Source organism: Cryptomeria japonica, chromosome 1, assembly GCF_030272615.1.
Source record: "Cryptomeria japonica chromosome 1, Sugi_1.0, whole genome shotgun sequence".
Lineage (NCBI taxonomy): Eukaryota > Viridiplantae > Streptophyta > Pinopsida > Cupressales > Cupressaceae > Cryptomeria > Cryptomeria japonica.
This window is the reverse complement of record NC_081405.1, coordinates 104,128,873-104,273,051: the sequence shown is the minus strand read 5'-3', so window position 1 is coordinate 104,273,051 and position 144,179 is coordinate 104,128,873. Positions and strand designations below refer to the sequence as shown.

General features: G+C 36.6%; 2 protein-coding genes across 2 annotated transcripts in view; one reads left to right on the top strand and one right to left on the bottom strand.

Moving 5' to 3' along the window:
- LOC131040636 (uncharacterized) overlaps positions 1–1,722 on the top strand; it is a 4,611-nt gene extending 2,889 nt beyond the window's left edge. Inside the window, exons 8-11 of the mRNA XM_057973591.2 lie at positions 90–188; positions 1,113–1,284; positions 1,396–1,505; positions 1,600–1,722. Of these exons, the coding sequence (XP_057829574.2) occupies positions 90–188; positions 1,113–1,284; positions 1,396–1,505; positions 1,600–1,722 (504 nt within the window). The remainder of the gene's footprint in view (positions 1–89; positions 189–1,112; positions 1,285–1,395; positions 1,506–1,599) is intronic.
- Positions 1,723–33,755: 32,033 nt separating this feature from the next.
- On the bottom strand, positions 33,756–138,951 carry LOC131040651 (probable hexosyltransferase MUCI70). Its single transcript, XM_057973607.2, has 10 exons — positions 138,753–138,951; positions 137,731–137,853; positions 135,940–136,047; positions 68,088–68,418; positions 67,760–67,891; positions 49,295–49,512; positions 48,848–49,024; positions 48,591–48,746; positions 42,730–43,006; positions 33,756–34,452 (listed from the first exon to the last, which is right to left on the bottom strand). Exons 3-10 carry the CDS (start codon positions 135,982–135,984, stop codon positions 34,217–34,219), a joined length of 1,572 nt encoding a protein of 523 aa, XP_057829590.2. The 5' UTR covers positions 135,985–136,047; positions 137,731–137,853; positions 138,753–138,951; the 3' UTR covers positions 33,756–34,216.
- Between the last annotated feature and the right edge of the window lie 5,228 nt (positions 138,952–144,179).

Sequence of the window (144,179 nt, the reverse complement as noted above, 5' to 3'; positions counted from 1 at the left end):
AGAATTCTTTTTAATGTCCATTAATGATGCCTATCTTGGCAACCTAAAAAGTTTATTCTGTTGAGATATCTAACAGTAAAGTGCTGCAGTATATTTTAGATGCTGGAGGTATAGCCTTGAATCCACCCGAGAGTACATTCAATATGTCTAAGCAGAAAGATGTGCAATTGTTTCACAGCTATCTTGAGGTACAAATATATGGCACCTATATCTACATAATCTATTGAAAAAAAATAGAGGATTATCTATTGAATGATAAGTTTTGTGTAATAGAAGCTGATTGAAATTGTCTTTGGTCCTCCACTGCATATGAAGTCCATACTCTCAAAATTCCTTGTTCAGTAGGAGTTTTTGGACAGACTCGATGCAGTTTACCCTTCAAAATTTTACTGTGTTCTTCGTTTATTAATCATGATCTTTTGTGGAGGCTAGCAAAGTTTCAATGGAGGAATGGAGTTTATTAGCTTGGGTTACTTGATTCCATAGTCTAATCATGCTCTTCAAACTAAAACCTTTTAATATGTACTTTGATTTTGGTAAGAAAATATGATTAGAGTTCTAATCATCCATGTCTTTTTTTATGAGCATAATATTCTACAATAAAAAGAAAAGAGATAACATAGTTCAGAAATTTAAGTGAAGTTTGAAATTCTTTATGACATTAATATAATGTTGTTAATGGTATAGTGCTTCAGTTAAATCGTGGTATTGTTATTATTATCACCAAAGTTCAAATCTCTATTAGACTGTTAAAGTCACGGAGTTTGGATCTTGATTGCATTGTTATATCTGTCCGTTTGAAACCCTAGAATGGTTGTTGCCGCCTAAGTTCAAACCCCCACTTGACTACTGCATTCACATATCTAATGTACCCTCCCAGAGGCATTGAGCTTTGAGATCTGAACTTCTAATGCTAATGCAGGTATTAAGGTCAAGAGAGGACCTCTACCATTGTGAGGCCAATCTAAATAATCTCACTTGAACATATAAAAGAATAGTCAAATCATTTTAATTGTAAACTTTGAAATTCTTAAATATCATTTGAATGAATAAATTTTCTTCTCCATTTTTTACTAAAAATAATTTTCTTCCTTTAACTGTTTTTAATTCAGAGATTGGAGGTGTTGATAGACGAAACTTATGCTCCTATTCCTAAGGATTACACTTTAAACAGCTTCCTAAATGCTGCACTAATCAATTCATCTCAAACAGCAAGCTTTGCATTCTTAAAACACAAAGCACTCTGGAGATATGATAAAAGAGTTGGGAATACATATGGACTGGGTAAAACTTCAATCATCATCCTTCCATTTTATTGCTTTCATTATTTTTAACACTCTTAAATTTCATGGTTTAAGTTTACATGTTCTAAAGCAATTTCAACTTGCTATGCAGATTGGTTTGAAGGAGCCATTGCACAGCCACAAGTCGTGCTATGGGATTTAATTCAAGCTTTTAATAGATCTGATTATTACATCACTGTTTACTTTAGAAACGTTGCAAAGGTGAGATCATTTTGTACATTTACTTTGATGACTCAAAAAAAAATTTCAAATGTTTTCTTCTTTATAATAGTGCCTGTACTTTGAACTTTGGCAGGGGGAGAGCATGGTAAATACAAGTAAGTTGAATTGTTCACACACCATAAAAACTCCCTTACAACCAGAGATTATTCCTTGCCATCTGACAGTTCCACTTGATCTCACTCAAATACTTAGCTAGATAACTTCAGCAAAAATAAAGTAAATTGGCTTTAAACTTGCCAATAAAACACCTAGTTTACTGAAAGATAATATGTAAGCTATAATTGTCTTGACCAATAAATGTTAGTGATTTTTATTTTCTTTTCATTAGCTTTTGTATATAGTTGGTTTTTCTTGTAAAATATAGAATCAGTTGATCTCTTTGAGAATAATAAGACGAAAACAACGTTATTTGTAGAATCTATGAAATGTTCATTGGTTAAGTATGGATTTTTTTTGAAAAAAGGCTTGTTCTTCATATGAGTTAGGTTTCGGTTTTAATTCAAAGTTTTTTGAAAAGGTTTAGATTCAAATTTCTATGATTGTAATGATTCTTTTTGTTTCATCATTTGTTTCTTGTTAGGTCTTTTATGGGTGTAAGGTATGTCTCTTCATAAGTTTTTTGTCTCTTGTTGTAGTTTATGTTTTTTCTTAGTGTTCAAGGTTTCAAGGTCCTTTTCAAATCCTCTTCCTGTTTATAGCTCCAACCAAAAGCATTTATCTAATAAAAAACAATCATTATAAGGACTTCAATTTCAAATTATATTAATATATTATGATATTATTTCTTCTTATATTAAACTTAAGTTTGGATTTTTACATTTGCAAAAACTTGGATTGTATTGTTGACAATCCAATGCTTGGAAGAGCATTTTAAATTAATAATCATAGAAATGTTTCTTTATTAATTAAAGTTTGTGTAATTAAACAATGGGTGAGATTATAATTTAGAACCTCATTTTTATGAGGGGAACGTAATATTCAATGTCACTATAGAATACAATCATGCATTAGTTATAAAAATCATTAATCTATTTCTTAAGGACAAATGATCAATTTAATAATTTTAAAAAAATTTAAAAAATTAATCAGTCATAAATATATTATTTTTTAAAGAAAACTAGTTTTGAAGGGATCAAAAACTATGTACATTAGAGCAACTCAAAGTGAACACAACCACCTCCTAGATGAGAGAGTAAGACACAATTGTAGCTAATCTATCAAGCACAAACCAACACAACTACATCTAAGATGCATGAAACAAAAGAGTACCAAACAATATAACCTAAACAATTTCAAATACAAACATATTCAATTTCACATCCTTCACTCAATTGTGAGATTAGGAGATAATTTTGGTAAGACCTCTTTTCCACCTCTATACAATTGTCCATGAAATATTATCTTCCAAGTTTTTTGATTTGGGAGAAGCAAGGGAGGATTCCCCCTCAAAGGGCCCATCCATGGGCACAATAGAAACAAAGGAACATTTAGCTAAAGTAACCAAACATCGAACAATTGCCTTAAGAGTACCTATAGAAGCAAAGGCAAAGCCTATTAATGTGTTTTGTATGCACATACAACTTCAAATAAAATTCACAAACAACTTTACCTATCTTGAAAGAAAACTAGATTTTAGAGCAAAATTTAATCATCTTAGGGCTTCGAATGTTAGGTTTTGAATTAGAGGATAACTCAATAATTCAACATGAATAATGTTTTAGGAGGATCATTTATGGTTTGAGAGCCTCTAAACTAAGTTGAATTCTTAGAAGATATATGAATCTTCAACAAAATTTCATCTGTATTGCACTAGATCACAAGTTATTTCAAAGGATTTATACACATTATTGATAACTTGATCAATTCCTCTAAAAATTTACTAAAAGACTTAAAGGCACTAACTTATGATTCACCGAGATTATTCATAACTACACATAAATGGTGCTAATCTTCAAAGGGAACTTCTTGATTTAAGAAAGAGATTAAAATCCATCAGGAAAGCAATGGTGCAGTATATTGATATTTTAAAATATTGAAAGAAATTTACAAGCCATACGAGATTTACAATAGGCATGTGACTCAATTAGCATCAAAATTATAATTCTTGTAAGCATGGAAAAATAATATTACTAATCTAGGTCAAAGGAAACCATGAAGGAAACTAATTAATGACAATTCTTCATTAATAGCTCCATGGTTATCAAAGAAGTCCAATTGCCATTGAAATACAATAACAATGGCCCTTTTAAAATAACAAGGCATCAAAAGTTAGTTACAATCCAATGGAAAAGATCAAATCCAGACAAATAAGCAACTACAATTTGAAATGGATGAGAATATGTCAAAAGTATCAACACATTTAATTTGAAAGGTAGAATATTCTCCAAATTTTGCATCCTTGAAAGGTAGCATGTCTTGAATAAAGGAAAATTAACATAGAATGAAGTAAGTTCAAGGTGAGAATCCTATGAAACTAGTTGATTACGAGAAATTGCACCAAGATGGGAAACCAAAAGAGGGTCTTAAGATGACACTTTTTTTTTTCTGAAATTAGGAAAGTTTCATCTTGGATGAGAAGATGAAGATAGTTACACTCAAAATTTGAAGATGCTACAAAAACAAGAGATGTAATGCTCTAAATCTACTTTCTAAACTACTATGTTTTTTTCAAAAAATGGTTGAGATTAAGGGATTTGAAAAGGAGGAGCACACAAAATGGTGCTATTTTTTTCAAAAAAACATAACATAGTGTTTGGGGTGCTCCCCCTAAAATGTTAACTTTTTTTAGTATTTCAAAAATTGTTCCAATGAGAAATTAGCTAACACTGTGTAGTTTATGCTGGATTTTCTGGCTAATTTTTTAATGTATATGATTTTTTAACTAATTTTTGAAGTGGGGACATCTTGAAAAAAAAAATTGAGTGTGCTCCCCCCTAAAATTTTTGAGAACTAATCAAAAAAATTATTTTTTTCAATACATCTAGAATGGAGTCTAGTTTCTAGAAATGTAATTTGCTTCAAAATTTGATGAATGAGTAAAAAAATATACCCAAATACAAAATGTTAGTTTTTAACGAAGACAGACACACTAACAAAAGAAATTAAAGATGGAAACCTTAACATACTCAAAACGTTAAAAAAAAATTATACGATTAGATAGCTAAGAGATAGCTTAACATTGTCATTGCATTTTTTAACATTTGCATTGAAACACATGCAAACCTGATGGAGAGCATGCCCAAAAATGTGTGAAATATTTTTACTATTTCAAAAAAACACGGTTTTGTCATGAAATGGTTGTCCAACCCTTTGGGTTGGATGCTTAAGACAAATCCAACAATTTTGCAATGCACATAAAAACACTTGCACCAAATAATGCATGTGTGTTATTTGAATGCATTTTCAAAACACTAGCGCCAAATAATGTGCACACATTATGATAATACACTGACATAACACTAGTGCCAAATAATGCTAGTGCATTATTGTCTAGATTGGATCAATTCTCTTTCTTTGTCTCTCCCTCCCACTCTTATTAAGGCTTAGAGTTTAGGGTTTACAATTGATGATGGGTAGTTGAGGTTTTACCTTCACTCCCTCCCTATCACCTTCCCTCTCTATCGATACTTCCCTTTATCTCTTCCTCTATTCTCTCTCACCTCTCTCTCCCCTCTCTAGATCGATCCCACCCTCTCTACCTCATCTTCTCTCCTTACCCCATCTTTATTCATGCATCCCTCTCTCTCTATTATTCTCTCTCCCTCTCTTATTGTTTCTTTCTCCTCTCTCTCCATTCTCTCACTCACTACCTCTCCCCCCACACACTCTCTCTCCTCCCTCTCTAGGTGTCTCCATCACCTTTTATCCCCACCTCTCTCTATCCCCTGCTATCTATCTCACCCCTCTCTCCCCCCCTTTAGGTCTCTCATCTCTTTATCTATCCCCTCTCTAGTTCTCTCTCTCCCTCCACCCTTGCCCCTCTCCCTTTATGAACTCTCTCCTTCTCTTATCTATCTCCCCTCACCTCTCTATCTCCTTCCCTAGGTCTCTCGCTCCCTCCATGTCTACCTCTCCCTCCATCCCTTCTTACTCCTATCTATCTTTTTGTTCTTTTGTCTCTTCTCTACTCCCTTCCTCCCCTTCTAGATTGCTCCCCCATTTTCTTCCTCTCTCCCTCTCTATCTTCCCCTCCCTCTTTACCCATCTCTCTCCCTCCCTTCACTCACTTTTATTGTATCTCACCATTGTTTAGGTCATCACTTTTCCCTCCCACCCTCTCTAGGTTTCTCCCTCTCCAAATATCTACCTCTCCATCCATGTCTCATTACCCATTTCTCTTTATCTCTCTCTATCTATCTCACCCCTCTCTCTCCCCATCTAGGTCTCTACCTCCTCCCCCCCTCTAGGTCTCTCACCTCTCTAGTTCTCTCCCTCCCTCTCTACCTCTCTATCCCTCCCCCCTTACCCCTCTCCCTTTATAAACTCTCTCCTTCTCTTCTCTTTCTCCCCTCACCTCTCTATCTCCTTCCCTAGGTCTCTCACTCCCTCCATGTCTACCCCTTCCTATTCCTCCCTCTCTCTCTTTCTTCTTTTTTCTCTCTTATTCTCCCTGCCTCCCCTCTCTAGGTTGTTTCCTCTCCCTCTAATTTATATGGTTTAGGATTTAGAGTACATAATTTTAGGGTTTAGGGAGTAGGGCGTAGGATATAGAGTTTAGAGTATAGGGTATAGGGTATAGGGCATATAGTTTAGGGTTACAAGTACTGATTATAGGGTTGAGGATGTATGGTTTAGGGTTGATGGTATAGGGTATCTAGGGTTGATTTTTAGGGTTTAGGATTTATGGTATAGGGTATTTAGGGTTGAGTTTTATGGTTTAGGATATTCAGTTTAGAGTTTAGGGTATCAATATAGAGTTTAGGGTTTACAATTAAGGGTCTAGGGTTTACTGTTGAGGGCATTTGTGTGTGTATCTCTATCACTCATTCCTTTTCCTTCTCTCTTTTTCTCTCTTTCTCTCTATATCCCTTTCTTTCTCTCTTTCTCTTTTTTTGTTCTCTCTCTTTTTTCTTTCCCAATTTGTTAAGAGTTTAAAATTTTCAATAGAGGTTATAACATGTTAGCCTGGAATTGCAAACATGTTTTAACATGTGTGCATTATACCATGCACAAAAAAATGGTAAAAGGAGGCATGTGACCCAGCATTCAATCTCACATACTCTGATATTCTTTGGATCTTGTGTATTATCCAACAAATAAATGTTTTTTTATGGTGTTGACATCACGTACAAGCATATTCACTAATACATTTGGGGTCAAATTTCGACGGAGGTTTCCGATGAACAACGAGCATTGTGTGAAAATTTGATTTTTTTTTTTTTAAATATGCCCGTGTTCGTCGGAATTCCGACGACATCGGGCATTTTATTTAAAAAAAAACACAACGCATTTTCATTTTGATCGAAGCAATTCGAAGCAAGTGGCAACCGTCTTGCCTCCCTGCCCCCCCGTCGAAGCGATCTTTGCACAAGCAAGGTAAGGGCAACTAATTTTTTTCCGCAATGATATTGAGACTGGTTTTTTTTTGTGAATTAATCCATTTTGCGAATTAATCACATGTCGTGTGTATGCTACCCCATTTTGCGATTTTTGTTATTGGAGCATTTGCAACTAATTTCTGACAAAAAACCCCCTTCGATTATGCTTTGATGGATGTCCATACCTTGTTCCAAAGCTCCTATTTTGGCACACATAGGGAGGATGTTGGCAAACATTGCAGAGAAACGTTTTTAACAAAATACAACAGTTATGGATCATGAAACCCTTGACCCAATAGACACTGCACATGCAAAGCTCGAAATGAGTTAATAAAATGTTTTTGAACCAAATACTTAACAATATTTAGACATGACAGTAACGAGGATTTTTACAAAAACAACTCTTAATCATACAATAAATATACATACCAGTTTGTATATTTATCAGACACGGGCTACCAGTTACATAGTTGAAAATATAACAATCAATGGGAAACAGGGTAACAAACTTTTACTTTTCAAACCTTGAAACAAAATGAGAATAATGAAAAGATACACATAAATATCCATTGTAACTGAAACCAATGCCTTTCATTCACTATTCAACGAGTCATCGACTTCCTTACCAAACTATCATGGAATGTCCAAATTTCTTCCTCATCCAAGAAGCAAGAACCCTAACTATCGTGTGTCATAGCCAGAGCTCGAGATATTGTAAATGAATTTCGATGGGATGATAAAAAAAAGTTAAGTATAATATATTCCCATTTTCTAGTGACATAAAGTGACCCATTCTTTTAATGCCTTTAGAAAGTGTTTCAAGCCCAAAGTCTTTTACACACTATATTCAATGTCGTTAGAAAACTACTAGGCAACAATTCTCTTAGCCAATGATCAAAACCATATAACATATGCTCACATATTCAAATAGTATCACCAAATTTGATATTCTATGCAATATAAACATAGACTGGAGTAAACATATGAATGATGAGTCTTACTAATAAGACCCTTTTCCAAGTACATATTAAATTTTATCTTTTTCAGCCTATATCATATGGTAATGTATCCTTTTTCAAACCATGTAATTGTATTTGCATATGATCACTATATTTTTTTATAGCAACCAAAGTCAATGAAGATACATGCTAAGAGATGATTGTTCACTGATGTCATTGTAATGTGAATCCTGTAGTGTTCTTTTTTCATTGTTCTACTGTGCCTCTCAAGCTGCACCAACATAGTTTTATTTAATGGCTTTGTTTTGATAGTGATTTCTCCATGGCTTCCACTGTCTTTTTCTTGGCACATTCAATGCATTGTCATCTATCACTACTATTTATTGTCCTTTTTACCTTTATTGAGGTTGTTCTCATACATGTCATTCACTTTGTCTATGAGTATATCTCAACCAATTCACTGTTGTAAGTAGAAATAAAAGATTAGTCTCATCTCTTTTACTATTTAGACCTTCATAGTAATCTTTGCAATATATCATTTCCTTCCAATTATATGGAATAATGATTTTCTTTTTATGGAATGTGATGAAGGCTTGAGTGTGTCTTCTTGAACAAAAAGAGGACTTAGAGAAAGTAGATTCACATAAGGATAGGTGGATTTTCCTAAAGATGAAGGGATAAGACTTAACAAAAAGAGGACCTAGGATGATGACAAGGAGGATTCATTTAAGGATATGGCATATTCACCTAAGGGATAGTGTATTCTCCCAAGAATATGGAAAAATTATTGATTGGTGGAATGACATACTAGATCAAGGAATGATACAAGGGTAGATTCACCTAAATATAGGGTAAATTCAGCTATAAGGGTACCCATGAGATTGTGGTACTGAGTACCTATCTATGGATGGTGTATCTGGATACAAGTATGATGAAACCATGCTTGTGTATGATGAAACAAAGTCCAGATCTCTATTATAGGTCCAACATAATCTCTATTATTTGAGACACCATTTTATTAGCATATCCAATTAGGGTAATTTATGGGTTTAATTATGGATCATGTTGTCTATTTCCATGCACTATTGAACTTATTTGGATGTATTGTGATTATTTTAATTTTGAAGTTATAAATAAATTATGTTTGTACCTTAGAAAGGGTAACTCCAATTGATGTTTGGGCAGTTTATTTGAAAACTTATGGTGATTATTACCCTATGTTATGCAATGGAGTTATTTTTACACTAAGTAATTAACTAGAAAAATGAATTTGTATTGTTGTACAAGTATGATGAAACCATGCTTGTGTGTTTACATGTTTGTGCATCCTATTGAGAACCAACCTCGTTGTTGAGGAACTCAATAAATGTGGTGTTAAGTAGAAGAATGGAAAACTCGAGAAGCTATGGTGACATATTGTGGCATTAGTAGGGATTATCTCTATTGACCACACCTTTCAAAGATAGTATCCCCTAGTTCTCCTCATAGAATGGACCATTGGATGGCTCATAGTGGTATCCTATCCTACATTTATCTTGATGGCATTGTCGATAGTTGGTATGTGGTTCTTGGTATGGGTTTCCTCTTACCCTATTATCTTATTTATATCTTTGTTCCAACATGTGGAGATTGATTTTTGTCATGCTATGATGATTTTCATGTTTGCATGTGTTTTGACATTATGCAAATAGATATGATGTCACACCATACTTATGTTTTCATATAGTGTAGGTGATGGTTACATGTTGTTGATGGTAGCGATTTGGGTTCAAAGACACAATTCCACACACACACACACACAAATATTTGAAGATGCATTTTATATTATTCCTTCTTAGTGGCGATTAGTGTTGGAAGATTTGCACACATGTAGAGAGGAACTCATGTTAGATACAATAGGTTGTGTTTGATAACATATGAATGTGCCTCATGATGTATACATATAGCTTTGGTGTGTGACATGCATGCACATTTTTCCATAAGACACATTGCTATGTGGCATGTGCCCTATGCATGTCTTCTTTGTGAGGCATGTTGCTATGTGCAATGTGGCCCTAGGTGTGTCTTCTCTATGACGTGTATTGTCATGATATGTTAGGATTTGTAGTGTGCAGGCCACAAATGCATGCATGAGGGACTATTATTATAGTCATGTTTTTTGGGCATGTAGCCTAGGCATGTCTTCTCCATTAGGTACATGGCCATGCTGTGTGGGATTTTTTGTGTTCATGCCACAAATGCACACATGAGGGACTATTATTGGAGTCATGATGAATCTTCACTCTATTTAGCCACAATTTCTAGTCGTATAGTTATGTAATATGCACTTTTAAGGATTGTGAAGTTTCCTTCAATTATTGATGATCTCTCATCTTTGTTGCATGGGCCAACAATTTTATTTTATCTTGTTTGAATTAGTTTAATCACTATTGTGAGTTTCTCTATTGTGTAGTTATTGTGGCTATGTTTGATTTGCTATTGGAATTGAACACATCTATTTGACTTATTATTGTTACTATTTTTTCTTTCTTTCAATATTTATGATCTTTGGTAGTTTAGTGAAACTCTTGCTATTTTTAAATGTTGCCTTCTTTCTTGTGATGTGATTCCTCACCAAGATCGACATAGATAACCTTGGATGAGTGTATATAAGGAATCAAACATTGGGAAAAATTGAGGATAGGGGTAAGTGTTTGTTGTATGGGTAGCTACGATCCACTTGTACATTCTTAGTGATTATTGACGGCTATGTCTTGGAGCTGGCTAATCCCATTAAACAAACAAGGGGGAAGTCATACATAATCGTATGGATCCTCCCTAGTTGTGTGTGGATTCAAGACCATCATTTCATATGGTTCTTGGTTACTTTGTGAGACCATGGCATCCTCTTAGACCAATATGTGAGCCTTGTATTGTTATGCCTGCAATGTGGATGAATAAGTGTATGTTAAAATAAATGCTTTGTTTAGAATACTCAAAAATGTCTCTCAAAAAGTCTTCAACAGGCAAACTTTTAGTAAGAATTTGCAGACACAATGCTCAGAAATTCACACAATCAGCTACATTAAATACGTTATCTATTAAGTTCAATGTTTTAAGATGAAAAAGAAGAGTTAAATGGTTTTGGTTCGATTTGCAATTTTTGTGAAGCTTTTACATTGAAGTTTCCATAGCCTGATTTTTTTGCCTATGAAGAAAGACCGTGTCAGATAATATCAGCGAAGAACAAAATAAGGAGACAATTGCTAGATTATGGTCTAACTTGAAAAGAAAAGGTGATGGGAAATGTTATTGTCCCTACAAAATTTGTAAGGGCTTAAAGACTAGAAGACTTCTAATCAAAACAACTAAGAAACATTGTAGGCAGCATGGTCACATTGAAGGGGGACATGATTATCATCCACGGGTAAGTTGTTCATTATATCATTTTAACAATTTATATACATAAGAAATCACTTGATAATGAGATCATGATCACGGTTTATTTATGTATATCAATTTTATATAGGTGGATCACCCTGGAGCACATGGTATGGATCAACAAAACCCTGAGAATATGGTTTTCGAAGTGGAGGAACATGGAGGTGTGAATATCGAAGTTGAAGATAATGATCCCATGAAAAATGACGATCATGCACCAGAAAACACAATTGAAGATGATGGTACAAATACATTGATCCATGACACATTTAGTACTGGCATAGCTGATCATGATGATCAAGATGACCTTGATGTTCATGATTTACTTCTTCTTGAGAAGGCATATGAGCCCCTTTACAAAGGCTCCCAAACAACTCTTCTCTCTATTGTATTGTTGTTGGTGAACTTGAAGGTTATGAATGGTTTATCCAACATAACAATCTCACGTATGTTAAGGTGTGTCATACATGTCATTAAAGTTAATAAATGGTGAATCATGTACCATTAATATTCTTTATATTAACACCTCAAACTTTTTTTTTTGTTGTAGATTGATAGGTGAGTTTTTCTTACCACCATCAAATATTCTACCTCGCTCATACCGAGAATTATCTGCCATTATGAAAGATATTGGAATGGAGTATCAAACAATAGATGCTTGTCCCAATGATCATATTATATATCATAAACAACATGAATTTGGAACAGAATGCCCTGAATGTCATATCAGTAAATATCGAACAGATCAAATAACAAAAAAGGTGCCTCGCAAGGTTCTTCGTTATATTCCCATTATTCCACGTATGCAACGATTATTCAGGTGCACTAGCTTGGCACAATTTATGGATTACCATGCACGCAATAGAAGTCGAGATGACATTATTCGAATGCCTGCGGATGGTTTAGCATTTATGGACATAGAGGAAAAGTGGCCACACTTTAAAGAAGAACCTCGTAATCTCAGACTTTCATTGGCAACGGACGGTGTCAATCCATTTGGAGAGTTGAGATCTGTTTACTCGGTGTGGCCTATTTTTGTTATCAACAATAATATTCCTCCATGGATGTCAATAAAGAGGGAGCACATAATGTTGGCAATGATTATTCCAAGTATTTTATCATTTAATAGTCATCTACATTTAATTATAAATATTGCAGTAAAATGGTCATAATAATTATGTAATGTTTTTGCTCATTTCACTAGGCAAGTACCAAGTTAAAGATATGAATGTATATATTGAGCCTCTTATCGACGAGTTGCTGGAGTTATGGAAAGGTGTGACCATGTATGACATCTCTAGACCAATAGGACAAAGACAATTTCAATTCCATGCAATGCTTGTATGGACAATACATGATGCCCCAGGGCTAACACATTTTCGTGGTACGTTATAGTGTTCAAGTTGCACATGATAATTATAATTATAAAAATTAACAGATTTAATAGAATTATACATTATCTTGTAGGTCTTTAAACAAAGGGAAAATTTGCATGTCCAGTTTGTGGTCCAAAGATGAAATCCCGTCATTCAAAAAGTTTAGGAAAGCAGGTGTTTGATAAGTATAGGCACTTCCTTCACAAAAATCATAAGTACCGGAATACTGAAAAACATCTTTTCAATGGGAAAGAAGAGACTACATCAAAGCCACGAAGAATGACTCCTCACTTATGGAAGTTGGAATATAATAGAATTAATCGTCAAGGTAATGTCATTCCATCTAATGGTTTATGTTTGGAATTTGAATTTTTCTATCGTGTTTTGTTTACTGATGATGTAATTGATGATACTGAAGGTCGTCAAGGCATGGATGGCCACCTTCCAAAGGGACTAAAAAGTTATCCCAGACAATGTTGTAGGTTGCCTTACTACGAGCAGTGCATTTGTTTGATACAATGCATATTGGAAAGAATATAACAGAGACATTATGGAAAATATTGGATGGAAGGCATGACAAAGAAAAAATTGTCAAAATTTGTAGTGACATTGTGGAATCCAATCATGCAATGAAAAATGTCATTCAATCAAATAGCAATGGAGATCAGATTAATATAAGTGCCCTTCCTTGGTTATTAACGGAGCAGCAAAGCAATTGTATAAAAGAAGTCATACGAAAAATTCGATTTCCCACAAGATTTGTTGCGAACATAAACAATCTCATATCAAAGAAGAGTGAAGTTGGGCCAGGGATGAAAACGCATGATTGGCATACCTTCATTAAGGTAATTTGCGTTCTTGTGTATTCACTATATATTTGTATACTGCGCATGTACTTTTCATTGTATTATGTTAGAAAACAATGAAAAGATCATTTTATAATTGTTGCAGTACGTTCTACCTCTATCTCTCCCAAACCACTTCGACAATAATATCAAGCAAGTCATATATGATCTTGGAAAATACATGAGGTAAGTCGTGATGTTTGTTCAATTTGTTGTATAGATATTATATTTGCCATTTGTTTTACTTGTTATGCAATATATTGTATATTATTTTGTAAAGTCTCGTTTATATATTTTTGCGTCTTCAATCTCTTTTAGGTGGTTGTCATCTAAAGAAATCCACAAGGAAGATATAAAATATTGGAAGAGAAAAATCCCTCATCTAATGTGTGAAATGCAAAAGTGTCTACCTTCAACTCTTTTCAATGCACAAGAACACTACCTCATACACCAAGTTGAGGAGATCGAATTGTGTGGACCTATACACACTAGGTCAATGTGGATGGTTGAGAGGCACTTGAAATTTTTGAAGGCTTTGGTTCAACAAAGAGCACATCCTGAGGGTTCTATGGTGGAGGGATATATGGTATACCAAACTATGGTGTACATTACTGAATATCTTCCTAAGTTTGCAGCAAAAATCCACGTAGATCGCATTTGGGATCCCAACCCCATTAATAAATTCGAAGGGGAGCACTTGATGGGGAAAGGTAGATTGAAAAAAGTGAGAGGTAATTATAAGATGTTATTGTAGTAAATTAATTCTTCATCTTCTAAATAAATCAGTTGTAAGTGGTCTAATAATTATTTGTATAGTTGGTCAGGAGTGGGATGCGCTACATTTGTATATTGCAAACAATCTTGATTGGATGACAGTGTGGATTGAACGATGTCAACATTCTGGTCGCACATTAACATGGGATGGTGTTGCTTCATTGGTTAAAGAAGCTCATCGTAATGGAGATTCCAATGTTACACAAAGGGAAATTGATTTAGCATATGGTTTAAGAGATCAACAGGTATGTATAATTTTATTAATCGCCCGTATGTTTATCGACTCATGATGCAATAATTTTAATATGTTAGACATATTGCAGGTCAAACACCACAAGGCTATGTGCTGCAATGGTCATAAATTTCGCATCAAACAGTTGGATGACACGAAGAAAACTTGTGATTCTGGGATAACTGCAGTCTTTGAGGTGACCAATATTTCATCTAGAAATGACATACATCCTCAAGTGTCTCAAAATCGATACTATGGCATTTTGGATGATATACTTGAGTGTGACTTTAATTCCTTCAAATTAGTTCTATTCGTCGTCAAATGGTATAGGCTACGACTGAATAAAAATGATCCTGATAGAACTGTTATCGAACATGATAATGGATTTACAATGGTTAATACAAGGTCGTTTGAACGAGTTGGGGATGAGCCCTATGTTCTTCCAAGTCAATGTGAGCAGGTATTTTACTCGGAGGTTCCACATAAACTGGGTTGGTCATTTGTTGTTAGACATCCAAGAGGAAGGCCGATAATGTATAATGTGATGGAAGAAGAAGATACCGAAGAAGTAGAAGATGATATAGATGATCACGATCGATAGTTACTCAATGATGTTCCTGACAGAAATGTACACAAAGAAGAAGTTGATGATGATGATAGTGTTGCTGCTGATGGTGATGGTGATGGTGATGGTGATGGTGATGGTGATGGTGATGGTGATGGTGATGGTGATGGTGATGGTGATGGTGATGGTGATGACGATGGTGATGACGATGACGATGACGATGACAAACACAATGACGATGACGACGACGACGACGATGATGATGATGATGATGAGGATGATGATGACGATGATGATGATGATGATGATGATGATGATGATGATGATGATGATGATGATGATGATGATGATGATGATGATGATGATGATGAGTTGGATGAAGAAGAAGATCAATGAAATGTATGAGATGTGATTATTATATTATCTATTTAATATTGATATCTTGATAGAAATTGATTTAACTTATATGGTTACATAAATAATTGATATGTTTTGAATTCTAATGCCATTACTTAGTTAATTCATGATGCACCTCTAGCTATGTGATAGATGGTGATTTAAAATACATATGTGATGGATTACATGCTTATGATGATACATGTGACATTTTTTGAACTTTGTGTTTATTTATGGAATGTGGACTACTTAGTAGCTATGTGATGGATGGTGATTTATGATACGTATGTGATGGATTACATGTTTATGATGATACATATGTGATTCTTATGATGCTCAATTACATATATGATGATACATATGTGATGTTTATGATGCTTATGATACTGCAGTATTTATTGTTTATCAAATTACAAATGTAATGCTTATGATGCTCAATTGTTGGTGCAGGAACCTGAACCCCTTTGACGAGGATCCTACACAGTCTCATGGATCGATAGGTATAAGTCAATACACCTTATAGAAATAATATATTTTTAAAAAATTACAAGAAAAACAAACTTCCTTACTTTTTCAAACCTCAACATTAGCAGCAAATCTAATACAGTTATCAACACTTGAGGCCCCAGTTGGACTTACTCAAATTTTAATCTCAACATCAACTTTATGGTCGTCTTCTTCATCAATATTACCCTCATTTGCAAAATATCTCTCTCATTACCAACTAACTCTCTCATTTGATGGTGCACAGGTATCACCAAATAGGTATTTGTCAGATGTGTCTTCCTCGAGTGAGGGAAATGCAGGAATAGAAGAGGAAAGTGAGACATGTAGTAGATCTCAAATAGGGAGATCAACTAGAGGTCAAAAGATTAGAAGAAAATTCAATAAACGCATGAAATTTTTTCTTGCTCAAGGGGGGTCATGTTCTTATGATGATGAGACCAAAGGCGACATTGAGGTGCCCTTGAGGTACAAACATCTACTGAAACAATGTGTACCCAAGGAACTTCCTCCAATAAACACTGATTTTTGTGTTAATGAGAGGATATATCGCATAGCACCTTCGTCGTTACATGGTTTGGGCCTATTTTCCATGGACAGCATAAAGGTCTGTTACAACAAATTTGTTGAATTGATGGAGTTTGTTGGACCTTGTTACAATTATAATGATTGGATGCAGATTGTTCGATATAAAAAAAGTATGCGTAGGTATGCACCGTCAAAAGATAATGATCAAAGTAAACAAGTGGTTGTATACATTGATGGAAGGCCAAAAGCAACAGGGAATATTGCAGGTTTTATAAATAGTACACGACCTGAGTCAACTAATAAGCAACCCAATTGCATATTTGAGGCACGTGAGGGAAATTGTGTGTTTGTATGTGCGATAAAATCAATAAGTGCAAGGGAAGAGCTGCTAATCGATTACAATTTGAATCGTATAGATACAAACAAAGTTACTATCATGGGGGTGGTACGTACTATATATATACCATTTAAGCCAACTTCCAATTAATGAATCCAATAAACCATTGTATTATTAAGTTTTTTTGCTAAGTCTATTGGTTTCATTTTGCTAACGTTTTTATATTTTTTCTTTGTCACAGGGCCACATGGATCCACCACATAGCATAGATAGGGGTGTAGGTCTCGACACTTCTACGGAGCAGGTAAACCTCATTGTAATTGTACAAATTAGATAGAAGCAAACTATTACATTATGATATTTTCTTGAGTGTTTTGAAGTAATTTTGATAGTGTTAATTATATTCTTGTCACAAACAGATGTTTGGGATAAGGGAAAGGAACCTGCAGTACCTCAGCACCTCCATAGGGATGTGGGGCGCTCGACAATGTTATGCGTTGATGACATCGCACTTAGCGCAAACTCTATGCAATTTGTACAAAAGAATATTAGAAAAATTAGGCAAGAGATTGTTGATTTGGCAACCATAAGCCCTCAAACTGATGAGATAACAAAGAGGGTGCAACTATTGTTGACGACAATGGAAAACTTGCAAGTAAGTAGTAATGAAAGCTTTAATCATAACAAAAGTTCAATAATGGTTTATATTTTTTTCTCTTTTATGTCATTAACTAAAATATGTATGTGTTGTTTTTACAGAAATTTATAGGGCCTCATCATCCTAGCGGCGATGATCAGGGTATTGCGAGTAGTTCAGGTGATGACCATGTTCTATATATTAAAACCACTCCTTTGGACTTGTGAACTTGCTTTTTTAATGTTTTACATATTTAATGTATTACTCTTCAGGCATTGACATGGCTCCAAGGTCGAGCCCAACTGTATTGCCGACTGCAATGTCGGCAACACGTAGCATGCAGACATTGTCTGTTGCACCGGGTCGTGTTGACCCGCCCACTAGTGGTAGATCCCTCTTTTTCTCTCTCTTTCGTTATGTGTTTATTACCCTTGAAGTGTTCTTTCTTGGAGGCATTTCATAGTGGATTCATTTACTGTGGCAGGAGATGCACATGAGGATGCGCCAGAGGCGAGTACCGTTGATAACATACCATCATTTCTTGGATCTCCCTGTATTGCTAGTACGGGAACGTTGCAGGCCACATTGGTGGTGAGCGATAAAGAATTGATTCCCTTGAAGATACAGAAGGTTCCAAGTACTTTGAAAATATTATTATATATAGTCTAATTATAATTTACTTACTGATCACTCATTTTGGACTAATGATCCCATGTTTTTTTTGCAGGAAATGATATTTTTTATAAAAATCTTAATGACATTTCATTGCAAATATTTGGGCCCACCATACGTAAAAGGTGGAACATCATACGTGAACTAACCCTTATCCACTATTTTGATTTCATATCATTGCTAGAATAGTTTTCCTTTTATCCATTTCTTGAACTATATCAAAGGTGGCTTCAGTTTCTTTCTAAATCTAACAGGTTTGTTTTTGCTTCAAAGGTGGAATGACAAAGAAAAAAAGTTAAAAGATGAACTCACAAACCGTATGGTAGGGTTGTTTGGAAATGACACATTTGACAAGACTAAGCTCCTGGAAAAAGTTGGCACATATCTAAAGTATGTGAGGGACCAATACAGGACACATTTAGAGAAGAACATAAAGTATGAGCGTCCCCCCATGATTCCAGAGAGGGAGTGGAAGGACCTGATTTTGGATGCAAAGGAGAGAATTGAAAGGAAAAAAGGAAATACACCACCAGACGCCAGAAGAAGGTATGTGATACTATTAAGAATGTGAATATGTACTAATTATTCATTATATTTATATAATCTAACATATTTCAAACTTTTCATAGATTGAGTGACACGTCAAAGGCAACCAAGACAAGACAAGAAAAGCATGGGCAACACAAACTCGGCTCTGGTGGTTATATGAAACTTGCCGCACGAATTGTAAGAATCAGTAAATAAATTATCACATCAAAATATTTATAAATTATAAACAATTTTTTTTTTATCAAACAATACAAGAAAAATTCACAATACTAAGCAAAAATGCAGGGCTCTGAATTCAATAGAGCGCCCACGGAAGATGAGAAGAGAATTGGCTACTAGCAAGGCTACATAGCCGTGGCTGAACGGCTACGAGAATTGAGTGGGCAAACACGAGATTTTGATGCATCTGTCACAACGGTAATTAAGCTAAATGAAAATTATTTCAAATTGAATACTTAACCAATAATCTATTTGATGTTAAGTTTCAACATAAAGTGACTACATTTTTTTTAAATAAGCAAGCAATGATAACACTGCGCGTGACATTGGAATGCAGCATGATAATCATGGAACAGAACCTGTACATGAAGGTCTGGATGTGCATCCTAGTAGTGGAGGTATTTATTTGCTATTCAAATTTTTTTATGTAATTATTAATACAATTAAACATCTTAAATTGAAAATTAGTGTAGTAATTAATGTAACCTTTATTGTTAATATTTTAGAGCATGTAGTCGGTGGTGACCAAGTGGAGCATGATCCGGGTAGACAACATCAGGAACGTGATGTTCCCCAATCAGGTAAAGAGGACCATTGTTATTCCTTTAAACAAATTTAATTGCAATTGGTGTATTGATTAATGTAACATTTCGTATTTCAACTCCAGAGGATCTAGAGGGTGCTCAGCATGTCGAGGTTGAGGCTAGACAAAATGATGTGGAAGATGATGTGGCCCCATCAGGTAAAGAGTGTAACGGTTGTGTTCTTTAAATTAATAAAATACTTGTAACAATAATAAAAAAATGTTTTGAATTTAACCCAATTCTTTGTTATTGCAGAGGACCCCCCTTTGGTTCAGCATCCTCGTCCTTTGTATAGGACTAGGCATACATCAAGAGCACGAGAAGAGGGCAAAACATCCGAAGATGGGGGAAATGATGAAGAAACCAATGTTTCACTTAGTCTTTTCATAGCTTCAAAGAAAAAACAAAGAAAGAAATGATTGTAATCTACCTTATTTGATAATGACTAATTTTTATGTGTAATGAATGTAATTATGTGCTAATGAATGTTCATGAATGATATGTGTTGATGATTATTGATGAATGTTGTGTTTTAATGAAAGTTAATGAATTTTATGTGTTAATGAACGTTATGTGATAATGAATGAATGTTATATTTTAATACTGGATGAAAGAATGAATGAATGTTAGATGTTAACAGGGAATTTAGAGTGATGTTGGGGGGGGGGGGGGAGGGGCCAAATGAGCTTTTACCTTCACGTGGTTGGCCCTATTAAGTAGAGAATATTAAACTATTCTCGAAACAAAGCGAAGCTCAATAAGATGTGAAATGTTTGAAAGGTGAGAGTCCACAAACAGATGTGAAATGTTTAAGTAGGCCTCCCAATGAAGTGGATCTCATAGACACGAAGAATCCTATATAGAGAATCATTGAGAACCCTTGAAGAAGCAAATTTGAACTTCGATGAAGCAATACATGATGGAGGAATATCTTGCAAGAGGAAATCAAAGTCATTATGGTGTCATCTAGATCTGAAATGTGGTCTACTTTTCAAAAATGTAAAGATGCTTGAGATGAATGTGTCCTGGTGGGGTGAATCTAGAAGACATATAATCCTATTGCAAAGAATCATGGAAAGTTCTAGAAGAAGCAACTCTTAATTCTAAAGTAGCAACGTGTACAAGAGATGTTCTCATTTGTAGATGGAGTATCAAGAGGAGGATCACTAGTCCATGGACCAAGTCATTGTTGTTAAATACCTACGCTTTTGTTCATAGTCACTTGGTGTATGAATGAATTCAACGAGATAGGGTAGGAGATCCTACATAATGTAATTGTGGTTTCCCCATCAACCTCTACCATTGTGATTAAAGGGGTCTCAATCATAGAAGGGTGGATAAGGTAGCATGGATAGGGAGGGCAGGTACAAGTTTACCCACTAAGCACACCACCTCATATGGATGGCGGACTGCCACATGGGGCCAAGAGGGATGGTATATCTTCTCTTGGGCTTAGCATGTGGACAGCTTCGGGTGCCCTATCATGTTTCTCATCCAAGCCCTATTATGGTTTAACTCCAATTATGCATTATAGATATTGTGTAGTTCACATAAAATTGAAATAGTTATGAATATATGCTATCTAAACCTAGTTGAAATGGTTGCTCTATGAATTATACTTTCAATACTTGTATAACATGATTGCAGGTTTTATCTAACATGATTGCAGGTTTCAAAAATTATTCTAATACCCTGATGGTATTGTTTCTTCATTGGGACTACTCACATGCATTTGAGGACTGCTAAACTATCATATTCACATAATATTGTCTCAATAATAAAAAGAGAACCCTAGGTCATCTTTACCATTATATGTTTTTGATCATGCAACTCTGTGACTGCAAATAAGATTTTAGTGGGATTCTAGGACTTCTCCTATGTTTTGATTTTTGCTTTCTCCATTGGGGCTATATTGTTCTAGGGTCTTAAACTAAGACAGTGATTGTCTCCTATAGCTTCATCCCTAGTTGTCATTTGTATAATTTGATGCCAATAAGGACTGATATGCTGCTCCTTTCAATGAAGTGTCATAGTTCTTTGGACTACTCATACCATATTCTAAAATTTTATGAAAACCCTACAATGAATGACTCCTTGACTATCATCGTTGTTTGTATCTTACCATTGTGGATTTGAGTCTTGATTTGACTATATGGCTTCTCTCAATAGAAAATTGTTTAAGGCATTTGTAACTTCTAATCCATGACTTCTCATCAAGCTTTGGCACATTGAGATTGGAACAGGGATCCTATACACCATCACTAGAGATTATCAACAAGAGAAGATTCACCTATTGATCCTTTGAACTGATAATTCTTGATTGCCTTTTTGACTCATCGTGCTTTGTAATGGTGATTATCTTATTTATGGCTTGATGGATATTGATCTCTCTCTCACAAGTGTTTCAACTAATATTTGATGAATACAAACCCTTCTCTTTTGTTGAGTGCAAATATCATGAATGCATTTATTTTTCTTAACTATCCATAATGACATTTTCAAATATCTGAGACTACACTTAGGCCTGTTGTCTCTTGATTCTTCATTGGACTGTGGTTTCTTTGATAGTTCTTTGTAGCTTTATCTTTGAATGGTCATTGTCTTATTTGTAGCTTTGTATTTCCTTTATGGTGGCAGACCTCATGCAATGTTTTCACCTTTAAAACCAACACTAAACCTTTCAACAACCATCTTCATAGACAGTTTAATATCAAATTGTTATACAACATTAATCATTTCACCATTGTTATCAATTATATTTTTGCATGCTCAGTGTCCATGCCTTCATTATGCTTGAGTTGATGATTGTTGTAACTTTATTACTGTCAAATCTACTTCATGATGTCTTGTATGCATATGGCATAATGCTAACCTATTTATCAGTGCTATAGACTTTTCACTTTGTGTCATGGCATCCTTTTATCTTTCATCAAGATCTGGGGGTGAAGAAAATAATTATGACACTAAATACCTATGACCTTGCACTATGAACTGCCCTTGCACATCTTCTAGAACTTCATGGGCTATGGAAATACTGTGATTTTGACCTTTCATTGCCTTTTGATTCTTTTTTGGGATGCTAGATGGTTGTCTCTGATCTGACTGTAGACCTTGGTGCTTCATATTTATTTTTCTCTCTTGAAAAGACTCAGATTAGGACCTCTATTCATGCTTTGACAGTGATACTTGACACTATCATCTCCATATCATGGCCATTGTCATTCATCAAATCTCATATATTGCTACTCTCAGTGTTATACCTATCAGTTATCCATGTTGAAGACTCTCACACACCTTCTAACACTATCTTAGACTTGGCTTTTGCTATTTAATACAACATAAGACTATAATGAGGTTGCTATGTGTCATTGATTTGACAATTTCTAATGTCTGGTAGATGACTTTGATGCTCTCAAATTGTTCTTGAAGCTTATATGGCTTGGTTCTGATCCTTATAAGCTTTTAGACTGATTTAGGCACTATGATCTCACTGCAAATTTATCATTTATTGGTTGTTCTTTTGTTCATAGTGACATTTATCACTACTTTCATATGAGGCAATCACTTATTGACAGTCAAAAGGTTGCCCATCAATTAGTTTTCATTGTCTTTTTCTTCTTGAGGCCTCTTATTTATTGATAGAGAAACACAATAAATTCTTCAATAATCAATCAAACCTACTCAAATAAAGAAGGAGCTTCTTCTAAAGTTGACAATGATCCCATACTCTAAGAAGAGGATTTCCATTTCTTATCCATGTTAATTGTTACAAGTCCTATGAGTTGTTCACGTGGCTATAATAGTGAATGTTACTACAAAAATTCTAAAATCCACCTTTCTATTTCAATGTAACCCTATAACTTGTAATTTTCTGTTGTGATTGTCTTTGTGTTTTGAACCATTAAAAAACTCTTATCATTGTCTTTTTAATTCAAAACCCTTCTTCATTACAAGCTCTAAGTAATCTATTCCTTGCTATACTTATGATTATCTATTAATGCTATTCAAGAATTGGGGAAAACCTAGACACTATTATCAATGTCTAAACCTTCTAACAGACTACTCTACTAGTCCTTACTGTCATTGTTATTTTGGTGGAGGCTGGACTATACTTCATTTGAAACAAACAAACCATCCATACAACAAATGCTCTCTCAAAAATGTGAAATCCTAGACAAGAGTAAAGAAGATAGCTAGCCCAGACATGAAATGCTTTGAATGTTCCAAACACATAGCTATTCTTTGTTAGAATTTCCCTTCTAATTTTGCAACATGTCATGGTTCTCCTTCTACGTGGCTGTCATACTGCACCTTCGACTAGAGCTTACCAAACTGAATACTAGGGTTTTCTCCCATCAAAAGTGGAGTCCTCTACCAATGAACTCGAGATCCTCATCTTTACCACAGGTTTATCTTGAATTTTGATTGACCTTAGTTAGAATGGGCATTGAATAGTCTAAGAAAATTACCTCCAAAATGTTAAACTCAAACTTCAACTCATGAATTATAAGGCCACGCAAGTTTTTATTTCTCTTTTGATGAAAGTTTAGCTCCCCACTTTAAATATTTTGACAGTATTACCATAAAACAAATGTGACGCCTTTGACTAAATTAAGGCTTTAAAAACTTTAATAAAACTTGGAATGAGCCTGAAGCTTAGAATATGAAAAAGAACTCTAACAAAAAAGCCTATAGAAAATGTGTTCCACAACAGAAAGGCAGATTCAAATTCAATTTTGACATTGCTCCAAAGGACAACCCAAGTATTGCAGGAAGTGGAGGACTCATTATGGATAGTGAATGTAAAGCCCTTCGCATTATTAAGCTTTAGCCCTCCACTTTGGCATTAGGGGACTAGAGATAGAAGAACGCTCACTCCTTGTGATCAAAGGAATGCAAAAGAAGGGAGTGACCAGTAGGAGGTTATATAATATTAGAACATTATCAGTGCTAAGCACAGACATAACTTTTGCACATTGTTATGAATAGGCAAAGTTGGCAAACAAACCAGCGGAACTCCTCGTCTCCAGAGGAACCCTTCAAAGCAATCAAATAATTTACTAATGTCATTACAAAACTATCTAAAAGCAAACAATGGATTTCACTTATAAGACGAATAATTTCAATAATTTGAGCGAACAGTCGTCTATGAGGTCATTGCCTTCATTCTTCATCATTTTGATGTCTTTTGTACATTGGAAGGTAATTCTTGACCACCATACCTCAATTTTGACCTATGCTACCATAAAACCCTACAACCTAGTCATGTTTACAATTGAGATCTCAGTGACTTGATCACTTAATACAGCTTAATCATGCAGGTCTCATCTAACTCCGACTCCAACACTTAAGCAAATCAACCCTAGCAACCAAGTACTTTGGGAAATATCTTGCAACTTGACAACATGGGTAATGATGGAGGAATGGAAGGTGAGACCTATAGAGGTGAGAGAGAGAGAGAGAGGGTGAGAGGAAGAGATAATGACCTGGAGAGGGTAGAGAAAGAGAAGTAGAGAGGGAGAGAAGAAGAGAGGGATGGAGAAAGAGACCTAGAGAGGGGAGAGAGAAGAGAGATAGTAGAGAGGGATAAAGAAGAGAGATAGAAGAGAGATACCAATGTCAATCTTTTTCTATAAAACAAAAAATTCGAAAAATCGGCCTACCGTCGGAATTCCGACATCAAAGGGTAAAAATTATGACAGAGGAGTGTCGCCAGATGCACAGCATCCTCGTCAGAACTCTCCTGGAGGTCATCGTAATTCCAACACAAAAGGGTTAAAATTACGACGGCCTCCAGGAGAGTTCCGACGAGGATGTTGTGCATCTAACGGCACTCCTTTGTCGGAATTTTCACCCTTTGATGTCGAAATTCCGACGGTAGGCCGAGATCGCAACGGTATTCTTTCTAGGTATGAGCATCCATGGCAGCCATCGGAAAGGTTGGAGCTGATGTGGGAATTGCGACGACCACAAGGATAGTTGGAACTTCCGACAAAAAGTTTTCGACTACTTTTTTTGTTGGTAGTGCGACGAAATTGCGTCGGAATGCCGACGATTTGCCGTCGAAATTTTGACCTGAATGTACTAGTGATTTTATACATTTTATGACCATTCCACCACCCTTTTGTTCATTTTACAACATAGTAGAAGAAAATTTGATGTTTTTAGACTAAATTTGATTATATGAGGTAATATTTTCATGTTTCTAGATCTCAAATTTCATTGTTTTAATTTGATAATGTAGATTCATTCTTCTCATATTTTTTAGTAATTTCCTTAGATTTACATAAAATAGAACATTGAATTTGAAGAAAGTTGCCAAAACTCAAATTTTTGAGTTTGGAGCTAAAAGTAAATGAATCGAACATCACTTGATATTGTTCTTTTAGTATTTGTTTACATGGCTTTATGATTATGTTAGCTTGTGTCCATACCTTAAGTGATCCATGTCGACACAAGTGAACATATGTTGGATTGCTATCTCATATAAAAATTGTCTATTAATTTACTAGTCATTGCAAGTTAACCTAATGAAAATATGTGTTGATTTGTCTGTGATATTTAAGGACATTCATTTACTCATTTAAACACATAAAGAATTTTATCTAGGATCATGTTAGGGTTTTTTGATAGATTAATTATGAGATCATTATAGTAGCACTTATCATAGCGTTATTAAAGTACATCATCCTAGGTTTATTGCACATTTTCTTACTATCCTTTATCTTGGTTCGTCATCATTGAATCAATCCAACTAGGTATCTAATTAAGGAGAACTTCACCCATTCAATAGATCTTCAAAAGGTTTTCATAAGAATCCCCAATACTCACATATTTAGAAAGAAGAATCAAGGCAAGAAAAATTTAACAATTCACATTCTACTTGTTTAGATTTGTAATTTTCTATTCAAGTACATGTGCAAGTTCAAGTGTACACTCATAGATGTCAACCTAAGCGAAAGGAAATCAATTTATAAATTTTGACATCTTTGTCTAAATAAGCCCTCAAATTTTCACACTTTGGGAAGTCTACCTCTCGCATATATTATAGTGCATTCTTACCATTTTGAATTTTGGGCCAAATATCACATTTCATTTTTTTTATTTTTTGCATTTCATCAGTCCAAGTCTTTAATATAAATTAATTATATTCTCATTGGTTGCATTTATTTAATAAGCCTACATAATTTATGTAAAGGTATGTTATCCCTTCAAGTTTTTGATATTAAAAGGCAGCAAAACAAGGGTATTGACCCTTTACAAACTCAGGTCAAACAGGCCATTAAGAGTAGGCGGGAAGAGCATTGTTAACAAAACAAAGGCCAAACAAACCATCAACATCACACTAGCAGAAAGCTAGGATCCCAACTCAAGAGTGGGAAAAATCACCCACAAATTAACTCGGAAGAGTTGGGCGAGGGGGAAGAATTACTTTTTCACCTACAACAAACAACAATCCAAGCAATATTACAATTAAGAACATCATTGTCAGTGGAATCAAGGGGGGGAAGCCCCTTGGAGTGTCTATCAACACCCAAAGCAAACTGTTATCCCTTTATGTTATATAAACTTCCTAAAGTTCATAATTATGGTATATTTTATAACCAAGGATAAAAGATGCTTTTTGAAAGGGCTCCAACTATTTTGTTGAGACCAAAAAATACACCAAATAAGTCTAGCAATCATCACAAAGATAGTTAAAAGAAATAAATGAGACAAAAGTTGCAAATCAATAATAACCACTCAAAACATCACCTCATTAGAGGAGACAAAAATAGCATAGGATATACCACCCAAAAAGACAAGGGACCAACTAAATCAAGGTGACTAAGGCATACCTCTCTAGAGAGTTCTAGACAATATCAACAACCTACCCATAGACTTATTGAAATAATTTTCCTTCTTGTTTGTTTTCCTTTTTTCATCATCAAACCTAAATTAGAAAAATTTAGAGGACTTCTAGAAAACCTCTACTCCAATTTCATTTTCCTTGATTCCTTATTTGCAAAGCACATTTATCTAGCTTCCTACCAAGAGTCTCAAAACTAGAAATATTATTAATAATTTATCTAGCTTATCCTAATAGAAGAGGGGCAAATTTCTTCATCTCTATTTGGCAAGGATAGCTCTTCAATAGTCTAAGGATGACTAAGATCCTTTTTATTCTTTTTTCCCTAGGAGTATGCTTCCTCCTATTGTTCAAGAAAATAACAATAGTGTAACCCACTTTGAAGTACCTTTGGCACACAATATAGGAATGTTCATTACCATTTTTTTGCACCTAGTCTCTAAATTCAAAAGGCAAGGTGATGGAAGAAGGAAGCACCTTACCTACATATGCATTTATACAAAATTTGGGAAATGATGACAATTTTTAATTTGGGTCACCACATTAAAAGCTAGACTTGAACAAAAGTTATGCAATACCCATTGGAACTTCCTCCAATTATTCTAGCAATCCTAGGAGAGACTATCTCAAAATTAAACCCTATCAACGCATTACTTCTAAAGATCAAAGCTCCATTTCCTTTTGTTAAGAAAAAGACCCAAGTTGACAAGAAACAATAAACCAACCAAGAGGGTTCGAACACAACTTTCATGGTTCAAAAAGGAGATAAAAAAGAATCCATTCATCAAAGCTACAATCTCAACTTGGCCACATAGTTTCCATTTCTTTAAGCTCATTTTTTAAAACCATCAATTTTGGCTTATATCCTACATAAAATATCCAATAAAATAATCGTTCAACTTGGAGAATGACCTTTCTACAATTAAATTGAGAACCCTAAAAAGCATGCCCTTACCTCTCCCAACCAGTTACAAAGACAAATGTTGAGTAAGCATGTAGTAGGACCTACATGTAATAAGTTCAACCTAGTGTTTTTTAAAGTGGCCCACTAATAGTGCCCCCAATATCAACAAGTTCAAGAGATGTCATATGCCTATCCTCCTTATCCTCCAAATTCCAAGCACCAAAGCTACAAGAACCCTACAACACAATCACCATCTTTAAGCCCAATTATCTTCAACACCTTCAACTCACTATCCACCTCACAACCAAAATATTCATGGGCACCAAAATAACTACCACAACTACAACATCAACAAGCTCAAGATGCCATATGTCTATCCTCCTTTGCTTCCAAACACCAAGAACCAAAGCTACAAGAAACCCTACAACATAATCAACACATCTTTAAGCCCATTCGGCTTCAACTTGCTATACACCTCACAACCAAAACATTCATGGGCACCAAAATAACTACCACCATCACACATAAGCACATGGGGGGGTGAGAAAACACTACAAAGGGACAAGAGAGTACCACACTCACCTTCACAATCTTGACAACGTAAACCACTCAAAAACCTTTCAACAACATCTTTCCTTCCACCTTCAAATCCATCGAGAGAAACCATACAATGAACAAAGACAACATCACATGCAAACTCAAGAAGAAGAAAACCCTTTTCAACCCTTGCAAAGAGTCATTGCCAACAAATATACCTTGCACTACAACAACTAGAACAAACATGGGAGGCATGGAGCCCTCCACGTCAAGGTCCCCACAAAAGGGTATTCTTTCACCATAGACAACACCATATAATCTTTTTGATAACCCTCAAACCAAAGATCAACCAATCTTTCTTCCTCTACATCCAAAGCTTCGTACCATTCATCCTCATCCAAGTTTTATTTGATCTCTAGCAAAGCAATTTTCTTCACCTGTGTTTTCCAATTCCAAAGCATACTCAAAATTTTAAGTGTTATTTTTCCTTCCCATGATCAACCAACTTTAATGCATTGAAACACATTAATGCATCCCCAATTCTAGGTGAAGCCTTGCTTATTTGTATCATTTTTGGGATATGTTAGGTTGATTAATATGTTCAATCCAAGAAAATATATCCTTGACTTTGACTCATCCCTAAAGTGCCTCTTTTTAGAAGAAAAAAAGTTAAACACGTTCAATTACCCCCAATATGAATAAAATGCATTAAGACTACCTAAAATATTTACAGCACAACTCAAGAGATGCTTTGTGCCTTTCAAGCCTTATGTGATGGTTGAATGTTTCATCAATGTATTTTAAGATGAAAAACAAAAATATGTAAAATAAAAGTAAACAAATATCGACATACCTTATAATGAATGCTTCATGTTTGATCACAACCTCTTAAATTGGCTACATGCAAACATTTAATGAAAAGCATATATAACAATGGCTTCTTATATGAGTGTAAAAGAGTTTTTTCATGCTCCCACTCACACAGCACTTGGAAGTCATTTCAAACTAGATTATCTTGCCTCCTCTATGATGTCCAATTGCAGTGTTACTTGTAGATGGACTCTTGCCACCTCTACCACGTCTTAATGCTAATATAGTTGCTCAACCTAGGGTCTCTTCTCCTAACCTAACACCTTCCTCTTTGCATGGCCTTGTTGTTGGCCTTAATGGGTTTATCCCACCTTTGTCACCTCTAGGTGTAGTTGCTGCTAATATTGGGCTTCATCTTGTACTGAGTCCAATAACTAGTCTATTAGGTCTACTTAGGTTTTCCATGAGTGTGGAAACTCTTATGCATTCCTCTCTTCTTGGAGCCGCTCCAAGTCAACAAGGTCTCCTTTGTCAAGCATTGAGGTGGTTGTTTCTAATATTGGCATTGTTTCTTCAATGGTGGTTAGCTATGTTCAAGCAGCCAGATCAAGTTATACTCACCCTCATTGTCTTTCTCGCCCTTTTCCCTATTCTAAGTCATCCTTGGTAGTGTTCTACAATAAGGATATGGTTGAAAACGTGGACTTCTACCAATGCAAAGGTCTAGAGTATCATTTTTTCAATCACTAGCCCTCTCTTCCCAATTTACACAACTAGGTTTGGAATTCTTGAAAGTGCCTAATGGGTGGTAAGATTGAACTCTTCCCCTACTCTAAAGGATTCTTCATTGTTTCTTTTTTCTCTTAATAAGACCGCAACTTGCTTCTAGGCTAGCTATTGCTTGGGGAGAACACTTCCTCTCGGCCAAACCATAGTCTGCTTCATTTAACCCTCTTACAAAACCACTCAATATGCATCCAGTGTGGGTGAGAAAAGTCAAATCTTCCCCTTCAATTTTGGGAAGATTCCTATTACAAGGCCATCGACAATTCTATTGGTCATTTTTTGAAGGTTGATAATTCTACTTCACATATGGGGCACTCTACCTTCACTCGCATTTTGGTGGATATCGACATCTCAAAGCCTCTTCACAAAACCTCTTCACAAGGATGTGGTATTGATGGTTTGCTATAGGCCTTAGACAAAATCATTGGATTATGAAGGTCTCCCCTTCAAATGTCGTCATTGTTTTGCTACCAATCATTTGGCTTCAAATTGTTGTCATTTACACCGGAAAGGAACTGTTAAATGGTGGAAGAATGCTAATGAGAATCGCCTAACAGTTAAGGATCCTATCTCTCCTAAAGATGGCTCTTCTTAGAATTCTGACAAGAGTGTTGGTTCTAATGTGGCTTTGTTGAACCCCAAGGTGCTTATTGAGGTTCCCTTGGATCTACTCGCCTCCTCTCAGCATATGTCTTCTCATGCGATCAGTTCCCACCTTTTGCCCTATCTTCCAATTGCTTCCCTTGTTGATTGTCCCCCAGTGGGGGGGTCTACTAGTGAGACTCATCCACTTGCCTTGAAGATTGTTTTTACTATAACAAGTTTGAGCCCTTTCCCAAGCTTATCTAATCAAAACAATGGCTTCTTACAAATTGCCATGGTGACAAGCGAGAGCAGAAGTGGGAGGGTTTTTTGCTTTCTTTAACAATGGCGACAAGGATGGAGATGGTAATTTAGACGAAGAGAGAATTGACAACAATGTTGAGGACTAGTTCTATGATTGGAGCTCAAAGGATAGGGATTAAAATGTGTGAATTTTATGGTTGGAGGCACAATGTCTTGTGCAAGAGCGTAGGAGCCCATTTCTAGTTTGATTTTTGTATTTATTTATTTTAATGTCGATTCTACTCTAGAATTATGTAGGTGTTTTCTCTCCCCTACTACTTTTCCTCCTTGCTCCATAATCATCTTGGAGTTGATTGTAATCTCAATAAAGGGTTTCTTGCCTTTCTTTGTGTCAATTGCTCTAACGGCTTTTGGGGATGGGATCTCATGTCCTCTCCCTTTTACTAAGTGTTTGCAAGATTACCATGTGGGGGTTGCCACTAATCATGTCTAGATCTCAAATATTCTACATCGTGTTTCTCCTCTGTATTGGACTCGACTCCTCCGTCTTGGTGGGGATTCGACTTTGTGTTTAGGATCCATGATGTTTTGGTGGACAAAACTTTTGCTAAATTGAAGCCTACCCTTATTGAGAGACTCTTTAGCTTTCAACCTAATATTGATGTTATTTACCATTGGGCATCTCAAAGTTGGAATGTTTCTAGTCAATTTTAAGTTACTGCTATGTTAAACAATTACTTTTAATTCTGCTTTTGAACTTCAAGGGCCTAATTATGCATGCTTCGGAGAGGACCTTGGTTTCTTGGTAAGAGGCTTATCTTCACTTATTAAATATGGGCTTTTGGGTTTGATGCTACTAAGGTGCACATGGCTTCTATTTGGGTTAGGCTCCCTAAGCTTCCGTTGGAATTTGGTAAGATGGTATGCAAGATGGTATCATTCGAGGCATTGATAATGCTATTGGTCAATGTGTTGCCATTGACAATGCTACAAAATTTCAAGAAAGTTTCATCTATGCTAGATTGTCTATGTCAAAATTAATAAGGTTTTGCCAAGCAACATCAATTGTGCTCCAAGCAAAGTGTTTGGGAGCAAAAAATTAAGAGTCTTCTTCCTCAACTAAAGAGCACTCCATGTTGAGGCAAGAAAGAAAGGTTTTGGATACCCATGGGTTATTCTTGAAAGATGGGGCACATTTTTCAGGTCGTGCCCTCCTAATCAGGTGATGGAAACCACTGTGGGGCCCACTCCAATGAGGATTTTGGTTCCCCATACAATTAAAAATGAAAATTTAAAGCTAGATTTGTGTGCCCTTTGATTGAGATTGGTACTTTCTTTGAAAAAAGAGAGAACTATTCATTCTGGTCTTGCACCCCTTCAGAGTCATTTGGTTAGATTTGGTTTCCAACCACCTTGGTTTGGTCTTTTTTGGTTTGATGGTTCTGTTGCTTCTTGTCTTTTTGGGGGAGGCCTTCTCTGGCCATGGTTCTATTGCTTCTTGTCTATTTTGGGGAGGCCTTCTTTGGCCAATCCTGTGTCTTTATTTGTTCCATTTCCTTGTTGATCTCACTGTTAAAGGTTTTGGAATCCTTTCCAAACCCATCTCTGGTTCATAGCCCGTATCAAAAGTGTTTAGATTAATCACAACAATGACTTCTTATAAACATCCATGCAAAAGGAAAGTCCATCTTCAGAAATCACTGCACAACATATGTACCTCCTGCATTCAATAAATACACTTGTCATTGAAGGTCGAATGGAAAGACAACTGGATGGCATGATGCACCGGCAAAATATTATCATGATGCACATGGAATCATTTCTACCTTTACAAGAAGACTGGTGCTGATGTGTAGTTTTAATTCACCATAATTGATAGTTAATAGTGATGTGATTACCATAAGAAACTATGAATTCACATGTTGATCATGAGTATATGCCCACGCAAAAATAAAAATTATAAGCTGTATAAAGGTAGCATCAAATGTAGCGAAAGCATATTTCAGCCACATCTCTTCACAACTAATCAATTAGAGTTTAGGTAGACAAAACTTCAGACCTGACGTTCAAGATTAATTGTTCTTCAAGGGAATCATTAAAATCACCCTTTTCTATCTTGCAAGTATGGAATTAGAATCGATTTCATGATCATTAGGGCTACAGGATAGCACTTGCAATAACCATTTAAATAAGCAAAGGCTTCCATTTTCCTCCATTGAGTGAACCAATACTGTCAAGTGAGCACAAGGGGTAAACTAAATTTCCATCATTTTACACAACTAACTACATAAAACATATCCCTCAGCATTTGGCTGTTGCCTATGTGGACGCTCTCAAAAAAAGATTGCTAGTCAACATATCTATTTGGAATTTGGAAATGCTCAAATTGCTGATTTGGAAATGCAGTGAAAAAAGGTAAAATATACATTTTTTAAGGAATTTTAACCAAAATTCTACTGTGTTTGCCCTTCACCATGTAATATGCATTTTGTGCACAATGATCAAAGAATTTCTGAACTGCAACAGGAAGGTCGCCTTCATGTCTACATCAATATAAAAAAGTACAAAATTTAAATATACATTTTTTTACTCAAGGAATTTCAATACAAATTTCTCCTGTGTTCGTTCGCCATGTTATGCATTTTCTGCACAAAGATCAAAGAATTGCTGAATGCAACATGAAGATCACCTTAAAATTCACCTTCACGTTTACACCACTATAAAATCATGTGCTAAAGTGAAGCTTGCGAAAAGCACCAAGCATCTGACATTAAAGTTAAGATGATTTCAAGCAACACACAAGATATTTAAAAGGCTATACAACTTAAGCTTGTCGTATCAATGGCTTTGCTTTATGTTTATGACCCATGCTGTTTACAAGTGCCCTACGAGTACAAACAGGAAACATGTTGATTTGCAATGTTGGTAAATGTTTCAAGACAAATGGGAAACTTAATTGATCCCTTGAAGTGAATCGGACCACCTCATTGAACCAAAGACACATTAATAAATTTGTTATCGGTGTGTGCTCCCTCACAATAACAGAGGCTTCGGCAAGAGCTGCATTAAGCATTAAAAGTGTCAAAATAAAGCAATCCACAAAAACTTTGCAAGCCCGATTCTATATTAACACAAAATAGCAAAATAAATAAAGTACAGAAAATTGAACAAATCAATGTGGTATTCACCAGATCTTTTATAAACATTGATGTACAACACAGAATAGCTACTATTTGGAAAACAACTTCTTCAACCAAATATGCCATATTCATATAGACAGAATTTTAAAACAAGAGATGGAACATAAGTAGATCTTATCTATTTATAATATAATATAATATGATAGACTTATACAGATGAACTTAAAATCTCCATTCGTCAAGTTGAAAGATCCTGCAGAGGTTGCAACTTTAATAAACTCAATGCAAATTCAAAGCCCTGTAAAAATTCTGTATATGTATAAACAGTTCAAAATTTAAACTGAAAAGCCTATGAGTTTGTGTGATGCCTCTGGCATATTTTGTTACTATGGATTTAACCCTGAGGATCATTATACCTTATTCTTTTTGCCATCAAGGTGTTCTCAATACAATTTTGTATTGGCATCCGGTTCATACTTGTATATTGTGTGATGATTGTATACTCACACGTTTAGATTTGACAGTGTTTATACTTCACCTCATCTCTGTAGACATGTATCTATATGGATGTTTTCTTATTATGTTAGCATTCTAGATGATTGTTGATTATCACATTTGTATGTTTCGATATTGCATTCTTTTTTTTAGTTTTTGGTAGTAAATTTTAATGCAAAGGAATGTTGTTCATACTTAAATCAAAAGGTTATGCTTTGATTTTGAAAAACAAAAATCTTTATTAGAGAAGCTATTAATTTGAGTGTTCATCTATGGTGGAATTAGGAATTTTCTAATTTTACAAATTAGAAATGAATATGAATTAATTAGAATGGGGCCAAAACGACTCATTATTTTTCCATATAGAATTATTCGGAACTAGGTCAAAAAATTTATCCCGCTTTTGTTGCATTACTTTTGTGCCATGCCCAAATGGTGATTTGATATGTTGAAACTGGGATTTGAGGTATAAAGGATAGGAAAGGAGTGGCTCTCAATGTTGTCTCCAATCTAGAAATGACTTTGAGGCTACAAAAGCGAAAATTATTTATTAGGTGATAATTAAACTTCAGGGGTAAACAATTTAGGTCAACAACATACCTAGAGCACTAGTAAAGACTCAATATGATACATCAAGGACATGCTCAAGAGTTAGTGGATGTCACTTGGGTACCCCTTGCCTTATAATGGGAATTTGTACTCGATTCCGCAAAGCCATAACTTCGTGCTATTGTGATTATACTCCTTCCCCTACCTCTAGAATCCTCTTTGTTCTTCTTGTTGGATTAAGCATCCAACATGAGACCGTCTCTAACCATGTGTGATGTGATTGGTTAGGACCGTGATTGTGTTCATACTTGTGTTGTATGCAAAGCATTTAGCATGGGTAAACCATACTCTTTTGTCTTGCATTGGTGTGTTTGTTATCCCATGCAACTACCGCCTAAGAAGGTGGGGTCAGCCTACCAATACCACATGGTTGGGTGACGCTCAAATACCATTGCAGACTAGCATATCCATTGGAGAGACACAAAATGGGAAATGCTTCATTCTTTATTAATTATTCCATTTGTAACAAAATTGTAAAATGTATAATTTAGGACCTTTGAGTTTTCATATGTAAATGTATTATTATATTGGATAATTTAGAACCTCCTATTTGGATGGATCAAGGATGTAAAAATCGCCAAAAAATCGGGCAAATCGCGATTAATCGCGAGTCATTTGCCAAAACGATTTAATCGCCATTTAAATCGCATCCGATTTATTCGGAAAAAATCTTGATTCTTAGTCATGAAAAATCGTGATTAAAACCTAGAAACTCGGCATAAAAAAAATGAGTTTTTAAAAAAAGGCCGCAAACCCTAAAATGTAAAAAGGGTCGTGCGAAATGATGAAAAAAAGGTTTTCTTTCGACTGACAGAAACACGCGACTGCGGCTCCACGACTTCCCTAACACGCAACTGCGGCTCCGTGACTTCCCTCCTCCCTGACGGCCAATACCTGACATCCCTTACAGTCGTCCAAATTGACACTTCCAGGTTTGGCTCGATTTGCCATTGTAGCTTAACGTAGTGAAGTAAACAAATATTACTTCGCTAATGAGGGTTGTCCCCCAAATTTTCTAATGATGCCATGTCTTTTGAAGTTTTGAAAAATGTTCACTACGTTCTTTGTGGAGGGGATATGGATTACTGTGAAACTGTATATCACACAGTTGTGTAATATTTTGCTTTGTTTAGCTATATTTTTCAGAATTTTAAATAAAATGATATATCATTATCATATATTAGTTTGCAATCAATTAAAATGAAAATTAGGTAATTTGTGAAGGATAAAATCTCCTTCCCATGTACGCTGAAGGAGATATATTCAAAACACAATCAATGTAAAACAGTAAACACTAAACACAATCAAAAGTTCATAACCTTGTAAACAGTATATTATAATTACACAACTCTTGTTTCACATAACCTTCAATTTATATTACATGATTTACAGTAAACCTTGTGATTTATAATTTTATATTACACAACAATAAACCTTGTCAATCATGCAATATAACTCATGTTTCACATTTTCATTTCCTTTTTTCTTCAAGAACATAAGATTAAAAATTTATGCTAGAAGTTAGACCCAAAGCCACAATTTAAGAACCAATGCCTATGAACTACACCAAGGATCCAGGGATAGAGATGAATTGTGAAAATGTAGGAATAATTGCCTTTTGAAGATGTTGTAAATTTGTAATTGTTGTTAAAAACAAACTAAAACAGATTGTCCGCCAGTTTCTTCTCTACTTACTTTGTATGTTTGTTAACATGGTATATCAAAGTAAGATACATTCATAGGTTTGTGATTTGCTATCACTCTTTTTCTAAACTTGATCATAATTGTTTTCTCAATAACTGTATATTTCGGAACTCTTCATGCCATTCCAATATCAGCTAAAGAAAGACCAGCATTTTTTTCTTAATGGCATATATTGATCCATGTTTGGTCTCTTTTGCTAGGTTTCTTTTGAATTTTTATAAAAGACAATGGCTTCTACAATTAGAGGTGGTGGTAGAAAGAGGGATCCTATGTGGAAACATGGCACACCAGGTGCAGTGGCAAGAGAGGTTATTTGTAACCATTGCAGGAAAACTATGACCGGTGGGATATACCGACTCAAAATTCACCTTGCACAGATCAGCGGACAAAATATTACGGTATGTGACAATTGTCCTGAAGAGGTTCAAAGGGAGGCAAAAGCAAGACTTTCAGAATTTGAGCAAAAGAAAGCAGAAAAAAAGAGGACAGCAGAGGCAATGACAACCCCAATGAGGAATATCTATTCTACAGAGTCTGAAAATATTGGGGTGGACAGCAATACATCTGGTTTTTTCATTCCTCGTAAGACTCCTAGTGCACAACCTGGATTGTTAGGTACTCCATGGAATAAAGAAGTGCATCAGCAGACAAGAGCGGCAGTGGCTAGATTTTGGTTTTACAACAATAATCCGTTTAGTATTATTGAGAGTCCATATTGGGAGCAAATGGTCAATGGATTGACCATTTCTGGTAAGGGGTTCAAGTCCCCAAGTTGTTATGAGTTGAGTGGGCCAATATTGCAGGATGAGGTCCAAAACACACATCAGCTAGTGGAACAACAAAGGAGGAATTGGGAAAGGAATGGCTGCACCATTTTATCTGATGGGTGGACGGAAAGTAGGAATAGGACACTCATAAACTTTCTAGTTGCTTCATGGGGACAAGTGGTTTTTTTAAGTCGATTGATGCCTCAGATCAAGTGAAGAATGCAGAAACCTTGTGCAACATGTTGGATGAGGTGGTGACCGAAGTGGGAGTGCAAAATGTTGTTCAAGTTGTGACCGATAATGCAGCTGCATATGTGGCAGCCGGTAAACTTCTACAGGCTAGGCATCCGTCATTATTTTGGAGCCCTTGTGCTGCTCATTGCCTTGATTTACTCCTCGAGGACATAGGGAAACTTAGTTGGGTGAAAAATGTGGTTGAAGATGGAAGAGAAATCACAAAGTACATCTACAACCACACATGGGTCTTGGAGCTTATGAGACAACACACTGATGGTAAGGATCTTGTGCGTTCAGGAGTCACACGTTTTGCCACAAATTTCCTCAACTTATAGAGCATATTACGTGCATTGCCCAACCTGAAGAGGATGTTTGTGAGTGAAAGATGGTTGCAGAGCCCTTATTGTAGGAAGCCTGAAGCAGAGAAGGTCGTAAAGGCTGTTTTTGATGATAGATTTGCCAAATTCATGGAGGAGATCATCAATGTAAGTGTTCAAAGTTCAAATTTCAATTGATGATATATTTTTTAATTTTCTAATATTACACATTGCTGATTTTTGTTAAATTTGTCATGTCTAGTTGTCAGAGCCGTTGGTGAGGGTTTTACGGATGGTGGATGTGGATAAAAACCCCATAGGGTATCTATATGAGGCCATGGATAAGGCCAAAGAGGCAATTCAACACTTGTATGGGTCAGACAGGACCAAATATGAACCCATATGGCGCATAATTGATCAAAGGTGGAACCGACAACTCCACCAACATATCCATGTTGCTGCCTACTATTTGAACCCCAAGTTCTTTTACTCCCGCACTTTCAAAATAGATGAGGAGGTTCAACTTGGCCTTGACACATGTATTCAGAGGTTGGTTCCTGATGAAAATATTCAAGACCTCATTGTTGATGAGTTGCAGAGGTACAAAAAGGAAGATGGGCCATTGTTTTCTTCACCTATTGGTATTCATAAGAGAGACACCCTGCTGCCAGGTTAAAAAAAAATGTGCTCTTAAATCTATTTTACCATTTATTTCAATCTTTAAGTTTATAAAAATCTTTACCAAGTTATAAATGCCAATTTGTATGCTTGCAGATCTGTGGTGGGAAGATTATGGTGCCACAACGCCTAATCTCCAAAAGCTTGCAATCCACATATTATCTCAGCCTTGTAGTGCTTCTAGTTGTGAGCGCAACTGGAGTGTCTTTGAGGCCATTCACACAAAAAAGCGCAATAGGTTGACTCAAAAGCGCAATAGGTTGACTCAAAAGCGCTTGAATGACCTTGTATATGTGCGGTATAACCTTCCACTGCATGAAAGGAGGGTACAAGGGAACAATTCATATGACGCACTTGACATTGATGAGATTGATCCAGATTCCATACACAACGGATTGGATTGCTGAACCTGATGGTGCTACTGGTGATATTGATGTGGATGCATTTATCACTGACAGTCAATTAGATGAGATGGAGAGGGAGGCAGCTGAATGGGTGGCAGAGGTGGCAGAACGTGAGGAGGCGAGAGATGAGTTTGTTGATCCAGAAGATGCAGATTCCTCACCTCTTGAGGATATTGTAGCAGCAGCAGCTGCTGCTGCAACACCATCTACTTCAACACCCACTCAGCGGCAACAGAGTTTTTTGAGCTTTAGTCGTAGACGCAATCTATGATTTCCAGTTTTCAATGATATGAAACCATGAACTTAATATGTATTGATATTCAGACTTCACATATTGATTTGTTTTGTGGTCTAGACTCTACAATATGTATTTGACTCAAACGTATTTATTATTTACTATTTAGAACTTGAACTTGTTTTTTGGTATATCACTTTGCTATATGGTATGCATTTGACTCAAACTATGATTTATATATGATGGAAACCAGTAATATGCTATTGTGTTCTATAAATTTAGTGTATACATGTGTTTTTTTAGAATATTTTAAGAAATTATATATTTTCAAATGTTCGATAATTTTGCCGATTTATTCCCGATTTTTTTCCAATTACCGATTTTTTAAAAATTTTCGGCCAAAAGATTTATTGTCGATTAAGATATTTACATCTTTGGGATGGATTATAAAGAACCCACACAAGTGGTGATGATGGTATCACTGCATTCACATATTGATATTCGTGTCAAACACGTCATTTTGCAAGTTTTTCTTCATTATTGACATGTCAATAAAACAAACTTAGATCATCTTTGATTTGGGATTAGAAAAACGTAATGCGACAATGAATATTCAATTATGATATCATTAAAATGTATTTTAGCTTCATCTTCCTAGTCTTGGGTTTTGAGTACAAGGACACATCATGGCGTGGTGTAGTGTCATTTTGGCTCTCCACATGGTGCAAGAATGAGTGAGGCATGTTGGGAACATTCCTCTTCATCTCTCATGTCCTTGGACTCATTTTGGAGTCCTTTATAGACCCCCCATTCCTTGGGAAGTGTCTCTTCCTCTACTTGTGTCTTAGAGATTGGAAGTGATTATCTTTCTTGGTCTCCCAGTCATTTGTGGTCATTTTGGAGTTTGTTTTTAATTGAATCTTGTTTTTGTGAGTACAAGGTGTTGCCCTTGAGTATGAGGCCTATAAACAGTCATTTGTTCAATCTCTAGTCAAAATTGCAACATGGTAAAAGGACTACAATGCGAAAATCGGACTTCCAACACAAAAACAAGACTTTAGTGCCAAAATAGGACACTTCAGTAACAGCACACTAGTGTCCTTCCACGATACTAGTTTCCTTTCTAGATGCTATAAAAAAGACACTATAGTCTTCCATTTTGTCATGCAATGAGCACTTCCAAGAATTTCTCAAGGAAGCTTTGTATACAAAAGTTGATCCCCTTGGCCTTGTGAGTCTTTCCATGTCATCACTTCATCGACAAGTGTCCTAATCTAAAAATATCATCTTTTGCATTGGGAAGTGTGCCTTTGCACAACCAATTGTTGTTTCAGATGGAAGACTTGTACCTCCTAGTGGTGCAAACTCTTGTGAAGGTCTATCCCTAATGTTAGCATATTCGTGAGAAAAAGAATCCCCACCCTTTGCATTGGTAATTGTGCCATGCTTGCAAAATCCAATAGTCATTCCATCTAGTAGAAATGTGATATCTCCTAGTTGTCTCACCTATTGCATAGGTGTCCCTTAGTGTTATAAATGTCGTCAAGTATGTTTACGGTGTGAATTTGAAGTAGATGATTCCCTCATCCTACACTTGTCTTGTGTTAGAACTCAATCACCATCATCATGGTGTAGTCCCACTCTCTTGTAAGTTCCTCATGGTTATTTCATCACATGATTTGTAAGTCTTCCAATCGTCCTACCTTGCTTGGAGCAATGGTGATCTCTTGTAAGTCTTGTCGATGTCTTGTGTTGTGTGTGACATGAAGGGTCGTCACAATGGCCATGTTAAGTTGTGTGTGTCGTTGTGCTTGACATGATGATTGTGTGCACGAAAGCATGCAGTGCAACACATCGATGTTGCATCTTATTTGTCAAGAGTCGATCTTATGTTGTTCTTTCAAACAAAAATGTTGTTTGCTTCACTAATGCCCTGGGTGTGAAGCTTGGAGCATTACAGAGTGAACTAAATATTATATCCTACCCAAATTAACCAAAATGTTATTTGACCATTTCGCTCCCCTAAATGCTGAGAGGAATTTAGAGCAGAATTCTATCAGATATATCCCATCTGATATACCAAATAATGTTATATGCTGTTTAATGGTTTGTTAAGACGGCATTTTGAGTTATGTTCGAACAGTCATAACCCTGCATAAGCAGGCCAGATAGAAAAAAGACTGGTTTCCCTCTACAGAAGCGCTGGATGTAAGCTTTTGTAAGTACCAATCAGTCTGTAATTTCGAAAATTTAAACCAATATTATACCTTCAAATACCCTAGAATCTCAGAATATCTTGACACACAAGTTTCGACAGAATAACATCAGACAAGGTTATTAAGTATATAAGAAATGAAATTTTTCAGGCACACAACCTGTCAAAATCTCTTTGAAAGATGCCATGAATACCAACAAAATCTCAGAAATGCTAATCAAGCATACAGTCTGCAGACTAGGACTCAATATTACCAACGTTGCAGCAGTATCTACACATCTTTTTTAAAGCTTTTTTTATAAGGAAATGCATGTCATCGTTCTATAAACAGATGCTCATAAAACATAATGATTTTCAAGATTCTAAGATGGATAAAATGCTCAATTACCAAACAGCCTAATGAATATAGATAAAAAATTCTTCCTAAATGTGTTTCTTTCTGCATCAATATTATATTCCTGTTTTTCACTTTTAAAACTCTGTTCTGCAAAATGTGAAAGACAATATGCAAACAACCCACAACAGTGGACATTTACCTTTGTGGCCACCAAATCGAGCATCTTTTGGAAACCCATCAAGACGATATTGGGTTAGTTGTCTATGTACTTCCTCTGGAGTAGCTTTGTTCTTTTTAACTATTGCATTTCCCTCATCATAAACACAACTCCGAGCACCATGCTCTGAAATAGCAAGTACAGAGTTTGTACGCCAAAGTAGTGCCTCAAATACACCAATTGGATCTCTCCGGAACTGAGACTTAGAATCCACCCAGATAGAGTATCTAGCTTGAGGAAAAAGTCGATGGCTTAGCATCTGCATTCAAGAGCAAATGAAAAAATTATTTTTACAGAGCTAAAAGTAGCTAGTTCAAGAGACTAAAAATAATCATTGAACTCTTTTTCCCTATGCTACTCTCCAAAATTGATTTATTCTTTTGTTGCTTCTGAGTTTCAAAAGCAACAATGTGAATATATATGTCTTATCTCTTTAATTTAAGTACAACTAAAGAAATTTGAGGGGATCTCAGGGTGGATGAATAAGAAGGCTGCGGTAAAGTTAATCAAAACCTGCATTATAAACTGAATAAGCTCCCTCATCACAGTAAATCACCTTGAGAAGAAAGCAAAAGCATATAATTGAGATTGCAGAATCTCTAATCCTAGTGATACCTTATTTGTAATTTTGTACAATATATATTTAGGTATTCTCTCCTTGCTACATTTTCTAATAGATAAGGTCACTATTGTAGTGTTTTGTGTGGCTGTTTCAACTTTCAACAACTGAGATAATTTGTTCTTTGTTTTGTAATGAATTTGTTATGCAATTGGTTGGTGTATATATATATATATATATATATATATATAATCATTATAGTATTGTTTTGTGTGGGCTATACTGTTCTGTATGTACTGTTTCAATGTGTTAACTATTAAAAAGGGGGTCATCAAAGCAGCTCTAATGGCTGCAGGGCTCCATGTAGAATGAACAGAGAATAGCACTGATATGGGGACATAACATTCACATGACTAATTCAGTGCACTAACCCTTTAAATCAGCTGTGAATTTGTTAACACTTGGAGCAATTACATCAGAATTAAGAATGTAGGATGGAGAGCAGCTAAAGCTGCTGATTTGTCCACAATCGCTGTGGCCCTGAGTATGTGATAGTTAACTATAGAAACTACACTATTTAAACCACAAGTTGTGTTACAGGTAAAGAATAGAAATCACAATTCATACAGAAAACAATTGTAAGAGAAAATAGAAAACGATGCTCTTATTTAAGAGGTATTATTCAATACAATGCTGACAGTACAAGGAGGAACTGTCATAAAATCAGTGCCTATGCCCTGACAATGGAAGTGCTATTTGAGAGACCAACAGTTATCAATTGAGTCTATGACACGGCCATTGGTCTAACTGTTTATAACCGCCATACAACTTGCACTATGTGACAATAATAACAACATAACTAAGTTGACACAAAAGGATTAACATAAATACATTGGAATCTAGAAATATCAGCATGTCTAAGTGATGATGGAGGTACATTACAAGCAATCGCACCTTGCTGTGCAATGGGTACGCTGAGCAGGTGTGGAACGTCAATCACAAAAAAAATTGGTCCATTTTTGCATACATTTGTGTAGTATATGAGGTAAATTGGTAAAGGCCATTTAGAAAATGATGTTGTTTATGCAATAATGGTCCTAATAAAGAAGTGACAGATTTAAATCATTTGTGCATTCATTTATGGGAAACCAAACATAAGTGAAATAAAACCTTTGAATCAAGAAGATAATTGGACTCCATACCAAAAGGCTCATGTTATGTTTGCAATAGTGAGAAAGGGAGAGAGATGAATAAATAAATAGAGTGAGACATGTCTAGAGATAGTGGAAGAAAGGAAGAGAGAGATGGATATGGAAATGAAGATGGAGAGGGAGAAGGAGAGAGAGCGGGAGGGGGGGAGAGAGGGACATAAAAAGATGGAAGAGATAAATATATGGAGAGGCAGATAGAGAAGAAAAGAGATATAGAAATAGAGATCGAGGAAGACGGAGAGGGAGAGAGAGAGAGTGAAACATGTCTAGAGATGGGGGGAGAGGAAAAGAGAGGTAGAGATGAAGATAGAGTGAGAGGAGAAGAGGGAGACAAATAGAGATGGATAGATAATAGAGTGAGACGTGCCTAGAGATAGGGGACGAGAGGAAGAAAGAGATAGAGGTGGAAATGAAGATGGAGAGGGAGAGGGAGAAATAAAGAGAGAGAGGAGAGAGGGATAGATAAATATGGAAGAGATAAATATATAGAGAGGGAGATAGAGAGGCAAAGACATATAGAAGTAGAGGTCTAGGAAAAAGGAGAGGGAGGGGGGGGAGATGGAGATATATGGATGGGTAAAGAGACCAAGACATGTCTAGAGATAGAGGGGAGAGAAAGATCGAGGTAGAGATGAAGATAGAGTGAGAAAGGAAGAGGGAGATAGAGAGAGATATAGAGGTAGAGGAAAAGATAAATATAGAGGTAGGTAGGGAGAGAGGGAGAGAGAGAGAGAGAGAGAGAGAGAGAGAGACTTTGTTGACTTCCACATCTTTGTATGGTAGCATCCTCCTCCACAAAAGAAAAGGATCTTGAAGCTGCGATATTTTGGAGTCAACGAAAAAGCAAGAAGGTGCAATGCAGTGGTCATTTTGTACCACCACTCAACATGAATCGCATGCACCTATTTGAAAAAGAATTCTTCAACATCTCGCTCTTTCTCATTTATAATCGTCTTTTGAGTCAATGTCATCGTATACCTCTCCCAAGCATGTCTTTTATTCATGCTAATAAGATGAATTACTCTCAAAATAGTCTTAATGAAACCAAGAAGATATTGTAAAAAATCCCACCAAGTGTCATCTAGGCTCATCTACTTAATATTAACTACCATCACAATGTTAGATTCCCTCGATACAAACCAAAGTTGAGCAATAACCATGCTAGAAAGTGTCTCATGCACCTTCACAAGTTGTCTCGAGACAATTGTGTTACAGGTAAAAGAAGTCTTAGCAACTATTTGAAAATAAAAATTAAAAATAAATATAATGGAAAACATACTTAAATTTTTAAAATAAACTATTAAAGTGAAAAAAATTTGGTTTCACTTACCTTCAACAACTCCAATTCAAAAGATGATCTAACTATGGCCTATGGCATGTGATGGGCCGATGGCTGGTGATGAAGTTTTGGTTCTACTTCTCTTTGACCTCAACACGCACCTATTTGATCCATTCACATTTTTCAACTAACTTTTTTAGCATCAGATTGAGCAAGTGTACAACACGATGTCCAAACAATGTATGAATAGTGTGCTTCCACCAACAAACCAACCACTTTGCAATTTCTAGTGTTGTCCATAACGACTTTAACACATTTCTAAGCTCCACTTCCTTGATGAGTTGTATGACAATCTCAGTAGTAAATTATGCATTCTTCACCAACTCTTCACAATCCACAACTCTCAAAAACATTGCCCCTTTTTAGAGACATCACAATCACATTGATAGAGGGCTGATTTTTGGCATCCTTCCATCCATTGGACACAATGGACACCCCATCTTGATCCACAAATCCCTTGTGGGCTATAGTGAATCATCTACATATTTCACCTTCCTTACCAATAAGGTGTTGTGCACCTTCTCAACGCCCAACCCCTTGTACATTTTAGGAGTCTCATTAATTTTCTCCACCACTTCTTGACAATATGCTAACCAAACGTTGAAAGACCTTTTGTAGACACATCATAATTGTGTTGATTAGCAATCTCTCGAAATTCATTTTAAAATAAATTTTCAAATGGCCCCTTCATGCTCGTGTATTGAAATTTTCTTTATTCATGGCCAAAAATGGTTGGCTCACTATTGCAACTTTAGGAACACTAAGAGATGGTTAAGGATGAGACTTCCTTGATAAAGATCCTCTATTTTTGCTACAATTGTTTAGGTGCATCCTTCTTGAGGCAAGATTGGATGCCCATGCCGAGAATACCACACAAATGGGCTTTCAATTGATAATTCACACCACACCCATTACAAATCCAAATAAACATCCCATTGCCTTGAACTTGTGTTGTCATGTCAACAAAGAAATATAGTGGTACACGAAACCCACAAATAAACCAAAAGATTCAACATCAACGACCAAAATAGTATTATATTGCACTAAAGGATGTTCGAGAGGATGACTTGCTATTGGGAATTGATGGTCAATCTAGACAATCAAGAAAATAAAATGTGCAAGGTTTTGAGTAAGATGATTTTTGCGCTTACTTTCACTATCTCATAGGTATATAAACCTTGCATTTATAAAAAACCTAAGTACAAGCTTGAAAGAGGATCTTCAATAAGGGTGAAGTTTGATGCCCCTAATAAAAGGCTTGACTTGGGTATTGTCAAAAATTATCCCAAGGTAAGAAGGCAAAATTGTTGTAAATGAATTTACAAAGGCAAAATGTAGATCATCAGGGCTAGTTACCATATCAGATGTCCCATATCAGGGCTAGAAATCAGGGCTAGTTACCATATCAGATGCCCCATATCAGGCGCATTGACTGTGCTAGGTAAGAAGGCAAAATTGTTGTAAATCGCCTGGGTTCTGCTGGATCCTGCCCAAGATTGTCCCAAATAAACCCAACCCCACTTGCCTACACCCTACCCGCACCCATAAGCAGATCAGAATGTTCACGGATCCAATTCGAACCAAACCCAAATCCAATAACATAGCTAGAAACTGAACTTGAAATGGGTAATTTTCACTATTATTTGATGATAGACTAGGATATATTTGAGCTAAGTAATTGTTGGAGTAATTAGGTAATCAACTTAGTAATTAATTAATCTATCATTAATTACTTAAGTCCCCGATTACTTTTCTGTATTTAGATTAAGCTAATTATAGGTCATTTGTCTCATAGCATAGCATGAGGACATTTGTCATGATCTAACTTAATCCTTCCCTAGGGTTTCATCTAACTTAATGCATTGTAATTATCCAGTTTTATCAAATCAATCAATACAAACATTCTATCATGATTTCTAGATCAATTTCTCTATCAAGGTTGTATAGCACATAATCATGGCTTTTTCTCTTCATATGTGATAGGCGTTTTGGTTGCAGGTGATTTTTGGGAGCTATAGTGTTCACTATCAACTCCAACAGTAATGTGTGGTTCAAATTGGAGTTGAATAGTTGCTATAGACTCCATATGGCATTGACCCTAAGTTAGTCTGCCATTCCATCTACATTAGTCCTTGTGATTGTTCATCCCACCACTACCCTGCTTAAACAATACTTTAGGAAGTACTGTGTACTTGTCAATCTATTGATAAAATTCCATTTTAACATCAAGATATTCATCTAAAAGAAGAAAGAAACATCAGCTTACAAGAGGTAAAATTAACCTTTGAGACCTAAATATCAAATCATACTCCAGCAAGGCAATCCTTCGTAGTATTGTATATCTTGATAATCATCTCAACATTTGGATCTTGAAAAAAAACAAGCACCATTTGCCAGTCAAGCACATACTTTTTTGCCTTCCATCACTCATCATTCTCATTTTCATTTCATAGACATATTACCAGTGTTGTCACTTCTGTCAGGATACCCGTGGCCTCATAAGTTAGTAATCCTTATTTTTTGCTTCCCTAATTGTAACAATAATTGGATGCCACCTCATGGCCCAAATGGACAGGCAAAATAGGATTCATATATTCATTTATGGCTACAACTTGAGAGCAACAGTTTGAACTATTTTGTAGAACTATTTTCCATACAAAATAAATTGAAAACCTTGAAGTGGAAGCAGGACATATATCTTAGCAAAGTAAAAAAACATGATCCAATCTGTTACCTTTGGAATTTTACCATTCAGTCTCTGATCTGTAAAAGGAAGGTTGCGAACAACAACAATATGCCATAGTCCAATTGTGCGGTTGTCACTAAGCTTCTTTCCTTCTTTTTCTTGTTCCAACAAAGTGATTTCATCCCAAAAAGCCACATAGCAGACCTGCATTTCTTTTTTCCATGAATATATGCCTCACAGATGCGATATTCATAATTTGAGAAGTAGAAATCTTAATTTGAACTGTAAGCCATATAGGCACACACCTTTCTTAATGATGCCTGAGACATGCCAATAGGTTGGTATAGATCATCACCTCCACCAAAGGTACATGTGGACACAACAGCTTTGCAACTATTCATAAATATTTTATCTTCAGAATCAATATCAAAACCTCCATGGTCGCTACAGAAAGCACAGTGTACAGTCATTGTCTCTCTTACCTAATTACAACATCCAAAAACCATTTGGAAACAACTACTCAGATTATGCATTGCAAAGAACTTAAATAAACATATGTTTTGGTTGTGGACAGAAAAACATGACACATGCCAGAACCTCAAAGTCATGATCCACAAAATGTGGCATGCCCATCTAAGTGTTGGACAAATTGCTTATGTGACTTACTGTTATATCAAAAGTTATATTTGGCCAAACATTTGGACTCCCACAAAAATCTCAGTAATATCTGGTGTCTTGAGGCAGCTTATAACCTTAAAACTTTCTTGTCTTTCTTGGAGTGTTTGATACCCTGTGAACAGGTTGAAATTTTGGCTTTCTGTCTCTGATTGCTTTAAATATGTTGAATTGTCTCCATCTGTTGTACTCTCCAAGACCTCATAGGCTATGTTTCTAATGGGACTACCACCTGTCTGCGCAAAAGGCAACTCCAACTGTTCGATGTCCTCTAAAGGTAGAAGCTTCAAACAAGCTGTTCAGACAAATACAAATTAGTATGAACATGCCTCAAACTCAATAATTAGAATATAATTTTAAACAACTGCTCATGTAATTTAGTATTCCAATAATATGCATCATACCACAAATGTTGTACTTCTGAGCTACTGGTGTGGGAACTGAGTGTGCCATTCCAAAGTTTAAATGTAACTCATACTGGAAAAACTTCAGAATCCTTTAAAACATGTGTATATGATCAGCAATGTTGTTATGTAGCTAGGTCGGATCCCTTCTAGGGCCGACCTAGTTCACCTAAGTGCTAACTTGTGAATTTGTAATTTGGTGCCAAAGCCGACCTAGGCATAAGGGTTAAGGGCATGTATATAAAAGCAAGCTGACTTGTAGTCACAAGGGCATTAAGTTGTAAGGAAAATTCATCTCTGATTCTGCAAGTTCCTCCAGCAGTGATTAGCATCTGCAAGTCATCTCTAAGGCAGCGAATTAGATCTTCCAGTCAGCGAACTGTTTCCAGGCTGGGCGAATATCTTGCTAGGTCAGCTGAAGTCATTCTAGGCTGCCTAAGCTGCTATAGGCTACCGAATCTGCTGCAGGACATTGAATCCTTGAGTTAGCTGTGCGACATCTTCCAAGTGCAAGCTCAATCCATCAGCAAATCATATTCTGGGCATCATTATCGGACTGAGATCAAAATCAAGGTTCAGATAAGTAGGGTTTCGGTGCTTATGTTTTGTGCCCTAGCTGGGCAAGGTTGTAATCTGTCTCTACCTTATTCTATCAAATCTGAGATTCTTTGTTGCTGGGTTTTTCCTCCAAGAGGGAGGTTTTCCCAGGGTATCATCGTGTTATGTGTTTACTTTACCTTGCATTCTTATTTTCTGTTAATTACTGCTAATCTGATTGCTAAAATTAACAAACAAAAGGAACCAATAGTACAAAGCTATAAATATAAAGAGCTCTATAATGAGCATAATATTTTTCATTAAGATAACTCCTGACACAAGCTTACATTCGAACAAAGAATAATTAATTCTACAAAAATAGAATGAGAATAAAGCACAATTCCATCGCAAGCTAAATATAATGAGAATAAAGTTCTGCAAAAGAAAAAGATGGCTTCAGTTTTGGAATATTTCAGTGGCCAAAAGCATGTTGGACAATACTTCAAAACAGCTGAAGCAATTCCAATACTTCAAAACTCCTGCTTCATAAGATCTAATGGAAATTTGAAAATTATGACATACAAGCAGACTCCTAAACAGGAGAAAGAGTAAAGAGGTAGTTCGTCACCACTTCCAAAATATGATGCAAATGAGCATAACTGCAGCCCAAGACTCTTTGCAAAAATAATGTCTGCCATTATTAGCTTCCATTCTAAGATGAAATGCCATATAGCATAAGAATGTTGATGTCTTCATCCATGTCTATTGTATTGAAAGAGCAATCATTGTACAGAGATGTGTTACACAGCCCAAGCACTCCATGAAGAAGGCTAGCAATGGGCACCACTCTGAAAAAGAAATCAAAATTGAAAGAAGCAGGAGGCATAGCCATTCTTCAAAGGAAGGAAGAAGCAAAAAGATGCAGTCCATGATGGACAAGAACTATTGCACTTCTTGCCACATAGGTAGGCATTGCTATCCTAATAATTCCTAACTATTGGTTACTTAACCAAAAGCAAAGTACAAGTGGCTTCCAAGAAGGAGCACAAAGTTGTTCAGACACCTACAGAACAAACGGTGAAAGATGGTAATTTGTAAAGCCAAGCAGTCCAAAGAAAATGCCATTAAGGAGAAGCAGCACATAAGGTGTATCCATTTCAAGCCCAAGGAGGTAGACATGGTAAAAAGTTGCTTTTGGTTTCTGTGCAAAAATGTGATCTGTTTTTCAGTGCAGGAGAGCAGAGAGATCAGTATCCCATTTACCAGAAGCTGAGTTTTGGATCATTGTTTTGGGATTCTTCTTGTAAGCTTTTGTGGCACCGAAAGCCTTCTAATGGGGAAGATATGATCACAAAAAATTTGGACAAAAACTTAAATTCAATTGACTGAGAGATCAATGTCTGTATTTGTCAGTAAACAACATACAAACTCACCATGGTGAGAACAGGATGCAACCAATGGTTCTGGTTGCAAGCAAGTTTATCCCATACAAGACAAAAAAGCCAAACTAAAGATTCATTGCAGGACTTGAATAAATTCTCCTTTTGTCTCTTTAAACCTAAGTTGCCAATTCAGGTATGGGTATGGGTATGGGTATGGGTACGCAAAAAAAAAATTCCTTGGGTTCGGGTGCAGATACCTCCGTATATACATACATACAAAACAAACAATAAAATATGTTTAAAATTTTAATTTAAAAATATTATTAATATATAATAATATAAATTATAATATTAGTTTAATTTAAATATTTTAAAATATCAAATTTTACCATATCAAATTAAAAAAATACCAAATCGGATGATTAGAAAATAAAGTATAAATAAAATAAATTTTATTTGTGTTACCGCGTCATTTATTCCTCATGGCAAGAGTGGGTCATCTTTTCCATTTTTATGTTGGAGTCCTAATTTGTGCTATATTACCTTGGTTCAAGTCCTTAATGCGTCTTCAAATCCTTTTTCTAGTCATTTAAGTCAAGTTCAGACAATTGATTGAACTCTGTGAACACGTCGAACCGTTTTGAACTGGGTTCAACAGGTTCATTTAGGTTCCATAGGTTCCAAGGTGTTCGGAAAAAGTTTTTCGTACTAACATTTTCTCTAAGTGTTTTGCAGCGGCTCTTCCAAAAGTTTTCCTGTTCGGTGATATAGCATTTGTATTAACTTATTGAACTGAGTTCAAGGGGTTCAAATATGTTCAACGTGTTCAACACAGCAAGTGGTCAACAGTTTGACACGGCGTACATCTTGAACTACTTGAACACTCAAGAAGTCGGTTCAGGATGTTCATATGTGTTCAATATTGGTGGGTCCCGCGGGTTCTAATGTTTTGAAAAGTGCATTCATTGCTAAATACGGAGAGGCAGAACCATATCTTAAGTGATGTCATTCTTTGGCTTTTTCGAAGTAAGTAATCATTTCGAGAACTGGCAGTTTCTTAAAGAACGCCGCCATGCATTCAATGCATGCGTGCGAGGTCTAATCCACCAACTTGCCACGTCCAGACTGAAATTGTGAAATCATTGCATTTAATGTCTCTGTATCATTACCTTTCCCAATAAGGTATGAAAATTATTTGTACTCCGCATTTGTTACTTGCTGCTGGATCTTTGTATATGTTATCCCTAGATAGGAGTCTTTCTTGCTGCTAGCCGTCGTCCGATTGTACAACTGTGAAGGTGAGTCTTTCCTTGTTCTCTCCAGTGTTTTCCCTTGCATTTTCTCTCATACAGAAGGTTTCTCTGCAATCAAATTTAGGTTTCTTGTTTTGAAGTTATGAAGTCCACTTTGCATTTGTTTGGAAACGTCTTTAGCTTGGCATCCACAGAGGCCATAGTTAGTGATACTGACCTGAAAGAAGAAAACCTTGAAGAATTGAAAGAAAGGGTGTTCAAAGGTATTGATAAGTCTTTTTGTATAGAGATTTTGAGTAGTGGACTTTTAGAAGCCGCAGCCTTTCCTCCAGCAATTCCTTGTCCAGAGTTGGTTCAGGAATGTATTGCTAGATACGACCCAGTATCTGAAACTATTAGGAGAGATAACGGCGAAACCCTTCTTGCCATTAACCGTGAGGTGATTGCTTCAGTTTTCAAGATACCGGATTACCAGTTTTCCAACTTTTCTCCTGCTCAGTCAATCAGTGAGTTCAATGCAGACAGAGCCGGACACCGAAATAATGTAGCGAAATTCTGGTTGAAGGTCCCTCAAAGAGGTGGTTCTAGGTTACCCAAGAATCCTAACAAGAACCACATGTTGCCACATATTCATGATGTGATGCTTCTGTTGCACCGAGTCAGAGGTTCTGCTGAAGCTTATAGCTTTGACGACTGGATTTATTGCTATGTGCAATTAGTTTTGGAAGGAAAACAATATTTGGATCGGGCTGAATTAATTGTTGATTCAATGAGAGAGCAGTTGAGTCTAGCTAAGCAGTTTCAACAAAATTTCTTCATGTCCTCATATCTCTTGTATTGTCTAGCTTGTGTTAAAGAGTTAACGAGTATACCAAAGCAGCTCACTGAGGAGGATGTTCCCGTGTATAAGTTCTATCCAATGCTGCAAAAAGATAAAGCCCTACAAGATTTCAGAAGGGTACACAATGCTTTCCTGGGTGAAATGTGTCATGAATTGAAGAGTGCAAAGGCTAAACGGATTTCAGATGATGCACAGACTTTGATAAAGAGGTTCGGTAGTTTTTACAACCAGTTCCCACACTTTTGCTATATACGGGTAGGAGGCTTTGAAGAGGAACCCTTCAAGCTCCCTCACTTCTGTTCTGATTGCTTTGTTCTAGCAGAAGTATGCAGGCAACTGACCTCTGTGATCAAAAAGGCACAGCCTAAGGACAAATGGGAAGGTCATTTTCCCATACAACTAGGAGTGTTGTCTTGTAATTCAATGTCTGATGCACTGAGTATAGGAGCAGACCTTAGGAATTTCAATTTTTCTCTGTATTCTGAAAGAAAAGGGTTTGATAATAAGGGATTTCTCAGAGCCTTGGCCTAATGCCTTATCTTCCCAAGCCACAGTTAGAAGATTTTTGGGAAGATTGTACAGATGAACTTGAAGTTTTCAAAAGGGAAAACATGAGATTGGTGCTAGAACAGGTTGTCTCTTTGCAAATAAAGTTAGACATTAAAGGGCTTGAAGAGGATTATCTTGAATTGTTTGAACCAGGATATTTAGCTCATGCAGAGACTCAAATGCCCCCAATTAACTGGGATGAGGAGGAAAATGATGATATACAATTGAGGACCAAACAAGTTCTAGAAAGAACCATGGCATGGGTGGCTAAAAAAAAAGCAATGAAGTCAGGCGCCAAGTCCCTTTCTGCAAGAAATAATAAGGATCCTCTATCTTCACCAAAACGTCTTTCTAACAATGCTCCTGTTCGTGCAGGTAAGGATACCAAGTCGCCCCAGCTTAGACACAAGTCTAGTCCAACTTTGGATTTTAGTACCCCTCGGCATACTCGATCACGAAGTGCCGCCCAAAGGAAGATGGATCAGGTCAAGGATATGGGAGTAAAGGATGTTGTGCTCGAGGCTCAGATTTTTGAAATTGAAGATTTGGATGGTGAAGTTGCTAGTGCCCTGGATTCCCAAACAGTGACTGTGGCTATGACGCCACCGCCAAAGATGATCTAAGGAGCTACTCATTCCGCTGTGACCCCTAAATGGTTGACAACCTCAGTGAACAAGAAAAGGAGCTTTCTTCCTGTGACCATTCCGATTCAGGAAATGGTTGCTAAGTACACAGAGAAGAATCCAAAGCCGAAAAGGTTCAAGACCGCTACTCACCTGAACAATGATGAAGAAACTGGAAAATGGATGGCTGAAATCGCCTCGTACAAACTGAAAGATGAAAACAGAGAGGCTGGTCCTAATGATTTTGAGATCACAAAGGTGGAGTTGGGAAAAATGAGTAGAGATACAGACAACCATTTTTTCCAAGTGTCAGCAAAGAAAATGCTTACCAGGTCAGAGAAGGATGGACGAGAGAAAAGAGAACTAAAACGACACATAAGTGTTTTGGCTCAATTCATCGATAGTCTTGGTTGCCTTGGAGCAATTCCAATATCTCATGCTGATGAGAACTTCGACCCAACTTCTCCGGAAAACAAGAAGTTAATGAACCAAGTTCAACGGGCTAAGAGCATTGTTGAAGTGGTGGAGAAATGGATTGAACAAATAATCAAAGATGGTGAGAAGTACATTACTGACTCCCGGAAATTATGTGATGAAATACAGAGCCTTATTTCTGAAATCCAAAACCAGCTTGTGCCGTGGGAGAAAGAAGAGCACAAATGGCAGAATGTCCTGCCTCTGTTTGCCAAAATAGAAGAATATGGAGCTACCAGGTTTCTGACAGAACACTGAATTAAGCTGGTGGCCGATGAATGTCAGCTTTTTGTGCTGAAGAAAACTATAATGTGGCGAGTGCTTACCTTCAAGTCTGTGATTACGGATGCAAGGACCTCTGTTTATGAACTCCAGGATCTGCAAAGTAGTATAGTCAAGGATAATAAGGTGGTTAATCCCGATCATGACTGGGAGTTAGGAATCTGCGGCTTAAGCACACAGGAAGCAATCAAATCTTCCGGTTGAACATGGAGAAGATCAGAGCCAAGGGTAGCTTCACGTCGGAAGATATAACCAAGGTGGCTAGGATTGAGTCTATGATTTTCATTGGGAATGATCAACTGCCGAAACACTCAGAGAAGATGGTGCAACATAGGTGGAATAAAGAGGTGGCAAAGGCGAAACTCAATGCAATGAAAGTTCCGAGCCAATCCATTTTTCAAGAACTTACAACTGCTCATGGCACACGCGAAAGCAGAGAGGATGATAATGATGAAATATGACATAATGCATCAATTTAGGACCAATTTCCTTTATTTTTATAATTTCTCATGGTTATGCAAAGACTTCGGGACATCTGTCCCAAAATATTTCTTGTTGGTTTCGTAACTGTTTTACCAGGAAGTGGTCGAGTTTTCAAGGAGACCTTCCCCGTTTAGACTATAAATTAAGTAAAGTAGATGGTAGAAGGGTGAGATTTTAGTAACTTATTTTGTGAGCTTCGACTCAAGTTTTTGTTTTGGCATTTTCTGTTTTAATCAAAGGAAGAATCAGATTGTTGAGACCTGCGATGGAAAAAGATTGGCAAATGTATTTTTGTGTCATTGTTGCATAGGGATATATATATGAAATCTGATCATATTGTTTTTGGGAGAAGGAAAATCTGTGTATTTTGAATCCGAATAGATAACATGTCTTTGCATATGTTCATCTAATCAAGTAACAATAATGATCATTCCATTACAGTAATTCATTATCCCTCTGATGTTCTTTCCTTTGAATGTGTTGTTTACTTTAGAAAAGATTCATGATTGAGGGCAGATTTATTTTTCCTTAAATTTGTTCGTCTTTTATTAGTTTAGGTGGAAAAAGTATATTGAACTTTGTTTCAGTTGCTGTAGTTACATGCATTGAAAAATTAAGGAAAATAGCTTTCATTGTTTGTGAGACATGTGAAAAATTTCAGCCTTTCATCCAAGAATGAAATAGGCGGCCTTACACGCTTTCGGGTTAAAAGTTTTCATTCAGATTTTAAAAAAAACACATTCCATGAAAAACTAAGATAGGGAGCTGTACCTATGCAAATATTTAGAGGGAAGTGATTTGAACAACGCTTACCCAGCTGTTCAGTGAATCATTTGTTCTTAGAATAAGGTAACAAAGTTTAAGATAAATCATTTAAAAACAAAGAGCAAATCTGTTCACTAACAATTTGAAAAAGGAAAAATAAAAAATAAAAACAAAAAACTTTGGAAAGTCACTAAAATTAAAATAAAAATAGAACTTTAGAAAGCCGATTGCAGGCTAAAGAGAGTCGTCACGGAGGTAGGAGGAGGCAGACGAAAACAAAAGACAGACGGAGGACAGAGAAAGACAACCCGCAGGAGTATAAAGTTTTTTTCAAAAAATCAAAGCTTTTTCCAGTTTCCAGCGGGGCCAAACTGGCGGCAAACCCAGGACCAGACTCGACTTGCACCTGAACCCGGCTCAAACACGGCCCCACACCCTGTCCTACAGCCACGAATCCGGTAACAGAGCTTTAAACCGAAACATTAAATACAACTCTTGCGTTAATGTATGAGGGATAGACACCTTGGGTGATAAGCTTTTACTTAAATAGTGGAAAGATATAAGTTCAATTGAAAATTACAATCCAGACTCACTAAGTCTTAGGGTTATTGGCAGTTAAATGTAGTATCCCATTGTCATGTTTCTTCAGATTGTAAAGTTGTATGAAAGTTAAATCATAAAATCAGTGTGAGTGGGAGCATGCTAGATTGGTGTCCTCAGTGGCCCTCGTGAAGGAAGCAGCTCGTAAGACTTATTTTGATTATGGATTCTTTACTTGATTTTTCTCCCAAATTGGGTTTCTCCAAGGAAAATCTCTTTGATAGCTTTGCTTATGTTTTATTTTCAATAACTACCTTAAGCTTGGATAATTGCAACATTTCTAAAGCACAAGTAGATATGAGTGTGTGCTAAGTTGTTAATTCCATTACTGGAGGTACAACATATTGACATCACTATTAAGAACTGCAAGATCATATTTTCAGCCTTTAAGTTTTTCAATTAAGTATAGTACTTGAGAGCAACAAGGTGTGGAATGTAAGATTTGTATTGAGGAATCATGCAATGGAATAGCCGTGCCAAGTAAGGCAAACTGATAAGATGAACTTGTCAAAACAAAACCTTAGGATGAAAAGTACGAAATATCTATGTATTGCTTATAAGAAAGATTAAATGTTTATAGCACGGCTCGAAAAATATGCACAAGCAAATAAACAATGACTTTCCAACTTTGGAGCCTATGAGCCACAACTCAGATAGTAATATAATATTAACATGGGTAAGCGGGACAACATGACCCTCATGTTACAACTCACAACATAACAATCAAAAACTTATGACCGTATGAATGACTAACAACTAATGACATTACAAGATGAACTTGTTTCCTTGAGACTTGTCAAAATTAGACCTTATCACCTTTCTAAGGCTGTCCCATAGTATTTTGGATCAAAGAATCCACACAAAAGATTGATGACTAAGGATGTGAATATCCTTAGCACTAATGACCCTCAACAGTCCAAGCAAACACTTCAAGCAAACCAAATCTTAGCATCCAACCACCAGAACTTACCTACTTTGGTCATACTCTCAGACTACTCAAATAAAATAGTCTACACCCAATACTTCCCCCAAAAAGCCATAAGACTGGTAATGGTGATATTTTCCCAACATGAATAAAAATTTCAGTTACTGAAATCAAGAGTGCAAAAGACACCAATTTCAAGCAACTAGAATTCCAACAAAGATGACCAATTCCAATCAACAAAATTTCAATTTAATAAATACATCAATCAGTCACAATACTCCCATCATGAAAACTTTCAAGACACAATCAACCAATGAAACAAACCCCATTCCATTCAACAAAAAAATAAAGGGCCCCAATCTAAACTGTAAACAGGGTAGATGTTTCACTCTTTTAGTTACCAACACGAATGTTACTAGTTTCAATCACGAAATGACGGGTGTAGCTGAAGTTTTTATGCAACCATAGCATAAAACAGTCCTAAAACCATTTTTGTCGTTAACTAAGTGCATACACCTAAAAGAAGATTATAACAATAAAAAGGGGGTATAACCAAATGAAAATGAAGCAAAACAAAGCTTTTAACCTAGAGAAACCTAATGTGGGCCAAAACTCTAGAAAAGTAAAGGATTTCCTCCTCAAGGTACTAACTCTAGCTGATTACAGAGGTTTACTCTCTAACCTTTCCAATTTCTCTCCAACATACACAAGACCACTTTACTGATGCAACCACATAGAAGTACAGTCAACTTCAACATGAAGGGGACACTTTTCCATGTACAAACAAGGGGTAATATAACCCAGGAGTCCAAAATAATCCCACAGGAAAGCCCATATGTTTCAAAAGTCAAAAATACATAATTCCAAATGCATCAGCTTCTTTTATCTGCATGCTTCTTTGCTTTTGTTGTATATGTGACAATTTTGGCTGAGGTTGATATCATCCTCTGGGCCTATTGTCATTAGTGACAAGGTTTAGCCATAATCGAACTGGTATAATCAATAATATGTTCACCCTGGTTGAAACCATCACTAATCTCCCTTTTTCAGCATGAGTTAAGTCCCTTGAGTCCCATGTCTCTTCAGTTTTTGTTTTTACCTTTCTGGAATCTCCAAGATTCTTTGTTTGATATTTACCTTGCAGAAATTGAGTCTCATTTTGTCTTGTGCTAGAAAGTCTTCAGAATAAGTCATGGAAAGTTAACATAAACCAATTTACTAACTTGTTCGATCCAATTTTTTATCATGCAAGTAAACCAAATCAAATCAACAAATCAAGTGGTTGAAAATACCAAATACCAATATGATTAATAAGTAACATTGTCTTGGCAAATACTCTATTACCAATCCAACCAATTGTAAACATGAAAAAGCCCATTATGACCTCACAAATTAGTCTCAAACCTTAAGAAAAAGCTCTTTTATGTTGCAATACTATTTTAGACTCTCAACCTTGCAATGAGAAAAAAACTCTTTAAGGTTGCAATACTATTTTAGATTCTCAACCTGGCATCAAGAAAAAGATCACTATTTGATGCAGATCTGTGGCGGCTTAACTTAGGCGCCATTCTCAGATTTGTGGACTCCATGTCAGATTACATTCACCAGTCAAGTTCAGCACTTAGCATATTCCACAGAGCAGTACCCTCAGCAAAGCAATAATACTGACACACCTTCTACTGCACCACTTTCAAGGTGCCCATCTCCAATCGAATCAGCAAACTGAGGTGTCATCAGCTGCCACTAGAGAAAAGGCTTGAATATCAGTGTGAGCTTCCTTGTTTCTATTGTTAATCTGCATGTTTTGAGCTTATGATGACAATCTATTGTTAATCTGAGTGTTTCGAGTTCTATGATGACTACAAACTAAGAGTATATCTGTCTCTGTAAAACAGACTGTGTGAACCAAAATATATTTGCAATAATGTACTGAGGCATCTCTAATCATTGTTATTGGTAATCCTGTTGTGAACCATTTTATATTTTTCCAGATTTGCAAATTTTCTGTGTTGGTATATTTCAGTGACAACACTTGCAAAGATGAACAATGAGATTCAAAAGAGAGTGAAAGGCATGGATTTAGAAAAACAAAATGTTGTGCCAGGTAAAAGAGAAATCAGAGGACAATGCAGAGAAGGTTCCTGTCTGTCAATGTCTCGGGTATGTATGTGATCTCCTCCTCCATGTTATTAGAACACCTTTGTCAATTGTTCTAGCCTCCCCAATATAGGGCCCAATGAGAATAGGCATTTCAGATATTCCAGTTCAGATAGTGCTAACCTTTGCATGCATCATATCCATAGAGCCTTATACAAAAAGATGAAATTTTGCCAACTATTGCTTCAGTACGGTACAACTCTACTCAAAAGGGAGCCCAAAGTCCCAAACCTCGTAGAGATTATTGATTCAATTGATAGTTTTTTGCCAGCATTTTTTTTTTGAAAGAAGAGGGGTAAAAATTTATTGAAACAGAAATAACAGTACAAAGCAAGAGGGCATCAAGCCCAGAAGAACGATCGTAGAAGGACCCCAGCTAATTCATCCTGTCTTCCCTAACAATCATCTCTAAAGATTGAGCATAATCTGGGGGTAGCTGCCCCCAATCACCCACATTCCAGCCATCCATTCTCTCAAAAGCCCACTTAGCTAAACAATCAGCAGCCCTATTCAACTCCCAAGGGACATAACAAAAAGAAACTGACTCCAAAGAGTCTTTCAAACAAAGGATCTGCCTAACCCATCACTGCCAAATGCCAATCAACATCATCCAACCTTTGCCGGTTCAGCATATCAATCACAACTTGGGAGCCAAACTCATAAATAATCCGCTGCCATCCAAGAGCGCAACCTCTCTCAAGAGCCCAAAGCACAGCCACAGCCTCCATAGAGTTATTAGTATGCAGGCGCTTATACACAAAGAAAAGAAAAATAACATTTCCAAAACTATCCCTGCCAACTCCTCCAACCCCAGCATGCCCAGGATTCCCTCTAGAAGACCCATCTGTGTTAACCTTCAAGGTCCCCAACAGAGGAGGAGACCACTTACAATCACGTTGAACCTTCTTTTTTGCCTATCTACCCTTAACCCGATGCCTCTTATGAAGACCATCTCTAGAATTCTCACCAAAAATCATCAAATTTTGAACAACTTGCACATCTCCAGGGTCAATGTCTATAGAGAGATCACACTTAACCATCAGAGTTTCATGTATCATGCTAGTAACTCTCGGCCATACTTGTTTTGCCCAATTCCTCTTATCATGAAAGATCCTACGGTTTCTTTCTAACCACACTTGCTAGATAATAAAACAAGGACCAATCTCTCATGCCACCTGGAGGAAAGAAGTCTTACCAGGAGGACAACCAAGACTGTTCCAAAAATCAACCAAAGAATCAACATGAACACAGGCATGCTTCCAAGCTCCCCACCACCAATGCCATACTTCCCTAGTGAAAGAACATTGAAAAAAAAGATGAGAATTGGTCTCCTCATTTTACTACAAAGATCACAAATAGAAGGCCCTTGGAATCCTCTCTTTTGAAAGTTCTCTCAAGTGAAACATCTATTATGAGCCACCGGCCACAAGAAGAAGTTACATTTGGGCCAAGCAAATCTATTCCAAACCTACTTCCACCAAGGCACATACACCTCACCACCGATCATCCTATCTAACTCTTGGTAGCTTGAAGCCACTGTAAACTTCCCTTTGGATTAGGGCCCCAAGCTAGAATATTCACTCCTTGTAAAGGTTGAACATTCTACCATTTAAAATCTTGGCAAGATCCTCCCTATCCTCCACAAAACCTCTAGGAGGCCACTCGTGTGGTTCTTTCCATCTGACCACCTCCCCTTGCCCCAATCTTAAAGTAATTTTAAAATCCTCTACCCGACTCCAACCAGCATCAAAAAAAGTTGTACTAAGAGCCTGGAGATGAGGGAATTGGGAAAGAATAGGGGGGAACCCATCGCAGGAATCCCACCAAAACAAAGCTTCCACTCCCTTGTTACAAATCCAAAAAAGGCCTTGTTTAACCAACTGTGCCCCTCTCTTCATCCAAATCATAGAACTACTACCAAACAAATTGCACCAGGGAACATCCTTTCTAAACACTCCCCCTAAATATTTGAGATTGAGAATTTTGGCCCAGCCTTGTTCCTAATTGATGCACCATCTCCAAAAAAATTTAGCCGCAAGAACTCGACCATTCATGCCTACTTGACACAAACCCAAACCACCATTCTGTTTTGATCTGCAAATAGAGTCCCATTTAACCAAACTCCACTTCGACGAAAGTAAGTACCTGTCCATAAGAATTGTCTAGAAAGGGCATCAAAGTCCTTAATAAAGCTTGCAAGAGCCATTTGCACAAAACACCTGCAAATGGGAAGAGCTTGAATCATAGACTTCAAGAGCATCACTCTGCCCGCAATTGAGAGCCATCTATTAGTCCAATGACTGCCCTTATGACGAAGCTTATCCAAGATTTTTTGCGAGAGCCCCCCAGGTAACCGATGCGCTGAGAGAGGAATTCCAAGATAAACAAAAGGACGAGTCCCAATTTAAAACCTTAAAATATTAGCAATCCTGACTAGTATGAGAGTAGGGGTATTAAAAAAGAAAATAAAAGATTTCCTTTCATTGATCTTCTATCCTAAGGCTCTCATATAAAAATCTAGAGCTCTTCTGAAGTTGGCAGTTTCATTAATTTTGGTAGCACCCATAAGACCAGTGTCATCAACAAATTGAAGATGAGAAGGAGGAGGAAGTCCATGACCCCAATTCCAACCCTGAATCAAACCTTGCCTAACTCTAGACTTGATAAATCTTCCTAATCCTTCAACCATTAAAATGAACAAGTATGAGGAGAGAGGGTCCCCCCTGCCGAAGGCCTCTTGAAGCACCAAAAAGTTTAGTAGGCTCACCATTAATAAGAACTGCAAAAGAGGAGGAGGTAATACAACTCATTACCCAACTTTTCCGCTCAATACTAAACCCAAAAGCAATAAGACCTTTATGCAAGAAACTCCATTTGACCCTATCATATGCTTTGGCCATATCCAACTTTATGAACGTAGCCTTCTCCTTAGAAGCTGCCATAGAATGCACAACTTCCTCTACTACAATGATCCCATCCAGGATTTGCCTTCTAGCCACAAAACCACCTTACTCTACAGAGATTAATCTATCTAGCCACGGTTTAAGCCTTTCTGCAATCAGCTTTGTGATTATTTTATAGAGCACATTACACAATGCTATGGGTCTAAAGGAGTCTAAAGAATTGGCTCCTTACTTTTTTGAAATGAGAGCAAGAAATGTAGTATTCATGGCCTTGAGCATTTGTTTGTTCCTGAAAGATTCCTACATGACTTCAAATATATCCATCTTAATGATTTCCAAGAATTCTTGATAGAATTCTATAGGGAATCCAACTAGCCCTGGAGCCTTACCCTTCTTCATTCCAAGCACCACTGCTTCAACCTCAGAGATTAATATAGGCTTACTAAGGTCTTCATTCATTTCATTAGTAACTATGGAAGGAATACAATCAAGCACCAACCCTTCCTCCATACTGGCAAGTGTAGAATCCTCCACAAAAAAGTTCTCAAAAACTCTAGTGGCTTCCTGAGTAATCTCCCTCTGAGAGGAAAGAAGAGCTCCTTCCGAGGAAAAGAGAGAAGTAATATAACTTCCATGTCTTTTGTCCTTATTGTATAGTGAAAAAACTTTGTATTTTTATCCCCTTCCTATAGCCAATCAACCCAAGCCTTTTGTTTCCAATAAATCTTTTCTCGAAGCTCCCATTCCTCTAATTTCTTTACCGCAACTGCTTCCTCTCTTAATAGGGCATCAGATAAGCCATGATCCCTAATTTGACGAGTAATAGCATCAACCCACACATTAGCACTTCTTTTAGCCAAAAATATATTACCAAAATGCACCCTATTGCACCTTTTTATCTTATACTTTATGAATTGCAATTGCTTGACAAATGAGTACATAGCAGTACAGTAAGCAAGCCTTCCCTCACTCCACCAATCATACATAAGATCATGGCTCGAAACCTGGCAATAGATAACTTGATTGGCCAGTGATCGAAACCTTTCCAGTCTAAAATCTTCGAGCTAGTAGTCCAACTATCTTCCATCCAAAAGCAAGAGACTAGGAATCTATCTAGCCTCTCAACTATAGCCTTTGCTCCACATCTATTATTCCAAATAAACATCCCATTAGTAGGTTTGACATCTACTACCTTTAGAAAATCAATATTTTTCCTCAAAGCTCCGCAAAAGGCTCAAGCCTAGAGTTTCCTCTTCTTTTCTCTTCCAAACTAGAGATAGCATTGAAGTCGCCTGCCAAAATCCAAGGGAATAAAGGGGCGAGAGAACGGACAAACCTAATGTGTGACCAAAGCAAGGATTTTCCCATAATATTAGTTGGGGCATAGATATTAGTTAAAAGGAGATTCTTCTTGGTCTCACAACATGTGGCCACCAAAGAGATAGAGGACCTGCTAGAAATCCACCAAAGAGGGACCAATCTATGCAAATCCCACAAAAAGCCATACCTCCAAAGTTACCATGAGCCCCATTGCATTGACAATTTCATCTAGGCCAAACTTTAGACGCCTTACTGAGCATACCATCAACAGATAACTTGGTTTCCTGAATGAAGACTACATCAATAGAGCAAGAACCAATCAACTCTCAAATAGCCTTTTGTCTAGAGATGCTATTCAACCCCCTTATAATTCCAAGCGAGGACAAACATTTTTATAAGGAGAATCAATGGTCTTTACAAATCCAGATTCCACCTATGTCTCTCCAACCAGCTTAACCTTCTATTGGTCCTTCTTCCTACCCATCTTTGAGATTTTCTCAGAGGCCCCTTATTTTAAAATCTTTTGGTGAATACCCAACAGAGATGAAGTATCCCTGCTTTTGCTGCCCCCTTGTAAATCTTTCTCCATAGGCAAGCCAATCCTAACCTCTCCTGTATTTCAATGCCTCCACTTAACCCCAATTCTCCTAAAGCCCCCACAGGTGCATCCGTGTCCATTTGCACCCCTAAACCATCCTCCTAAGAGCCAACCTGATTATCAATGTCTTGACCCTTATCAAGAACTCTTGAAACCAAGAGATCCTGCCCACTCGGCATGTTAGCAATAGCCCCATCAAATTGGTCTAGGTCATCCAAAGCCTCAAACCTATTGAATACCTCATCAATTTGTCTGGCATAAAAGGTCCTTTTTTGCCCTCTTCCCTTATTACGAGTTTTAACCGAAATGAAACCCTCATTATCTTCAACAATAGGAGCCTTCCCTTTATCTTGCTTAGGAAGAAAACTGATCGACCCCCTCTAGAAATCCCTACAAGTTTAGATTTTGGGCACATCTGTCGCAAACGCCCATACTCGTGCCAAATCCGACAACGAAATGGGAGAGTTTCATAATCAAGCAGTTGGATCCAAGAGTTTGGACCCAAATGAATTTCTATGGAGTCTAGTAAAGGCTTTTTCAAATCAATTTCAACACAGGTGCAGGCATAAGAGATTACCTTTTTCTCCATCGTCTATCGTGAAGGACCTACTGGCTTACCAAGTTGCATTGCAATTAAATTGAAAATGTCCTCTCTCCAGAATTCCAAGGGGAACCACGGAAGTCTCACCCACAACAAAAGCTCTTCTGTAGGATTGAATCCAACATTCCATGGCTTGATAAAGAGACAAACTTGATTATAGAAATAGGGTCCCCCTTCGAAAACTTGTCAGTTATGCACGAATATACTACCAAAAAATAGCCATTAGCAGCTAACATCACATCCATTTCCCCTTCCGGATTCCATGTTCATCGAGCCCAAGATTCCAAGAAAGGCAAGGACACCTGAATCTCCATGAACTTATAGATCAGAGCATGATTAGATAACTAAACAATATCTTCCTCAACCGAATCAAGAGGAATCACAATAACCGGTCTATTATCACTCTGGTCAAGCAACCATTGACTTTCATTGGTCTAAAACCTCTAGCTTGAAATGAATGTTCTCCCATGTCTAAACCCATCAAGCCAAATATAGGATTCTCTCGCATGCACAAAGGAGAACTGTTCCCTATCAATGTATCTCGGAATAGCATGCTTGATCCACCAACAGAGCCTCTTTGGGCAGCCATGCAAGGCCACCACGCACAAAAAACAACCACCCAAAGGCCTCCCAAAGATGAGGGCAGAGCTCCCAAACGACAAAGAAAAGCAAAAACCACAAACACCAATATGGCAAAAGCCAACCCCCACACGGCCGCACCTGCACTCACCACCCCCTCCTATCAATGCCACCCCCCTGGCCTCCTTCACCAAACCCCCACGCATAGAAGACAGCAGAAAAGCAATGGAAATCTGTTCACGCAGCTAGGGTTTCCCCTAACCCGTGCAAGCACAGTCATCTGCCATCTTGAGCTTCTTGACATCACTTCATCTTTTTTGCCAGCTTTTTCATTGTTGATTAATTTATCAATTTTTTCCGCTAATTGCCCATGGGATCAGCAACTCAAGAAACCAGTAACCACACAAAAGAATTCATATTTTCTTGATTATTGGTGAATCAGAAGAACAACTAAGCTAGAAATTTTTTCACAAGTGGCAAATCAATTCAACATGGCTGGTAATGCCTTGCATTTTCTTCCACTATCAAAATCCCAAGTACAATTTGATCATCTGCATGTATGACAATGCAAATAATAGACCCTCGTCTGCCCCCATGGAGTGGAAACAAACCATACTCTAACAGAGAAAAAAAAACAGCAATTGTTAATGCTTCGTACACTATTTCCCTCAAAAAACCTGTGTAAAAAGTAAGAACCAATCTTCGTCAGACACAATATGATTCTGGCCCCTAACAAAAACCTTGGGCAAAGAAAGAACCAGTCTTCGCAGGGTACACTATTATTTTGGCCTGGAAAGAAAAATATATACAGATCTTTTTACTGTTGATATTTCTATAACCAAAAAAAGGTTTGCGGGTGTTATACTCTATTTTATATGTTCCTTTCAATCAAAGTGGACTCGGCTAAAACAGAATTGCGAGCATTTTTGTACAGCTCTTATTTCAGGCACCATCCCAAATACAAATCTTTAAAATGTAGTGCAAACAAGTTCAAATCCCACCACCTAACTTCTGAGTTTCCCATGATAAAGTAGGGCAAATTGGAAACCTTATCACTGGTTATCGTAAATACAAGCGTTGTCTACAACAGATTATTGAATGCAGCTTACAACCTCGCCAAGATATACCAAGCCAAATATAAAAATCTCTTATCAATCTGGACAAGCCTCGATCACAAATCCAACAAGCAGGCATAACTACCAGAGACTTGATTTCTCCAAAAAGATTACAAGTAAGGGCAGACTCCGAAGCAATAAATCTACTTACGCACTCTAACGCCATTCACAGATCGTGTAGGCATGTCCAGACGATTTAAATTGCTCTCTCCCTCCTTCTCCGCCTTCTCCATTTCTTTCCCGCCGCGTATCCGTCCTTGGCTTCTATTTGAAGACAAAATATCTGCAACAAACAGAGCAAAAGAAAGAACATAAAATAATCCATCATGTAATTTCAAGAATTTCTCATCAATCTCTCAGCATTTTACTATTTTCCAATCCAAATTGTTATTCTTCAATTGAACTAGTGTATATGCATATACCTCTCCTGTCATCTTCACCAGATAATCTGAAACCCTAATCTAGAAAGATTTCCTTACCTGATGATGTATTCTGGCGATGCGAGGTTTTGATGAGCACAAAAAAGAAGAGCCCAACCACAGGCAGAAGCAGCAAAAGAATCCAGCATTTCCATATCTTTCTGAGAGTCCTGAACTGTAAGCTGGGCCGCTCGTATCTTCTCTTTCTTTTCACTTTAAATCTCATTTTCGAGGCGGCCTCATCTGAATCGTCCTCAGAAACAACTACTGAAATGCTGTTGTATGATGATCGATCAGGCGAAATTGAGCTTCGAGATGTCGAATTACTCCATGATGGCACCATTTTTTTGACCACTTCGCCCAGAAGATTTATCTTTCCTGCTACAAAAATCTGCAGAGGTTTGAACACGGCCATCCGCAAACAAATATTCTCAGTGAATTAATCATAACAGAAAAAGAGTTCACGTCCGTTATAAAGAACGGGTTACTTTTCCCATAACCAATACGCACGTGGGAGGCAATTCGAATTTATGATTACAGAATTGATGTTTACATTAGTACTTGCTCTTTCGCAAATAGAAGTAATTGTACATTTCAATCAATTATAAAATAATTAGATTTTTACATAAAATTTACATATAATCTTTTTAAAATTTAAAAATACTTATTACTACTGAGATTGGTTGAAAATTTATTTTCCTATTCGAATCTTTATATTTTTTTTAAATAATATTAATTAGAATGCTAATAGAATTATTTTATTGTGAGATCATGTGAGTGGACTTTCTTATTTGTAGTGCTTATATCTATTCTTTGTCGATGACCATTTCATTGAGGGCTCTTGTATATCTGCCTCTTGATGACCTAGCAAAATGGCATCCACCACCTCTCAAGAACACTAATCTCAATGATGAGTACCCTTTCACTCCATATCATTGATATTAGTTAACATAAGTACTTACACTTCTAATGTACCATCCATATTATTGATATTAATGCATTGATTCTTTGCAAAGTATAAGGTGTTTGTTCTTTCTCTCAAACTTTGTTGAACATTCACGAAAGCTTTGCATATGTCATCCCAAATAAAATCCACACTTAAGATAATTTGCTTGAGATAAGTTCCACTATAAACAAATTATAAGCAAGTCATGTAAAGTGTCCTCCTTTGTAAAACACAACATAAATGTTAATATTGATTGTATTATTATCTATTACAATGATTATTAATGTAATGGAAGTTTTTTCTCAAAGTTAATCAAATGCTAGCTGAAAATTTTATAAAAAAACACACAAGATACAAGCATGATGTCCTTTTGTCTACTCCTACAATTAGGGCTCTCTTGGGCAACCATGGCTAGCACTCGGGGAGGCATTCTCCTTGGTGACAATAGAAGTTTGGGCAAGCTTTCATCCCTAGTGTGAGGCGCAATACTAAGCAGTGTAGAAATCATAAATATGCCTCCTCTAATGAGGTCTTTGAAGATAGTTTTGGCAAGACATAGAGTCGATCCCCTAGAGCTTTCAATGCCAACTGCATGTCTTCTATCTTCGTGAAGTTCTGTGTAAAGAATGGGTGGCCTATCTTAGGATTGAAAGAGAATATTGCCTACGAGGATCAAGCAAAATGAGTGAGGAAAATAATTTCGCCCTACGTTGGAGACTGAGCTCCTCTTGGGGTCTTAGATCCTCCAACCTACTATATTCCTATTGAATGTTGTGCTAGGGGATATATGTTGCATGAGATGGGGGAGAACAAAGCCTTCTTTATGGAGCATGGTCTGATCGATATATTTAGAAGATTATGGTCGAGCCTAGCAATGTTGCATTAGTGGGTATCAAACACACAATGCCCCATTCTTGAGGTCGATCTCTGAATTGATCTCTATGCATGAGGGTTTTTCATAGTGACCTTTGATAATAGCCAAAACTACCACACAATTCTCAGTGACTACCAATGGAATTGCAAACAACATCTACTTATGTTGAAACCCTGACACTCTTCTTTCAACCCAACTATTAGATCCTTCTTCGTGATTCCAAACTCGATAAGACTTTTGAATCTTCCTCTCCAATTTTTGTTTGATTCATGTTTTGAACCTATTGGCAACTCTATGGGTAAATTTCTTGGGGTCAATGAGGACTCTTTAAACTGTCTACATACCACTTATGCTCGCAATTTGGTTGAGATTGACACCACCAAAGATTTATTTGTGGAGATCTCTCTTAGCACTAAAGTGTCACAACCCTTATTTTCTCTTATTTTATCATATTTAAATTGTTTCATATATATTTGTGTGAAGAAAATAATATACTTTTTGGAATTGAAACAGGCTTGGTTATAAAAAATAAAATTACCTTTGAAGTATATTAACTTTATTGTCTTTACATGTTACACATTTAATTTAAATTAAGAAAGATTAAATGACTATATTTTGTTTCAAATTGGAGTGCATGAGTGAAGTGGCACTTGTTGAGAGGCCAACAAATCAAACTCCGTAAACAAAGAGGAGTCAACTTAGAATGTAGATCTTTAGAAGTATGAGTTTGACTGATGATATCTTCTATGTACACCCTTCTAAAATCGATGAATGAGAAAATGACAAAAGTATGAATGGGAAGGGAAGTTTTTATTTATTTTGTGGTAGCATATTTGAGTGGGACAATCAAGGAAAACTAGAGAAAACTAATGATAGATTGCACTCGGCCTCCAAAGGGCATTGCATTTCAAGCCCTTTTGACCATCTTTAGAGTAGCATTCATGGTATTCAAGTGGACATTATGCTTATTGGGGATTTTTGGTTGAGATTTGTTAAGGAAAGAGGTCACAAGGGTGCTTGTCTATAGCTATGCAACTTCTCTATGCATGATGATCAATTTGCTTTCACCATTGAGAAGATTTTTTTTTTATAAGTTAATAGTTGCTATGGGGCAACACCCTTTGTATTGATATCAAAAAGTAACATATACATCTTCAATTTCGTGTTGCTTATCTATCTTGCTACCTGTTGACGTGTTTTTTATGACAATGTCAAACACATAATAAAGTTGCCTAATGGTCACTTCACCCTCTCTTGATCAAAGTACGATTGCATGCTAAGATTGCAGAAAGTTCAAACAATCGACTTCAAGGTTCCTTTATGCTACGGACATGACTCAATTGGCTGATGTGATTGTTGGTAATCCAAGGGGCCTTACGTTTGCATCGTTCTTTCACTTCTCTGTTGTGGTTGGAACTCCATCATCAGATATGGCAATTATGTGATGTTGCTGCTTCGAATGGACTAAAATGAACTAAAAGGGAAAGGGAAAGGGTTCAGAACGATCTAAATCTACTCCTAAGAGTAGTGATAACAATGAATAGTGCTCCGGTGGACAAATTCCAAATAAACCAAGCTCTGCTTCGCCAAGTTTAACTACAACTCCGCAAGAACCAGTGCAATCTTCTGGGGATGCTAGAGGATTTTCAAATCGAGAAAGTACATTTGAATACCCAAAATGGCGCAATCCAAACGACTATCCACAATCGAACTTAGCAAGAATTTAGGGGGCTCAGACTAACTTTACATTGCAACTTACAATCAGCAAGATGCAGAAAGTATGAACCATGGAAATTCATCAGACACCATTACATTCTCCATTGAAATCAAAGCACTTTACTATTTCTAATCTAATTGAGGAAGGTGAAACCATGCAAGCTTTGAAAAAATAATTTAAGTGGACACCATCAGAAAACAATGTTTCACTATCATTTTCTCAAAAACTTATCGCAACAATTTCATGCAAAGCTCCCTCCCCTTACAAATGAGGGGGTCACCCGTTTATATAGGCCCTGGGCCATGATTACATGCAAACCCTAATTAGGGTTTTCCCTAAAAGATTCCCCACTCAAGATGCAATAAGGTGGGAATCAATAATTAATAACCCATCATGCCCATCTACAATTAATTCCATCCCATTACAATTAATTACATTCCAGAAGTACCCACTATGCAATGAATGTACCCTCATGCAAAAATCACCCATGATGCCATAAATGCACTATCATCTTCTGAATGTGACAGCTGCATGCAGAAGGGATATGTCATAATGCCATAAATGTGACGGTTGCATGCAGAGAGATGCTTCATTAATTTAGCGTCTGTTGACTCGGCTGCCACTTGGTGGAAAAACCCTGGAAAGAGAAAAACTTCAAGAGGGAGAATCTATGACTCTAGAAGTATTTTCTTGAAGTTTTTGAACTTGCCTTGCTTTGGAAAAGATTTTCAATGATTTTTCAACATCTCCTATTTTTTAGGAATTTTGCACAAATTAGGGTTTCAAGCCCAGGAGGAAGAGAATTCTCCTACGAATCCAAATCTGTAAAACTTTTGAAATTTGGATGTGATTTGATGCAATTTGGTTGAGATTGACACCACCAAAGATTTATTTGTGGAGAAATTTTCCCCTGGGGGGGGGAATTTCTTCTTTAGTTCATCCCTAATTCCTTCCTTGCCTTAGAAATTTTATTTTCAATTCATCCTCGGATGTGATTTCTTGTTGTGGAGGAATTTTCCTTTAGAAAGAAATTTTGTTCCTTACCCTAAGGAAGGAAATTCTTCATACCTTAGCCAATTTTCATGATTTCCAAGAACTATGTCCTGAAGGAAGAAATTTCAAACACTTAGTAAATTTTTCACCTTTCCTGGAATTTCTTCTTCTTGGGTGCAATTCTTTCCCGATGAAGGAATTCATCTCTTTGTACACTGTCCATGAGAAGATCATTTTAGCGCACTCTTGTGTTCCTAGGTGGCATTTTACACTTGGTGGGGAATTCTTTCAATTCCATGGATTCCTTGCATCCCTCTATCTGGCGCTCCTTCTCTCACTTGGGTGCTAAAATGCCTTGGTCAAGGACTCTTGCAATTTGCCTATTTCTCCATGCACTCTTCATTTTGGCGCCCTCCACAAGGCTGGGGCAGAAATTCCTCCTTAGGAAGCAATTCATTGTTTTGTGAATTGTCCATGTCCTCTTTTCAACATCCCTTTTTTTAGGGATCCTTCTAAAATTTAGGATCCAGGTTCAGTGGATGGAGAATTTTGCCATGATTTTGAATCTATAACAATTTCCTCATTCCGACGAGATTCGGTGTCTAAAAATTAGCAAATTCAAAAATTTGACCGAGGGGAATTTTATTTTCTATTCCTCCTTGACCCCTCAGATTCCATGCCTCAGGCAAAATTTCAACTTTTTAGCCTGGGCGTTGAATTCACCGTGCCTTGGAATTTTCACTTTTTTACACCTTCCATGGAATGCCCATTTTGGCGCCCAATCACTCCCTTGGGCGAAATTTTCACTATGCCATGGATTCATGGAATTTGTCCATCTATCCTTGCCTGACCCATTTTGGCACCCAACTGCATCCTTGGGCGAATTTTCACTATGTCATGGATTCATGGAATTTGTCCATCTATCCTTGCCTGACCTATTTTGGTGCCCAACTGCATCCTTGGGCAGAATTTTCACTATGCCATGGATTCATGGAATTGTCCATCTATCCTTGCCTGACCCATTTTGGCGCCCAACTGCATCCTTGGGCAGAATTTTCACTATGTCATGGATTCATGGAATTTGTAGTTCGATTTTCCAAACCTAGGACAATTTGACCCCTTTGCAATTTTGGAATGACTTCCTGAACCTTGGTGAATTTCTGAGCTTTCCATTTCAGGCATAGGCCTCCAGCACTTGATCAATTTCTGGCTTTCTCTGTCCATTGTCTGACTTTCTAGAATTAGAAATGTTTGCGAACGTCTGATCCTTGTCACCTTATTTGACTAACCCTGCTAGTACTGACTTTCCAAAAATAGAAACATTCAAAATGTCAGCGTTAGACCCCTAGACAGGATGTGGGAATGACTTACTATAAATAGAAACTTACTAAAAATAGTAAGTTTGATTTTTGGCAAAATGACGACATTTCGGGACTCGAAAAAATCCCTAAAAAATAGGGACTTTCTAAATATAGAAAGTTGCTCTATTTGGGCTCAAATTTTACTGGGAGGTTCCTTGAAGGGTCCTAATTCTAGTTGTATGTTCAGTTTTCCCAAAACCCTAACAAAACCCCTAAGATCTAAGACAGAAGTCAGAAACCCTAAAAAGGGATAAAACAAGCCCTAGACTTCATAGAACTCGCTCGACAGAGAAGCAGATCAACTCTAACTGACCCCCGAACATCCGCAAAGTGAAGAGATTGACGAGACCACTGCGAAAAAACCCCAAAAAATGCAAGCCAAAAGACCGGGAGGGCCTAAAAAGTAGGGGGTCCCCATTTGGAATGGGGCGATGTGTGAAAACGTCACAACATCTAGCCCCCACCTGAATAAATGTTCCCGAACATTTCAAAGATAAAATCCAATCCACGGGTGAAGTGTTGAAAAACACTTTAGGGAAAAATGCAGATTAAAGCACATTCATCTGATATTGCATAATTGTGTGCATATGCATTAATTCTATCTCACAAGACCATCCAAACTCCTAGAATTAGTCATGGCAGGCTAAAAGGTATCTATACTTCAAAAGCATCTGGGACATTGCCTCATTGCCAGTCAAGCGTCCATAGATTCGACGAGTTTGTCTCTGGAATTCCACGAATATTGTTCCACTGTCAGCCAGGCGTCCATAGCCTCGATGGAGTTATTTGCACATTCCCTAAAGCCAATATTTTGATAATTCTTTCATTTTTTCATCTTTTCTTTATTTTGCTATTTCATTTCATTTCTATCAATTCCTTTGGCTCGTAGGCAATGAAACCTACTATGGGTTTGGAGATTCCAGTGGCGTTGAAGCAAGATGTGAAGTTTTTACCAACCATAACTTCTCCTAAGAGATCTGAATGACTTAGAGAAATTGACTAGGCATGGAAAACAACATCATCACCCCACCCACAAACAGGAACTCCAAACAATTTAGGCCACTCCAAAACCCCTAAACCAAGCAAAACCACTTGAGTGGACAAGCTCAAGGGACACCAGCACCAAAGGCTGGAAACCAAAAACCAAAAAACCAAAACCATCAGGGAAACAAACAAGAAAGAAAAACAAAACAAAAGAAGCCAAAAACCCCAAAAACCAGCAGGAAAACAAACAAAACAAACAAAAAGGAAACCTAATCTAATAAAAACAAAAATTTCGAACGGACAATACTCACAAGACCTAAGTATATACAACTGTAGACACCTAAAATTGTCCTGTCTAATTAAATAAATATCTTTAATTATTTAATTATTTTTAGTTTAAGTCTTATATTAATTAAATAAATCTTTATTTATTTAATTAATTCATTTATCCTCTTCTAGCCTTATTTCTCATTTAAGTAAATACCTTTATTTATTTAAATTATCCTTTTCCTAAATTAAATAAATATTTTATTTATTTAATTGATCCCACTTCCTCTATTAATTAAATGAATCTTTATTTATTTAATTAATTATTTAGCCTTTTCTACCCATGACACATGTCATTCATCTCTTAATTCCTACACTACCTACCCTCTCATTATTTTCTTATTTCTTTTACCCACCCTTTAATCATAGCCGACCTCTTTTACACCCCTCAATCTTATCCTTCCATTTCTTATATTGTCTTCTATATAAGGAGATGCTTCCTTCATTATCAACCCTCACCTATGCATTCTAATCAAGTCTTCTAGCATTCAAACTATCATATGCAATCAAGCCTACTTGCAACCACATCTTCATTCTTTGTTGAGCTCTTGTGCACATATAAAATCTGAGAGCAAATATATCAAGCAAGATCAATGGAGATAGGAAGAATGGAGATCCAAACCCTATTGGACATGTGATGGTATAATCTTTGTGATTTCATTTGATTTGCATTGTCTTAGGTAATCTTCATATGTTATGCTGGATCTTTGTTGTTGTTAGGCTAGGGTTTTGTGGTTGAATTCATTTAGTCTTTCAATATTGTTGTTTCCATTTTCACCATATACAGACGTGCCCACATAGCACAAACATGCCCACATAGCACAAACATGTCTGCACAATGCAGACGCGCTCGCATTTGACACAAACGTCTTTTTTGGCATAGACGCGCCTGGCACAAACACAGATGCGCCTAGCCAACCTAGACACGCCTGACACCAACACAGACGCGCCTCAGCGTTTTCTGCACATTGTTTGACATACCTAAAGCCCATTTATTGCACTACCTAGCATGCATTCATGACAACATTTATTGCGAAAAAGTACAAGGAGGTTTTGTGGTACTCATCGACTCTCCTGCATCTGTTGGCCTCTAAAATCGGCGAACGCGATCGAATCTATGCACCATTGCCATTGCTGGTGACTGTTGCTGCTCTATTCTCTCTCTGCACTCTGATCTCTTGGAGGTGTGGATGACAATGAGGATGTATTCCCCTCGTTGTCTATGTTATAGTCTGCTCTAGCCCTAGCCCTAGCCCTAGCCCTCATTTCCCGAGTCAGTCTTCTTTATCCCGTGACTCTGTCACTTTATCCGATCAGTCCATTCTAGCCTTTCTTTCTTATCGAGAGATTGTCTGTGATCTTTTCAGACATTTTCATCCAATCTCTCAAGGGGGCATATTATTCCCATCTTGGGGCAACTTTGTATTAGTTCATCTTATCTTCTTTGAAACAACACGACAAGCTGCATTGTCTCAAAGAGGGGCAAAATGTAGACACCTAAAATTGTCATGTCTAATTAAATAAATATTTTATTTATTTAATTATTTGAGCCCAATTCTTCTATTAATTAAATAAATCTTTATTTATTTAATTAATTCATTTATCCTTTGAAATCGGCAAACGCGATCAAATCTGTGCACCAATGCTATCACTATTGACTGCTGACTGCTCTTTGTTCTCTTTGCACTCTGATCTCTTGGATGTGTGGATGACAATGAGGATGTTTTCCCCTCGTGGTCTATCTTATAGACTACCCTAACCCTAGTCTTCCGTGCCAGTCTTCTTTGTCCCGTGACTCTGTCACTCCATCCAGTCAGTCCATTCTAGCCTTTCTCTCTTATCGAGAGATTGTATGCGATCTTTTCAGATATTTCCATCCAATCTCTCGAGGGGGCATATCATTCCCATCTTGGGGCAACTTTGTATCAGTTCATATTATCTTCTTTGAAACAATGCGACAAGCTACATTGTCTCAAAGAGGGGCAAAATGTAGACACCTAAAATTGTCCTGTCTAATTAAATAAATATCTTTATTTATTTAATTATTTTTAGCCCAAGTCTTCTATTAATTAAATAAATCTTTATTTATTTAATTAATTCATTTATCCTCTTCTAGCCTTATTTCTCATTTAAATAAATACCTTTATTTATTTAAATTATCCTTTTCCTAAATTAAATAAATATTTTATTTATTTAATTGATCCCACTTCCTCTATTAATTAAATGAATCTTTATTTATTTAATTAATTCATTAGCCTTTTCTACACATGACACATGTCATTCATCTCTTAATTCCTACACTACCTACCCTCTCATTATTTTCTTATTTCTTTTACCTACCCTCTAATCATAGCCGACCTCTTTTACACCTCTCAATCTTATCCTTCCATTTCTTATAGTGTCTTATATATAAGGAGATGCTTCCTTCATTATCAACCCTCACCTATGCATTCTAATCAAGTCTTCTAGCATTCGAACTATCATATGCAATCAAGCCTACTTGCAACCACATTTTCGTTCTTTGTTGAGCTCTTGTGCACATATAAAATCTGAGAGCAAATATATCAAGCAAGATCAATGGAGATAGGAAGAATGAAGATCCAAACCCTATTGGACATGCGATGGTATAATCTTTGTGATTTCATTTGATTTGCATTGTCTTAGGTAATCTTCATATGTTATGGTGGATCTTTGTTGTTGTTAGGCTAGGGTTTTGTGGTTGAATTCATTTAGTCTTTCAATATTGTTGTTTCCATTTTCACCATATACAACAACTCCTAACATGATTTCTCAAGATGTGCAGGAGCAACATGGCATTAGTCATGGTTCGAAACCTTGCAAATTCATCTTTAAACTCAGAAAAGTAATCTTTCACAATACAAATCTCAAACTCAAGCAAGACTTCAGGAAAGATTATCAATTGTGGCAACTCGTCGGGACCATGATCAATCCATAAATAAGTTCTTCTTCCTAGACTTCCATAATCAAATTCATAACTTTCAAATTCAGGAGCAAGGAAAGAGACAACCTGGTGCTTTTCATGCGTGGGCAAGAATTCTCACATATCATCTACTGCTTCATCAAGAGGTCGAAGTTGGTGGTGTATCATTCCACTGGCATCCACCACATGTAACTTGGAATTTCAGTCTTCAGTAGGCATGCGGTGGTGAAATCTAGACTCAAATGGAAACTTGGAAACATGGAATATTTCAACCGCTAGCTCCTTTTGAATCTTTGATAACGAGTTGAGCCCCAACCCGAATTGCTCTTCATTCTTCACCAGGACAACTTGTTCCTCAATTGGCATCTCACGTATCTCAATTTCTTTTAACAATTCTTCTTGGATCTTGAGTAGAGGTTTAAGCATTGACCCGACCTGCATTTCATACTCTACTTCCATCTCAGCGGCTCACTGACTATCACATATTCCTTCCCGCCTTGGGCTGCTTATCATTTCTTCCATTTGGAGCATGCACAAATTGACTTCTTCATCAAGAAACATCTCTTCTTTCTTGATTGTGGAAACATTGCTTGCATTTGTTTGAACATATTCCATTTCTTTTTCAACCTCCACTTTAGTTGGTGTTCCTTTCCTTGGCATAAGGTACGCAAATTTTCTCTTGACAGGATTGTGTTGATTGTCTCACTCAATTGTGTTTTCTTCACTACAAGATGTTGCAGTAATACCTTCTTTATTTTATGCTAAGTCAATTGGTTGAAGGTGAGCATTTCGCCACTTTTCTATAGTGTACATCTTTGCCAATTCTTCCAACTCTATTTGCATCTTAGCTTGGTGAATAGCTTCCCTGTATGATGGACATGTGACTTCAAAATGAGTGGTATTGTGGATCCTACACCAACATGGGAGCAAGATTCCCTCTACGCACAAGTCTTTCTCAATACTTAAACCTTTCATAACCATCTCCTTGAACCTCATAAAAAATTCACTTTCACCAATTGAAGCCTCGGGTTCTACTTTTGCCAGTACAATGGGCTCATGTACTTTTGAAAAGGAAATTTTTTCGTGCAAGGCTAATTCCATCCTTGACAGAAATGTTGAACAATGCATCTCATTGTGTCCACCAGTCTTATGAATTCTATAGCTATTCCTTGATGCGAATTCAAACAAACTCCGTGGATGTAACTGCGCATTCAGTCTCCACCAAAGTTGAAGGATATCAACTTCTTGCTCCATTGAGAATTTTTTATTTTTATTTTAATTTTCAATTTTCTGATTCTTTTGGATTTTTCTGACATATAAGAGATCTAACATATCTCTGATTCTGGACTTGAAAGCTCATACTGGTTCCGCCCAGCTTGAATTTATTCACTAGTGAAAATGAATGATTTGATGTTCATGCCCTCCTTCTAGCGCCAATTTTGTTGGTGTGTGGGAGGAGGGTGAAAAAAATGGCTCAAGATAACCTCTACAAATTTGAAATGATAGAATTTAGAACTCGCGTATTCAGCCCTCCTTCTAGTGCCAATTTTGTTGGTTGTGGAGGAGGGTAAAATAAGATTAAGATTATCTCCTCAAATATGAATCGACAAGATCTGGAACTATTCACGTTCAGCCCTCCTTCTAGCGCCAATTTTGTTGATGTGTTTTTTTATGACAACGTCAAACACAGAATAAAATTGCCTAATGGTCACTTCACCCTCTCTTGATCAAAGTACGATTGCATGCTAAGATTGCAGAAAGTTCAAACAATCGACTCCAAGGTTCCTTTATGCTACGGACGTGAATCAGTTGGCTGATGTGATTGTTGGTAATCCAAGCCCTTACGTTTGCAACATTCTTTCACTTCTTTGTTGTGGCTGGAACTCCATCATTGGATATGGCAATTTTGCGATGCTGCTGCTTCGAACGGACTAAAATGAACTGAAAGTAAAAGGGAAAGGGTTCAGAAGGATCTAAATCTACTCCTAAGAGCAGTGATAACAATGAATAGTGCTCTGGTGGACAAATTCCAAATAAACCAAGCTCTGCTTCGCCAAGTTTAACTACAACTCCGCAAGAACCGGTGCAATCTTATGGGGATGCTAGAGGATTTTCAAATCGAGAAAGTACATTTGAATACCCAAAATGGTGCAATCCAAACGACTATCCATAATCGAACTTAGCACGAATTTAGGGGGCTCAAACTAACTTTACATTGCAACTTACAATCAACAAGATGCAAAAAGTATGAACCATGGAAATTCGTTAGACACCATTACATTCTCCATTGAAATCAAAGCACTTTACTATTTCTAATCTAACCGAGGAAGGTGAAACCATGCAAGCTTTGAAAAAATAATTTAACTGGACACCATCAGAGAACAATGTTTCACTCTCATTTTCTCAAAAACTTATCACAAAAATTTCATGCAAAGCTCCCTCCCCTTACAAATGAGGGGGTCACCCCTTTATATAGGCCCTAGGCAATGATTACATGCAAACCCTAATTAGGGTTTTCTCGAAAAGATTCCCCACTCAAGATGCAACAAGGCGGGAATCAATAATTAATAACCCATCATGCCCATATACAATTAATTCCATCCCATTACAATTAATTACATTCTAGAAGTACCCACTATGCAATGAATTTACCCTCATGCAAAAATCGCCCATGATGCCATAAATGCACCATCATCTTCTGAATGTGACGGTTGCATGCAGAAGGAATATGTCATAATGCCATAAATGTGACAGCTGCATGCAGAGAGATACTTCATTAATTCAGCGTTTGTTGACTCGGCTGCCACTTGGTGGAAAAAACCCTGGAAAGAGAAAAACTTCAAGAGGGAGAATCTCTGACTCTTGAAGTATTTTCTTGAAGTTTTTAAACTTGCCTTGCTCTGGAAAATATTTTCAATGATTTTTCAACATCTCCTAATTTTTAGGAATTTTGCACAAATTAGGGTTTCAATTCCAAGAGGAAGAGAATTCTCCTATGAATCCAAATCTGTAAAACTTTTGAAATTTGGATGTGATTTGATGCCCGCGAATGGATTTTTCAAATTTCTCCCTCGGGGGGGAAATTTATTGTTTAGTTCATCCCTGATTCCTTCCTTGCCTTAGAAATTTTATCTTCAATTTATCATTGGATGTGATTCCATGTTGTGGAGGAATTCTCCTTTGGAAAGAAATTTGTTCCTTACCCTGAGGAAGGAAATTCTTCATACCTTAGCCAATTTTCATGATTGCCAATAACTATGTCCTGAAGGAAGAAATTTCAAACACTTAGTCAAAATTTCAACTTTTTAGCTTGGGCGTTGAATTCACTGTGCCTTGGAATTTTCACTTTTTTACACCTTCCATGGAATGCCCATTTTGGCGCCCAATCACTCCCTTGGGCGGAATTTTCACTATGTCGTGGATTCATGGAATTTGTCCATCTATCCTTGCCTAACCCATTTTGGCACCCAACTGCATCCTTGGGCGGAATTTTCACTATGCCATGGATTCATGGAATTTGTCCATCTATCCTTGCCTGACCCATTTTGGCACCCAACTGCATCCTTGGGCGGAATTTTCACTATGTCATGGATTCATGGAATTTGTCCATCTATCCTTGCCTGACCCATTTTGGCGCCCAAGTGCATCCTTGGGCGGAATTTTCACTATGCCATGGATTCATGGAATTTGTCCATCAATCCTTGCTTGACCCATTTTGGCACCCAACTGCATCCTTGGGCGGAATTTTCACTATGCCATGGATTCATGGAATTTGTAGTTCGATTTTCCAGAGCTAGGACAATTTGACCCCTTTGCACTTTTGGAATGACTTCCTGAACCTTGGTGAATTTCTGAGCTTTCCATTTTAGGCATAGGCTTCCAGCACTTGATCAATTTCTGGCTTTCTCTATCTGGTGTCCGACTTTTCGGAATTAGAAATGTCTATGAACGTCTGATCCTTGTCGCCTTATTTGACTGACCCTGCTAGTACTGACTTTCCAAAAATAGAAACATTCAAAATGTCAGCGTTAGACCCCTAGACATGGTGCAGGAATGACTTACTAGAAATAGAAACTTACTAAAAATAGAAATTACTAAAAATGGTAAGTTTGATTTTTGGCAAAATGACGACATTCTGAGACCCGAAAAAATCCCTTAAAAATAGGGAGAAAGTTGCTCCGTTTGGGCTCAAATTTTACTGGGAGGTTCCTAATTCTAGTTGTATGTTCAGTATTCCCAAAACCCTAACAAAAACCCCTAAAATCTAGGACAGAAGGCAAAAACCCTAAAAAGGGACAAAACAGGCCACAGACTTCATAGAACTCGCTCGACAAAGAAGCAGATCAACTCTAACTGACCCCCGAACATCTGCAAAGTGGAGAGATTGACGAGACCGCTGTGAAAAGACCCCAAAAACGCAAGCTAAAAGACCAAGAGGGCCTAAAAAGTAGGGGGTCCCCATTTGGAATGGGGCGATGTGTGAAAATGTCACAACACTGCCAAAGACCAAGATTTGCATGACTAATAAGTACAAAATTGACACCTATGGTGTAACTATTCTCCTATCTACCCTTACATAGCCAAAATGGTGACACTAGAGAGCATCAAATGGACATACAATTGATTTTGATAGTCCTAGACTAAGGCATTACCACCTTCATTACCATATTACAACAAACAAAGACAAACATAAGGAAAGCAAACTCGGGGTTATTATGGTTCTTTCATCATCCACCTTTCCTCGACACAATCTTTTATTGGGCATTATGGGTCGCAGTTAGCATGGGCTAGCAATTTTGTAATGTGAGAGGGGTCATCTTCTTCACTGCCCTCTGTCATCTCCTCTTTTATCATAGTGTCAAATTTTGTCTCCTCCTCCTCGCTCTCTAAGCCCTCATTTTGCAGATAGTTCTTTGTCAATTCACCACATAATTCAACGTAATTCCCATTAATTTTTTCAAGAAAACCACATTTCTAGATATGGTCGGCTTCCTTTCTTCAAACATTTTCTACTATGAGGTGTTGACTAGAGGCAACTTTTTCACCTCCTTCCCCTTCCTACGAACCATATAATAGTCTTGAGGGAGAGGGATCCCCTTCTCCTCGTCCACATTCTCTAGGATGTCGTCAATTTCCCCAAGATAAGGGTTCTCAAATACATTATGGCATAGGATTTTTACCCCCACCTTCATTTCCCTCATGTCTAGGATTGTCGCTAGAAACACGGTGGATATATCAGTGTTGACCCTATGCATGCGGCACGCCTCAAAAACTCATCCTCAAGATTGTCTCCACTGCATTGATGACCAAGCAAATAGGTGGAGTTAAGGATGGTTTTGAGTCTCTTCTCAGAGACTTCCCCCAAAAATGGCATTTCACATTTACTACAGACAAGCCTAATGGGTGTGTCCACAGTTGGTGGTAGATTTAATGTCTCTCAATTTAATATGTGCGAGTCACCCATAGTCGTTGAGGAGAATAAATAGCATTGAGCTACGTGTCACCAAAATTTGATAGCCACATCTTCACATGTTCACACCATAATGTCACCTTTCATCCAACCATGTTAGTGTGAATCCACTCATATTTGTAGATGAGACAGGTGATTAATGTTTAGTTACTAGATCACACATGTAAGCTTTCTCTATGTTCCCAATGATGTTTGTAGTCCAAAAGTTGCATTGGCCAATACCACATCATTCTCGATCTCTCAAAAAAATTTCCATAATGCTCATTCTCCTTGAAAATAGTAATGCCATCGCAACCTCAATACCTTGGTCTATGTGAGAAAAGGCGTTCTCTATCCTCTCCATCTATTGGTGTGAATATGAATGATTTGGTGATGTCCACCTAGGGCTCATCGTGTAGTACCCCTGCCTTAATCAGATTCTAATCCCGATTTGACCTTGGTTGATTTACCATGATGTAATATTATAGTCAAATATTATGATAATTGTGTGTACTTGTAAATGTGCTTTCGCATCGATTCTTATGTAATTTTATTTGCTTTCCTGATTCATGTTATTAATCTCGGGCTAACACTTTCATTAAATATATATATGTATGCATGTGCAACTCATGGTTGCAAGAGATTGCAGGTACAATACTACATAGGTACGAGGTTCATCTCCACTTGGATTCACAGGTTTGAGTGTACCTCTTTGGTCCTAAGAGATTGGATTAGGTAGTCGTAAGACCCTCATTTTACCCTAGTCGTTATCAAGTGAGCGTCGTCAATCTCTGTCAGCTTTCCCTTGGGTTGGGTATGCGGGTCGTGTGTCTGTTTGGCTTTCTTGGGTTGCGTGTTTTGCGTGCGGTAAAATTATGTATTTAATCCTAAGTATTTAATTTGATTAAATGTGTTTATTTACATTAGTAATTAAGGGACTAAATTAAATAGGACCCCTTCTTGTGTGATTAATCATTAATTAGAATTGCTCAATTCCTGTTTGTAGCAAGTTCGATTTAAATGGTTAAATTTAAATGATGAATTTATTCAGTTTATGCATTTTGAAAGGAAAGATTAAATTTTATTCGAAAATAGAAATATTTTATCCTCCTTGGCATTTTGGAAATAGAAATGTTGGTTTCAATTAAATTAAGAAAATCAATTTTAGAAGAAAAGCAAGTTGTTGCATATTTGCTTTGTTTGAAAAGAATGATTTTTTATTTTATTTAAAAAAAATATTTTAAATTTAAAAAAAAAAAGAATTTTTGGCCAAAGATTTTTCCATTTAACCTAGGTTTGGAAAATATTTTTAAGAGGATTATTTTTTAAGAATTATTTTTAGGGAATGAAGTTTTTGGGCATTTGGGGGAAGAAGGATTTCTTGAGCTTGCAGGTTGGGGTCTTCATCAAATCTTTCCCAAGATTGCTAAATGAGGTAGGATTCTTGTTTATCTCTTTGATTTCTTTGTTTAATAGAGATTGTTTGGTTTTCGGAAGAAATTTGGTTGTGTTTGTTGATAATCTCTTATTTTTTTGTGGAAAATGGAAGTGGTAGTTAAATCACAAACTTAAACCCTCCTTGCTTCTTTCCCAACCTCCAGATTTAATTTTGGTTCCTCAGATTGATTTTCAAAAAAAACAAATATTGGGGTTGGTTGTTCTTGATAAAACTCTGTTAAAACTCCATTGAATGTTTTCATAATTAAGTTTAAAATTGGAAATTAGTTTGGGTTTTGGCAGGTTGGTTGAATAAATGTGTGAGAAATTATTCTTTTTGCCCAAATATGATATTTAGTTGAGAAAATTTGCCTATTTTAGTTCTGATCATTTAAAAATTTTATACATGTGAAAACCATGAATTCTGGAAATTCATTTTTTATTATTTAAGTCTCAGTCTGAGACTCTGTATTGAACTGTGGTTTTTATATCTTTAAAAGTTAAAAAATTTTTTTAAAATATATATACAAACCCTCCCCACGTGGCAGAAAATCCCAGCACGCGGGAAGGTAGCAAGGCTACCAAAGGTAGCGGCTGCTACCCATTGGTAGCAACGCTACCAAAGGTAGCGACCTGCTACCATTTGGTAGCAACACTACCAATGGTAGCGTGTGCTACCAAGGGGGTCCCTTGGGAAAAGGAAGGGGGCCCACGTGGGTACCCCATTGTTTATGTTTTTGTATTTTTTGTTGTTAAAAAAAAAATATTAATATAATAATATTTATATTTTAAATAAAGTTTTAATTATTATTTAATTCAAGTCATTAAATAATAATTGATGATTAGCTTATTATTAATTGAATGCATAGTAGTAAATATACATTAATTGATATTCAAATTCTAATTTATTGATTAAAGGATATATATATATATATATATATATATATATATATATATATATATATAAGTTTGTATATTTGAAATATACGCAAGGAAATATTTTGTTAATTTGGGAAATGTTTATCTATTTTTAGTTTCTTTAAATGTATATTTCCTTAATCTAAAAAGTGTAACTTAGTTATGGAAAAGATAAGTTTAGAGAAATTGTTTTCGACCCAATATGGAATGATGTTTTATTTGGAAAAATAAATATCATAATTTAGTGATTAATAAATATTTGATTTTATAACATTGTGTGTTTTGCGTATACTATATTTATATTAATGAGATTTTGGTTTGAAAACTCATGATGAAGCATTTAAATTAATTTATGATGCAAAACAAGCTATAGTGAGTTAGTAAACCATGAGCGACATGTACCTAGACAAGGTAGACAATTCACAATCAAATTAGAACAATTAGAAAACTGGATCATCTTTAATGTTTAAACGATATGGAGGAAGATTGTCATTTCCAATTTATGCCTATGCATGTTTAATTTTTTGTTTTCGCATTTGCTTAAGAAATGATAAGTCCTTGATTGTGATTGTTGGATATTGTCATATGTTGATTTGGGTACCTGCTTATGTCCTTGATCTCGAGTATTGACTATTTTCATGTGATGGTTTTGTATCCAGTCATGTCCTTTATGCGAGTGTTGAAATGTTGGTATGTGGTTGACCATAGTTGGTCATGTCTCTAGTCAAAGTACCATCAGTCAATGCACCTCATTTGAAGACTTGTTTGGCCAAGTGGGTATTCCTACCGTATTGAACTCCGTAATCTTGTCCTGGTGTATTCCTTGATTTAGGAGTTTCATATGTTTATGGTCTAAGTGTCATATGGGAAAGTGGCTTTTGAGTGGGGGCCACACCCAAAGTGGTTGCAGGGTAACCCATCGAAAGTATGTCTAAATAAGTGATAACCTAATAACATATTAGAGAGTTTAGTTAATGAAAACACTAAGTAAGATAATTGTGCCTCACGCATGGGATGGGTGCTAGTACAGATTCAACATGCAATGAGAAGGTCTGAAATGGCAAACCATCAACCTTGTCTTCACGAAAGGATGTGTCGGGTCCACATGGGACATGGATGGGCCAGAGGTTCGGGATAGGTTTCCAGGGTAACCTAGTAGATGGGGCTAGAACCTATGGAGGCCTACCATGGTAACCATACCAAGTTATGTGATGACACTTGTCCCTTATGTTTGCTAGTGTGTTGTTTGTGTTGTCTTTGATAGGAGCATTGTTGTGGAGTCGTACCTTGTTATTTATGCCCTTGTGAGAACCTAATATTCATGTTAGACCATGGGTTGCTTATGATGGGTTGTGAAGACTTAGTTTCGCAGGTGCTTAAGTTGATCTTTTGTAATTGCTTCTTATCATGTTCAGTTGGATCCTTTTCCTATTATGGGATCATTCATGTATCTATTGGACCGATGTGGTCGTATATATTAATTGTTTATGTACACCTTGATAGCAGGATGTAAATGATGTGAACCTTATGTATTCTTCACCCTATTATTTATTAAAGGGGTCTTGCAATTGAGTAGACCCGAAGATGTAGCCCACTAGGCGTGAACTCTGATATTAATTTGGTGTTATGTGGTGTTTGTGTTCATCTATTTCCTCTTAATTTAGCATGTATGGATGGCATTATGGTTAATATGTATAATGTGGATTAGATGATGTTAATCTTAGATGCATGTATGTAGTTATCTTATTAAATGTAGTAATTTGGATCATGAAGAATGTAGATTTGAATAATGGAATGTATTAATTTGTTGATAATGCAATTAAACTATGCATGGAAAGTAGATGCATGACAAATGTTTTATTGTAAGATTGGTCAAAATGTATGGTTAAATTGTAATGGATGAACTTAATCATGTTATCTATATTTTTAACCTTAATGGATGAACTTTATCATGCTATCTATATTATAACTTACTGAATGAATTTATCCTTTGTTTAAAGTATTATCATATCATTAAGTGAATCAACTTAATTGGATTATTAGCGTGAGTTGAGTTAAGTGTTGAATCAAGTAATCACGTTGGGAAACTCTTTAGGTGTTATTTAAGTCTTCCGTTGTGTTATCTGAACTTATGATAACTCAGTGTACCATTATATTGTGTTTAATTTTTATTTTTTAAATTGCACTCTATTCTTGTGCTTTAGCTTTATCCCTTCCGGGTTTCCTGGCAGGGCATTACACATGGGCTTATCTCCATTAGGTCGTCCACAATCCCTATGTCATGTCATCTATGAACCTCTCTCTGTGGCTTTTTTGGCTAGCTTGCCAGCCGAGTCATTTCCTTTCCAGTTGACATGTTAGCTTGAATTCTACAAATTTGTTGATGAGGTCGTGGATTGGCTTCAATCATTGACCTAGCTTCTAGTTTCGAGTCAAGTCTTGTCTAATGACATTGATTGTTATCAAGGAGTCTTCTTCAAGATGCAGTCACCTCACATTTAATTCCTTTCCTAGATTTAAGCCAAGTAGGGTCACTTTGAACTTTGCAAGATTGTTGGCGGTTTCTCCCAAGTGCTTTGATCTTTTCATAACAATTCTTTCATTGTGGTCACGTGCAATGAATCTTACACCTCCAGGTCTCAAGTTCCCCTTTGACGCTCCATCGAAATGGATCTTGATCCACCCTTCATCTAGAGCCATCCAAGTCACCCCTCCCTAGGAGTTATGAGGAAGACCATCCTTCCTAGCCCCATTAATGGGGATTCATTGTTGAGAATATCACCACTATGGGGAAGGTTAAAAATGTGTGCATTGAGTCTTACAAACTTGATTCGACTACTAAGTTGCAAGAGAAAGAGAGACATAGACAGTCTCTTTCTCAATGTTGGGTTAGGTAAGTCTATGTTTTGACATTCATATTGCTTGAGATCTTCATTCTTCCTATTATAGATTGTATGCAATGCCATCTCTATTGTAAGCATGTCTCCATTACTATCCACACTAGTTATGATAATGATTATGCACTATCATTAATTATTATGCTTGAAAGATGTAAAATCTCTCGTTTATCACTTGCATGTTTTACATTTAGGATTTGTTGATGCTTTTTGTCAACTTTGTCCATGCCTTATCTCGAGGAAGAATTTGGTAACATCGATCTCACTTATGTGAAATATACAACACACTTTCTTCAATTTGTTTCTGTAGACCTTACTTTACGCATTCCATAAGTTGACTTCACTTTGGCTTTTCTCAATAGACCATATGATTTATCTTTTCTTCCTCAAATCTCATGCATAAAACTTCATCTAGATTGCTTTACATTCTTTCTAAATCTCCTCAGGCAATTCATAGGCTTTAACTAATACATGACAATCTTTTAGATCTCGATTGAGCCTTGTATCTATGTTAAATGTTTAATATGTTTAACTAATACTTAGTCTTGGAAACATTAAAAATTTTGATTTCTTGGGTAGAGTCTCTTAGGAAACAAGGCTAGATGTCTTGAGGTTAAATTAAACAATTAGTCCATCGCATCCTTGATTTATAGATAACCAATCATGAAAATTATGTGTCAAAAATAAGAATAGTTGTGTGCTATGTGGATCTTCCAAGGAAAATATCTCTAGTCCTTATTTACCTGTATAGAACAAAGAGCTATATTATCTCGCATCCTAAGCCATGAATTTATGAGTATTATTGACCCCGAATTCACACTTTCTACACTATAAATGACATCTGTGAAACAATCACCTTTTTAAAATTCTTTATTTTTTATATGCCAATTCTATAATATTCATTCTCTTTTTAATTATTTCTATAATTATAATTATGATATAATTATAGGAATTTATTTATTGGATTACCTCGAAGAAACGTTAGCTTTGCATTATGAATAAGGTCTTAGATAGAACCCAATATGAATAGTTGGGATTATTAATTGAGGTTGACCTATTAAGGTAAAATTATGAGATAAGCCTTGTATTCTTAAAGGGGATACTATATTAGATACTATGCAGTCATAAGTTGAATCAATCTCATATTTTGGCAAGACTTATAATTATATGAATTTTTATGCATAATGATTACCTTATGAGGTCCTAATGCCTATTCTTATGATCCATGACACTGAGAATAAAATATATTGCTTTCAGGTTGCAAGAATCAATAGAAGAATGTAATAAGTTATTGAGAATTTGAATTAGTATCAATGTGCATTTCATGTTAGAAGAATGATTAAATTTGAATAGAGTTTGACACAAAATGTGGAATATTGTATGATCACTTCAGTTTTGTTATGTTTATTCAAAGAACTTGAAATGCATTAAGTGTCATGTAGTTATCAAATTTGCATGAAAAGTATTATGCACTTGCTTTAAATATTATATAAAATCATCAATTGTATAATAGGAATTACATGGCATAAAATCAAAGTAGAAGTTGAAATGCATATCATATAGATGTTCTTCATTTTTGTATGAAAGAATACAAATTATTTAAATGATTAGTTTATGCATGTTATGCTTGAATTATCTTGTTAAGGAGAATAATTTATTTTCCTATGTCTGAATTTGGTTTACCTTCCAGGATGGGTGTTAAATATGGCCTAATAGAGAGTAGATCTTTTTTTCAAGATCTATATAGTGATATACGATTTTAAGTGCTTTGGCCAAAGCCATGTGTATTCATTGAAATAGATGAATATTTTCCTAATATTGTTATAAATTCTCTTCCATGTCCTGATAATAGGACATTGCATGTTCATGTTAATAATGCATGTCAATATATCAGGTTGCACTGGATTCCATCCTGCCTCCTATTTCTAGGTTGCTAGGAATTTAATGCAAGGTCAAGTATTCTTTGTGTTAGGAAGAATTTAAGAGAAATGCAAGCTTTGTGGTTAGGCGAAAAAGTGCTTGAACCATGTTTTTATCTCTCAGATTTGTGGATGACTATGTGGGTTAGTGGTGATCAGAGACTTCATTGATTATGTTATATATCATTACTTGTATTATTATGGTTAGATGGGCATGAGAGCCTAAGACAATATCACGTATATCATATTTCATGTTATTATTTCCTAGAATTGACACTTTTACATGTGAGATATTACATGTGAAATATATGTGTGTGAACCTTACATAAAGACAATTGTTGGAATCAGACTATAGACTATGAAGGCATCTCATTCAAATGTTGTAGATTTTTATATACTAGTCATTTTACTATTCAACGTGTCAAACAAAGAAGTGATGACCAACCATCATGGTGGAAATTTGCTTCCCCTCATCATTGTTCGATGAAAAAAGAAATCTCAAGTCGGGAAGGAAATATCATTGTTGAGTCCCTTAAGAAATCGAATGGGGGTGGTTGTTAAAAGGCTTCACCAAGAAAATATCAATCCACTTTGAGGACAATGGAGTTCCTCCTCTAGTGGGGAGTGACAACATTGAGGTTGAATTGACTTTGTGCATGGAAATGATTGAGTAGTTAGAGAGACCAAGTATTATGCCATTAGGGGTGAGGCAAAATCCCCTGAGATTCTAGATGAGTTCCAAAATTCTAAGGCTTCAAAAGATATTTGGATAATGGTGCAAAGGGAAAGGAATAAAGATGAGGTAAATTTCAATGTGCAACTTTGTTCCCAAAATCTTAGTTCTAAAACTTATTGTAAAGCCCCTATATCTTTGTGTTTTTATTTGTTTCCCATTTGGTGGATTTGAAGGTTTATATGTAAGGAGTGTGTAGGGATGAGAGTCCCCATTTGTGGCTTCACCTAGTGCAATCCAAGATAAGATTTCCTGTATTTAATGGGTGCATTCCCCTTGGTTTCTTGTACCAAAAAAAAATTAAATATTAGCCGTGGATTTAATAGGTTAATCATTAGAATTTAAATCATTTATAAGATATAATGTTATTAAAATAGATGTAATGACCAATGTAAACTATAACATGTAATAATTTAGCAAGAATTCCAAAGTCAATAGTTACCCTAATAAATTGAATGACATACCCACATAGTTCAATCATATTATGACCAAATCACATATAAAATATTATCAATATTTTGTAGCATCAATGGTTTCCAATACTTATCGAAATCTTGAGAACTTAGAATGATCATGCTTACTCTAAGAAGATTTTAGTGGTCTTGGTCATCATAGCTATGGCACATCTAGGAGGAAATAGTTCCTTTTGAAACACAACACACTATTGCACTCTACGCAAGTGTCAATTTTAAGAGAATGATGCTCAACACAAGTGCACTCTACACAAGTGATGGTTCAATAGAACAAATCTCAACACACGTGCATACCATGCCCTGTCCAAGACCACCCCAAGTGTATGTTGTAGCCTAAGTTGGACACAAATTGTGCACCCCCTTCTCCATTGCCCATTTCCCACCAAGCCACCTTCTTCTTCTTACTTGAGTGATCTTCATGCCCTTTTCAAGTCTCACATGAATGTTTTACACAACATCTTAAGGGGTGGTTTCCAAACCATCACACCCTTTTGAAAAGGTTTCCTTTTAATTATTATTTAAATAAATAATTATTCCTTCACTTTTATAAGAGTTTTAAAAAAATTTATTTATTAATCCCTCTTTTAATCAAAGGATCATAATATCCTTTATTTGTATCTCCCTTTTAATTCTAAAAGTATAATTAATAACTTTATCTTCTCTTGGGAGAAAAGTTGCATAACATTTCCCCCCTTTAATTTAGTTGATGTCCATAGTTATAAGAGATACATTTGCATCACAACTCAAAAAAACATATAATTAATAAATGAAAATTAGTCATATTGAATATTTTGTACTTCATTATGTTTCTATTTTTTATTTTATTGAACATCTACATTCTTTTCATCTTTTATTTCATAGATCTCCCTTTTAAATTTAAGTTCATAAGTAGTTTTAGTAAAAATCACTTTGTCAATCAGAATTGTATATCAATGAACTGCATGAGTCCGAGCAGTTTGATTGGTGTGATGCATGTTCTATGTTGGCATTATGAGAACCGGTATGAGGACATAATGACATTGTATGTTGTCATTGATGTCAATATGTTGAAGAAGAGAGAGCCGATACATGTGAGAACCGATATATGTGCCAAAGTGAAGTGGTATGTTTGTTCAAGATGAACCGGTAAGTTGATATGAGAACTGGTACATGGAAGCTTTGTATGACTACCGGTTGGTAGTCTCAACTTCAGGGTTTCCGGTTGAAGTGCTTCAAGCCTGTGTGACTCAACCGGTGACTTTGTGTGATGAGTTAGCCTTTTAATGAAGAATAGATTGTGTTGCCACATCAGCCTTGTGTGCGTGAAGGATCTTGCATGAAGAAGATTGTTCCTATCTACCTCGGGAATGTGCGAAGTCTATAAACGGTGAAAATGCGTGATGGGTTATCAGCCGCCATGAAAGCGGTGAAAATGAACGATGGAGAACATCTTGAGATCGGTTCAAGACTGTTGCATTTAATGCAATGTGCTCAATGGTCAGGATTGAACCATTTGAATTGCTTAACCTAACAGGTTTAGGGTTTAGGGTTTATGCTACCGACTTGTCTGTTTCCTATAAGGTCGATGGTGTGTCTTCTTCTAAGGTTGTTGGCAAAAGTTGTGTGTGTGTATCCAAGTGAAGTGATACATGATTCTTGCCAGACTGGAGGAGAGAAGTGATATCTGCAGAGTGAAAGTACAGAAGGTGAAGAGGAGCTAAAGCGGATCTGCATTAGCATTGAGTGTTGTTACCAGGTCATTATAATACTTGTTGATCTCTAACCACTTCAATAGTTGAGAAATCCCTTAACAGGGTAGCTTTAACCGGCTTACTGTAAATCCTTTAACAGGGTGACTCAAAACCATTGAGTTCTTGAAATCCTCTAACAAGGTAACCTTTAACCGAGTTTAACTCTTAACCAGGTATTCTAGCCATCCCTTAACCGGGTGATCCCTAACAGGATCAGTTCCTAACAGAACCTATTGTATCAGTCTTTAACCGGACAAAGCTCCTAATAGAGCGGACTTCTAAAAAGTTCAGAACAACTTGTGGGTATTCATCCCCACCATGGTTTTTCCCAGTTGGGTTTCCATGTGAAAAATCTGTGTGTCATGTGTGATGTTTTCATGTGATGATTCAGTGTCTTATGTCTGACTGTAAATCATGTTGATCTAGCTGTTCATATGTTTTTGATGATTGATTACCTGTTCATGCACTAAGGTGAAATGGAAATGAAGCATTAGATTGTATGAAAAGATAAGTGTCAACCGGTTTATACTTGTCTCAGTTATTCTAGGTTTTGCCAGTTGTACTATGTTTAAGACCGGTGTTACTGTTTGTTTATCAAAGCGCAGTGTCCGCAGACAGACCGGTTTTAGGAATGTGTTTTTGTCTGTACTGATTCACCCCCCCCTCTTAGTACCAGTTTGGTACTATCCGCTCATCATTGAGTTATCAATTGGTATCAGAGCTTCCTCCAGGTCCTCTGTGTTATAAGCTTAGCCGCTTGAGGAAAAGATCCCAGTCCAATGATGAAGAGGGAAGGTCCAAAGCTCAACAGAGATAATTTTAGTATATAGAAAGACATAATGAAGATATACATCAGAAGCATGGGTGCTCAACACTGGAGCTATGTTGAGAATGCTTATGTTGCCCCTACTGATGCTCTCACCGATGACCAAAAGAGAGAGATGCAGGAGAATGGGCAAGTCACAGAAGCCCTAATTAGTAGTTTATATGACATTGAGTTTTTTGATGTCTAAGATAGAGTAAATCCCAAAGAAGTATGGGATACTCTTGAAAATATCTATGGCAGTGATAAGCATGTAAAACAAGCTAAGGAAGAAAGCCTTAGAGGGAAGTTTGAAGACATGCAGATGGTTGAAGGTGAGACCATTCAACAGTATGAAATAAGAATCAAAACTATTGTCGGAGATATCAAGAGTGCAGGTGGTAAAATAGAAGATTCCACTGTGGTAAGCAAAGTTCTGAGATCCTTACTACCGGTCTATGCAATAAGGATTGTTGTTATCTAGGAGCTAAGATCAATAGACAAGACTAAGGTATCCCTAGACTCCATCATTGCAAAGTTGACAGCCTATGAGCTAAATAGTTTTGATGGCAGTGTTCAAAAGACTGAATCAGCCTTTAAAGCTTCTGCTATACCATCCAGAAAAGGAAAAGAAGCAAGCACCAGTGGTGAACTAAGACAGAGCAGAGTAATGGATGATGAGGAGTTTCTGATGGAATTTGAAGCTCTTCTTGCCAGGAAAATTCCTAAAGGAACCGGTAAATATAGAGGTAAACTCCCTTTGAAATGCTTTTCTTGCAACCGAATAGAACATATTGCTGTAAACTGTCCTAATGGTGACAACAAGGACAAACCGGAAAGGTTCAAGAAATTCAAAGAAGGAAACCAAAGAAACTATTTTGTGGCAGTTGATGAAGGTGTCACAGATGAGGAATCAGAAGATGAAGAAAATGAAGATATTGTGTTTGTTGTTGTCAAGGAAGATGTGTCAGACAGGAAGGCTCTTGTCTCCCGCTTTGATAATTCCAATGAGTGGATTATTGATAGTGGTTGTTCTCACCATATGACTGGTGACCAGAGCAAGTTTTTATCCTTGGAAGAATATGATGGTGGTGTGGTTCGCTTTGGTAATGATGCACCATGTATGGTCAAAGGAAGAGGGTCCATCTCTCTGAATGGAAAGAGCAGTGATGACAATGTGTATTGGGTTGATGGTCTCAGACACAACCTTCTAAGTGTTGCCCAACTAAATGATAGCGGTCTCACTCTGGAATTCAATAATGGAGTGTGCTGAATCAAAGAAAAGAATGGTGACCACCGACATGCAGATCAAAGGTAACCTATTTCAGCTGAATGCAAATATCAGTACATGTCTTATGGCCAAGTTTGATGGCAGCTGGATATGGCATAGGAGACTCTACCATGTAAACTTTGACAACATTGTAAGGGCTAGTAAGATCAAGGCAGTTAGAGGGTTGTTGGTGCTGAGCAAACTGGAAAGTACCTTGTGTAGAGAATGTCAACTGGGGAAAATGTCTTCCTCAACCTTTAAAGGTAAACCTTTCACTGTTGACAATCTACTTGATCTTGTGCATACTGATTTGTGTGGTCCTATGAAAACTAGGAGTGTGCAGGGTGATAGGTACTTCATGATTCTCACTGATGATTGCTCAAGAATGATGTGGGTCACATTCTTGAAGGATAAGTCTGAAGCTTTTAGGAAGTTCAAAGCTTTCAAAGCATTAGTGGAGAAGGAAAGTGATAAAAGGATCAAGTGCCTTAGAACTGATCAAGGAGGGGAATTCACTTCCGGTGAATTCAACAAGTATTGTGAAGAACATGGCATCAAGAGGCAACTGTCTTCCCCTCGGACTCCACAACAAAATGGCCTAGCAGAGAGAGGAATAACCGGACAGTGGTTGAAGCAGCAAAAACAATGCTGATTCAAGGAAAGTTCGCTCACACTTTTTGGAGAGAAGCGGTGAGCACAACAGTCTACACAATGAACTGGGTACTCATCAAGAAAGGTAAAGATAAAACTCCTTATGAGTATTGGATCGGTAAGACACCTGTGGTTGGTTACTTTAGAGTGTTTGGTAGCAAATGTTACATCAAGAGGAGCGAACACCAGAGCAAATTTGATGCGAAATGTGATGAGGGAATATTCCTAGGGTATTCCACCAAAAGCAAAGCTCTCAAGTGTTTCAACAATAGGACTCAGAGAATTATGGAAAGCATCAATGTGAGAGTTGATGAAACCTCTGAGAAAATTGAGGAAACCAGTAGTAAGCAAGCGGTAAATGAACTGGTTGTAACCTTTTGGGAACCAATTGCCAGTCAACCGAGTACCAGTAACAGTGTTCCTACACCGGTAGATGTAGATGTTGATACTGATAGAGAAGAGGGTGAAGAAGAAAAGCAAGAGGAATCTGTTAAGACCATTCCTCGATATGTCAAGCTGAATCATGATCCTAAGCAGATCATAGGAGATAAGGATGCAGGAATCCTTACAAGAAGAAAGGTTAGAGAAAATTCATGTATGATTTCTGAATTTGAGCCTAAATCATTCAAAGAAGCACATAAAGATGAAGACTGGATCAAGGCAATGGAAGAGGAACTTGACCACATAGAGAAAAATGGTACATGGTCTTTGGTACCCAGACTGGAGCATAAAAATGTCATCAGTACCAAATGGGTTTTCAGAAATAAGTTGAATGAGGATGGCACAGTGATTAGAAACAAAGCCAGACTAGTGTGTAAAGGATATGCCCAAGAAGCAGGAGAAGACTATGGAGAAACCTTTGCTCCTGTAGCCAGATTGGAAGGAGTTCGTATGCTTCTTGCATATGCAGCTTTTAAAGGATTCAAAGGATATCAAATGTATGTAAAATCTACATTCCTAAATGGTGTACTTGAAGAGGAGGTGTATATAGAGCAACCAGATGGGTTTTCCCTATCTGAAGACAGTGACGTGGTGTGTAGGCTACATAAAGCCTTATATGGTCTAAAGCAGGCACCTAGAGCATGGTATGAACGTCTGCACTCCCATCTTGTGAAAATTGGATTTGAGAGAACAAGTGAAGATAGCAATATCTACTTGAAATCTGAAGGAGATCAGATCCTGATCTATGAGGTATTTGTTGATGACATTATCTTTGGTGGAGATGACAAGATGAGTCATGAGTTTGCAGATGAGATGAAGAAAGAGTTTGAGATGTCACTCATAGGGGAGATTAAGTTCTTCATTGGACTGCAAATTCAGTAGATGAAGGATGAAATCTTTATCACTTAGTCCAAGTATGTCAAAGAGGTGTTGAAGACCTTTGGCATGGAAGATAGCAAACCGGTTGGTACACCGATGGTGACCGGTTGTAAACTATCCAAAGAGGATGACTCAGCATTGGTTAATGAGAAGGAATATCGATCAATGATTGGTAAGTTGCATTATGTAGTGCATAAAAGACTAGATATTGTACATGCAGTTGGCATTACTGTAAGGTTCCAGAAAAGTCCAAGAGAATCCCACTTGGTTGCAATCAAGCGGATTCTTAGGTATCTGAAGGGAACAATTGACTATGGATTGTGGTATCCATATAGCAATGATTTCAACTTGAAAGTATTCACAGATGTTGATTGGGCAGGTAATGTGGACGACCGGAAGAGCACAACTGGTGGTGCATTCTTTCTCGGTGGTAGACTGGTCTCATGGATGAGTAAGAAGCAGAGTTGTATCTCTCAGTCTACAGCGGAAGTGGAGTATGTGGCAGCTTTCATGAACTGCACTTAGACAATCTGGATGAAACATGTATTAAATGGCTTCAAAGTTCCTGTATATGAACCAGTAAGTATATTTTGTGACAATACTAGTGCAATTAACATCTCCAAGAATCCGGTTTTGCATTCTAGAACAAAGCACTTTGAGCTTAAGTATCATTTCTTGAGGGAAAAGGTTCAGAACAAAGAGATTGCACTGGAACATGTCTCCAGTAAGGAGCAATTAGCAGACATATTCACCAAGCCTCTCCCAAAGGCTACATTTATGTACTTAAGAGGTGAATTAGGGGTGCTGCCCCTTCAGGAGGTGAACTAAAGGTATTTGCTCCACATCAGTTAGGTATTGCATAGTCAATTTTTTTTTAGGATTGATGTGTTGAAGGATGCTACTCCTCAGGGGGAGCAACATAATGGAACATGGAAGCTTGTGCCTCCACTTTGGCATTGTTGTCAAAGGGGGAGAAGAAGTAAAGCGGAGAAGATATCTGCAGAAATTGGGGGAGAAAATGTGAAGTGGAGAGATATCTTTGTATATTTCCATCAATGCCAAAGGGGAGATTGTTGGCATTATGAGAATCGGTATGAGGACATAATGACATTGTATGTTGTCATTGATGTCAATATGCTAAAGAAGAGAGAACAGATACATGTGAGAACCGGTATAACATTGTGAACTGATATATGTGCCAAAGTGAAGCGGTATGTCTGTTCAAGATGAACCGGCAAGTTGATATGAGAACCGGTACATGGAAGCTTTGTATGACTACTGGTTGGTAGTCTCAACTTCAGGGTTTCTGGTTGAAGTGCTTCAAGCCTGTGTGACTCAACTGGTGACTTTGTGTGATGAGTTAGCCTTGTAACAAAGAACAGATCATGTTGCCACGTCAGTCTTGTGCGCGTGAAGGATCTTGCATGAAGAAGATTGTTCCTATCTACCTCGGGAATGTGTGAAGTCTGTAAATGGTGAAAACATGTGATGGGTTATCAGCCGCCATGAAAGCGGTGGAAAATGAACGATGGAGAACGTCTTGAGATCGGTTCAAGACTGTTGCATTTAATGCAATGTGCTCAACAGTCAGGATTGAACCGTTTGAATTGCTTAACCTAACAGTTTTAGGGTTTAGGGTTTATGCTACCGACCTGTCTGTTTCCTATAAGGTCGATGGTGTGTCTTCTTCTAAGGTTGTTGGCAAAAGTTGTGTGTGTATCCAAGTGAAGTGATACGTGATTCTTGCCAGACCGGAGGAGAGAAGTGATATCTGCAGAGTGAAAGTGCAGAAGGTGAAGAGGAGCTAAAGCGGATCTACATTGGCATTGAGTGTTGTTACCAGGTCATTGTAATACCTGTTGATCTCTAACCACTTCAACAGTTGAGAAATCCCTTAACATGGTAGCATTAACCAGCTTATTGTAAATCCTTTAACAGGTTGACTCAAAACCATTGAGTTCTTGAAATCCTCTAACAAGGTAACCTTTAACTGGGTATTCTAGTCATCCCTTAACCGGGTGATCCCTAACAGGATCGGTTCCTAACAGAACCTATTGTATCAATCTTTAACCGGACAAGGCTCTTAACAGAGCGGACTTCTAAAGAGTTCAGAACAACTTGTGGGTATTCATCCCCACCGTGGTTTTTCCCAGTTGGGTTTCCACGTGAAAAATCTATGTGTCATGTGTGATGTTTTCATATGACGATTCAATGTCTTATGTCTGACTGTAAATCATGTTGATCTATCTGTTCATATATTTTTGATGATTGATTACCTGTTCATGCACTAAGGTGAAATGGAAATGAAGCATTAGATTATATGAAAAGATAAGTGTCAACCGGTTTATACTTGTCTTAGTTATTCTCGGTTTTGCCGGTTGTACTCTGTTTAAGACCGGTGTTACTGTTTGTTTATTAAAGCTCAGTGTCCGTTGACAAACCAGTTTTAGGAATGTGTTTTTGTCTGTACTAATTCACACCCCCCCCTCTCAGTACCGGTTTGGTACTATCCGCTCATCATTGAGTTATCATTCTATGCCTCACCATCCCCCTCAATTCCCCAATATAAGAGGAGAGCCTTGTTGCTACAAAATAGGAAGAAGAAAATGGAGAGGAGGAATTGTATGGTAATAGATCCATTTATATGCTAGATTGTGATGAGCCTTACTATCCATAGGGGCTAGAGTTTGAAGAAGAGGTCAACATGGTTGATGCTCATGAACTCTCAGCCTATGAATTTGCTCGTCTAAGGGAGAAGATGATTAAGGTAACCAAGGGCCCTTTCTACCCTATGTCGACCCTCTAATGATGACATTAGAATATTGACTGAAGTTATTATTTCTCAAGTTGAAAGAAAATATGTTAGGAACAAGGGAATCCTTCTTGAAGCAAGAAAGAGTAATCTATAGAGAAAATCTTCCACTACATCAAAAAGCCAATCCCCTTGTCAGTGTCCCTATGAACACCCTTAGAATAGTAGGGCCAAGAACAATGGTTAGAAAAATGGTTATTCATCTACCCCTAATAACAAATCAAGAATGTCATTATTGACAAGTATTGGAGCACCTACAAATAAAAGGGGAGAGAAAAGAAAAGAGGCTAGAAAGAAAAACAGAAAACAGACCTTCAATTCTTATAAGCAGATGAAGGAGAAAAAGCATGAATCTCCCACAAAAGCCAAACTACTCCATAACTTCGTACTATTCAAGAAGGTTTTGATAGCAATAAATAAACTATTGATGTTACCTCCTCCCTAATTGTTATGATTCATGGTCTTGATGAAATAACTCTACCATGGATATGTGCCTTTTCCCAAGTATCAACCTACTGATGGCTATTGCCTTGAAAGAACCAACTCAAAATTATTGTCTCCTTTCAAACTCATGAAAAACCTTGAGCCATCTCATCCCTCCTACCATTCATCCCCCCCCCCCCCCCACCAACCCTGTTGAGAGATATAGTAGTGAATTCAAATATCTCGAAGCCAAAACTGCACATTTGAGGGAGGAGCCAAGGAAGATAGTGTTGTTGCTCGTGACGAAGGAGGAAAGATAGAGGCCTACCTTCAACTTTCTCTAATGGAACCCCTTTTCTTTAATATATATATGTAATTCATTTACATGTAACTTAAAATTTATAAATGTTTTAGCACATGTTGATCTAACGTTTAACTAGTAAATGACATGCACATCCCATACTTTGTAAGCACTCATAATTTTTTACCTTATAATCTATATACTCAGAATATATTTCAAGATTATTTTCATGCATTCTAAACAACATGAATATCCTCTTTTATATATCAAATATAATTAAATAGAAACAACTATATAATATATACCATTTCTTCTAGTTGTTGAAATAGTGGATTGAGGCAACTATGAATCCAACACGGATACAATATAATTTAGTTTATTACTAGTAAATCAATTTATTATTAGTAAATCAATTTATTATTATTGGAATGTTATCAACAATACCTAACTTAATCATAAATAACTTTAAATTTGCATGAGTAATCAACAATGATACAACAGTTTAAAAATTTAAGTCCTATACAACAAAGTGTAAGTACTAGATTATTGGGTTGATCGAGTCCAATAACAAAGTGCTCTAGAAAATGAATCAATAAATGGTATGAAGAATCACCTATTATCATGCATACAATATATCACTCAAATATATTAGACATAATATTTCCTTTTTCAATTGACTTAATTTCCTATGCTGCTCTCTTCATCTTTTCCATCTAAATTTCTTCACAATATGATTGGTCTTCAAGTCAACTAATTAGGACTATGAATTTAAAATGAATTACTCCTTCACAATTTGAATTCCTCTGGGTTAATAGCTCAAACCCCAAATATTGATCTAAACCTCAATGTTCTTCAAATGGGTTGTTATTTTTGTAATCCCTTAGAGTCTTCAATTTCGTTAAACTACAAACATGGATTAAATCTTATATTAAATCAATTCATAATACCAAATAATCAAAAAGTTTTCAAAAGTTTTTGAAATGATCCATCTAGTCCATAACAATAAAATATGCATTAGAAAATGAGAAACAACTAATACAAACTATGTGACATTTGTTAGATTGTTCAATGGAATCGACATGTTTGTAATTGCAAATTACAACTTCACTAGAATAAGGTCATCTTATCATTTTCTTATTACAGAAAAGTTAAGAATTTTAAACAACAATAATAGCAAGTTATTGCCACCTTAAATTCAAGGATGATGCATTATTCAAGTAAATTTATTGATGATTATTTGACTATAACTATGAGAATTCACATTGACAACCATCCATGAAACCTAGAAAAAATCAAGTGGATCAAAATTATTATTATTAGGAATTTTCTCAAAATCAAAATTGTTAAGATTGTATGTAATGAAATTATATTAGTATAAATTTGAAATCTAAGAAATGATTTTAATTTTGAGATGTTGTCTCCCCCTGTAAAAATCTAACATGTCCCCATATTTGCTCCTAAAATCTTTTAGCTCATCAGATTACCTTATTTTCTAAATCTGAAATTGATCTTGGGATCTATGGAATATGATCTCACAATGTAGCTTATGTTAAACAAATATAGAGGGATGAGTGCAAGGTCATGGGGATCCAAAAAGTGGCAATAGGAAAAAAAGCATAAGCATTTTTCATTAATAAAAAAAAAATACCATTTGACATTTACTTGGGTTTGATAAAAAGTACATAGTTGCATAGTAAGAACCAAAGCAAAAGGGATCTTTGTTTCTAGCCGAATCAAATAAAAATAATAATATAATATATATTACACTATATAGTATATTATATAGTATATTATTATAGTACTAATTTATTATATTATATACAATATATAATATTTGTTTAGATACACGAGGAAAGAATTAGATGAATAAAATGATAAAATGCACTTTAATGCTACACAACACCTCCTCTAATAACCACTGAACAATTTTGCCAAACCAAACTACATCTCGCCCAATAAACAATAATGTGGAATTGATCACCTGTCAACAATTCATAAAAAATGAAACATTGTATATGTTTCATGTTGTTTAATCTAATACACTCTACAAAGAGCGAGGGCACCAACTCTCAAATTTTAATTGGTCTATGTTAGAAATATGAGTTTACTATGAGATTGTATTGTTGTCATCGATGTCAAACTTGGTTGTCTGAATGGATTCTGGTCCTGATATGTTCTTGTTTGTGTTACAGTTGCTGGTATGGGAAGTCTTCAGTGACCTTTGGATATGTTGAAGTATGTATTATGGTTTAGTGGACGTGATTATGTGGGTCGTGTAAAATTATCAGTTTGTTTCTCTAGTGATGTTTCTATTCCGCAAACGAGTTATATTGATTTATGTTTAGAATATTCAGTTGTGTTATGGTTCGGTGTGTACATTTGGATTATCTTGATTAGATCATATTCCTTTGGTCTGTATATGCATTGCAGGATGTATTAAGAAGTTGTTACGGGCCTCACCATGGTGTGTGGAGATTTGCATGAGATGTTTTACATCAGAAGATGTTCTTTGGCCGATTGATTGATATGTCTACACATTACATTTGGTAATGACTTTCGAGGATGTGTTAGCGTGTGCGGATTGTCATTGGATTCATCTTGGAAGGATGTATTGTGATGTATTTGGGTTCCCTCTTTCTCCTAGAGTGGACTACTTTGAGTTATTTTGGCCCAGGTGGCTTATTTTGTTCTTGCTCGACCCTAAATTAAGTTTTCAATGATCTATCTCATATTTAAGGAGTGTGGTTAGATAACTTGAATGGTGGATTGTGTGTGAATTGATGAGAAGAGTATGCAAATGATGTGCAAGAAGGTTGAGATTGCAAAAGTGCAAAAGTCATAGCTTCGAAGGTGATATATTTAGTGATACAGTGTGTTGTGATAGTGGTGGTTATCAAAGATGTTTGCCATGTTGTTGGTCGCTTGATCAAATTATTCAAGGATAATTTCATGTTCAATAGATCCTTCTCATTTTTAGTTCTACTATTTCCTTCATTGTTGATTGATAGTGGGTCCTTCGACAATAGATTGTATCTTGCCTTGAAGCAGTGAGCCTCAGTTGTGCAAGTCCTTGTATCTTGCCCCAAGGTAGTGTGCCTTAGCCTTGCAAATCCATCAGGTGTTGTTGCTCCTTGGTATAACTAAAACATTGTAATCATTTTATTCATATTGTGCGTTAGATTCTCACCATGGTTTTTCCCATTTTGGGTTTTCCACATAAATTTGGTGTTCATGTGTTAATAGTTGATGTTCATGTGTCAATGATTGATGTGTTGCTACTATGTTATTTGATGTTGCTTATAATTAATCTATTTTGAAGTTTTTGACTTATTCACCCCCCTCTTAGTCCTATTGTGTTATCAAAGCACTGGTTCCTCTCTGGAAAGTGAAGAGCCCAAATAATGGCTTAATTTTGTCTATGTCTTTTATGTTTTTACTGGTTCTGTCAGGGGTTTAGATACTGTTATAGGTCTTAAGACTTTATTAATGATGGTTCTATGTTGTTTTCCTAAACTTGACATAAGTGGGCATGAACTTACCCTTATACTTCCTTTTTTATTAGACATATTAATCTTGCATGTAGTTAAATAAATGTTATTCTGATGTGAAATGGATATGCCTTTGTTTTGTACACACTAATGTCATAATGCAAGAATAAAAGGAGAAACAATGGTCAAAGCCTCACAATGTGGGAGTTCATGCCAATTAAGTAGTTGAAGACAAAGTCACGCCAAGATGAACATTGAAAGAGTTTTCAACTAATTATTTACAGCTCGTGTGGAGTAATAATGAGACTTTAATGTTCATTCTTGTAGTAGAGTAGATATAGGGGGATCAGTTATGCTAGATTTCCTCTGCAGCAGAAATAGCTTGATTGTTTCCTATTCGGAGCAAAACTCCCTTCCCTTTTCTTATGTTGTAATAAATTTCATCCTCCTAATGTCTTGGGAGTGGACTTGTTGTTAGTTAGAATCAGTTAGGAGTCTTCTTTCTATAAATAAAGTTCAAATACCCCTTCTCAAGAAGGGAGAACTTCAAATATTGTAATTCTAGTTTTTTAGTTTATTAAAGAACAGTTTCAACTACATTATGATGTAATAACATTTTTGGATAAATAAGATGTTATTCTAGTTTGCAGCACCTAGTTGACTTTTTGGGAAGACTCACTAAGGGGGCCCACTTAGTGAGAATTCCAATATTTGTGTTCAGTAGTTATTTTTCATTTGGTATTTAGTTGTTGTCCTGGTGGTTGACTGTTCCTGCAGCCATTGGAAACTCCATCCTATGACTATTCCTGCAGCCAAAGTAGTTTCATGTTTGCTTTCCATGGATTAGATTGTTGTTATTCATTTGAGTTCAATTTAGATGATAGTTGTTGTTGATAATTTGAGTTGTTCCCTTTCCATGCACTTTACTTTCGGTACAATTCCCTTTTTAGTCATAGATAGCATGGCTACAATTGGGTCTCTAGTGCATATACTTTGCTGACCCATTTCAAGTATCAATCCTTGATTTGATAGAAAATGAGCCTTCATAATGACAAGGTAACTACTTAGAATGGATATCCAATCCCTAAGTTATTGTTCTAGGGCCTAGTTATTAAAACTTTTAAAGGAGACCAACATTTTTGGCATCGTTGCCTGGGATGGTGTCAAACTAGGGAGTCTTTTGTAGTCTTTTTTAGTTGTTGCTTATTTTTAGTAGTGCAAAAGTTTGTTTTAAGTGTAGCCTTTAGTTTGATAAAGTAATGACCAACTGCTATTATTGAGTTAACATCGCATGCATAGAGGCAAGAGAAAAGATGCTCCATGAAGATTTCTTTCTAATGATCCTTATCATGATAACCACCTAGATGAGTTCTACAATTAGCCAGATGAAGAAGAACAAGAGATAAATCTTTTAGCTAATATATTTTCAATTCCAATGATCCTGAAATTCCCTTTGAAGACCTAGTTGTCTGAAATCCGTTTGGCAATCCCCTTGCTTTGATTTTCTCTCAAGCAAGGATGGTTGCACCAAAACAACCTAACCATGTAACTTTTGAGTTCCCTATCACTGACTAGAATGATGTTAATAATCTCAATAATATTTTTGCTTCAATCCTTCCTAAATTATATGGTTTATTGACAGAGGATCCAAATACTTTCCTGTTTGAATTTGATATCCTCTGTATGAGCTATGACTACACTACAGATGCTCATAGGCTTAAGTTGTTTCCTACTACTTTGAAGGAATTGACATTAAGATGGTTTATGAGTTTAGGAAGGGATGTTGTGGATAATTGGGATGCCACAAAAGAACAATTCCTTCATAAGTACAAAGAACATTGTAGAGCCAATGATATGAGGGGAGATGATATCTTTAGGATGCAACAAAAGGAAGATGAGAGTTTGGAGGACTATATTTCAAAGTTCTTATTTAGTCCGAAGAAATACCCACATCGTGCACTTAATGAAGAGTTTTGAAAGTTTCTCTTCCTTAGGGGGATCAATGAAAGTTGTACAGAAGCCTTGGACTTGATGGGATGATGAGATATCACTCGAGCTCCATGGGATGACATCAGGAAGATATGTCAGAACTATTCCAGAGCAGTTGTCAAGAAAGGAAGAGGTTACTAGTCTAGTATGGGTAAATCCTCCACTAATGGAGTCTCAAGGGTAGAAATCACTCATTTATTGTTAGATTTCAAGCAATACATTATAAACAATCTGGCTACTCAACTAGACACACATCAAGCCAAGAAGAAGCATGAGGAGGCTGAGGCAACGTTGGTAGAATATTGTCCTCACTGTAGACAAAAGAAGGACTACAGATGCAAAATGGTAGCCAAAATTGAGAGCAAGTAAATTCCACCAAAGTTCAAGCCAATTGAAGGAGATGATGAACATTTTTTTTACATTGCACAAAGAAGGCCATGGGTTCCAAGACAAGGTATGCTATAGACCCATTATCTCTTAGTGGTCCTCATTTAAATTATTATGCTTCTAATAGTCAGTGGCATCCTTCTTACCCATAAATTTATGGAAATTATCCCTCACTACCTTGGAATAATCCTCAAAATACTTGGCCCAATTACCAAAACTCTCCATCTCAATGGCAACAACCCCAAGGGAATTGGCAAACACCTCAAGGGAACTGGCAGCAGACATCCCAATGGAGAGGGGGGAAACAATGGCTAAACCAGTCCACTGGTTACCTACAAACACTGCCACAACCTCAACATCAAGCACTAATGCCCCCTCCTAACACAAGTACTAGTGCACCTAGACCTACTTAACTGTCGGCACATCCTGTTCCTAATCCTAATAACAAACCACATCAACAACATGTTTATTTTGCTAACCCAAACCAATATCCTACATATCTTGTAGGCATAAGTGATATGAATCTCAAATTAGGTACAAATTTTTCAGAACGTTCTCCCCCGTCATACTGAATTACCTACAAAATAAGTAGAGCAAGATAGTTTGCCTAGTCCACTATTCTACCAAGTCAGATAAATGAGTCAAAATATCCCAAAAAATCCGATACAATACCTCCATTCCCTCAAAGGTTAGAGATGGAAGTGACAGAGCAGAAAGAGGAACCAACATTTGATCTTATAGACCAGCTGAAGCATGTTTGTGTTAAGATCCCTTTATTCCAGGCCATAAAGGATGTTCCAATTTACGATAAAGCAATCAAAGAGGCTTACTTAAAGAAAACGGTAAGGAAGAAAAGGATCCACAAACAATGCATGTAGTAGGTCAGTTAGCAGATATAATGATTGGAAACGTGACTATCCCTAAGTATTCTGACCCTAGTAGTCTTGTGGTTGGGATTGTTAAATGGAATCCAAGTCCAAAATGCCTTAATAGATCTAGGCACAACTATTAGTCTGATGATAAAAGAAATCATGTAGCATCTCAATATCACTAATTTAAGACCTCCTACTATCCTGCAACTAGCAGATAGTTATACTATTAGACCTGATGGCATGGTAGAGCACCTTGTAGTAACCTTGGATTCTTGGGAATACCCAGCTGATTTTATGATTTTTTCTCCTAAAGCAACTCTGGGAGGATATCCTATTATTTTGGGTAGACCCTAGTTGGATACAGTAGATGCCTTTATGGGTTGTAGGTTAGGAGACATGACCATTTCAGATGGCATGAATACTAAAAATCTCTTTATCCTCTAACACAACCTTAGTCTGATTTGAGACAACTAGTGTGGCTGAATATAGGGGAAGAAACAAATGAAGTTAATTCAATCACACAACTTATGGTGATAGATAAGGATCCTTTCCTACAACTCCAAGAGGAGGATGAAGTACTCTCCAACATCATTCAGAATTATTATGGAGTATATGAGCAACCAATTGGTTGTCCATCAAGTCTTGCATGTTCATTGGAGACCATACTTCCTGCTTCATGTTCACCCAACTTTCCTACACTCGAAGATCTACTCCATACACTGTTGTTGCATGAAGTACAAATGCGATGTTTTAGTGAAGCATTTATGATTGAATTGACTAAGCCAGTAGAGTTTTCACTAGACAAATGTTTGAATATTAATAGTAAACTCAATCAGGAACAACATATGTCTTTGATAGAATTGCTTAAGTCTCACCAACAAGCATTTGCATGGGATTACCATGACATGAAGGGTCTGGATCTTAAGTCGTGTACCCATAGAATTTATATCAAGGAGTATTGTAGACTAGTAAGACAACCACAAAGGAGGATTAACCCTGGATTAAGAGAGATAGTAAAGGGAGAATTCCAGAAGTTACTCGATGCAGGATTCATTTACCCAATTTCTAATAATCAATGGGTATCACCTTTTGTTATAGTTCCTAAAAAGGGATGAAAGTGGAGATTCTGTGTAGAATATAGAGAGATTAATGTTGCAACTAAGAACGATCATTTTCCACTCCCTTTCATAGACCAAGTGTTGGATTCTCTAGCTAGTAAGTAATGTTTTTAATTTTTGGATGGTTTTAGTGGATATAATTAGATAAGGATTGCACCTAAGGACCAAGAGAAGACAACATTTACCTGTCCTTGGGGAACCTCTACCTACTTCATACTCCCATTTGGATTGTGTAATGCTCCAGCTACTTTTCAGAGAGCAGTCATAAGCATATTCTCAGATATCTCACATGACTGCATGGAGATCTATATGGATGATTTTACTGCTTATGGTGGCACTTTTGAGGAAGCATTAACAAACTTGGAAAAAGTCTTACAGAGGTGTGAAGATCACAATTTATCTTTGAACAATGAAAAGTGTTTTATGATGATGCAAGAGGGAGAAGTGCTTGGCCATTACATTTCACAAGTAGATATCCAAGTTGACCTTGCTAAGATTGAGGTAATTCTCAACCTTCCTACTCTCGTCAAACAAAAGGATGTTAGAAGTTTCTTGGGATATGCAGGCTATTACAAATGGTTTATAAATGATTTTAGCAACACGGTAGGTCCATTATGTGAGGAAGCCTTCTATGACTTGAAGACAACCTTGACTCAAGCAATTGTTTTTAAAGGACTAGGCAATTGGGCACTTCCCTTCCATATCCATATTGATGCATCACATTATGTTATTGAAGTTGTCTTGGGGCAAACAGAAGCAACTATGGAGACTACCATTTACTTCATCAGCAAAAACTTGCAAGGACCTAAATTCAACTATACTGTCATAGAGAAAGAGATGTTAGTAGTCATATATGCACTCAATAAAATCAAGCATTAGATCATTGGTTATCAAATCTTTGTTCATACAGATCATGCAGCCATTAGAAGACCAACACGATATATACACCTAGGCAAAACAAAGCAGAATAACTAGCTTCCTCTTATTTTTCAACCACTAATGCTTTTATGGCCAATACCAGATTGAAGGCAACTTATAGAAATGATTTCAATGAAGAAACATAGAAAGCTAAGTGGGATAGGCTAGACAAGATCAACGGATTCTATTGGAGTCTCACTACTAGAGGTACAGGCCAGGTCACCCCCAGTGATTATAGAATGTAGGCTCGGATGAGGAATCTTGTACCTGCTGGAGGACCAACAAGGAATTCGGTTGGGGGGAATGATGAGCCCAAATAATGGCTCAATTCTATCTATGTCTTTTATGTTTTTATTGGTTTTGTTAGGGGTTTAGATAGTATTATAGGTCTTAAGACTTTGTTGATGATGTTTCTATGTTTTTTTCCTGAACTTGACAAAAGTGGGCACGAACTTACCCTTATACTTCCTTTTTGATTAAATGGTGAAAGATGATAGGTGACCTTGCTATGTGATTTATTCATATTAATATTGCATTTAGTTAAATAAATGTTATTTTGATGTGAAATGGATATGCCTTTGTTTTGTACACACTAATGTCATGGTGTAGGAATAAATGAAGGAGTAACAATGGTCAAAGCCTCGAAACGTGGGAGTTCATACCAATTAACTGGTTGAAGACAAAGTCACGCCAAAATGAACATTGAAAGAGTCGACAACTGATTTTTTACAGCTCATGTGGAGCAATAACAAGACTTTAATGTTCATGCTTGTAGTAGAGTAGATCTAGCCGAAGCGGTTATGCTAGATTTCCTCTACGACAAAAACAACTTGACTATTTCCTATTCAGAGCATAACTCCCTTCCTTTTTCTTATGTTATAATAAATTGCGCCCTCCTAATATCTTGGGAGTGGACTTGTTGTTAGTTAGAATCAGTTAGGAGTATTCTTGCTATAAATAAAGTTCAAATACCCCTTCTCGAGAAGGGAGAACTTCTATTGTAATTCCAGTTTTTAGTTTATTAAAGAACAGTTTCAACTACATTATGATGTAACAACATTTTTGGATAAATAAGATGATATTCTAGTTTGCAACACCTAGTTGAGCTTTGGGAAGACTCACTAAGGGAGCCCACTTAGTGATAATTCCAATCTTTGTGTTCATTAGTTATTTTTTCATGCAGTATATAGTTGTTGTCCTGGCGGTTGATTGTTCTTGCAGCCACTAGAAAATCCATCTTGTGATTGTTCCTGCAACCAGAGTAGTTTCTTGTTCACTTGCCATGGATTATATTGTTGTTATTCATTTAAGTTAAGTTTAGATTATAGTTGTTGTTGAGAATTTGAGTTGTTCCCTTTCCATGCACTTTACTTTCAGTACCATTTCCTTTTTAGTCATAGATAGCATGGCTACAATTGGGCCTCTAGTGCATATACTTTGCTGACCCATTTCAAGTATACACCCTCGGGTTGACAAAAAATGAGTGTTCATAATGATGAGGTAACTACTTACAATGGATATACAGTCCCTAAGTTATGGCTCTAGGGCCTAGTTATTAAAACCATTAAAGGAGACCAATAAAAAGCTTAATCACTTGAGGTAGATCCAACATGGCATAGGACTTCATCTTAAAATATCAATGTTTGATGGAACAAATTTTCCTTATTGGAAGGATAGAATAGTATATTACTTGGAGACTTTGCAAAATGAATTGTGGGATATTATCAAGACTGGTTATACACCTTCTCTGAATGGACCTAAAATTCCAAATGAACTTAAGGCTCAAGAGACAAATGGAAAAGAGAGTAATACTTATCATTTGTTCGAGTGATGTAGTATTCATCAAGGTTAAGGATTGCAAGAAGCTAAGGAGACCTGGAACATGTTGTGTTATGCATATGAAGGTGATCCTAAGACAAAGTCGGTTAGGCTCATGAATTTGAAATAGAAATAAGAAGGTTACATGATGTCTAATGATGAAAGCATTGAGAACTACATACACAAAGTGAATGATACTATTCAGGCTATTCGAGCTATTGGTGGAACTCTAGAAGAAGGTGATGTCATAAGAAAGATCATGCTTACGCTGACTAAACCCTACAAACTGAAGAAGTGTGCAGTTGAAGAATGTCATGATTTGAATAACTACTCAATCGATCAACTTATCAAGAACATTATTATCTTTTGAAATTAGAGAGATGGATGATATAAAAACCTACAAGAGAGAAGTTGCATTTAATATTTCAAAAATATCAGAAGATGAACCGGAAACAAGTAAAAACTTGAATGAGATTGAAGCGAACTTTGTAAGAAGATTAAAGAGAGGAAATGGTAATTACAAAGGCAAGTTACCCTTGAAATTCTTTAATTGTGGTAGAATTGGTCATTATGCTTCTAAATGTATGTATAAGGAAGATTACAAAAAATTTGATGATGATGAGTGTTGGGAAAAATGGTGTCTCAACCTTGCATTTACATGAGGTTACTATTTGTAGTAAGTTTTTATTTGAGCACGAAATGGTGTGAAATTCTCTCTGAAGCTTCTAGCTGGCTAGATAAGCATGTTGGTAAAGTTTCATCACAAGATCACAACTAGTTTTAAAGATATTAAATTTTCCATTTTGGAGGGGTGCAATGAAAGGTTTAAATTTATTGTTGAGGACTTTAGAGGCCCTGAAATGCCTTGAAAAGTGAGTCTAAATAGTGCATCAATTTACAAGGTTATCGCTTCGTGAGATTTTCGAAGCTTCAAACAGTTCGTCAATCGGACACACGGTTCACAAGTTATGGCCTCTGGAAGTTTGTACTCCTAAAATAAGAAATATAATTTGTATCAGACACATAAATGAGTTGTAAAAGGGAGGGACATATGTTGATGTGTGTTTTAACATGTCATAGGGCATCTACAAGGGAGATAAGGTCGGCTACACCTTATTGGGTGGTTTTGTAATACCGTTTGACGAACCACAGTTTCTTGTATTGTATCTCCTATATATGAGGTGCGGGAGATAGAGGTTGTATGTAAGAGTCTTATGGCTATTGAGTTACCTCTGAATCTCTAATTAGTGGTACTCGTGCGAAGAGCTTGCTCTGCAAGGATATTGTAATCTATTTTTTACTACTAAATAATAAATTGGGCGACTTTTGGAGTGTGGGGGTTTTCTCCCGAAAAGGTTTTTCCCATGTAAATCACTGTTTTATGGTTTGAATGTTATTATGTCTATTTCTGTTTTCTGTAACTGTTGTGAAGATCTATAAATTTTTTTGCATTACCCTCCTCTCAAGGTTAGTGTAGGAAGTTGTTCCGCTACTTAACTTCCTTACAAGTGGTATTAGAGTCCGATCACCTTTGGTTTCTGTTGTGAGTTGTTGGGTTTTTTGAACTAATCCAAGTTTGAGTGGGAGCTTGTGCAAAAGACACTTTTTGATCTTGTTGCACGAATTTTCAGATAGCAAGTTCGTTAGGGAGAATAGAGATGGAGAAATTTAATGAAATGAATTTTGAGATGTGGAAGCTAAAGATGGAAGATCTGCTAATAGATTGAGATTTGTGAGATGTTGTTGATGTGAATGTCCAAAGACCCTCAGATCCTACTACGGTGGCTCGGTATGATGTTATGGACCGAGAAGCCAAGGGTCTAATTAGACTGTGACTGACAGACTCTATTCTGATCAATGTCCACAAAGAAAATTGTGCAAAGAAGCTATGGACTAAGCTTGATGAAATGTATAAAGTGAAATCTTTATTAATTTAAATTTTCTTAAGGAAGAAATTGTATTCCTTGAAGATGGAAGAGGGTGGATGAATTGCAGACCACCTGGAAGCATTCAATATGTTGGTGGTTCAATTGGTATCTGTCGGTGTTAAGATGAACGAAGAGGAGAAATGCCAGATCTTTCTTTATTCTTTGCATGATTCATGGGATTCTCTTGTTATGGTTATTGGTAGTACTTCTGTTGTTTTGACATGTAAAGATGTGATGGGTTCCCTACTTGGTGAAGAGATGCGGAGGAAGGTATCCATCAGTTCAAAAGAAGCCCTAACTGTTCGTGGAAGACCTAAGGAGAAAGGCAAGAAGAATGAGAAGCTCGATAAGCCAAAATCCGGAGGGAGATTGAAATCTCCTAGAAAGTCCAAAGTCATTTGCTGGAATTGTGGTAGACTGGGTCACATCCATAAGGACTGCAAAAGAGAAAAGAAGAAGAAAAAAAAAGTTTGATTCTAATTCTTAGTCCGAGAAGGAGGATGGTGATGCATTCATTGTAGCTTTGATGACTCATGTAGGTAATGATGTGTTGTTAATTGACTCAGGTTCATCTTTTTGCATGACTTCCAATAGAGATTGGTTTTCTAAATATGAAGAATTTAATGGAGAGGTGTACTTGGGTGATGATTCACATTTAGACATTGTTGGTTAAGGTAAAGTTAGAATCAGGTTTTCTGATGGTAGAATAAAAAGGATAAATGGTGTGGTGCATATCCCTGGATCAAAACAAAATATGTTATCTGTGAGCAAATTGATAGATGCGGGTGTGCAGGTAGTCTTTTCTGAAGCAAGATGTAAGATGATTAAGAGTGCTATGGTAATTGCTAGAGGTGTCAAGTTCGGTACTTTGTATAAGCTAGACGCATACACTGTTGAGTGTAATAACACTTCAGTAAAAAATAAATCTGTGGATACTGTAGATGCATAAAAATGACCACATTCCTAAATAAATATTTTATGTTCATTTTTCTATTTGATTAAATCCAATTTAATTAAATTATCCACATTCTTCTATTTAATTAAGTAAATCACTTGATTAAATTCACTATACCATTTAAATGAATAAATCATTTTATTCAATTAAATCCCCCTAGCCACTTTTAATTAAATTCAAATTTAATTAAATAGTTATCTTAAATTGAATAAATCTAATTTATTTAATTTCTCCAATTCCAACCAAATTGAATGAAAATCAAATAATTCAATTAAATCCTATTATCCTCCCCATCCACTTGCAAAATCCCAAACCCCTACCTAACCCCTTCTAGAATATTTTAACCAATTCTAATTAACCTAAATACCCTCTAAACTTTGTCACATCCCTAAGCAAAGGGAGGTCACTTCTCAAATGGCCCAAAGTCTTGGATAACCATTGAAGGTTTTCAACCTTCAACCACTAAAACCCTAAAGTCTTTGAAAACCATTGAAGGCTTCCAACCTTCAACCACTTAATCCACAAAGTCTCCAATAACCATTAATGGTTATTTCAAACCCTCCCACATGGTTAAAACATTTGTTTTGACTCAACCTCTATCCAACCCAAGGGTCTCATCAGGTTATTAATGCTTTGACCATGATTATCTCTTAATCATTTGCACAAAGGTTTATCCTTGGATTATATCCTAATTCAGTGGGTAAACCTAACTTAGACTTGACCCTTAGCCTTTAGATAACCATGAGGTCTCCTCAGGCCTTTAATGCCTCCAACCTCTTCTTTCAACCCAATCTGATGTGGACATTTGTCACCATTTCATTGGTGCCAATTGTGCACATGGATCCCCAACTTTCAAACCTGGCCCTTGATTAAACCTTTCAATCCTGACCATCCATTGTCCTGTTTGTGTTATAAATAGAGCTCTCATTCCTCCATTCTTAACAATCATCTTTCAAATTTGAAGCATTACACTTATGCTCAAATTGTTTCAAGCTTTCATATCATTTTATGCTCATCATTTAGCCTCTCTTTAGATCATAATTAATCATGAATATGCATATTAGAATAAGTTCTTTATCATTTTAGCTCAATCATAGATTAAATATAGTATGCTAGGATAATCTCCATACTAACCTCGTCATCTTATCATTTAGTTTGTTGCATTTCTAGCATCTCATCTAGCTTATAACACATCTCATACTAAGATCAGTTAAAATCTCTCTCGTTCTCATATTTGCCATCCCTAAGCCATTTTGCTCAGTAATTTGAGAGCAAAACATTGGTTTGAGGGACATTGTGAGATAGAGAACCATGGGACCCTCCTTGAGAAGCTGAGTAACGCATCGTTACTCCATAGCTTGCATCAAGAAGTCTTGTGTGTGTGTGTGGATTGGTATTTTACGTATTTTTCACATTTTTAATTCTAACAACCCACTTTTCCCACATACAGATACTTCATCGAAAGATTTGAGGGTTTCACCTTTAATAGATGAAAATGGCTTTTGGGTACCTAAGGGTGCTCTTTCTTCTGAAGCAAAGTTACATGTAGAGAAGACTATGTTATGGCACCAGAGGCTTGGCTACATTGGAGAAAAGGGTCTAAGGACCTTGAAAAATAAAAACCTTGTTGAAGGTTTGAATGATTGTAATCTTGACTTTGATTTCTGTGAGAATTGCATTTATGGAAAACAAAACCGCGTTTAGTTTTACTTGAGTTCTCATAAAACTTGTGGTGTTTTGGATCTTATTCATTTTGATGTGTTTGGTCCTATAGATGTTTCTTATGATTGGAAAATCCACATATTATGTTTCATTTATTTATGATTTTAGTAGAAGGACATGGGTATATTTTCTAAAGAGTAAATATGAAGTTTTCAGCCGATTTAAAGAATTTAAAGCAATGGTTGAGTTGCAGATTGGAAAGAAAATTAAATGTTTGAGGACTGATAATGGCGGTGAATTTTGCTCTAATGATTTTGATATATTATGTAAATACTATGGCATTAGCAGATAAAAGACAACTCTGTATTCTCCACAACAGAAGGGAGATGCACAAAGAATGAACAAGAAACTGATGAAGGCTAGGAGTATGCTGAGTGGTGTTGGTCTTGAACAAAAGTTTTGGGCTAAAGTTGTTGCCACTGCTTGCTACTTAATTAATAGGTCTCCTACATCAACTCTTGTTTGATATAACACCTATGGAAGCATGGTTGGGTCACAAGCCTTCATTAAGACATCTTAGAATTTTTGGTTGTGAGGCATATGCACATGTGCTAAAGGAGAACCAGACAAAGTTGGAGAACAAGGCTGTGAAATGTATCTTCATCGGGTACAATTATGGTGTGAAAGGATACAACCTTTGGGACCCTGTTACACAAAAGGTAATTCATTATAGAAGTGTTATTTTTAGAGAAATTAAGTCTCCTTCTGTTACATTGCAACCATGACAGACTAAAAAGGAAGATGTGATTCAATTCCCTTCTACACCTAAAAGAGTTGAATTGAGACCCCGAGATAGGCAAGAAGTTGAGGAGAGCTCATTTAGCTCTGAATCTTCAAAAGAGGAGGAAGAACCTCCAACTCATCTTGTTCGAAGGTCTACAAGACATAGACAACCACCTAAAAGGTATTCACCTGATGATTGGAGATGTATTTTTTCTTTGAATATTAATGTGGATGAACCAAAATTTGTAGAAGAGGCATTAGGTATGAATGATGCAGAATCCCAGAAGATTGTTATGGAAGAAGAAATGACATCTTTGAAAAAGAATGATACATGGGATCTTGTACCATTGCCTGAAAGACGAAAGCCTATTGGTTGCAAATGGGTGTTCAAGAAAAAGATTGGTTCAGATGGAAGCATTGAAAAGTATAAGGCAAGGTTGGTTTCAAAAGGCTACTCTCAGGTTGAGGGTGTTGATTATGGTGAGATATTTTCTCCTATTGCAAAAATGAGATCCATTAGATGTTTGCTTTCTATTGTTGTTGATTATGATTTAGAGGTTGAGCAAATGGATGTGAAAACTACTTTCTTTCATGGTGATTTGGAGGAGGATAATTACATGGCACAACCGAAGCACTATGTGGTGAAAGGTAAAATTAATTTGGTCTGTAAATTAAAGAAATCTTTGTATGGCCTCAAACAGAGTCCTAGAATGTGGTACCAAAAATTTGATACATATGTGTTGAGTTTGGGATTTGAACGTTCTAAATCAAATCACTGTGTTTATGATAAATTTGACGGTGATCATTTCCTATACATTGCATTGCATGTTGATGATATGTTATTCATTGGTTAAAGGAAATGTATTATTTTAGAACTAAAGTCTCAGCTCGCTGCTAAATTTGAAATGAAAGTTTTTGGTGCAATGAAACACATTCTTGGGATGGAAATTAGAAGAGATAGAGTGAACATAAATATATGGCTAGGCTAGAGTAAATATGTGAATTCAGTGTTACAAAGGTTCAACATGCATGATTGTAGACCATTATGTGGTCCTTTTACAGTTGGAACAAAATTATCTACTGCAGATTGTCCTACATCCCATCGGAGATGAAAGACATGACCAGAGTGCCTTACCAAAGTGCAGTTGGAAGTTTGATGTATGCTATGGTTTGTATTAGACAAGACATTGCCCAAGCGATGGGAGTTTTGTCTAGATATATGTCTAATCCTGGTAGAGTTCATTGAGATGCAGTCAAAAGAGTATTCAGATATTTGAAGGGTACCTTAGAGTATTCTTTGTGTTATCATGGTAATTTAGTTAGAGACATGATTTCCCTTGATATTCATGGTTATGTGGATTCAGACTGGGTAGGTGATATTGATAGAAAAAGATCAACCAATGCTTATGTGTTTACTTTATTTGGTGGTGCAATTAGTTGGATGAGTAAGCGACAAACTATGGTTGCTTTGTCCACTATTGAAGTAGAGTATATGGCAGCTACTTATGCTTGTAAAGAGGCCATTTGGCTTAAAAGACTGTGTTAAGATATTGGAATAAAACAAGGAGCAGTGACAATATATTGTGATAGTCAGAATGCGACCAATCTAGCTAAGAACTCGACATTTCATGCCCAGACCAAGCACATTGATGTTCAATATCATTTTGTCAGAGATATGGTCGAAGATGGCAAGGTGAAGCTGGTTAAGGTAGAGACTTTGATGAATGTTGCAAATTCTTTAACTAAGGCCATGAGCACAAAGAAGTTCAGATGGTGTTCGAAGTCTATGGACCTCATGGCCCCTAGCAATTGATTCATTGTGTTGACACTTTCTTTGCTCTTGCAAGGTGTTCGAAAAGTAGGAGAATGTTAGAAAAAATGGTGTCTGAACCTTGCATTTACATGAGGTTACTATTTGTAGTAAGTTTTCATTTAAGCACTAAATGGTGCAAAATTATTCCTGAAGCTTCTAGTTGGCTAGATAAGCATGCCGATAAAGTTTCGTCACAAGATCACAACTAGTTTTGAAGATATTAATTTTTTTGTTTTGGAGGGGTGTAATGAAAGGTTTAAATTTAATGTTGAGGAATTTAGAGGCCCCAAAATTCCTTGAAAAGTGGGCGTAAGTGGCATAGCTATTTATGAGGTGATAGAGCACTTCTCAAGCTTTCTGGAGCTTCAAACAATTTGTCAATCGAACACACGTTTCACAAGTTATGGCCTTCGAAAGTTTGTACTTCTAAAATAGGAAATATAATTTGTATCAAACACATAAATGAGATGTAAAAGGAAGAGACATATGTTGATGTGTGTTTTAACATGTCATAGGTCATCTAGAAGGGAGATAAGGTTGGCTACACCTTATTCGGTGGTTGTAGCCCATGATTTTGTAATACTGTTTGATGGTTTCTTGTATTGTATTTCCTATATATGAGATACATGAGATAGAGGTTGTGTGTAATAGCCTTATGGCTATTGACTTACCTCTGAATATCTTATTAGTGGTACTCCTACGAAGAGCTTTCTCTGCAAGGATATTGTAATCTATTTTTGATTGCTGAATAATATATTGGGTGTGTTTTAGAGTGTGGGGTTTTTCTCCCGAAAGGGTTTTCCCCACGTAAATAATTGTATTATGGTTTGAATGTTATTATGTCTATTTCTATTTTCTGTAACTGTTATGAAGATCTGTAAAAGTTTTTGCATTACCCTCCTCTCAAGGTTAGTGTAGGAAGTTGTTCCGCTACTTAACTTCCTTACAATGAGAAATAAAGTAGATATAGAAAACATGATTTCAAGAAAAGGACAATGATAGAAATAATGGGAAAAAAATCTATGTTCTATGGAGACACATTCATATAAAGAAGAAGATGGTAATGACTCAAATGAAGAATCATTGTTTTTAGCCATAGAGGAGAAGGATTGTGAGAAGACTGAAAGATAGGAAAATGTTGAAGATAATAGAAAGATAGCAAAAGAAAAGACTGATTCTCATGCTAAGGTTGAATCAAGAGCTTGGATCATCGATTGCGAATGTTCAAATTATATGATTGGTGACAAAGAGAAATTCATCAATATTAAACAATATGATGGAGGAATAGTGAAATTTGTGGGAGAGGAAGTTGCACCTATTTGTGGAATCAAAAGTATCTCGATTAATGTTAAGCATAAAACTGATAATGTTTATTATGTTGAAGGTCTGATACATAGTCAGTTGAGTGTTAGTTAGATGTGCAATAAAGGTTATGAAATTCAGTAAGACGAAATGTGTGATTAGAAAAGGAGAAACTAGAAGAATCATAACAAAAGGTATCAAAACAAATAGAAATGTTTGTTACATAAAAGACAAGAGTGGAAGTAGATGTTTTTTGAAACAAAGAAGTGAATGTTGGTTATGACACAAAAGGATAGGACATGTCAACTTTGATAACATGATAAAGATCAGTAATAATAAAGCAGTGAGAGATTTACCAAAGATTATGAAGCCTACTAACACTATGTGCAGGGAATGTCAATTAGGAAAGCAGACAAAGAGGAGTTTCAAGAATAAGAAGTATTCCACTTCAAGACCTTTAAAGATGATTCATACACATCTTTGTGGGACTACAAGGACAAAAGGACTTAATGGAGAAAGGTATTTCATGTTACTTATTGATGATTATTCTAGGATGACATGGGTTACATTTTTTAAAGAGAAATTTGAAGCTTTTGAAATATTTAAAGTGTTCAAATCAATGGTAAAAAATCAAATTGATGTTAAAATCAAGAGTTTAAGATTTGATAAAGGAGGAGAATTTACTTCAAATAAATTTGAAATTTTTTATGAGAAATATGGTATTAGAAGACATTTTTATGCTTCAAGAACCCCTCAACAGAATGGTGTGGTAGAAACAAAGAATATGACTATTGTTGAGATGGAAAGAACTATGATAAATGATGCTAACCTAGCTAATGTATATTAGAAATAAGTTGTGCATACTGTTGTTTACATTCTTAATAGGGTACAAATAAGAGTAAATCATACGAAGCCACCTTATGAGCTTTGGAATGAAAGACCTCCTACTAAAAGTATTTTATAATCTCAGGGAGTAAGTGCTATATCAGAAGATATGAAGATGATCTTAGAAATTTGATACTAGAGTAGATGAAGGAATATTCTTGGGATATGCTACAAACAAGGCCTATCGGTGTTACAATAAGAGATTGAACAAGATAGTGGAGATCACAAATGTGAAAGCATGTGAAGCATCAGATCAGACTACCCCTAAACCCATACATGAGACTAAATTTAAGATTATTCCTATCATTGTAGAAGAAAAGACAGATCTAGAAGATGACAATGAGAAAGAGAAATGAAATTGAAGAGGAAGAAGAAGAACATGCGCAAGTGACTAAAACCCCAACAAAATATGTACAAAAGAATCATTTAGAAGATCAAATAATTGGAGATGAAAACAAAGGAGTTTAGACAAGAAGAAGTGTTACAGAGATAAATGAGAAAGCAAACTACTATTTTCTATTGCTAGTGGAACCTAAATCATACGAGGAAGCAAGCAAAGAAGAAAGTTGGGTAAAAGAAATGGAACAAGATCTGAATCGGATTTGGGAGCTGGTACCCAGACCAGTGGACAAAAATGTGATAGAAATTAATTGGGTGTTCCAAAACAAGCTAAATGAACAAGGACAAGTTACAAGGAACAAAGCGAGATAGGTACGTAAAGGCTATTCACAAGTTGAATGTATTGATTTTGAGGAAACTTTTGCTCCAGTAGCTAGGATGGAAGCTATAAGAATGTTTCTTGCTTTTTCTGCTTATAGTAATTTTAAGGTATATCAAATTGATGTTAAGGCAACATTTCTAAATGAAGAACTAGTAGAAGAGGTATATATTGAGCAACTGGATGGATTCAAATTGTGAGAAGATCTAGATATGGTTTGGAAGTTAAAGAAGGCATTACATGGACTCAAACAAGCACTTAGAGCTTGGTATGCTAGATTGGATAGATGTTTGTCATAGCAAAACTTCATAAAAGGTACTGCTAACAACAATATTTATTTTAAGGTTGAAGGTAACAAGTTGTTGATCGTTGTTATCTATGTTGATGATATTATATTTAGAGGAAGTGATGGTCTATGTAAAGAGTTTGCAAAAGCGATGCAAAAGGAATTTGAAATGTCAATGATCGGTGATATGTCATTCTTTCTTGGTCTACAAGTTACTTAGTTGGAAGATGGAATATTTATTTCTCAAGCCAAATATGTCAAAGAAATGTTAAAGAATTTTGATATGGAGAATTGTAAGCTAGTTATTACCCCTTTAACCATTGGTTGCAAATTAGACAAAGATGATACATCTTTGGATGTTGATTAGAAGAAGTAAAAATCTATGTCTTGAGGACTGTTATATATAACTACCTCTAGACTAGATATTATGTAGGTTGTATGTTTAGTTGTGATATTTAAAGCTAATCCGAAGAATTCACATGAACACGTAGTGAAGAAGATTTTCAAATACTTGAAAGGGACTTGGGATTTTGGTCTTTGGTACAAGAAGCATGGAGATTTCATGTTGAAAGCATATACAAATGTTGAATGAGATGAAAGCATTAATGATAGGAAAACTACTAGTGGTGGTGCATTATTTTTAGGAGATAGATTGGTTTCATGGTTAAGTAAGAAGCAAGACTCAATATCATTATCTATTACAGAAGCAACATACATTGTGGCAACATCTTGTTGTACTCGAGTTATGTGGATGAAGCAGACTCTTAAAGATATTAGAATGGTATATGATGAAGCTGTTCCTATTATGTGTGATAATACCAGCGCCACAAACATCTCAAAGAATATGACAATTCATTCAAGAACTAAACATATCTCAATCCGATATCATTTCTTAAGAGAGAAAATTACAAAAAAAGAAGTTAGAATGGAATACATTTCTATAAAAGAATAGGTAGCAAACATTTTCACTAAGTCGTTGGTGAAGGATACTTTAAGTATCTCAAGTTGAAACTAGGGGTTATTGCCCCTCCTTTCTCTAACTAGATGCATTATAGTGGTGCAACTTTCCAAGGGAGATTCAACACTTATATTTTATCTCTTGGATTGATGTTGTTATTGTTCCCAGGGGAAGTAGTGGTATGTGTTGGTCAATATGTTATTCAACTCCCTTTGTCATTGTTGTCAAAGGGGGAGATAATTGTTGTGAGATTTGTACAGAGTGTTGTTGAGAGATTTGGGGAGAGAGTTATTGTGAGATTTGTTCAAATATTCAAGTATTGTTCAAGTGTTGCCATCAATGACAAAGGGGCAGATTGTTGGAAATGTGAGTTTCATATGAGATTGTATGGTTGTCATTGATGTCAAACTTGGTTGTCTGAATGGATTTTGGTTCAAATATGTTCATGGTTGTGTTGTAGTTGTTGTTTTAGAAAGTCTTAGTGACCTCCAGATATGATGAAGTATGTGTTGCAATTTAGTGGACATGTTTATGTGGCTTGTGTAATATCATTAGTTTGTTTCTTTGGTGATGTTTTTATTTTATGGATGAGTTATGTTGATTTATGTTCAAAATATTCAATTGTGTTATGGTTCGGTGTGTCCATTTAGATTATCTTGATTAGATCATATTCCTTTGGTCCAGATATGCATTGGAGGATGCATTAAGAATTTGTTATGGGTCCCACCATGGCATGTGGAGATTCGTGTGAGATAAATTGCATAGGAAGATGTTCTTTGGCCGACTGATTGCTATGTCAACACATTACATTTGGTAACAAATTTGGAGGATGTGTTAGCGTGTGTGGATCATTGGATTCATCTTGGAAGAATGTATTGTGATGTATTTGGGTTCCCTCTTTCTCCTTGAATGGTCCGCTTTGAGTATTTTTGGTCTGTGTGGCTTATTTTGTGTAATAATATTTATTCTATTCTTTGTCATCCCTAAATTAAGTTTTCAATGATTTATCTCATATTTAAGGAGTGTGGTTGGATAAATTGAATAATGGATTATGAGTGAGTTGACGAGAAGACTATGAAAATTATGTGCAAGTAGATTTGAGATTGTAGAAGTGAAAAAGTCATAGCTTTGAAGGTGATATATTCAGGGAGACAGTGTGATGTGACAATGGTGGTTATCAGAGATGTTTTACTTGATGTTTGCTACTTGATCTAGTTGTTCAAGGATAATTTCATGTTTAGGAGGTCCTTCTCATTTCAGCTCTACCATGTCCTTCATTGGTGATTGACAATGGGTCCTTCGGTAGCAAATTTTATCTCGCCCTAAAGCAGTGAGCTTCAATTGTGCAAGTCCTTGTATCTTTCCTTAAGGTAGTGTGCCTTAGCCTTGCAAGTCCATCAAGTGTTGTTGCTCCTTGGAAGTAAGCCTAAAACATTGTAATCATTTTATTCATATTGTGAGTTAGATTCTCATCGTGGTTTTTCCCAGTTTGGGTTTTCTACATAAGTTTGGTGTTCATGTGTTGATGGTTGATTTTTATGTGTTGATGAATGATGTGTTGTTGCTATGTTATTTGATGTTGTTTATAATTAATTTGTTTTGAAGTTCCAAATTAATTCACCCTCCTCTCAGTTCTATTGTGTGTTCAACAGTCTATACCAGCTAAAGAGCTAGGTCCACATTGAGACTCATGGCAAACAATGGAAAAAAAATAAAAACCATCCTTTGAGATCTGCCCAAGCCACAAAGCACAAGAATCTGAGACCAAAACCCATAGAATGGAGCCATTAGCCCCTACATTTGCTAAACCATCTATGTCCATATTAGATTCCCTGTATGTGTGGTTGATATAAAATAGCTTAAAATTAGATAGAATGTCAAGAGCCATATCCAAAAAAGTCTACAACTTCCATTTTACCACTCTTTTGATCCTAGTTGCTTTCACTGCTATAGTTGAATCCCCTTCAATCTCTAGAATCTCTGCCTTGAGTTTTGTTGGTGTAAATAAATATTCATTATGGATATTATTACACTTTACTTAAGTTAACTTAGGATAATGCATCTCTTCATAGTTTGGATTTGAGACACTTAGGGAAGTGTGCACATAGAGATATAGCTTGTAGGAGAAATTCCACCTTTTGTGGTCTTATTTTGCTGTTACACTCCACATTCGGTGGGTCATCCACCTCTTGTGGAATATTATATTATTTCTCCTACCTAACCCTAGTATTTCTTACCTACCCTTGTTTCTTATTAAGCCACATGTCATGATTGTGTGCTCGTACATCCATATGGCCTTGCCTATATAAGCAGGCCTATATTCATTGTATTGGGAATCCAGTTGATTATTTGCATATTGATGAGAATACAGTTTGTTCTTGTCATTCTTTTGTCTCTCTTTTATACTTTTCATTATGCCCTTGATCTTGAAAAAATCTTACATGGTATCAGAGCCATTGGGGCTTCATTGATTGGTTTTTGGAGACATCGTAGAAAGCTTCTATTTTCGGATCTGAGGGACTGCATTTTTTGGAGGCATCTTAGAGCGTTTTCGACCTCACCATTGCATCCGGGAGGCCGTTTCCATAAAAATCAAGTATAAACTTGATCTATTTTGGTGAAAATCGATTTTGGGGTGTGGAGGAAATTTTCTGCCCAATTTGGGTGGTACGGTACGGAGTTTTCAAAATTTTTTTCATTTTTTTTAGATTTGGGCTAATTTTTCGTGCTCTTCGCAGTGGTGTGGTTATTTTCTAATTTGGAAGCACAAGTTTTTTGGAATTTTCGGATTCTCTCAGTTGTACCTGTCCAATCCTCAATTCTGCAACTTCAAATGCCTCGTTTGAGTTCATATGACCTCCTTTTCAGGTGCTGTTTTTTTTGAAAGTGCATTTTTTTTCGTCTACTTTCATAATCTATGATCATATTTCAGATATTTTAAGTGAAAATTATACTTTCAGATATTGGTCTTATTTGGCCTATTTGGTACTTGTAAATTGCTTGGATCTTAGTTTAGATCTCTTGCACTATTAGTTTGAGTATATTTTGGCCTTATTAAGGCAATTGTAAAATTGAAATAAGAAGTCCACTTTTCCATTTTTTGCAAGTGGCCCATTGTACACGCACTAAGTATAAAGTGCCAACTGGGGGGGTTCTTTGATTGAGTGAATTTACAAGGGGGGGGGGGGGGTGTCTTGTGTGATTGTGCCTCTCTTTCCTTGTTCTCTTTCATTTTTGTTGCAATGAGTCCTCATAAATTTCCACCTTTAACTCCACATAATTATGCATCATGGAAAATTAAAGTATGGAGCAAATTAATGGAAAAAGGTCTAATGCATTACATAGATGGAACAATAGCAACACCACCTGATCTTAATGCTCAATTAGAATGGCTCACTAAGAATTGCATGGCTCTTGGAACTTTGCGTAAGTATGTATCAGATGACCTCATCTTTCATATTGAGAAGTGTACTACAATCAAAGATGCTTGGGATATGTTTCAAAAATTGTATGGTCAAGTTGATGAAATCAAAGGTTACAAGATTGACAATGAGCTCACCAACTTGGATCCCAAGAGTTTTGATACAATCCAAGATTATGTCACCAAAACAAATGAGCTAAGAGCAAAGCTTAAAGAATGTGGAATTGACAAAAAGGATGCTCAGTTGATATTCAACTTGTTGGACAAGCTTGCACCAGAATATGCAGCATTTGTGTCTAGCTTCCAAACTCATCGTTTGATAGTGGGGAGTTCCTACATTATGCCTTCATTTGATGTTTTCATAGAAATGTTGATATTGGAATAATCTAAGTTGTTGAACATGGGGCTTCTCAAGTCTTCAAAGTCCAAGGCTTTGGTGGCTAATCAAGGGAGTCAAAGGAGTCAAGGCAAAGATTCAAACAAGAAGAAGAAGCAATCTAAGTCAAAGCCACAACATGAAAAATGACAATCATCCTCTCCATCACAAGGCAATTTTTCATCCTCTTCCAAGAAGGGGACACCACCTAAGAAGGATAAACCAACTTGTGCATATTGCAAGAAGTATGGTCATGATGAGCATCGATGCCACACCAAGCAAGTTGATGAGTTGACAAATCTTCTCAAGAAAAACAACATCAACTTGCCATCCGCCTACACAAAGAAGGATTCAACTCCTTCCTCTTCCTCACAGTCTAAGGGAAAAGGGCAAGCATTTGTGGCTACTATAGGTTCTTCACAACAGTGTGTACTTGACTCAGGTGCCTCTTATCACATGGGTTCTACAAAAGAGCAATTTTCTTCATTGGAGCCATCTAAGGTACCTCACATTTACATAGGTGATGATACACAAGTAGAGGTTGAAGGGAAAGGTTCAATTGACATGGATGATGGAACATTTGAGAATGTTCTCTATGTTCCTAACTTGTCTACCAACCTTCTCTCCATCTACCAAATCACTCACTATGGGTATGGAAAAAAGGTTGAGTTACACCTGATTCAGTTGTGGTAAAGGAACTTGATGATGATGCCTTGGTAGCAGTGGGACAAGTCAATGACAACTCAAGGCTTTATTCATTCTCCCACTTTGTGTCAGTTCTCCTTCTAGGGCCTTGCTTACTTGTTCAAATTCAGAAAGTAAGCTGTGGCATGAGCAGTTTGGTCACCTCAACTACCGCTATCTTCAACAACTCAACACGAAAGACATGGTCACAGGTCTACGTCGAATTAGTTTTTCAGAGGGTGTATGTTCAGGTTGTTCCATGGGCAAGCATCCCGAGAAGAAGTTTGATAAGGAGAAAGCTTGGAGAGCTTTGGAAGTTCTTCAACTTGTTCACAATGATGTAGCAAGTCCATTTCTAGCACCTTCATTTAGCAAGGCCCGCTATGTCCTCACCTTCATTGATGACTACTCCTGCCTCGCTTGGGTCTACTTTCTCATTCATAAGAGTGAAGTATTTGACAGATTTAAGGACTTCAAGACTCGTTTGGAGAAGCAATCCGGGAAAGTGGTCAAGATTCTTCGTACAGATAATGGAAGGGAATATGTGAACAAGAGACTTGAGGATTTTTGTACATTTGAGGGGATTGATTTTTAGCATTCTGTTGCATACACTCCACAACAGAATGAAGTTGCAGAGCACTAGAATAGAACTCTCAAAGAAATGGCTAGCTGTATGATACATGCATGTTCTCTTGATCTCGCCTTTTGGGCAGAGGCTATCAGTTGTGCTACACACATCCAGAATCAGGTTCCTCACAAAGCTTTGCAAGGTATTACTCCTTTTGAGGCTTGGGCTGGTAGGAAACCGATTGTGAGACATTTCAGAGTCTTTGGGTGTCCAACATGGGCTCGCATTCCTCCACAGAAATGCAAGGCATTGGAACCTCAAAGTCGGCCTTACATATTTGTTGGATATCCTGAGGGTGTTAAGGCATATAGATTGATGGATCCTGAGACACATGATGTGTTCATTGAGAGGAGTGTTCAATTTGAGGAAAGCTCACCTAGCTTAGCCTCTCTACCTCATCCACCTTCCTCCATTGTGGATAGTGATGTTAGTGATTCAGATGATGAGACTCCTTCAACTCCAACTTGCAGGGTTACACCTCCGCAGGGTCCACTTGCAGTTGAGGAGCCTCGTTCTCCACCTCCCCCTGGACCTCGTTGGGCTTGACAAACACTTGATTCCACTAGTTCTCTTGTTGGGGATCCTTCAGATATACAGAGGACTCGATCACAACCATCAGGATATTCCACATGCATTCATTGCTACCGCTTCTGATCCATAGACATTTCGGGAAGCATCAGGGATTACTGAGTGGGACCAAGCTATGGAGGAAGAGTATATTTGCTTGATGAGGAATAACACATGGGATTTAGTCCATCTCCCTAAGGGGAGAAAGATGGTTCAATGTAAGTGGATCTATCGAACCAAGTTTGTAGCAGATGGTAGTGTAGATAAGTATAAGGCTCATCTTGTTGCCAAAGGTTTCTCTCAGGTTGCAGGTGTTGACTATACTGAGACCTTTGCGTCCGTAGCCAAGATGAACTCCATTTGCTTGACACTTGCTATTGCTGCAGCTCATGGTTGGGTTGTACACCAGATGGATGTGAAGAGTTCTTTTCTTCATGGGGATCTTGATGAGGAGATTTATATGGAGCAGCTGCAGGGTTTCATCCAGGACACTTCCTTGGTTTGTAGACTAAGGAAATCTCTCTATGGCCTTAAGCAGGCCCCCAGGGCTTGGAACACCAAGATGGATTCCTTTCTTCTCTCAACAGGGTTCACCAGGTGTCCTTCTGATCTAAATGTCTACATTTTGCGACAGGATGACTCTCACTTGATACTTGTGCTCTATGTTGATGATTTGATCATTACAAGGAGTACCGCATCCATCATTAGCAGGGTCAAATCTACTTTGCATGATAGATTTGCTATGACTAACTTGGGTCTTGTGCACTACTTTCTCAGGATAGAGATTTCTGTTAACTCAATGATGAATAGTTAGTACCAAACTGGTACTGAGAGGGGGGGGGGGGGTGACTCAGTACAGACAAAAACACTTTCCTCAAACCGGTTAGACAGTAAACACTGCAAATGACTAGCAAACAGTAACACCAGTTTGAAATAGAGTACAACCGGTAAAGCTAAGAATGATTGTGATAAGCATTAACCGGTTAATCACTTAGCTTTCCACTTAACCTAATACCATACTTCCATTTCACCCTTATGCATGAACAGGTAATCTATCATCAGAAATATAATAGTTCAACATGATTTACCTTCAGACACAAATCACTTAAACCATCACATGAAAAACACCACACATGACACACAGATTTTTCACGTGGAAACCCAATTGGGAAAAACCATGGTGGGGATGAATACCCACAAGCTGTTTATGAACTCTTTAGAAGTCCACTCTGTTAGGAGCCTAGTCTGGTTAAAGACTTATTACAACAGGTTCTGTTAGGAACCAATCCTACTAGGGATCACCCAGTTAAGGGATGGCTAAATACCCGGTTAAGGGTTAAACCCTGTTAGAGGTTACCTTGTTAGAGGATTTCAAGAACTCAATGAATTTGAGTCACCCTGTTAAAGGATTTACAGCAAGCTGGTTAAAGCTACCCTGTTAAGGGATTTTTCAACTGTTGAGGTGGTTAGAGATCAACAAGTATTACAATGATCTGGTAACAACACTCAATGCCAATGCAGATTCGCTTTAGTTCCTCTTCTCCTTCTGCACTCACACTCTGCAGGTATCAATCCTCTTATCCGGTCTGGCAAGAATCACGTATCTCTGCACTTAGATACACAGACAACATTGACCTTATAGGAAACAGATAGGTTGGTAGCATAAACCCTAAACCCCAAACTTTTTAGGTTAAGCGATTTAAACGGTTCAATCCTCACCGTTGAGCATATTGCATTAAATGCAACAGTCTTGAACCGATCTCAAGACATTCTCCATCATTCATTCTCCACCGCATTCATGGTGGCTGATAACCCATCATGCATTTTCACCATTTACAGACTTCGCACATTCCCGAGGTAGATAGGAGCAATCTCCTTCATGCATGATCCTTCATGTGCACAAGGCTGACGTGGCAACACGATCTGTTCTTCGTTACAATGCTAACTCATCACACAATGTCATCGGTTGAGTCACATAGGCTTGGAACACATCAACCGGAAACCCTGAAGTTGAGACTACCAACCGGTAGTCATACAAAGCTTTCATGTATCGGTTCCCATACCAACATACCGGTTCACCATCATACTACTTCACTTTAGCACATATACCAGTTCACAATCATACCGGTTCTCTTGCCAATTGCAAACTTCAATATACCGGTTCACTCTTTAGCATATTGACATCACTAACAACATACAATGTCATCATGTCTTCATACTACTGGTTCACATAATGCCAACAATTTCACAATCACCTTCCAGGATTACACTATCGCAGCCCAAGTATGCTCTTGATCTACTTGCACGCTTTCATATGGCTAATTGTAAGCCTACCTCGACTCCCTTTCTTTCAGGAGTCAAGCTTGAGGCTCAGTGTTCTTCTCGACCAGTTGATGCCACATTGTATCGTCAGCTTGTGGGAAGTCTCATCTACTTGACTCATACATGCCCTGATATTTCATTTGCAGTTGGTATGGTTTTCCGCTTCATGCAAGAACCACATGAGCTTCATTGGAAAGCCGCCAAATGCATCTTTCACTACATCCAGGGTACACATCACTATGGGATTCACTATGCAGCAGGCACAAGACTTTGCTTGGTTGGTTACACAGACTCCGATTGGGCTGGCGACCTTGATGATCATATGTCTACTTCAGGTTACAGTTTTCACCTTGGTTCGAACCCCATTTGTTGGCAGAGCAAGAAGCAGCATGCTATTGCTCTCTCTTTGGCTGAGGCTCAGTATCGAGGAGCTGTTAACGCAGTGACTGAGACCATTTGGCTTCAACAGATTCTCATAGAGTTTGGGTTCACCACTCCACGACCGACAGTTCTACATTGCGACAATCAGAGTGCTATTGCAATCTCGAAGAACCCGGTCCAGCACCAGCGGACCAAACACATTGAGATCCATATGCACTATATTCAAGAGATGATTCAGGAGCAGGTCATTGATTTGTAGTATTGTCCTACAACGGAGCAGGTTGCTGGCATATTCACCAAACCTTTCACCGAGAGTAAGTTCCAGCAGTTGTGAGCTCTCTTGGGGGTGCGAGATGTGTCATTAGGGGGGGTCAGCCGACTTCTCCTTCCTCTCTTATGGGGGGGGCTTTTTCCTCTTTAAGGTTTTGTCCTTCTTCTTTGAGAGTCTTTTGTACATTCATCTCTCTTTTGGGGGGGAGTTTTTTCCCACTGGGTTTTCTCCCTTTCTCCGTTTGTGAGAGATTGCATTGCATAGTTTTGCTTGCATTTGCATATTGTACATGGGTACCTATCATGGCCTAGTATCCGAGACCCATCTTGCATTGTTGACTTGAGTCTTCATTCCCCTAAGTTGCACTTAAGGGGGGGTGTTGGTGTAAATAAATATTCATTATGGATATTATTACACTTTACTTAAGTTAACTTAGGATAATGCATCTCTTCGTAGTTTGGATTTGAGACACTTAGGGAAGTGTGCACATAGGGATATAGCTTGTAAGAGAAATTCCACCTTTTGTGGTCTTATTTTGCTGTTACACTCCACATTCGATGGGTCATCCACCTCTTGTGGAATATTATATTATTTCTCCTACCTACCCCTAGTATTTCTTACCTACCCTTGTTTCTCATTGAGCCACATGTCATGATTGTGTGCTCGTACATCCATATGGCCTTGCCTATATAAGCAGACCTATATTCATTGTATTGGGAATCCAGTTGATTATTTGCATATTGATGAGAATACAGTTTGTTCTTGTCATTCTTTTGTCTCTCTTTTATACTTTTCATTGTGCCCTTGATCTTGGCAAAATCTCACAAGTTCCCAACAAAGACAAAGCCTACCTAGTACTTCTCAAAATTCTACCTTGTAATAGTTCCTTTAGATAGGGGCCAAGCAAGTTTTTCCATCATCCGACCCTTCCTATTTTTGATGATACATCCAACACCCAAAAAGCCATGATCGCCCCTAGATGTGTTGTCAAAGTTCAACTTTAACCACTTTACTAATAGTAGTTTCCAAACTACATTATGTCTTTGTGCTTGGACACCTTGTCACTAGCCTAAAGAAGGATAAAATGCAGAGCCCAAACCACACTTTTATCAGCCTAGCATCCCACTCCATAAAGGTGTTCTCTGTGTGCATTTGGCCTAATGCTCTACAATTCACAACTTCTACTATGGTAGCCTCCAATTTATTTACAAATGAGGGAAGAAAAAATTCTTTCTCTTGAAATAGTCTCCTATTCCTTTCCTTCCAAATTTTCCATAGAAGAAAGGAGGGACTTGGAATACATAAACTTGAGAATAGTGCCTTGCTCTGAATAATGTGCCATGCTTTGAAGAGAGATGATGTCATTGGGCAATGTTCCAACCCATCATAATAGATGACACAACCATCTCCAACACTCTTATGCAAAGGGACATTGTAACAACAAGTGAGAAGAATCTTCTTCCCTCTACTTACATAAGACACACATAGAGGGACCGTGATATTCCAACTTGGAGAACTTGTCAGTTGTCAATATCTTCTTTTGTAGTGCTTCCCAAGCAAATGTCCTAGCCTTTAAGATGAAGAACTTGTTATTAGACAAAGATGCAGTGGTAAGGATGATTTCTCTTTATGAATCTCAAGAATCTTGAAGCCATCTTTGACACCATATGACCCTGATTTTGCTACACTCCGCACAAACCTACCCCTACCTACATGCATAATGATTGGCCTATCCTTTAGAATAGCCTCTAACCTCTCTACCTCTTTTAGGGGTAGCCCCATACCCCACACATTCTTCCACCTCCAAACCATTGATCCATCTTTATTACATTCCTACAAGTAATCTACCACATATGAGTCTTAAGCTTGTAACAACATTCTTTTGTAATGGGCCAAATTGGCAATTCAGTCGAGGCAAGGGAAACCTCCACAACAATCATCCTAGAAGAGTGTAGATTTTCCATCACGGATGTCCCATGACAAGTAATCTATGATGGGAGGTCTACAACTTTCCATGAAATTTCAAATTCGAGACCCTCAAGGCAGCAAATAAGAGGTGAAGATGCTCATATTATCTTTTATATATTTTGTAGGCAAGGTTTTATTTTGAACTAATGTGGCCTAGGGCTTAAATTCTAACCCAAGATTCAAAGCTTGACTATGGATAGAGAGATTCTATAATAGCAGGGTACATACATCTATAGCCAGAAGTAGACATTCTAATGATCCATGGATTACACCTAATCAGAAAGAAATTGCCCCTATCTGTATAAATGATAAATACTCAATAAACTTGCCTTTGTGTACCAGGTACTAGAGCTATCAGTATTATGAAGAATCTCAATATTGAGAGATGGATTCCACTCATTAGAACAAGCATCAATGACTACTTGAGTTTAGGTATGACTTCATGAAATACCTCAAGATTGTTGGCACCAATAATTTTTTTAATAGAATGGAAATTTTCTTAGGTCTTAATTTTATTTCTCTTTGGAATGCAACATGATTTCATTAATCCTAGAATGTTATTCTAAACTACATGCTTATCAAACTTAAGGCCTCCTATGTGTTGCATCTTGAAAAATCACTAGTCAGGAGTATGAAGATAATCAAATCTATCGGATCTTACCTGTTGGCCTTGTACCTTACCTAGAGCAAGGTCATTTAAGTATGCTAGAATTTGTGTTGGTCTTGGTTGGGGAATAAATTGCTAGTTCAATCAATCTACTATGGCTATACCACACTTACGAAAATTGATGGTTTTTGAAATATCTTTTAAAGTGTAATATGCTACTAATCAAGTTATGTTATAAGTTTCCATAGAATACTACAGTCGAATTCCAACTTCGACCACTAGAATAATATGGGACAATCAAGTGTATTTAGCCTTACATGTTTGTCTCCTACGTTACTGAGAATAAAGTCATATTAGTCTTAGTTATGCTATAATTTGTATTGATCTTGATTGGCGAAAGAACTTTGCCAACTTTAATCAATCTGTTGCTATTGACCATACTTAGGAATATTGAAGGATTTTGAAAATATAATATGTTACCAATCAGTACATTTGGAAGTTTTCCTACCATACCCTAGTCAAGGTTTGGCTTTTGTTGTTATATTAATTTAGGAGAAATAGCTAGACTATAACAACACCTGTAGTTCCTTTTAATTTAAAATCTATTTTGAATATGAGCACTTGATGAGTATCTCAAAAAACAAAAAGATGGGATTAGCCTTGTCAAAGAGGAATCGAAATGTTGAAGTAATATCATGGGGCAAGAAGGATATTGAAATAAAATATGATGTAAAGGCTAGTTCAACTACTGGTGTGAATAAAAAAGAAAATTTGGTTTGCAAAATGGGAGCTGAGAAGGTGTTAGAGTGTTGAGAAAGAATCTAAGTAGGTGATAACTCATTACATGCCTTGGAGGATGAAAAGTATGAATGAAAGAATGATTTAGAACAATAGCTTTCTCTAGATATTTTCAAACTAAGAAGGGTGAGGAGGAGGGTTTACAAAAAGGGATTGATCCCTAAGAGGTTAGGCCTTCCATTAGTGAAAAGTTTCTTTATAATGATTAGGAGGTCCATTCTTCTTAAGTCAGCTCATTTTTTATTATGAGAACTAAGCAAATGTTTCCAACTTTCATGGTAATTTTTATCATAAGTGGAACTAAATATATTGAGATCTGAGTAAAATGTTACCATGAACTCTATAAGAACAATGCTTGGTGAGAGTGTCCCTGTAGAACAAGGTGGACCAAAATAATTCAAATAAACATAATTTTATGATGTTATTTCTAAATTTCATTTTAAAATCTGTAATTTATATACTTGGTTATTATGTTGGACAATCAACTCCCAACTTGTGGACTTATGTAACATTAGAACTCAATTGTCAATAAAACTTATATGCTTGTCAACTACAACTCTATTTAAAAACACTTGAACACAACAATGGCATTCCTTCCTAGTATTAGGCTACTTTCTTTGCATGATCATTAACTAGGTTAGTTGCAATGAGTAACTTAGTAAATGAAAGTAAATTCCATTAACATGAGTGAGTGGACATAAAATGTTATAATGATGTGAAAGCATAATTACCGATATGTAGAATGACAATCCAACAATAAAGCAACTGATACTCATTCCTCCTGCAACAATCTAGAGAAATTTGTCCATCAACAATGCACCTACTGCTGTCATTGGCAACTGCCAAACACCACATACATATTAATAAACAAGAAAAATGTGTTTAATCATGGAGAGGAATTAAGTAAGGTATTATTATATGAAATTAACCATACTTGACACCTGAATTAAAGCAATTCCAACTGATGTTGTCTGACCTAGAGAATAGCCAACATCTCACTCCAAAACAATCATATTACATCCAAAATAGGAAAGCATACATTTATATCAACAAAATTGAAAGAGAACTATTTGATATGCTAACATAGCTTCTCACTAATAGCTTTGAAGATTGTACTAGCATAAAATATAACACCATCAATTCCACAAAGTTGTTGGCATACCATTAGGCCAGTACCAACCTAATACAAGAAATACCAGTTGTCAAGTTGTAAAGGATGAACGAATAAATAGTAAACAGATTTAACAAATAAATTTTCATCAAGTACAAATAAGTTGTCAAGTTGTAAAAGATGAATGGATTATTGGAAGGAATCATGAATGAACCGATAAATATTGGAGATACAAGTACATTTACATAAAGTATATTACTCACAATGACAACAAGAACATAGTTTCTGTGAAATAAATCAATTATTCTGGCCTTGGGCAGACTTTCCAACTCCTCTACATATTCCTATATAACATATCCAATAGATTGATAACCCAATATCAGCAGTAATCAACTATCTTGTTTGAACTACTACAATGAAACTAATTACCTCAAAACTTTAACTCCTCAAATTGCAGATTAAGCTTGAAATTGAAGCTGGAAATTTGTATGCTAATTCTATGTGATGTCAAAAGTTTACAGGAATTTTGGATTGAAATTGAATAGTCACAATTTTAATTTCCTTGGATTGAAATGTGAGTTAACACCAAGGCATACCCAAGATAAATTTTATACCTCTAGGAGCCAAAATTTCTTCTCAAATTCTTGGTTAAGGAGGAGATTTTACATTAAAATATGTGTGCTCTCGATATGCTCTGCATCCACTCACTAAAATATTGGCTTTCATTCAAGACCAAAGGAAAAAAGTAGTACATTTGTAAGCATAATCATAATGAAATGACTGTAAAAAATCTAAGAAGTTGTATCATACCAGATTAATCCTACGCTTTTGGGTATCTTCAACCAGTAAAGAAGACAGATTGACAATGCACTTTTTTTGCAAAGAATATTTTACATTAATATTCTTTGAAAGGGGTTCTGCATTCTCAAAGGCCTCAACACTTGCAACAAAATACTTTGTCGAGTGCCTTGTTTGGAATTGGAGAAACTGACTTCTATAATCCTATTTTACCATTACCATTTGCAGGTAATCTATGGAAGCTTACAAATGGCATGAAGATTGTCAAAGATAGTTTTCTTCCAACACATGTTACTTAATGGAATGGAAGGATTGCACGAATTCAAAGGGTATACCAAAGAGATTTGATGAGAAGGCTTTAGAAAATTCCAAGAAAATACCAAACGATAACGTCACACTCCATAATCCCTACTATTATACCTCCAACCACTTCAATATGGGAGCTTATGAAAGGGTTATGAGTATCCAGCACAACAAGAAATGCCATTGCAAGCTTTGCACAAAATGGTTTGTTGAGTTGTGAATAAAATTCTACAGTCCTTTAAAGCTTAAAGTCACGTAGAAATGTCAGAACGCAAGTGAATTGTTGACAAAATTCTTCAAAGAAATGTACCCATGTAAAGAAGTGGTGTGCCAAAGTTGCAGAGTATACACAAATGGATTTGTTGAAAATTCTTTATAAATTTTGAAGCAAATGAACTTGGGTGGCATAAAGCCAAATCCTATCCTCTTCTCTCTGCACAACAAGCCAAGAAAGATATGTTAGATATTGTAACTGCAAGTGCCAGATTATGCGTACGTGCAAAATGTGGAATCATAGACTAAGCAACTAAATCGTTTGACAAAATCCCTCAAAAATGCAAAAGTGTCTGTGCCATACTGTGGAATATAGACAAGTCAAGTGAACTGTTTGATAGAATGTCTCAAAGAGATGTAAACAAATTGTTTGACAAAATCGCTTAGAAATGCAAAAAGGGGTTACGCCATATTGTGGAGCATAGACAAATCAAGCAAACTGTTTGACTTCTTCAAAGAAATGTGCCCGCATGGTATGTAGACGTGAGAGCTTATATGGGGTATGTGAACTATATAACAAAAAGAGAAACCTTGGAGAGGTGTCTCTCATGGAATGTAGTGATTGTTTAATATGCACAAAATGTATTTTTTGAAAAAGATTTAGAAGCTTTTAAATAAATGCAGTTGGCAGGTGCAAAGATAAAATAAAAAATCTTTGCCAATATTTTCGGTCGTGCATATGCCAGTTGGAAGAATTCGCATAGCAAATGAAGGCAACATGGTATTTCCAGGCTCAAGACATTGTGGAAGAGAAGAAAAAGAGAATTATTTATCTGTCATCACAATGAAAATGAGGCCCTAGTTTGAACCAAGTGATCAATCCATCAGGTGATCAAATAAAGGGGGAAGCATGATTGTAATGTGGTTTCTCAGCCCTTTTCATATAAAAAAGGAAAACTATATCCTCGCAATTTTTTTAAGCGAATGGAGGGCATTCTGGAAAGGTTTTTGCATTTTTTATTAGGGCCGACACTCTACCCTATGCCCTAAAATCTTCCACATTCATCTACTTGAAATCAACATGCAATGACAATTATAACCCTAACTAACAAATGTTACCTGCAACCCTACTTCTGCAAGATCCTTTAAACTCGTGATTGCCTCTGTAAATGTAAGTTTTCTCCTATCGAAATTCGAGCAACCCTCTCCAAACAGCTAGAAACTCCACTCAGTAGGTGCCAAAAAACTTGCCATCGATATTTCAGGTAAAAAATGTGCAACTTTAAAGCATGAACATAAGAAAATGAGGAAATATTTAGAGGATTGCAAATTCTGATTGGGTGCTCCTTGTCAGTTTAATTAGATGTTAGTGGAGAAAGCCTCTCCTATAGTTTCCTACGATTACCCCCTTAACATGAAAGAAAATGACTAAAATCTCTCAAGCCGTAACTCATGGATAATGAGATTTATTTGTTTCAATGTTCATTTTTTTTATTAACAAAGTCAGTTTAATTAGATGTTAGTGGAGAAAGCCTCTCCTATAGTTTCCTACGATTACCCCCTTAACATGAAAGAAAATGACTAAAATCTCTCAAGCCGTAACTCATGGATAATGAGATTTATTTGTTTCAATGTTCATTTTTTTTATTAACAAAAACACAAAATCAAGATCTAAGGCTTAATATATCACAAACCATTTCTTATCATTTAATATAAATCAAGAAATCATAGAAAAGTTTTCATTTGCTTCAATGAGATTATACATTAACATTCAAGTGGAGTAGGGTAAACGTTATCTCTTTGATTCTAAATACTTCATCAAGGAGCGTCAAAGCTTGTTACAAATTTCTAACCATCTTGATGTAGTTTGCACAATTATTTTCTTAAAATATAGATGAATAAATTATTTTATTTAAATTTGAAGATTGTAAACACATTTTTTTATTTTATTAATATATTTTGAGAAATATAATAAATATTATAAAAACAAGAGCTGTGATACAGCTGAAGTCCCTGCCATTTGCTAAAATTTACTGATTTATTGTTTTTGATTAAGTGAAAAATAGGTTTTGAAGGGACCCGAAACCCTTTACAAAACAAACAAGGGAAATAACTTGACCGCTCAACCAAGAGGAGAGAGTCACAACAAAAAAATAGGGACTGCCCCTAAAGACAACAGGCAACCCATACAGAGATAGGGCCAGTAAAACTAGCCCAAACAACCAACTGCAATGGCCCTCAAGATTTGCAATTGGCCTTGTGGGAATGAAGAGTCATATAAAAAGAAGGCTTGGACGTCTTTGAATGCTTCCCCTTTATAGTAATCCATCATTCTTCAACTTTAGCTGCCACAACCGACCAATCCGAAGGGCCCAACACCGATCCTTCTGGACTGGAATAAAGAGTGTCAAAAGAGGGAGCAACAACCGTCATGGGCATAGGATTACAACCAACAGATGGAGTAAAAGTTGTGCCAACACACTATGAAGCAATTGGCGGGGTAAGAGACATCAAACCATTTTCAGCAGAAGAGACAACATCAACCTGTATCTCAGCATCTTTAATCACAGGAACATCCGTAGTTGCGTCCGAAGAATTCATTGCCAATAAAGAATCTGAGCCAGCCAAAGTAGAAACCCCAACACCCTACGACTCTTTAGAAGTGTCCGAAGATTTCTTAACCGTGTAATGCCAGTAAGAGGCCCCCAACCACATAAGGCCACATGATTTTTCTTCTCAAGCCCAAAATTCCCAACCCTATGGCTGGTTTTAAAGCATCTACGACACTTGAAAGGAATACCTTCGTAATCCAAAGACTGGACCCAGCTGCCAAAAGAGGAATTAATGGCAATCTCAACTGGCAATCCCTTAGAAACATCTAGCTCAACCAGAATGCGAGCAAAAGTAGTATGGTAAAGCCCAAAGGAGTCATCATCCACCATAATGAAGCTCCCAATAGCATCACCAATTTCCTCAAAGAGAGAATCAACCCACAAATGGAGAGGAAGGTAAGGAAGCCTAACCCAAACTGGAATTTTGTTGAACTTCTCAGAAAGGGGGTTAAAATCAGAGTGTCAAGGTTTGAACAAAAGCGGCATTTTATCTTTCTCATAGAAAAATATTTCACACAGGATTTTTCTTCTATTCTTAGCATCCTTCAAATTTAGCAACAAAGAATCCTTTAGCCATAGGGTAAATGTGAACAGTACCGGAAATGAGAGGATCCCAGTGCTGGGAGATCCATTTATGCAACTCTGGGAGGTTGGGCCAGATACCCTTGAATCTACAGATATTACTATGCTTTGTAAATATCTTCACATTGTTCTCTATTTCCCGTTCAGACTCCTTATTCACATTGACAGAGGCGGTGCATGAGACAAAATTTACCGATTTACTGTTTTTATTAGATTCATGTAGATAATGTTGAAAGATCATAGGAAAACTACAATTTGATTGGGAATAGCAATGGGTCAAGAATGAAGTGATTTTTGATCATGTGCTAAATTCAAAATTTATCATCCCTTGTAAATAGAGATTTAGATGTGCTTAGTAAATTTCCAATTTAAGATACAAATGTCATGAGCCAATTTCACTCACAATATAGCATAAAGCTACAATCATTAATACAATGCATTTGTTACACTAGTAAGTCAAGTATAAAAAGGAAGTGTTGAAGCTTTATCTCAATTTTTGTTTTTCTAATGTAATATACACTAAAAATAAATGAATAATTTTTTTTCTCACATTAATATCTAATTCTAAGCACATTATGTTGGCATTAGATTGTCATTGATGTCAACAGTTGAGAAGATGCAATGGACAGAGATGCAAACATGATGAGGTCCTAGAGGACGATCAAATTGGTTGAGTTAGTGTTGTCTCAGGTTGACAGAGGTGAGCATATTTTTGTGTATATGTGCAAGTTGTACAAGCATGAAGTCAATAAAGGCAATTTGTCAAAGGCCATAGAAAAGACAAAGATGACATTTGGAAGTTTACTTGGTCTTTCTTTTGGACAAAGAAGATGCAGGCTATAGTGTGGTGAAAGCATTGAGCAAACTGGTCTAACTCAAAAAAAGTGTAGTCGTAATAATGTAATAATACATCGTGTTAGTCATGCACTGTTGCAGGGATAGCATAACACATCACTTTGTCGCTATTACTATGATCTCTACACATCTGAAAGGCAAAATTCCATTGCTAACAGATCCAACAGTGGGCGTTCATCAATGGGTATATTATGTGTCACAGAGAAGGAGGCCATGGTGCAACAATAGCCATTGATTAGGCAAGTGGACCCCACCTCAGCTGGGTGGATGGTATGCGGTGCACATAACATGATACGTTAGTTAGACTACCACCACAAAGCTACTTCCGCAACTCTGCAGGTTCACATCAAGTGACAACCCGACCACTTGTGGAATTGTGGTGCACATAACATGATATGTTAGTCATTGCTAATAGATCTAACAATTGACATTCACCCGTAGGGATATTGTGTGTCAGGAGAAAGGAGGCCACAATGTCATGATAGCCATTGATTGAGAGGGTGGACCCCACCTCATCCTGGGTGGATAGTATGCGGTGCGCATAACACAATGTGTTATTTAGTCCGCGAAACACAAAAGCTTAGCATGCAACCCGTAAATCCAACGTGGATTTCTTCTACATTTGGATCTTTTGTGAGCTTGGGGTTTTGTTAATGGGTCCCACCATCTACCATATGGCTAAGCAACATATGAATACTATGTGGATAAAATATCTGACTGGTCCATGAAGGCAAGAACATTTGGAGATTTTGCAGTCAAAACAAAAAACCAGAAATGAAGTTAATGTTGAATAGCATGGTAGTTGATCGATCATTTCCAAAATGAAAACTGTGTGCAAAGCAAGACTAGATCATAGAGGTTGCTGAGAAAACAAGTGGCATTCAATATGGTTGGCTGCCAATTTGAATTGAATAGACAAGAAATGTCATTTAGTGGCTCAAGGAGATTATTTTTTGAATTTCCCTCTTGGAGGGAAAATCTTTGGGGTATGTAGTTGACCAAGAAGTTGGTAGAGGATGCATGCAGGTGAAGAATCTCTCTAGAAATAGAGTATATAGAACAAAAAATAGAAAAGTGGGAAAAAAGAGAGAGGTGTTTTCAGCAGGTTTGCATAACATGACGCTCGAGCAAGCATGACATCGCAGCAGAGATAAAATGTAGGATGAGTAGATGTTAAAAGGAAATAAGACATTGCTGAGAACAAAAGTTGAGAGAAAAACAATAGAGGACCAAGAAGGAGTCTTAGATGCACTCCTATTGCAGTTCAAATGAAAAGTGTTGCAGAGACTAAGCATAACCAAGGAGAGATTAAGAAGAAAGTGTTGATGTGAGCAATAGGGTCACACAGGACGAGTCATAGAACATAAGATTGAAGATATCAGTGCAGAAGTGTGTGTATACACCTAAAAATGGTCTGAAGATAATTAATTAAATAAATAATTATTTAATTAATCCCCCTTCCTAATTTAATTGAATTCATTAGGCAATTTGATTAAATTCTCCCTTTCATCTACTTATTAATAAATCTAAGGATTTATTCATTAAGTTCATTCCATGGTCTCCTTTGATTAATTGATTCAAATTAATTAATCTTCCCCCCCATTTCAATCAATTCTTCTAATCCCCTAATTAATTAAAACAAATCAATCTATGAGTTGTTGAGAATTAATTAGTCTTTTCCTATTATTTGAATTTTTAAATTCAAATTACCCACATGCCTCCTAACTTCTAACCACCTAGCCTAACCATCCCTCTAACCTAACCCATTCCACCTAACCTTGGGTTTAACCAACCCTTTCCTATCTTGCACATTCTAACCTCCTTATCCTAACCTCCTATGGTGTGGATATTTTCTTCTTGAGACACATGGCACTTTGGCCACATGTCTCCTCTCTTGGAAACTTGCCCTTTTATGAGCAAGGCTCCTTGACACTTGTCACCACAAAGATGACAAGTGTCTCTTCCTCCAACCTCTTCCTCCAACCTCCTCCAATTTCACCCTTGATATGTTCAGACTCAATCTTGACCGTTGATTCCCGCCACCTCACCCCTGGTGTTGGAAATCCTATAAATATCCCCCATTTTAGAGCACAAAGGATCCCATCTCATTATCAATTTAGGCATTGTTACTATAGGCATATCATTTGAGCATTGTTGTTATAGGCAATTGCATCTTAGATTTAGCTTAATTTGATCATTTTCTATCATAATTGTTGAATCATGTAGCTTAATCAATCTCTTTTCTAGCTTAATTGCATCATCATCATACCTTAATCATGCATATCATTAGCTTAATTAGTCTCTTGGATCAATATAGCATAATCAATCTCATCTTTGCATATCTATCATTTCAAATCCTCCATCTAGGTGTAGTCAAGTCACTGGGATTGCTTATCCAGATCCGAGAGAAAATCCATACTCGCATTTCTTAGGAGGCGATAGGTCACTTTGTCATGGTTCATCTTTCATTTGCTTCTTATTTTCTAACCATGCTTGT

Coding starts and splice junctions, on each gene's coding strand:
- LOC131040651 (XM_057973607.2), bottom strand. CDS start 135,984: ATGAGTATCAGTTGCTTTATTGTTGGATTGTCATTCTACATATCG. Junction 68,419..135,939: donor GATTGTCATTCTACATATCG/GTAATTATGCTT, acceptor AAACCTCTGCAG/ATTTTTGTAGCAGGAAAGAT. Junction 49,025..49,294: donor AAAGACAAGAAAGTTTTAAG/GTTATAAGCTGC, acceptor TGTTGTAATTAG/GTAAGAGAGACAATGACTGT.